The 112,755-nt window shown below is 38.7% G+C and overlaps 3 protein-coding genes and 1 long non-coding RNA gene across 6 annotated transcripts; 3 read left to right on the top strand and 1 right to left on the bottom strand.

Moving 5' to 3' along the window:
- Positions 1–4,784: 4,784 nt before the first annotated feature.
- On the bottom strand, positions 4,785–7,971 carry LOC127018891 (uncharacterized). The gene is made up of 3 exons (XR_007766846.1): positions 7,921–7,971; positions 5,753–5,961; positions 4,785–4,844 (listed from the first exon to the last, which is right to left on the bottom strand). It is a non-coding gene; the product is annotated as an uncharacterized LOC127018891 (long non-coding RNA).
- Positions 7,972–17,892: 9,921 nt separating this feature from the next.
- BRDT (bromodomain testis associated) lies at positions 17,893–49,764 on the top strand. 3 transcript variants are annotated; one of them, XM_050900676.1, is made up of 20 exons: positions 17,893–18,083; positions 23,614–23,858; positions 26,063–26,200; positions 26,954–27,083; positions 29,214–29,386; positions 30,505–30,876; positions 31,921–32,049; positions 32,255–32,443; positions 33,726–33,913; positions 33,988–34,280; positions 34,381–34,494; positions 36,046–36,177; positions 37,171–37,238; positions 38,441–38,633; positions 39,384–39,496; positions 40,806–40,947; positions 44,708–44,781; positions 46,078–46,280; positions 47,635–47,797; positions 48,529–49,764. In XM_050900676.1, exons 2-20 carry the CDS (start codon positions 23,667–23,669, stop codon positions 48,595–48,597), a joined length of 3,075 nt encoding a protein of 1,024 aa, XP_050756633.1. In that variant the 5' UTR covers positions 17,893–18,083; positions 23,614–23,666; the 3' UTR covers positions 48,598–49,764. The 3 variants fall into 3 exon arrangements, with proteins under 3 accessions (XP_050756633.1, XP_050756631.1, XP_050756634.1); XM_050900674.1 differs by lacking the exon at positions 17,893–18,083 and adding an exon at positions 18,971–19,035; XM_050900677.1 differs by lacking the exon at positions 17,893–18,083 and adding an exon at positions 18,971–19,035 and having other exon boundaries at positions 33,970–34,280; positions 34,363–34,494.
- Positions 49,765–54,647: 4,883 nt separating this feature from the next.
- EPHX4 (epoxide hydrolase 4) lies at positions 54,648–72,171 on the top strand. Its single transcript, XM_050900684.1, has 7 exons — positions 54,648–54,890; positions 57,633–57,718; positions 61,201–61,358; positions 63,419–63,547; positions 65,616–65,719; positions 66,668–66,816; positions 71,250–72,171. Exons 1-7 carry the CDS (start codon positions 54,648–54,650, stop codon positions 71,482–71,484), a joined length of 1,104 nt encoding a protein of 367 aa, XP_050756641.1. The 3' UTR covers positions 71,485–72,171.
- A 1,778-nt stretch (positions 72,172–73,949) lies between these two features.
- On the top strand, positions 73,950–111,865 carry BTBD8 (BTB domain containing 8). The gene is made up of 18 exons (XM_050900673.1): positions 73,950–74,059; positions 74,138–74,323; positions 85,124–85,395; positions 86,297–86,414; positions 90,075–90,164; positions 92,349–92,429; positions 93,588–93,684; positions 94,327–94,415; positions 94,634–94,736; positions 98,457–98,639; positions 99,457–99,594; positions 100,681–100,810; positions 103,390–103,451; positions 104,542–105,178; positions 105,514–105,601; positions 106,175–106,314; positions 107,483–109,831; positions 111,169–111,865. The coding sequence occupies exons 1-18, from the start codon at positions 73,950–73,952 to the stop codon at positions 111,636–111,638; spliced, it is 5,343 nt and encodes a 1,780-aa protein (XP_050756630.1). The 3' UTR covers positions 111,639–111,865.
- Positions 111,866–112,755: the final 890 nt, after the last annotated feature.

Raw genomic sequence — 112,755 nt, 5'->3', positions numbered from 1 at the left:
TAATTTAGCTATGTAAACGTGAGCAATCTTTTTTTAGTTCACCCCTTTTTCTGCTTTCTTACAGTCCTTGTAACATGTTCAAAAGAATAAGCATTATTTTGAAAACTTTCAAAATTATTTGTAATTTTTTTAATTATATTTTGACCAACTATATAGTATAGAAATGTGTTATCACTTTGATTTTAAAGTTAGCATGTATGAAAAGAGAAGGAATCAATTGCACATACAAATTGTCTGCAAGTCTTTCACACTTATCTACCACGCATGTTTTCTGCATACACTAAAACTGGTCAGATTAAACTTAAGTATTTTTCCTTTCAATTTAAAAAAAATAGCAAAAATCAATTTAATCTGATTTATGGATCTGACAAAAGAGCTTACAAAAATTGTCAGCTATTTTGAGAAATTTCACAAAACATTTTCATGATAATATCTAATTACATTGCTCTCTCCCTTTTCTGTATACATGTCAACCCCCACCCCCACCTTTTACAAAGTGGTTTTACTTTACTACTTTTAGTATTAACTTATGTTTGTTCTGCATGCCAGAACAGTGCATGGATTATTCTGGTACTCTGATTTAGGGTATCATCTTACCCATCTTTGCCAGTGAAGTTTTTAGGGAACTTTATCCATAATGCACATCTTCGTCAAGCCCCAGTTCAACCAATTACTGATGTGTTTACCAATAAGTTAATAAATTGTTCCCCTCAGAGTTAATGAAATTGCTTGAGTGTAAAAGTTGTGTTGACTAAAGCTGTAATGAGGTCATCTGCCTGGAGAGATACAAGTTGGAACCCCTCACTATTTCAGTTTACATGAGTTCAGATCTCCTAGTGGTACTAGCGAACAAATACTAGCCAAAGATCAAGACTCAAACAAAGATGAGACTCAGGCCAAAATAAGCAAAGAAAAAAAGTACATACTATTTTGTAGGATGCTGCATTTTGTTCCTTGTAGGATACTGCATTACTCAGCCGAGGCCCCAGTCCTGTTAGCTCTGCTTACTGGGAAAATTCACATATTATTTGATACAAGTAAGAGTGGCCGAATCAGGCGACTTCAGATTAAAGAGCCTGTGAACTTTAGCATTTAGACATATGTTCACCAGACAATTTGCTCTCCCAAAAGTTAGGGGTTTTTCTATTATCACAGTAATTGTCATGTAGTTAAGCCATTATTGATACATAGGAGAGAGATCGGACTTCTACCATAAGGATTATCCGCATAGCTACTATAAGAGATATCAGAACCAGTTTCTTCAAACATACAGGGGCTGTCTTTTTTTCCAGCAGAGATCTGGGAGAAGGGGAGGAGGATAGAGTTGGAGATATCCTTCGACCAGGAATGTAACTTCCAATAATGACTTACAGATGTCAGAGTAATGTTCTAGGATCTTTCTATTAGTCCAAAGCTATTATTTCTAACATATGCAGAATAAAAGCCCCTTGCATAAGCCTGTAAACAAACTTCTCGACTGAACTAGTTGTGGCTCAGCCAACTTCAGTCCTGGGGGCAGGGAGGGGCAAAGGGGGTAAAAGGGGCCTACTTTGGTAGTATCACACTCAGTTTTTCTTATGATTTTGCCATTAATTTAGAGATGGGATGTCTCTACTATTTAGGTTCCAAATCAGCACCACAAAACTATTGGAAATGCCAATGATAAAGCAAGTAAAACCACACCCAGCATTATAAGAGAGATATTTGAATTCAGACATGCAACAGTAATGAGAAAATATGGGAGTTTTCACTTAGAATGCATGAAATTCGCTGCCAAAAGAGAATGAAAAAGCATCCAAGCTGGGCAGCTCATATATATCGAGGAGAGTTTATGTTAAAGTGCATTCACAGCAAATAGCATAATATACAATTAATCATATTTCAGCAGTAAATATTGAGATGCAGAATACCTCATTTACTGTAAAGCACTTTCAAGGTTTCAATTTCAGGTAGTCTCATTCATAGAAGCTGTTTAGTAGAAATTATGTGTATAAATTAAAATCAACATTTGATCTTCATGCTGGTTCTTAATTATCAGACAAAACCCTTAACAGTGTATCTTTGATGTAAAGCAGGAGCACATTGGAGGTTACATATTTCCTTTACACATGAAAATAAATTGTTTACAGTGTGTGTCACCACAGAAGAGATTTGTCACCACCTGCACTTCAGGATCAACAAGAGGCAATTTGATTGCATCAGTTAGATTTTCATTAGGATGCCAATCAGCATTTTTTACCAGCAAAAAGACACTAGAGCGTGCCTGGAAGCATCAACTGTGTCTGTCACCAAGGTTTGCTGGAAGGGCAGCAGATAAGGAAAGAAAAGACACACCTGGAGTCTCACAGACCCCCATGGTGGAGCTTAGCAGAAGGTGGCCCAATACTCCCTTTCCCCAGTCCTAAGCAGTCATTACGGCAAGACGTACCTGGCAGTGCCCTGCCTCTGCAGAGGGATACAGGCCTCCTCGCAGGAGGAATGGAAGCTCCTGCTCCTCACCAGCTATGCCGGCGTCAGCAGAGCCTGTGTACCTGATGTACTCGAGCTACATTTATGTCTCCAAAACTGCAGCAGCAGTTTTTAACACTTGGTGCTTCTACAAGCTAGTGCAATGTAGGAGGTTGAGCTGGACTTCTCTTACCTGGTATGACCTCGGAAACTGCCCTCTTTGCACACACGCCGATTCCCCTTAAAACTAGTAGGTGTCAGGATGCCACAAGGACCTCATTCTACATCATGGGGGAATTACTGCCATCGGAGTGGAGGTGTAACAATTGTTGTGCTGGACCAGGCCCGTGGTTCAGCTGGTGCAGACCTTTGTCCTTGGTCACAGCTGTTTCATAAAACTTCAGGGAGTTTTGCAAGAGGTAGTTAGGTCACATCTGCCTCAGGTAAAGATTCTTCTAGACCCCATGAGTCAGTAGCATAAGAATTTACCTCTTTTCTAAAATACTTAAGTCTTTACTTAACAGTATGTCAAATCTGAGTAAGCTTGGGTTTTACTTTTGTTGGGTTTTTTCATTGTCAACTCCTTTTCTAGATCCCACTAACCTCTAGATATCAAACAGTATCCTGAAATAATGATTTCCCCAAGGAAAATATGTATTTTATGAAAAAACTTCCTTTCAATTTTGCAGGCAAAACATTTCAGTTTCATGAATATCTTATTCATTGTGTTTTGTAAGATAAAGTGAATAGCTGTTCCTACTCTAACTTATCAACATTTGCTATTACTTTGTAAAAGACTAGATGCATCATGGCACAGCTTATTTATCTAATGTATATAATTATCTTAATTGGAGTTTTTTACCTCTCGGTTTGAAAGCTTTTCTCTGTTTTTATCACTTTTTTTGACCAAACTAATCTTGCTGTAGCCTGCTGTAATTTGGGGCAAGAAAGATGTTGTGGCAGCAGCAGTCTTATCAACATATGTGACAGATACTCTGCCTTTCCACTCCTGTTACATTCACAGTACGTAATGATGTGATGGAGGGAAAGCCCCTTGCATGAATGGACACGTAAGGAATTGAGGATGCCTTGCAAGCAGCAGCACTGGGCTTTCTGTGTTCATAGATGTCAAATAGACAAGTAACAATATCTCTATAATTTTACTTAGGGGCAAAACATTTTGCCCAACAGTTACAGAGGACTGTTTCCTTCTGTAATAACATGAAGCAGCAATGCAGAAAAGTTAGATGTTTCCAGCGCTGAGGTTAATCATTTTAGGACAAGTCCAATAGCCCTTGTTGGAAACTTTGCACAACTGAGGACTGACATTTGACAAAATTTTTAATCATAAGGGAACACTGAAAGAATTGAAAACTATTTCAAATTAATGGAAAAGCATGTGGCATGTTAAAAATTTTACAGAATATCTCTTCAAAAGAGCTTCAGCAACACCATTCAATTTAGGTTTCCCATGAGCCTCCAAAAAAGAAAGTATTGAATAGGTCTTTACTCATATTTCATGAACTATTAGAATTATTTACGTTCCTACATAATTTTGCTGAAAACTACAGCTAACTGAGCACCACCTGAGAAATTTACATATTCTGTGTAAAATCATACAGACAAGACAACATTTCTTCATGTTGTAAAATCTGCTTAGGTCCTCAGATCCTCACTACAGGCCAGTAATACCTGAATATAAGCAGATTTTGCACAGAGAAACCAGTCTGAGATTTCTCTCAGTGTTTCATTTTTCTTGGTAGCATAGCCAATGAGCAGGTGCTTATTCTGCAAGAATTCCTTGGTTTCGGCTTCTCTAAGCTGTCATAACCCTCATATTTACAAACTGCTGCAGCTGTAATGAAGCTCATTCCCAGCTCTGTTCACCGCATCCATCAACACTTAACGCTTCTCAAAATCTACCATTAATGCATGTAGTACAAAGTGTTCACAGAATATCTTAAGTATCCTGTAAGACTTCACTTCAGCTCCTCACTCTGTCTGTTCAACTGCCTATAAATAAATTTGTTCAGAATTATTACTGTAGAGTTTACAATTACACAGCTTTAAAATTAATGAGATGCAATATGAAACACTAAATCAGATTTTCACTTGTTTATATTTTCCTAGATCATAATTTCTAATAAATAGAAATAGAGGGGACAAGATAGAAACCTCAATTATAGTTAACAATACAAATACTTCTATTAAAAAATCAGTATTTGCATAAACATTATACCTATGGATCTATACACGTATAATATTTTTTCTTCATTCTAAGCAGTACAATGTCTCAGTTATGTTAGGATTACACAAACAGAAAGGAAGAATACTTGCCATACTACAGAAATAACTGCTGTCTCTGTTCTGTGGCAGCAACAAAGAAAGAAATATCTCTGTGAAAATACAAACAAACAAACAAAAAAATTCTATCATCTCCTTTCCAGCAATTTGTAAATTATGTTGCAACTGCAATTCAGCAAAATGTTTTTAAAAGGGCAGTAAATGATTTATTATTCTACCATAAACCTATTTGCACAGTCAGCCTGAGATTTTAGCTTGATAAAAGATTGATACCTTCATCTCTGATTAATTTCTTTTCATTTTAGATATAATTCTAAAATAAATAGTTTTATATTCCCAAACTGACCTTTGTCTCTGTTTCAGTAGGTCTCCTATAAGGAGAAACAGTATATCAGGACTTGAAATAATGTAAGGTATTTGGTTAATTAAAAAAGGTTTAATAAAGCAAGTTTTACCAGGTTAAATCTACCCAGGAGTTATTTCTTCTTTAGTGAATAGAAAGATATAGTTCATGTTTATTCAGTTTTAATTCTTGATTAGTGGAGTCAAGAGCTGTGGTGCCTCATGAGAGCTGTAAGAAATCCTAGGTTTGATCCAGCTCTTATTAACTTTAACAGCAGCTGAAGTGGGCTCCATTTTCCCTTGATATCTCCACTGTACTACAGGCAAACAATCCTTTTTCATTTCTGTTCTTTTACCCTTTCACAGATAATACATTTGTTTATAATGAAGTAAAAAAAAAAATTTTCCTGCTTAATATAGGGATATATTCTCAGTCACTTGTTGAGATTGATTCTTTTTAATAATTTTTAATACTTTAAAGTTGATTAATTGGATTAAGAAATACAGAGCACTTACACCTTCCACTGAATTACAGGGGTTTAGATCTATCTTAGGACTAAACCCTCAGCACGTAACATTCTTTTACGTCTATAACTTTATCATCTGCCATTCACACAGCACAAGAACCTACACAAATAACTGACAATATACAAAGTACCTGGACATAATTTTTTCCTCCAATATGGACGTTGTATTCACAATGATAAGTACACAAAGTACAGTGGGATTTGCCCCCTGCATGCAGCAATTTTTACAAATAGAGAATGCTGAAACGTCACACTGTTAATGAGTCGCATCATTTCTGTGCATTTAGAATATTCCAGTGCTGGATGGATACTGCAGTGGATTTATGTTTGCAGGAATCACCTGGAGAAGGTATAGGAAGAAATGAAGATAAGTTGCACAGTTTTTGTTACTCAGAGGCAGACAAGCTGTCCAGAACAATTTGCTCTTAATGGCTGTTTTAGCTCAAAAGAGGCCCTGAAGTGAAGAATAAACAAACTGTCACAGGAACAGAGAGTAAGTCTCTTAAGATCAGGGTTAAGGTTCATTAGTACAATTGCTCTAAGGCAAAACATTACTGCATCTTGGATTAATCTTGGCATGTAGATAAATATAAAGGTACAGCAGTAATGCACATATAGTGCCTTTTTTGTAACCCTTGCACACACAAAACAGCCAAATGCATAACACAAAATGTAGTGTCTTGTGAAAATGAAATAGGAATTCTAAATATGTTGAAACAGAGGTTTAGAAATCCAGAAAACGAGATAATAATAAACAAAAGTTAGATAAATATGCTCTGCTGTCAGTCTTACACAAATTGTATTACCCTTGTTTAAGCTAAAACACAGACTCCAGCCAGCCATCTATCTCAAAAAAAAGACAGTTTTCCCATCTACAACTTGCCTTCAGCTTCTTTCTCCCCCACAAAGCCTCAACATTTTATTTTTTGTTTTAAAAGATTATTTTAACATATTTTGACCCTCCCATGAAGAAAACCAGATATGCACAGTGCAATTCCGTGCTGGAGGACCAAGTGCAGGACTCAGAGAATCAGATACAGAAGCTTCTGCACACACCCTGTGGAGGGGTTAGTCCTCCACATTTATTTAAATATTATTATATCATGTTACTGAACAAACATTCAATTTAGCATCAGTTAAAAGAAAGGTTGTACCAAAACCCTCTTCCCTTCTCTCTGCTCATTATTCATTGTCCACGAGTACCAGAGTCCAGAATTTAGCCACATGTCTCTCCCTCCCAGAAACATGCCTCTCCATGCACTCCCCTGCCCATTGCAGCTAAAGACATTTCAGCTCTTGGAGCTGGGTCAGAAGTATCAGCACACAAGCCGCAGTCTCAACCCGAGTAGTCTGTTCTCCTTTGCCACCTTCAAAGCTGCCCCTGTATCAATTGCTCAGCTTCAGGCAGCAGCCAAGGACATGCAGAAGTTGGGACGGTCCTAGCTGCAAGAGTGGAACGCAGCAAGGACCTCTTGTCTCCTCCCGTGTGAGCTTCCTCATTCCCTCGCTATGGGCTGTAGTTTTAGTTAACACAACACCTCACCCCATGCAAAAGTCAAATATCACCACACTGATACGGTGATAAACATTTCCAACTAGCGAAGGACTGTTACTATTGCAAGAACAGAGCTGTATAAAGCCGTACGTCCACACTGCTTATCCTTATTTGCAGAACTTAGCTGAGGTAAGAGGATGAAGGGGGAGAAGCCATTTTTCCGATAGCAAGCATCTGCATCCCAGTGCAGCACTGCATTATCATTTCTCCTCCCTAATAAATAATGCTGGCCAGCTTTATTTATTAGAGCAAGAGCAGTAACAGTCTACCAGATTTCTGGACAGGGCAAACTCCCGAGGACTGTGCTGGTCACTTACTAAGCTTCTCCATTTGCTGATACACTGCTTCCTTCACAGGCTTCTTGGCACAGAGAGGTGGAATATTCCCACTGGCCTCAAATATTAGTTCTTTTTTCCATTATCATATTTTAGCAACTGTTATACTCTCCAGGACTTCTCTGGCCTGGAACAAAGTTAGAACCAGCACTGGTAACAGAGGCTCTCCCAGGCCAAATTCTAACATTATTAAACTATTCTTAACATAATGTACCTGTAGACATTAATAGCAAGAGCTGCTGCTGACATGCACGGAGGGAGGAGTGTTTAGCGATGGAGGGAAGTCAAGCAGGCCTTGGATGAGTTTTCAGAAGCGGATGCAGAATGCACAGGCAGAAATGGCAGGGCAGGTTCCTTGCGGAAGGACAGAGGCTTAGGAGCAGGACCTTGTGCTCGTGAAATCACTCACCAGTCTGGGGCCAACAGCTTGCATACGCAGTTTCATAGCAGCTTCTCTACCAGCTTCAATACTAGTGCCACTGCTCTGAAGCACCAGCATCCATATGCTCCGCGTCAAGCCACTTCGTACAAGCAGTTATAGGAGCTGCTAAAGTCTGGGAATGGCCAAGAAGTGGAAGAGTTCTTCAGATAGCCATTACCAATGAGACCGACCTTCAGTAATCTTATTTGTGACTTACGTAATTTCACTATAACTATTTTAGATGTTTTGAGCACATAAACATACAGATCATTTCAATTCACACTGCACATGAGTTATTTTCTCTGTATATGAACAAGCAGCTAGTAGGCTTAAAACGGTTTGGCTTTAATTGAATAGTTAACGATCTGGTTTGTTTTTAAAATACGTTGCTACATGGGTTCTGCACATGCAGAAGAGTCAAGAAACAGATTACTAAGCTTTAAAAAGTTGCAAAATGTCACAATCAGCTAAGAGCTAAAGCCATATTAAGCCTGTAAAACATATGGTCACTTAACACTTAAAAATCTCACTAAACTTATAATCCCATCAAGCCTGTGACAAATTAACTGATGGTTGTATAGTAAAATCTAATTACAAATTGATTCAAATTGTTCAAACCACTATATCCCCCCTCAGAAACTCACATCCTATGTCACTTGGATGTAGGTATGCAGGGTGTCTCAGTTACCCACCTGCCTTGATCCAGCCCCAGGAATGAAGGGACTCTCTGGTTGCCGGTATCAGCTCCATAAACAAGCAGGCTCCTGGAATATGAAATGAAGGGTTTCATATGAAACCCCATATGAAAATACCTCTGGGTCTACAGATGCAGGGTTTGTTAGCTCAATCTAATTGATGGCCCTCACCACACTGGTACCCAAATGGATTTTTGTCACCAGCATCAACCTTCACTCAGCTCAACAAAATCACCCTCTTGCCATTGTCAAACATTTACAGCCAGTTCTACTGCGCCTGGCCCTCTGACTTTAAAGTACCACCATTTGTTGAGCAATGGCAATAGTGAGGAAGCCCTCGCCTGAAAAAAGTAATGACACATGATAAGCAGCAATGTCACTAGAGTCAAGTTTTTAAGCAAACAGGCAGTTGATCTCCTAAAGATGTTGGAACTGTGCAACTCAACTTTTCTGAATTTAATATATTGGCATTCACAATTGTGCATTGAGCTAGGCCACAGTCTGCAAAAATAAGGAATAACGTTCCCTTGGAACTGATGTATCTGTTTTCTCTTTTTAGAGGACCAAGTGGGAGCAGGTATGCCATCTATAAGACACTTATCAGTTCAAAAGGCCTAATCTCTGAAAATTATTTATTATTTCTTATCTTCATGAATTTTGAGGAGACACATCATTAATCACTTTACAGACTCCATGGTACTAGTACAGAGAACTGAACTGCCAACACAAGTTTAATTTTAACTTATACATGTATTTGTAAATTATAATTTGTAGTATACATAAATCAGCCTGTGATAGCCACCCATCGGCGGCAGCAGGTTAGCGTCAGGGAGCAGCAGCAGCTGGCTGCTCCACCAGGGAAGGTGAGCATGGCGCCAACAGTGATGGTGGCCTCACCAGCAAGGTCCCCATCCCAAAGCCCCCAAGCAAGGTGAGCAGAGCAGGTCTGACAACAGTAACCAGGGTCAGCCGATAGTCCAGCGATCGTCAGACAAGTTCGTGGCTATGAGGCAGGTCCTAGGCCAAGCCAGGAAGCCAGATGGGGGTCAGGACTAGCAGGCATATGGCCAGGCATGGGCACAAGTACCACATGCCAAGGGCAAGGGCAAGGGCAAGGACCTGAGCCAAAAGGGTGAGATCGCCAGGAGGCCTCTCACAGCCCCTTCTCACACTGCTCTTTTCATAGCAGCCTCGTCCAAGGTTACACAGCTGCACTGTGTCAGGGCTGGCCTTGAACGCAGGCAGCCAAACCCACTCCCAGGAGAGGGGAAGGGGCTGCCCAGCCTGTTGGTGCACTCAGGGTCCTGACAGTTGGGAGGAAGCTCCTTCTTCAGCCCCTTGGTCTAGTTCCTGGATGCCCCACTGTTGGTTCTCCCAGATGTGTACAACAATGCGGCTTCAGCCCATCCCAAAGCCCCAGTCCCTCCACAGAATTGCACAGTAACTGCAGCATTCACACACCTGCTGAGTCTGTGTCCTCATCCTCCGTGCCCTGTGCCTTCTGCATTTCAAGGGGAAAAAATGTTTCTGAATGCCACTGATATCACCAAACATCTACTCCACAGCATAAACAACTTGCCAGTAAGCAGGAGCAACCAATCCACTTCTAAAACGTGGATTTGAGCAGGCAAAGCTCAGGAACACGCAGAACAGGAGAAGCCTCTGTTAGATGTGATGGTGGGCTAAAGTCACTGCCTCCCAGGGCACAGCAAGCTCTCCCAGTGTACCACAGACCAACTCAGCATATCTCCATGGCTGAGGCACTAAGATCTCTGGGGTAGGCCTCCAGAAGTCCTCAGGAGAAATAGCTACAGCAGTATGGAAAGTGTGGGAATATACTAATAGCATGCTTCTATCCCCGAAGCAGGAATTTCTGAACATAAGACTGACTGTCCCGTACACGTCTGCTCACAAAACACAGGAATACACTGAAGCAAGAACATGTCCCAAAAGCATGGTCTTTCTGTCTGCCTGGAGAGCACATGCCATAAAGCAAGCAGAGACAGCACTACGTCACCTGTCTCCACAGTATGTAAGAGAAATATATCTCCTCCTGTTCCAGTGTGCAGTTCTATGTATGGTGCCACGCTACTCTAAAGACCAGTGGTCAAATTTTTGCCTCTCAGATGATCTTCCAGCAAGAAATACAAGCTACAAATAACCCTACAATTCTAAGAAAAGAAAAAAGAAAAAAAAAACCAACAGAGCAGTACAGACCAAGCATATCCCCCCCTCACATTGTCTCGCAGGGGTAACCAGTTCACTGAGGCAGAGACTCCTCCGAATGCTCCAGTAATTCTGTTTCTGGCAGCGTAGAGGCTGCCACAAATTACTACCGCCCTCTGCACCACAGCAGTTCCTTTGCCCTGGCTGATTAGCTTAATCTAGAAGTATCTCAACTTGGAACTAGAGTCTGATAATGAAAAATCTTTCCTTAAAGTTTAATAACTAACAGAATAACTGGCTTTCTTTTTTCAATCACACATTTATTCAGTCTGAATTCTCTCTCTCTTTACAAATGTCACAGAGTGTGCAAATGTCACACTGGTCATACGTTGAATGTCTGAATAGTGACATCATGCTTTCTGATGTTCTGAACAAGCAATCTCATACTAAAGTCAAGGCCAAAGCCACAGAACCACTAATTTTAATTATCTTGAAACACACAGAACAAACTTTCACCAGTTCTGAGCTGACATCTACTGGCAGAAGATCGTAACAGTGTAGGACACTGGACACAATCAGGAAACACATAGCAAGGTATTTTGTTAATGATCTCCAAGTGGTACCTGGTGAATGGTCTGGGATTGGAAAGGATAAGAGCTCATAAAGTATAAATTTCATGCAATTGTGCTGTGAGGGCAGTAATCTCTCACAGAGGGATCAGGCACATAGCTGGGGTATGTAACTCCTCAATCATCACCTCAAGTTTTGCATTTCAAGCATAACTTTGAGACAATTTTATTAATGCAAACGATTGTGCTGAAATTCATTTTAGTCAGATCTGCTTTGGGTTAGCTTAGATCATGAAGGGTATGAACACATAATAGCTTGCAACTGTGTTAGAGCAGTTCAAAAAGTTCTTAGGTCTCAGCTGAGGCACAGTAATTAATAACATGCACATCCTCCTAGCCAGCTGCAACGTAGAGTCAACCCAGCTTGCACAAAGCCACCATTGAAGAGGGTTTAAAAATTCAAATTATGCTGAAATAAACCATTACTAAATCAGAAAAAGATTGTTTTCTCAGGGACTTGAACTAGTGTAAGAACACTACTTCAATAAAATCAATTCAGTATGCAGGTAAGGCTGCGGATGCATCTTTTCCCCCCTCAGTTTCTCACGTAGCATAATGAAGAGAATGGCAGTGTGGGGAGCATCCAAACCTTTCAATACACATGAAAGTGGCACTCAGATTCTCTGGAGTCAATCATATGATGGCAGCACTGCCACACCATAGCTGCACTGGAAAACTACTGCCACAGATTCTGTCCAACTACTATAAATTACATGATTTAACATATTTTACATAACAGAAATTATGACTAAACACACAGGAGTTTATCATGTACTGTTGCTTTAGGTGAACATTAGAGGACCTCCTAGAAAAGAACAGGTCCCTTTCTAACATATTCGAAGAGGGCATCCCATGAAGGAAAAGAAAAAGTTGAAATTCAGACTCAATATGCTGTTTTGTTTCTCCTGTTCTTGCACCCTAGTTGGTTCTAATAACCATAAACTTTACACAAATTTAGTGCTGATATGGAGTATCAACATCATGGGGAGTACAAAAATATACTGAACAACCCAGTTATTTTCCCTTGGCAACCTATTTAAATCTTTGGTTCTGAAAAGCATGCTGAGAATTTGGTTCTGCTAGTTTTACACACCATGAAAAGAGCCCCCTTTTCCATATCAGGGGAGTTTGTAATTTTTTTTTTCCATTCTCTCTGTATGCTTAAAGGTATTGGGATGGGACAAAGAACTGATATGTACTTGAACTCTTCAGAATAATGCACTGAAGTCCTATATAGAGAAGATCGCACACCAGTCTTTCAGTAACTGAGAGCTTCTTTTCATGTTCAGTGTACAGAGGAATGGGTGCTTTCACAGCACACCCTCCCTTTCAAAGCAGAGCAGCCCCCACATCTGCATACAGGTGTGATCTCTGGAAGCACAGAAGCAAGCTGGCCGTCACAAGTGAAAGCCTGACCAGGCAGAAATTATTTTGAGGAGGGTAATTAGTAAAGGGAATATGGGTAAAGACAGAACTTAGAAGATCCAAGGAGTAAGCAGACATCGCTTAATGACCCAATGAACAGTAAGACCAGGTGGGAGCAAAGCAGCTGGAGGGACACATTTGTTTCGAGTGAGAAGATGAAGTGCCAGAAGGGAAAGCAAGGCAGAGGACACTGCTCATCCACAGGCTGGTGGAGACCAGGAGAGCAGCAGCAGGGGTACAGGGAGCATCTCACTGGCTGAATGTCAGAAATAATTGACTCAATTGTAATGAAACAGTTTAGAAATTAATTTTCAGGGAGAGAAATAGGTAGTTGCCAGCTCCATTAGTGATGATGTAATATGGCCCCAGTCAGGGATCATTCTGCAATAGTCCCTTGGTTGGACACTAGCTGAAGGCTGAGTTAATGAAGTATGAGACTTCCCTAGCAAGTGAGACCACTCCAATGGGTGAGAAAGGCAGCAGTAAGCAGGAACAGTGCAGCTTTCTGGGATGGATGAATTTTTTCACTGTTGTTTCCTGTACGTGCCAAAGACCTACCTGTACAACTTTCATGGGTACTCTGCCATAGAGTCTCAGATGAACGTAGTTATAAGTAACTGGGAAAAATTATACGAGTTAAATGAATAGCATAGGGCAATGACACTTCGCTATCATTTACCCTGACGGAAACCTAAGGCAACTCTGTTGAAGTTAGTAGAGTTATTCCAAATTTACAGTGGTATCTGAGAGCCAAATTTGGGCTATAAATTAAAGCAGTAGTCATCAACTTCAATTTCTATGTCTTGCTGTGATGCAGAGCTGACTCCTGTAATCACATTTTGTTTGTGGGGAGCTTCAGTCCCTGTTACTCTGTTTCCTGTGGTTTTTGAAGTATTTGTTACTTGCATAGCTATGTGTGCTGTGATACAGCATTCACAGTGTGAAGCAGTGCTTTAAATGCTCACTGGGAGAACAAAATTAACATGCTGTAAGTGAATACTTTTGGGAAATACCATTCAACTGTAATAAATTAAAACAAATCAAAGTCTTCATTCACAAGGTTTCAATTTTGTTTGCATTTCACGTGTTGTGAGGCTGATTCAGCAGTCTCAGACCAACAGCCAAAAACACAAGTAAGCATATATCAATGTGAATTATTAACATATGCATCAAATTAACACTACTATCTAGGATAGTTCTCTCCATACATGATTAAATCTAGAAAGTGCTAAAAGGTAAGTGTGGGGCGAGGGAGAATAAAAAAAAAAAGCGTCAGGAATCTGATTTATAAATGATCTTGCCTCACTTATCCCCATTTCTCCCTAAGATTTTATTTGCAGAACACAGCCCGTACAATTCTGCAAAGCGTTTGCCTTTGTTCAATGTTCTGTTCCAAACACAGAAACAATATTACTGAAATGCAGTAATACGTGCAGCAGCACCTTGAGGGTTGTTTTTAAACTAATAATAGGAAGTAACGCTACAGTAGTTCAGACACCATGTCATGACATCCTATTCAGAACAGATCTAGGTGGGCACAATTCAGAGAACTGCTACAGGAATGACTACGTCAGCACTCTCACCAGCGCACTGTCTCCAGGGAAGTACCCGAGCATTTTAGAAAAAGTACAATAGATAGGAAGACTATAGACAGCTGCTGGTATCTTAACCACGATATCACCTTACATTATAAGCAAGGAATAGCGGAGGGTTCTTTTAGTATAGACATGTATGAAAATACAGCTTCCTGTTTCCTTTTTCTTTTTCCATTTATTATTTTAATGTTACTAGAAAGAATAGGATCGATTTTTAAGAACTTAGTTCTGACCCAAACACATTACCTTCCTTATCACAAAGACTCCAGTGTTATAAATTGTTGTTTTGCGTTGCCAAAGCATGATAACCTCCACGCTTCTAAATCAAACTAATTCTTTATATGAAAATTTTATCCAAATAATGACTATAATCACTATCCTTTGTTCACAAAGACTGATTTCTTGACACCTTCTTCCTGTTCCTTCCTCCTGCAACCAGGGATCTTTCCTTCCCGGTTTCACGTTGGCTGCACATTCAGTATTAAAGCTGCATCACCTATACAACACATTTATAGTTTTGCTTAACCTCTTGCTACTGGTCTAGGAATAATAATAAGGAAACGTGGCCATTTCCAAAGACAAGATTGCATTTATCACTTCAAAGTGATATAGGGTAAAGGCATATCAGCGGCAGGCAAAGGTTTTCATAAAGGAGAATTTCTACTGGATGGCACACACTAGGGCAACTCTAGAAACTATACTTGGAGTATGATCTCATATAAAAGATATAAGGGTTAGTCAATGAAACAATAATAGGGTTCCAAATGCTAGGGAATAGGGGCTGAAAATCCAGCTATCCTTAAGACATAGCTTAAACATTTTATGAGGGATATAAGACATGGTTGCTGGTGACAGGAGGAGATTAAAGTCAGTGAGGTCCTTCCAGTCAGTTTAAAAAAAACCAACAAACCCCTCCTTGTTAGCTCAAACTGGGTGCCCAAATATCTTTTTGATAATACCGTTTTTTAATTTCTGAACCTCAGCTGTCAACATATAAATGACCCAGCGTGCAATTTGCATTGTTTATCATTACTAGACAATTTTTACATGGATGTTTATAATCAGGAAGAGTCCATCGTGATTCAGGGATAAATGGCTATCTGTAAGAGAAATTTTCACCAGAATGTATAAAAATTGCAAACCTCAGCTAACATGATCTATAGCAACTGAAAAACATACCCTGTAGCAAGATACCATTTTTTATTTAAAGATGACAAGAAATAGATACTTCACTATTTCACATCTCCTTAGCAAGCATTTAAAAATTTACCTTCTACCCACAGGACCTTCAAATGTCTTTGTTCAGAGGTCAGATCCCACTCATAACATATTTTCTACCTTTGTAGACATTTAAGAATGATCAGTGATACTTGCTTTAACATTCTAAACAGATGAATCACATCTCCCAATCCAGAGTCATCAATCTATTTCCATGATACTCACCACATTTACGGAGCCTCAGGCTACTACCTTGGACATTGTCTTGGTCTCCCAGATAGAAGTGATTAAAAGTCTTTACTGAATAAGATCTCTTCGGACAGATGGAGTCTAACCCACTGCAGGAAGAGAAAATTCTCCAGAAGTCTGCCACTGAAATACCACTCCATCTCAGCCATCCTATCAGACTTGTAAAAATTCATTTTCTGAAGCATGTCAGGAATGTCATTCTAATCTCTCATGTAAGTGGATGGCACTAGGACTGTTTTGGAAATAGCAGATACTGAGTGAGGACAAAAGTATAGAGGTGACCACCTCTTTCCACTCTTGTGTTGTCCTCTTCTCCTCTCTACCCAGTTATCACCCCTGGGAGAACTGCCAAAAGTATTGTTAGCAGCTACCTGCCTACAGGTCACAGACAGCCAGAATCACAACTTGTAGCAAGTGCTGCGACTGCAGAGCCAGCAAGGAATACTGCAATATTTTTCAAGTCTTTTTTTCAACACCATATTTAAATCAATCAAAAATTATTGTAATACACTCTTTTTCAGCTTATTTTAACATCAGATACACAAAGATAGTGATTTCTTTGAAACTCAGTTTTCTAAGTGATTACAAACCAAACTAGTATAACTTTCAAACATAGTGTTTCCCCATTCACAGCGTAGCCTAACAAACCCAGCTGATTTAAATTTCTACAAGACAAAAACAGATTCAAAAGAGGATTAAGCAGTTAGTTACAATCTGGAAGTTAAAGGCAGAAAGCAGAATAAGACAGCAAATTTTTGCCCGTACCCTTCCAATCTCACTGCCCAATCCCACCAATAGCAACAAAACCTCACACTCCCCAATAACAGTCCTCTAGCGAAAAGATCACTCAGTTCAGCAAACCCTGAGACCTACCTATAGAAGATTCCACTCCCATTCCTTGCTTTGCTTTATTGAGCAAGGTTTCTATTACTTCCTGTGCTTCAAATACAGAAATTGCTTCCATCCCAGTAAAAATATCCCCTTCCTGTCACCTGTAAAGAATAAACTTTGCATTACCTACTCCCAGCTCAGTAGAGGTGCCAGAAGAAGCAGCTGTTTGCTGCTTCCTCCAACAACTTCATCCATATGCTCCTAACAGATTGGGCTGCTTAAGTCAGAACACATGCTGGATCTACCTAGATATTTTAGATCCTATACAAGTACTTCATACTTTTGCCAGAAAAACAAAGTTGTCCAAGTAAAGTTGGTCCAGTCACCAGGATATCTTGCTCAAAAAAAGAGAAAAAAAAAGCATGCAGATTATCACTTGCATGATAAGGATCCAAGCAGGTTTTGGTCCCAGGTTGACACATGCACCTGAATGGAACCACATATTAAATACAAATCTGATTTTGCAGAGCTACCTTGTACTACAGCATGCTGAAGATGAAGTTTTTAGGTGTACTGAGAGAAACAAAAGCTTAGTCAATAGCCAAAATTCAAAATAAGCTGGCTAAATTCCAAGTCTTTGTAGTTTTAATGACAACAAATCATTTATTAGGAAACAACCTGGTTCTCATTTTTATGCTACTATGCATTTACTAAATATATTTGGTTTTCTAATTTAAGTAATGGATCTGTAGAGCAAAGGAAGATGTGAATACTGTACAGCCCTTAACCAGTGTATTGGGTTTGCATGGCAACCTATTTGGTAGCGGGGGCGGGGGGGGGGTGTGGTACAGGGGTTGCTTCTGTGAGAAGCTGCTAGAAGCTTCCCCTATGTCCGATAAAGTCAATGCCAGCCGGCTCCAAGTCAGACCCGCTGCTGGCCAAGGCCAAGCCAATCAGCGACAGTGATAGCGCCTTTGTGATAACATATTTAAGAAAGGGAAAAAAGTTACAGGGAGTAACAATTGCAGCCAGAGAGAGGAGTGAGAAGATGTGAGAGAAACAACTTCGCAGACACCAAGGTCAGTGAAGAAGGAGGGGGAGGAGGTGCTCCAGAGCAGAGATTCCCCTGCAGCCTGCAGTGAAGACCATGGTGAGGCAGGCTGTCCCCCTGCAGCCCATGGAGGTCCACGGTGGAGCAGATATCCACCTGCAGCCCGTGGAGGACCCCATGCCGGCGCAGGTGGATGCCCAAAGGAGGCTGTGACCCCATGGGAAGCCCGTGCTGGAGCAGGCTCCTGGCAGGACCTGTGGACCCGTGGAGAGAGAAGCCCACTCTGAAGCAGGTTTGCTGGTAGGGCTTGTGACCCCGCGGGGGACCCACGCTGGAGCAGTCTGTTCCTGAAGGACTGCACTCCGTGGAAGGGACCCATGCTGGAGCAGTTCATGAAGAACTGTGCCTGTGGGAAGGACTCATGTTGGAGAAGTTTGTGGAGGACTGTCTCCTGTGGGATTGACCCCACACTGGAGCAGGGGAAGAGCATAAGGAGTCCTCCCCCTGAGGAGGAAGGAGCAGCAGAAACGTGTGATGAACTGACCCAAACCCCCATTCCCCGTCCCCCTGTGCCACTGGGGGGAGGAGGTAGAGGAATCAGGAGTAAAGTTAAGCCTGGGAAGAAGGGAGGGGTGGGGGGAAAATGTTTTTAAGATTTGGTTTTATTTCTCATTATCCTGCTCTGGCTTGACTAGTAATAAATTAAATTAATTTTTTTCCCCAAGTTGAGTCTGTTTTGCCCATGACAGTAGTTGCTGAGTGATCTCCCTGTCCTTATCTTGACCCATGAGCCTTTCATTATACAGTACACAGTATACAGTACAACCCAGGATAATTGATAAAACATAAGAATTTCCATTATCTTAAACTTAAGACTTTAAAGCTAAGAAAAGAAAATCAAACCAAAATTGATCCAAGTAGAATCACTCATCTTTTTGCATCCCACCACCTTATTTTATTGACTAACTAGTGAGTAGTCATAGTGGCATATGTGGCATAAATACCCATCTGGTGTGTCTTAACCCTTAGCAGCTGTTCCTATTTTATACTGACAACTTCCCAGTGAGAACCACTGATAGGGCAGGTTTTAGTTAGGGTTGCAGGTGTGTGGCTGAGTTAGTGCTAGAGAGCAAAACGAGGCAGTGAGTAGATTATAAAGACTTCTCTGTCTTTCTTCTAAAGCTCTGTTCTTCTTCACCTCTCAGGTGGGGAGGAAGTGAGTTGTGGCTTTCTCTAAAACTAAGGTAAAAAGATGTCTGGTCTGCTCTGAGGGTGGTAGTTCAGTTTTGAATTGCCTAAGGCTAGTAAGGCTGGTTGGTTATGGTAACATCTGTAAGTCAGTGGTTTCTCAGGATCTAATATTTATATGGCTTGTCTCTACAACTAATGTTTGTTTGATGTATCCGAGGAGAGGTCCTAAAAATAATGAAATGCTGTTTTATGGCTATCTGCATGGGGATAGCTGTCCTGAAAGAAGAGATTGTGCTACTTGGAGTATGAAGGCTGTGCTCTGCATGGCCTTAATATATCCACCTGGGGGGGGGTTCAATATTGTTTATAAAATTTCTATATGATAATTGACTATCAGCTAAACAAAACCTGTTAAAAAGGCCTTGAAGAAGGAAATGCTCTTAGTGTGTAGAGTCTGGTAGACTATATGCTTCTGTTCTGTATGTAGTATGCCAATATTTCTCTGAGCTGCTGTTCCTGACTAGTAGGATGATATACACAGGTTCTAGGCTGGTAGCCATAATGCTGAGCTAAAACAAGGGGAAATAGCTGCCTTTTCAGTAGGCTAGCTAATGCACGCTTTTAGAGAGCTATCAGCGATAGCAAACAATCTTTAAAAAAAAAAAAATTTGAATCTCACAAGATGTGTTGCTTTGACAAAAGCCTTGACTTCTCTAGTGATGTAATTCATGTGAGCTATTTGCTTTTTACTCTTAAACTAAAAAACATACCTCTATTAGGTCAGTGAAAAACTTCAGACTGGGCCTTAAGGAAACACTCAAGGCTTCTCTTTTGAGATTGCTTGACCTTTGGGACCTGCCTCAGCAGCTCAAGGACACATGGGGCTGGGAAGGGGTGCTTTGAGAAATATCAAACAATCTAGCTGGCTGGAATCTGATCGCACTTCTGCTTCAGTATACAAATTTGGGTTTTATTTTAAGCTAGAGAAGAGTGCTATGTGACTAGGGAGAAGGGGAGGAGGAGGTAGTAAAGGAGGGATTGACCAAAACATAAACCCTTGTTTGTCCTTTAGAAGATGCAGTCTTAGCTCTTTTGTTGGCATGGAAGTTAGTTTCTACAGCCTAAACTAAGGTTTTAAAAGCTAGGCATCTAGGCCCAAGACACTGTGTTATGTACACAAAACTTCAATCTCCTGGTCTTCTTGGGCATTCTTGATGCCAAGTTTGAGCTTCCTTCAAGACTCTACTGTGCTAATTTATACAATGTTCAAGAAATTAGATGTTATTTTGTGTTCTTATTTCAGTATTAAATGTTATTTATCTGCTTTTTATGATGGGATTTTTTTAAGTTCAAACTGTAGTCTTTCCCTTCCTGTCTTCAATTTCTAGCCTCTGTGCTTCAGATGGGGAAGGTGAACAATTTGCACTTTATATCACATAATGTGGTTTTTGGCAGAAAGAATCAGGGGAAAATGATAGTGTGGCCTAATAGACTAAAAGAGTGGATGATGGACTTGGCTGGGTTGTGCGGTTCTTAAAACTGCCTCAGAACTTTTCCCAGTTCTCCTAATACTGACCAGTTACAGGAGAGGCAGATCCTGCATGTGTCTGGATTTTTCCATTCTGAGATATACACATTGGTGAAAAGGTTAGCATTTAGCATGATGTGTGGTGGTGCAAACTATATGCACTCTTCTTATCTAAGGTGTAATATATATGGAGTTCAACTTAAGTTTTTCAGCTTTTTTGGCTTGTTTTAACTTCTATTGTAAGCTCTTGCTGGTGGAAGAAATGCCATATAGCAGTAGAAATGGTTTATATTCAAAGCAGCTGCTCTTGGGACTGGATGCAGCTATATGTTGTTTGGGGGTGGGAGTGTATATTCCTTTAAATACGAAACATATATTGGGGTGGAAAGAATGGAGGGATACCACTTAGTTGTTTGTGCATGTTGTTATAAAATCCTTCTATGTCTGTAGTGCTGGAAAGGATGAGGAAATTGCAGCTTCTGTGGCTGTTATTCCCTTCATCTTTGTGCTCTCCTCCTTCCTTTCCTCACCCTCTTGCTGGAGTACACAAGACAACTCAATATTTGGAATTTACTTGGCCTTCCAGACTCTAAGTTCAGCATAAAACTTCCTGTTAAGTTCTGGTCCTTTCTTGTTTTGGATACTGCTACCTGCTTGTGTGTCTCCATCTCAATAAAAGACATGCAAAGCCTGAGATTGTGTACTTGGTAATAAAAATTATATTTGCATTCCCTTTGCATATTAGGCAGGTGTTGCTGTTTTCCAAGGCATGCGAATTCTAAATGTGTGCAGCAAACTCTAGGAAACAAATGGATGTTGCATGCACAGAGGGAGAGTGATATGGATGCCTTAACTGTGGTACTGCATCAACAGAAGGTGTCTGGTGAGCTTGCCGCTGGCTTGTGCTAGGAGGCCCACAGGGCTCTGCACTGACTGGAAGGACAAAGCCAGTAAGGCTGTTCTCAATATATCCCAGCTGGCTGGGTTCTCTCTGGGTAGCTATGGACATCTCCAACTGAAGGTATAGAATGAGTGGTCAAAAAAAGCAGGTTAGTCTGATACCACCCTCTCCCTAGGAGAAAATAAGTTGCTGCAAGACTGACAACCACAAAAATGCAACACATTTTGTGCTATGTTGTTAGTGCCTCAGCACCTGAGACCAAAATGATATATAGCTAATAGTTTAAAACTGTTAACTTTTCTGTAAGGAGGTAGCTGGGACTTCAGTATTTTAAGAGGAGGTATTGTGAGTTATGGTGTTTCTAAGCCCCTCTGGAAGGAAAGAGTGGGAACAGTGGGGAAAAAAATTAGATCGTGAATTCACTTCTGAATTAAAAAAGAGACCAAGTTCCCTTCTGCAGCACACTCCAGTATCTACCACTATATCAACTAGCTTTGCAAAAGCAGGCAACAGAGAAATGCCTAACTTCAGAGTTAGCACGCTGTCAAGCACAAGGCAGACTCTATCTTCTCTGTCTGTAGAATGCAAGCTGTTTTGCACATACTGTACCCTGGCAGTTGCGTATCTTATTCCAGGAAAACTAGGTTCCCTTTGGGTTTTTTGAAATTTGCTTTAGAGTAAGTGCTAGATTTGGTTTCATCAGAAGACACAGGTGACAGAAGATGATTATTCTCCAATTTCAAATTAACACAGCTTGTTATTTATATGACTTGAAACTAAAACTTCATGCCTAAACTATTAAAACTGTCCTCTCAAGTGAAATCTGAAAAATAACAGTAGTTTTGATACTTGCTTTACTGTGGACCTCAAAACAATCTGATCTTGTACTAAATTTATTACTGATGTAGTGTCTACGTAGGTAGGCTGGCTCATAGCCCAGAACTGCTCCTGGTATTAACTCAAGTTTGATACATTTTCCTTATTAAAGAAAAAAGAAAACTTTTACCTTGATGGCAGTACTGTTCAATGAAAGACATCTGCATTCTGTAAATGACTAGACTGAACACATGGGGGAGAAATCAGAACAGCTCTTTAGCTTCAAGAGCTGTTTGAGAACAGGCATGCTTTTGAATGCTGAAATAAAGAACAAAGATGAAAATGTAAGATGTGTGACATGGGATGTTACAGTTGTTGTAAGAGTGGGGCATAGCTAATGTTATCAGCACACTACTAGAATAGTATCTATCTAGCTTATTATGACCTTTTCTGAAACTCATTAAATACTTTATACCTTGATGAAAAGCATGCTATCAGATTTTTTTTTTTAGCAGAACGCAGGATAAATTGAGAATGGAATAAGTATAGCTTGATCAAATGAATGCACTAAAAGAAACTGTTACATTGGTAAACCAAGGAACTAACGTTAGAATGAGAAAATATGGTGCTTTTTTGTCTTAACGGGGAGAAGAAAGTGAGACTCTTGATTGAGTGTAACTCGATGAGCTAAGAAGGTGGGCAAGGACTGGAACTTCTGTAATCATGCTTGGCGATGGTCTTGCCTAGCTTAGTGCTGGTCTTACGCACCCCAAAACACAGCCTCTGCCATTCCGAAGTACCTGCATGTTCTGCTGCAGCACAGCAACACTGCACTGGCTAAAGACAAATTACCATGGTTGTTCCTTGCAGTAGTCTTTAAATGATCAAAAACTGTTTGAGGGGAATGAACCTTTTATAGTCCTCTGGTACATAACAAAGCTGATGCACAGTGGCAGAAAATACTGTTGTGAACATACACAAACTTGAAAAGCACTGTTTCAAAATACACATGCTAAAACATTTTATTGGCAGTTGTAGGACTTCTGTGTGGTGACTTGGCTGAGATGCATGAGGAAGGTAATACGTAGCTATTGCTGTGTGCTAAGTGAGACTTGCAGTGTGTGCTGTAAAGCTGCTTCTTAGGTTAAACCTCTTCTATAGGACTCCATCTGTGGAGAGGGGAAGGCAGAGGATGTATTCCTAGACTGTAGTGGTCCAGGACATCCAATTATGCACTGTAACACAAATGTGTCTTGGTTAAACCATGAAGGTATGCCTGTGACTACAGTATTGACACTCTACAAACAGAAGTGAACATGTAAACAGCATTAAATCTAGATATCTTCACTGAATACTATTTCTTTTTCTTTTTTTTTTTCCCCCCAGGTTAGATGTATAATGAAGATCTTTGAACAAGCAGATATACAAACTTGCTAAAGATGTCTGTTCCAAGTCAACGCCGTTCTATTATTATTAACCCTCCGCCACCAGAATATATAAATAACAAAAACAGTGGTTGTCAAACAAACCAACTTCAGTACTTACAGAGGGTGGTCATGAAAGCCATGTGGAGACACAACTTTTCCTGGCCATTTCACCAGCCTGTAGATGCAGTAGCACTGAATCTTCCTGTAAGAACCATTTTGGAATTGGAGTATTAGTATGTAAAGTATTACAGGACTTGTGAATTAATGTTAGTTTATAAGAGTTTTTTCTGATGCAACAGATCATGGAAGACTACTTTTGCACATAAACTGCTTTCATTAATCCAAGTCTGCGAGAAAACTGTGTTTTCTCTCTGGTTCATACTAAATGCTGCATCTTTGTTCATTTGCTTTCTGATCTGAGATTGTAGTAAATCAATATTTCTAAGGGATAATAAGAATGCTTAGACAGGCTTCTTGGAGTTTCTGGATGTTGGTATTCTGTCTTGTCTTCCTTCCACCTCCCTGCTGGTTTAGCCATATTTCTTAACTCTGCATATGATGAGTATTTTCTTCTGCCTTTGAGGTTTTTATTTTTAATGGGAGGCAGCCAGCCTCTTCCAATGTCAAATACTGTATGATGGAAAAGCAGATCTGATTGATCCTAAAGTAAATAGGCAAATCTGGATCCAGTTTGATCCACAGAAGTAATTATGCTTGTAGTACTCTATTTCAAATCAACTTTGGCATCTTGCTCTGAAGTTTCTAGAGGAACTAAATGTCCCTGAAAAAACAGGGAGGAAAAAGAGAGATGGTATTCTCATCATACCACAGTGGTAGAACATTCTTCTAGGAAATAGAAGGTATAATGTTTAAATTCTTCTTCTGTATTGCCTTGTGGGTTTTATTTATGTTACAATTTAATTGCAACAAATTGAATGAACATAATGTCTGGTGACAAATTGTCTTAATTCAGGTATCTTTAGACTCCAGTTTTGGATTACCCCAGCTTTTTCAGTCAAATGAAAACATTGGTTATTCACACAGTGGTATTTCAAATGACCTGGAAGATACTGCTCTTGGTAGATAAGTAGAAAGGTGTTAAATAAACCCATGGTACATTTTCCTTCAGATTTTTTTTTCTTCCTCCTGCAGCTTAAGCAATCGCATTTAGTTCTCTCAAATTTCCAAGACTAATTCTACAAAATCATTGGTTCTCTTCAGAGCAGACAAAAGCCTTTATCTGCAGCTGTTTCTTGTGACAAACTCATTTGGTCAGTTTGTCCAAAAGCACAGTCAAAGTGACTATCTTTCGGTGTCTTTTCTTACCCTTTTTCCTTCTTGGAAGGAACTGTCACTTAAGGTTAATATTAAGGGTCATTCAGTCAAAGTTGTAGCAACATCTGTAGCTGGCCTCAGGCCAGTTCTGCCTCTCTGATTTCTAAGGCAGCCACTTGCCTTCTGAAAGTATGTGTTAGTTCAACCACTGCACAATAACAAACAAACCTCTGACTCCACAGCAAGGACAATGAAGGTATTTGCTTCCTTTGCCTCTCTCCTCCAGGTGTTAGAAGATGTAGAATGGATAACACTTGATTATTAGCTGCATTATTTAAAAGTTCTCTGGGTTTTGTTAAACTCAACGGTCTGCACTACGATGTATTTAGCTTTTTTTATTTCACTGAAACAGATTGTTAGGACAGCTTTAGAAGACTCTTGAAGTGGTAGTAACTTCACACAATTACAATGTATAGGTGAACTTAGTGGGGGATATTCCTGTTCTGATTTCTTAAATGCACCAGCAGGGAATTAGCCTCATGCTCTTAATCACAAGCTTTTAGCCATGCTACTAAAATAATCACAACAATTCACGTTCCAGCTGCCTTTCAGTCATATTGCCACATCTTCACTAGACTAACCCTGAGAGAAGAGCCAATATAACCCAGGGGATGAAGTATTTGATCAGCAACTGTGAAAACTCGGCTGCTACTTTTTGTCAGTGACTGAGTCTTTGTCAAAGTCTGTCTTTGGCTTCTTTTCCTCCTGTTCTGTAAACTGGAGTGCTACTTCAGGTAAATGGCTTTGAGATAACAAGTGAGAGAAGTACATATACTTTTCGTAAGTACTACTACCAGTACAGCTCTGGATCCTATTGAAATAAATATTCTTTGGGTCTTTGAATGGTGGATGTCATATGAAAGCACAAAGAGAAAATACGAGGTGAAGAGTTCCTGAACACTTATGTGGTACCTATGACTATAGAGGAAAGTTTTCCTTTAAATAAAATATTCCTTCCAACATAATGCAATTCTCCTCTCTTGCAATTTAACTTTCATAACTAAATGTGTAAGAATCTTCATGTCCTAATATTAAAGATATCTGTTGTGTGACTAACTCTTTCAAAACGACAGGATTATTACAGTATTATAAAGAAACCTATGGACTTGAGCACCATTAAAAAGCGTCTGGAACACAATTACTACACAAAAGCTGCAGAATGTATTGAAGACTTTAAAACTATGTTCTTGAACTGCTACATATATAACAAGGTATGTGAGAAACAACCTCTTACCAGTAACCAATTCTATTGAACAATACAAACAAGTCTTAAACCAAGCAAATTATTATTAGAGTCAGCACTAAATCAGTCAATGTCTTCATTATCTTTTTGTAACTATTTTCTCTGAAAGGTGGGGGGGCTTTGCTAGGATTGACTGAGGGCACGTAAGCGAAGTCTAGCCTGCTGTTACAACAACTGAGTGCATAGTCTTTTCTGCACAAGGATTCTGCCTGCAAAATCTCTGGGTTTTAGTTGCAGAGCTCATGAACAGCAAGCACCGTGTAACTGCTATACAAGTTTAAGGCTAGCAACCCTGAGCCACGCTCCACTCCTCCAACAAGTTTAACTAACCTAACTTGAAGTCAGAGCATCTCCCTGTGCTTGGATGTTTGTTGGTTGTGTCTTAGTATCTTTAAGCTTCAACAACTTTCTTCAGAACATAGGAATGAATAAAGGAGTTACAGATCTGCCCCCTTTTCCCTTTGCTGTGGGAAGCATGTGGATATGAAGCAAGTAGGACTGTGCAATGGGACAGTGGGAGAAAGAATATTTCAATAATGAAGCAACTCATATTAAAGTGAATTGGGAGGGCAGGGGTGGCAAAGACTTGCAGACCTCTCTGGTACTGGTGGCTTGTTTCAATCTGTTGGAGCAGTATTCTGTAGACTGTTTATTTTACAAGGTAGCCCTCCATTACTGCAGCCTCTCCTTTACTCTGAATGTTACTGACTATATTTTGCAGCCAGGTGATGACATTGTGTTTATGGCCCAAGAACTAGAAAAAGTGTTTATGCAGAAAATAGCCCAAATGCCACCAGAAGAAACCCTAGTGATTCTCAACAAAGGAAAGAGAAAAGGAAAGAAGCCAGAAGGTAAGGCCTGTATTATATGTTGAATTGTTAACATATTAAGCAAAAGCTGGAAACAGGGAATCTTCTGTAGCTTGTCACAACTCAACCCTGGAGCAGTTGGGGTGTTCTCCGCTCTTCCCAGAACATATCAGACAAGTAACAACGTTGCTATAAGGCTTTAGCAGATTCAGTGCAGCCATAATATTTTTTTTAAAGGTACTAGCTAAATTTCCTATTTTCTACTAATGAAGTGTGTTTAAGAGGGGGTAAAAATCAGAATTAACAACTTCATCAGTAGTGTAATAGCATAGCTTCACAGGCAAGCTTCTGGTAAAATGCAGTGCTCTTGCCCACAAAAAGGACGTTTCAGTCAAGACATCTCAAACTTATGAGGAAATTACATAGTAAGTGCTTGAAGTGACATTGGGAAGCCTAACTGCAAGGGGCCAGGTGATTAGCTGCAACTTATTACTCCTCACTGACTTCCTATGTCTTTTTAATTGCTCTTACAACCTGTTTCACTTGTACAAAGTGCTCATTTCTACATCTAAGCTCTCAACATTGCCAAAGAATAAATATTTATATTGACAGAAGTAAGACTATGCAGTGCCTGGAATCACATGCACATCTCAATGGGTTAATTTGGAGACCTCCAAGGAAATACTCCAAATTGGCCTGGAGGGACTGCTGTCAGTTGTTGGGGAAATGTTAGCTATGTCTTGAAAGAGCTGCAACACTTCTTCACCCTGATGCCTCAATTATTTGCTTTCCGATAGCCATGGAGCAGTGATCTTAGCTAGCTCAGTTCTTACTGGCTCCCCTAACAGATGCTCTTATTATTTAGTTATGCAACTATACAGCTCTTCAGGGTCTCCTGATGACTTCACTTGCTTCCTCTTACTGCTGTTTGTGGTGTGGTGGTCCTTGTTGCTGGTAGTATCTGGAACAAATGTTTCTTCAAAATAGTATTACAGTTTGATAGATCTCTGTAGCTTTCTCTTCAAGGTATATTTGAGGAGCAACGCTACCTTTCAGTGATCTGGTAGATGGATATGGAAAAGCAGTGGATTTCTTGGTCCTTTCACAAGAATTTTTAGGGCGTTAGGAGGAAGAGGAGGATGCTCAGCTGGCTTCCTGCTCTTACTAGCTTATTTGAGTGAAATCTCAAGCAATTCATTGCCTTGGCAGAATATGTTGGTTGAACAGGTAGAAGTGACTCCCAGAAAAGATTTCTGTTGAGAAATGTGTTGAAAGCTGAGTTAGCTTTTTGGTTCTCAAACGATTGCAACAATTTGTTGAGATGCTTTCGTAACACCATCTTGCTGGTATTAATGCTGTTTAAGTCCCCTCATTCCCTTTGCACACACAAACATGCGGCTTGTACAAATTTTGAAATGTTCTAAGCACTTTTTTGAATTGGATAGTAGAGCACACTGCTATGATCAAGGAAATATTTCTGACCTGTCTTTTGCAGGCTTTGGCTTTAGAGGCAGATTGATACACACAGCTTTAAAAAAAAAAAAAGGCAACTGACTTCCATTTCAGAGAATGTCACAGTGTTGCTCAGTGTTGTGTTATACAAACTAATAGGTGTGAACATCTATGGGAACTAAACAGAATCACAGAGCTGGAAAAGACATTAGTAATCTAACCAGCCAAATCAAATACAGAAAAACATTGGTCTAAACTGTCCTCGAATCAGTGATGGAGATCTCTAATATTGCTAAGCAATATATGCAGGCCTTAACTACGTTTAGGAAACTTGGACCTTCATGATGCAGTTTGCACCCTTTGCTGCTTGGTCTTCATGTGTATGTAGAAAACAACTTGATTCTCTTATTGGCAAGAACATTTTTACGATGTATGGGTTTTAGTGTGATATCTCTTTAATCTTCCCTCTGAGGTTAATCCACAGCTTCTTTGAAGCCAAATATGCATAACTTGGTACAATATTCTAGCTGAGGTACTAACGGCGCTAAGTAGCGGAGGATACCAATGTTGCTATATGTAACAATGCTCTTGTTTGTATTTATTTGTATAGTTTGGGTGCGGAAGAGTGGTTCTGTTGACAACTGTTCAATTTGATCATCAAAGAAATTAACTGCAACATGTGAGACCTAACTTTAAAACTTTTTGTTTTAAAATAACCAGAAACACAGCAGCCCAACCCTGGGACTTCAAATGAACAACACACAACGCAGAAACAAGCTGAAAGCAGTGAGCAGCCTCCAGTGATGACTCAAGAGCTACAGCAGGTTACACTAGCTCCTTTGTCTGCAGCTCAGCTGACTGCTTTAATGCCAGCTGCAGTCCCTATAAGAAAAGTAAGTTTCCTCAAATAACTTTCAGAAAGAAAGGTATTGAAATTGCTCCTTCAGGCACTAACAGCAAAACCATAGGAGCCATGTTGATTGCAAATCTTTTCAAAACTTCTATTGTGATAGAAGATAGTGAGAGATATCTATTAAATCTTCTAGGTATCTGCTAAATAACTGGGCTAGTACTAATTCTAGAAACTAAGCAGAAATTGGGATGACTGCTTGGTACATCTTTTCTTATAAATGTGGTTTTAAAATGTTGTTCTCAAAGAAACAAAGTGAACTTTAAGACAGTCAGTCTTGAAGTGTACTGCTATACTTCTGCAGGCTTCACCTTGATGTAGAAACTGTTCTTTCCTTGAGGTGTAGACAATGGTTTTAGTATTAAAATAAAGCTCTTTCTAAGTTCTGTCTTCAATGTAAATCAAATACTCGATTCCCCAAAAATAGGATGCTTGCTTAAACACTGTGCAACTAGCCTGGAAGGCGTCTGTAGCTCACAAAAGCAAATTCTTGTTAACTGCAATCTGAATTGTATGTGAACATCTGACATTTTCATCAGATAAACACTCTCGTATTGACTTAGTTTTGGTTTTGCTCTTCCAACAAGGAATGGGCACATGTGCCAGGCTCTCCTACAGTGTATATTTACACTTTACTGAAGCGTCTGAACACTGATGACAAAGCACACATTGTATCGCTTCCAAACCAAATACCACCCAGGTTAAAGAAAAATGGAGATAAACCTTGTACATTAAGCCCTCGAACAGGCTTAAAATGAATTGCAGTAATTTTTCCCCTTCCCATGGCAGTTATCTTGTGGTAACTTCATAACCTACCAGCTTCTTGGAGTCTTCTCAAATGGCTAAAAACTGACCACAACCTGACCTGCAGTACACCCTGTTCCTTCCTTTACATCTAAGATTAAGCTTGGCGTGCTGATCTTGTAATGCCTTGTAGGTTTTCAGTCTAAACTTGTAGAAGTGCCACATTCTGCTCTGACTTCAATAGCTGTAAAAGTTCTGACACTTTTTAGATTTTTTTTTTTTTGTAGTCTGAAAGCTGACCATTCTCTCACTGTTCTGGACACCTGTATTTTAGACTGTAAAGTTTTCTTTTCCTAGGCAAAAAAAGGTGTGAAAAGGAAGGCTGACACTACAACTCCTACTACTTCAATATTTACAGCAAGAGGTGAATCTTCTGCAACATTTAATGAAAGAAAAGCTGTTAAAGCATGCAGAGGTGAAAATGAATGTATGGTACCAAATAAGCTGCTGAAGAGATACTTGCCAGATTCTCAACAGTCACCTGAAATTCTTAAAAAGACTCAGTTGTCAGAACAACTAAAACATTGTAATCAAATACTTAAAGAAATGTTTTCAAAGAAACATGCAGCATATGCGTGGCCTTTCTTAAAACCTGTGGATGTTGCATCTTTCTCACTTGGTGAGAACCAAGGGATCACCAAATGTCCTACAGACCTGGGAACCATTAAAGTAAGTAAGTCCAATTCCCTCTGAAACAATTTGTGTGCTTGCTTGAATAACTTGTGTGATGACTAGATTTTACGTGTTAGCTGAAAAGGTGTCATGAAAGCTGCTTCTCCTTTGAAAGAAATAATGGGCATAGAAACCATATACACTTATGTCTCAACAAACTAAGCCACAGCTCGCTGAAGAAAGTCTTCTAAGTCTCATTGTGACTATGTGTATAGTGGCTAATCTACTTATCTGTTGAACAAGCTAATATAAGTAGTGAGGGAATTACCATCTCCATGAAGCACTTCCAAGCAGGCTGCATGTTAAATATCTTTCAGTCGGTCCACACAACGCTGTTGCTAATACCCTATAAAACAATATGCAATTCTGTAATGTCAACTTCTGCTTCTCTCTGAATCTCATTATCCTTGGTAAAGTGCCCTGGAACCTCAACACTGGATATTTACATGACACCTTTCACCTTTTCTGTGAAAAGGAACCCTTCTAGATGGAGATATGTGGCCAGTGCTTTGTGAACACTGGGCACATCTCTCTGGGGCTGAAGTATTTAGCCAAGTTAAGATCCACCTTTGTGGCAAGGGTTGAATTTCAATAGTCTATTGAATTATCTTGAAAACTGGCTTGTACAATATAAAGGTCATTTCCCAATTTCTAGCCAATTACTTTGACTCAAACAATTACAGAATAGGCTTTGTATAAATACCATGCTTGGATTCCAAAACAAGTGCTGAGTATGTGACTAAATAAAATCACCTGAACATAGTTGCCTTGACCTAGTGCTGAAGCTAGTACTACAAAGTCCTTACAGCAATTACGGTTAGCAAATCTGTTTAACAAAGTAAGAGAATTTTCTCTTTTAAAGGGACAACATCGAAATGAGAAGCAGGTCTTTCCATAATGGTTCTTACAATATTTACTGTCTTGATACAAGCTGAACCTGATACTGGATGTCAAAATTCTTGTTCCTCCTTTTTCTGCCAGTTCATGGTGATGCTCTCCACTTTTAAGCCCTAAATGTGCATTCACTTTCTTTTCCTCTAGAAGAAAATGGATAATTTTGAATATAACGATATACAAGAATTTGCTACGGATGTTAGATTAATGTTCATGAGCTGCTACAAACACAATTCTCCAGACAATGAAATAGTTGCTATGGCAAGAAAACTTCAGGTGAGTTATCACTTAAGTCAGACTTGGAAAAGAGTAGGACTATAAGATTCTTTGTGGTCATCTCATTCCCTGATGTAGCATCTATTAACGTTACCAACTAGTGTGTTGCAGTGTAGTTCTAGAAAACAGGGAGCAACTTCATAATGCTTTTAGAAATCTGAAAAACGTGCTGACCTCTCTGCTGTTCCCAAACCTAACTCTTTAGGATGTTTTTGAGATGCACTTTGCCAAAATTCCTGATGAACCTGTTGCGAGTGTTCCTCTGCCACAGCCTACAAGAGAAATGATAAAAGCTTATTCCAGTGAGAGCAGTAATGAGGACTCGTCAGAAGAAAAATCATCTGAAGACTCTGAACAGGAGGGAACAGTGCACCTTGCAAAGCTTCAGGAGCAAGTAAGCATTTGTACCCAATGTGCAGGACTGTTATAATCTCTCTAATAGTGCCACTTGCAATTGTCCATTCTAAGGCTTAGCACCAAGAATCAGTATTTAAAAGATTCTGTAGTCATTTGTTTTTCTTAATACAGAACTTTATTCCTGTTTGGAAGCACCTCCACATGTTAAGTGAATAGTGCCTCAGCAAATACAAACTGGTTTTAGTGAACCATTGCTCTAGTACTCTTGCCTACCATTTCTTCAAATGACTCTCAAACTTTTAAAAAATAAAACTGTGTTGCTGTGGTATGATGAGAGCATCCAGATACTCCACATGTAGCTTAGTAGCATATTCTTCTAACAATGGCATTTCCTTCATATGGTTGAAGAGCTCTGTTCTTACGCTCGGTCTCTTTTGAGCCACACAAAAGCAAGTCATTAAATTCTACTTCAGAAAGCTCAGTACGAAGTATAAACGGAAGGAATCTCATGCTAATGTGAAGCATGGCTTTGCTTCAGCGGCTAAGAGTGGAACGGGTCTTGCTTTTTCTTGAACATAATGCTTTAACCTGCTGCTGCTGTATCTATAAACTGTGGAGAAAATTATCATTTGTTCTGCTAGTCAAATGAGGGACAGTTTTTAGTTTTCAGTATTTGTCAGAGTAGCATATACATCATCAGTTTATGAATATAGGCATGAGGACAACCAAAAGTCTACAAGGCAGCCTTTGCAATAGTGAAGTATTTCAGTGTGTCTGAATTCTAATTCTCATCATCTGCCCATCTTCTTTCTAATTCCTATGAGGTTTAAACAAACTTGTGTTAGGTCTTTCTCTGAAGCTGTTAGTATGTCCCAACTAGCCATTTTATATCACAAAATATCTGGGGTTTATGGGTTGAAGATTCACAAGCCCAGTCTCACCAGTCTAATTCAGTAACGCTGTAGAGGTCTAACCTAATAAGGCACTTATGTGCTTCCCAAATGCTTGAAATTAGAGAGGTTGCTGGATACTCCTACAGTGATTTTTGCTTTTTTATTCTTCACAGGATGCTAGAAGACATATGCTGTTAGAAATGTCTGCAGAAAATAAGTAGCCTTACATCTTCTATATCCATAACCTGTGACTAATCTATAATATAGTAAGATGCTTGGAAAATAAACCTCATTTGGAAAGCAAACATCCTATTAATATCCACTCAGCTGCCACAAATCTCCTGTGATATTTAGGACCAGTTTATTGTTCCTCCTACGTTGCGTAAGATTATCAACATTTTTTTTTTTTTTTTTTGCTTTTGATAGCTTAAAGCTGTTCACCAGCAGTTGCGGGCTTTGACCAGAGCATACTTACCTAGACTGAAAAAGAAAAAAGGGAAGGCTAAAAGGGAGAAAAGTAAGAACAAGGAAAAAGCTAAAATAAAAAGCCTGATTCAAAAGGAGAAAAATCTAAAACACAAGAAGAAATCTAAGAAAAAGCTGTCTTTAAACATGTAAGTGTGGGGGACTTGTGTGGGTGTCAAATTATTTTAAACTGCTGTTACTGCAGTATACTTTTTTCTTGCAGTCAATCGAAGAAAACCATGCAGCAGGTCTTGTTGGCACATAAGTCAGAAGATGAAGATGGTGCCAAGCCTATGAATTATGATGAAAAACGACAGTTGAGTTTGGACATAAATAAACTCCCTGGAGATAAGCTTGGGAAAGTAGTCCATATAATACAGTCAAGAGAATCTTCACTGAGGAACTCTAACCCTGATGAGATAGAAATAGACTTTGAAACTTTAAAGGCTTCAACACTCAGAGAACTAGAGAAATATGTGGCAATCTGTTTGAGGAAGAGACCAAGAAAGCAGCGGGGTATGTAGCATAAATGATGCTTTTTAAAACAAACAAACAAAAAAACCCAACTAGATTGTTTTCTGTTTTGCTGCAATGTTAGCTTCTGTTTCACATGCAGCTAAAAAACCAACAAAGTCAAAAGAACAACTTAATTCTGAGAGGAAACAAGAGCTAGAGAAGAGACTACTGGATGTCAATGGTCAACTAAACCCAAAGAAGGAGAACTTCAAGTGTAATGTGACTTTTATTCATTTGTAACAGAAATAGCTTAAAGTGGGATTCTCCCCTTGGGCTTATGTACTGTTATGCAGCTGGGGACTTTTGCCTCAGAACAGTTGAGGTCTTCAGCTTCCTGTTGCTAGTCTTAAGATTCTTCCTATGTTGAGTGAGCTGAAGTCACAGCAGCAAATGTGGTCAGTTACTTGTCCTGTCTAAAACATCTTCCTTATTCTTGCACCTAATCCTTTATTATCGGTAAAGATGATAACAGCTTCTGAGCTGAAGGGACACTGAACACCTTCTCCCTTATGCTGACATATGAAAGCAGGGGGGGGGGGGAGGAGTGTCCCACAGTCTATGTATTTGTTTGCAATTCACTTTCTGTGGCTTAGAGATTCAAGAACAACAAACTCTAATCATACTTGTTAGCTTGCAGCCTCACTAATGCTGTCATGCTAGCAAAAATTCTGCATCAGTGACAGGTGTGCTGCCTTAGTCTTAAGGAAGTGCCCTAGGAGAATCAATTCAGTTTTTCAGGCAATAATGCATTTCAATATCAAAGCCAGAAATTCAGTACGTACTTGAGCATATCTACACTTACTGGTGGTTCTCATCAGGGACTGCGAACAGATCAATGCAGCTGATGCCACTATTATATGTCAAGTTGTTCCTCATTAAACTAGTGAGTGCTATTATTGCCCTCTATTGGATATCTGTTAAGCTCCTATGTAAAACCAGTTATCTGAACTGATAGAAGAAGCCCTGCAAGACACAGGCTTGCATCCAGCATTAGCTGTCAAGTCTTCCTGTGTGGTATACCTGATGGCTTGAAAACATCCTAGAAAGAAAAGTTTAAAGAAGCAGCTGAAATCAGTTGTGAAGGATATGTTGTGGGGAGAGGGAGGAGGAGGCAGGCCAGGGAATCTTTACAACTGGTATCTGGCTTGTTTACAAGGAAGAGCTTAAGCTAGCACTTTAAGACTTGTGTCCAGGGAAACAGATATCCATGTAGCTTCTCACTTTCAAAGCTTCCATCACAGCAAGACACTTTGAAAAAGCTTTTTGACTGCAAAATCACTATAAACTGAGTTAAATCAACCCTGCAGATGCAAAAGAGTCAGATGGTGGGGAGGTGGCAAAAGGTGACAATTCTGGAGTACATATGGCTTGGGAAAGAGGAGAGTTAGCTATAAATAAAGACCTCAGCATGCAAGTCTGGCAGCAGCAACAAGCACAGAAACAGGTTCTTAACAGCAGGAAAACTTATGGGGGAAAATTGCTTGAGTTGTGTCTTAAGACAGCACGGTTTTAACCTACTTTACGATTGTAAGTTGTGTGATTACAGCTCCTCCTTGGCTATTTCATTCATTTAGCTAGCCTGCTGCTGGTAAATCTCCCTCCTCTGTAAAGGTCTCAAATCCACTGCTAAATGGACAGTGGACAAGGAAATGGCAGAAGATGAACTGTTATATGGGAGAATAGACCTAACAAGGTTGATCCTAGTCTTGTATGTGAAGACTGTTCCACTGCAGGTTGTTCTAAATTCTTTCTTTTTCTCCTGCAGTTGAAAACAATGCTGAGTCCAGTATTGGACCAAGCAGACTGAGCGACAGCAGCAACAGCAGCAGCTCCTCGGACTCTGGCAGCAGTACTAGCAGTGGTTCTAGCTCCTCAGATAGCAGCGACTCTGAATCGGGTCAGAAAGCTTCCTTTTGTGTTTGTGTAGGCAAAACATCTGCCTGCTCAGTTAGCATCTACTGTTCCACATGCTTACCAAGGGTTTCAGTTACTCTTGTAGGTTTGCTCCATGTTGAAGGCTCAATTCCAGTGCTATTAAATGAGCATCTTAATACTGAGTTTGTAGGTTAAAAAAAAAAAAAAAAAAACACAAAACAAAAACACCACAAAAACCAACCAACACTACAACATCCACTCAACTTATCAGTGAAAAACTTTAGGGACCAAAATCAGCTAGCAAGAGGTCTGTGTATCTAACCTGGAGACTTGACTACTAGGCTATAGCTTACTCTTGTGGTTTTGATTCCTTCTTGAAAATGTGATTTACTTTATTTTCATCTTCTGGTCTGCAGCATGAAGGGTGCCTTACCTTGTGGGTAAGGCTGAGTCCCTAACCTGAGGGACAAAAGTGCCAACAGCGTTGACTGTAGAGCCAAAGTCTACCCTGGGGCTTAAGCTGTCTCAAGCTTGTTCAAGGGACATTACAGTGCTGCAGCATCAGGATATCAGAATGATATTTCTCTCTGTACACAGAACTCTCTTTAGTTTTCTAGGACAGAATAGATCTGCCAAACTGGAGGTTTACAATGTTGTAGATATCTACATGAGGTAACAGCGTAAGGTGAGATGAATGCTCAACCCTTTGCAGTGTGGGGAAGCAAACACAGTGAAGTCATCGATGGCAGCAAAGACCTTGATCCTGCAGTAATCTTTGTGGTCTATTTTTATATCTGGGAGAAGTTCTCTAAACACATCAAGCTGAAGTCAAAGTATTCAAGATAAGAATGTTCCTTTCACTGTGAAGTTTGGCTCTCTAGGTACAACTGCAACTCACATCTTGTATGTGTGAATAATGAAACACATGCAAATGACTGGGGTGGTGTTTTTTGTTTTTTTGTTTTTTTTTTTTTTCCCCATCCCCCTCTTTCTGCCTACCTTGCTGTATTTACAGTTACAGAAACCTGTTCAAAACAGACTGGAGCCAGGCAGAACTGTCCAACTTCTATGGAAAAGCCTAAGGTAAACTGACTGGAATGGATATAATATTTTTGCCCTAAACAAAGTTATTTGTTACATACAATGGTACTGGAAATGACACAACTTTATCGGGAAATAATGAATATGGCTTGAATGCTACTTTTTCTGTAGGACTGATTTACATGATGTAAAATCTGCTGTTTGTTAAAAGTAGCTTAGGTATCTGTATAGAAACTGATGTACTGGGAGAACTCCTGAGGCTTTTGCCTCTTACAGTCATTGTGGTAATTCTGTGTTGGGTGAAGGAGAAAGGAAAAGAAGAGGGGGGAAGAATGCTCCACACACTCCACCCCACCCACCCCCAAAAAGGAAAATCCTCTCCAACTTGATCTTTGAGTATAGAATTGACCTAACTAAGTGGGGTTTGCACTGTTTAATATTTTCTTCTTTATCTATTAATAACTTCACTTCTATACCTGAAAATAAACAAATTGTGCAATATACCAGTCACTTTCAGGATACTTATGTTACTTATTACTATGGCATTATTATGAGCAACAGCAGTTTTATCTAGAAATAATTTTTAATGCTTCCAAGATTGAATTGCTCTATTCCTGTATATACAGTGGGTGTTAATTCTTGTCAGGGCTAGCTGCCTTTCACAATTTCCCTTGAAGCTACCAGAGATAGAAACCTCAGATTTCAAAGCCAGATCACAGCAAAGCCTTCATTCTTCTTACAATAGACTTGCTTTCACTTAATGTGCTTAGTTGGATACAGGAAACCAGGCTGCAAATTTATTATTCAGCTGCTCCTTCTGCATCTTCATAAGCAAAGACTGAGGGGAGGAATTATGCAACACCCTTTTTCTGTTTAAAAAGTGCAGCCTCTGCAGTGACAGAATGACAGTAATAAACTTGAGAAAACAGGATACAGGAATTAAGCTTCAGCTTGGTCAGTTATAACAGCCCCTAACTGACTTTCTGAGTAACAACAAACATCATACTTTAAATCCTCATGTTACATTTTGTTCTCATGAGTTTTCTGTATGTCAGATCAAGGCAGTGCACTTTACCTCATGGGTTTTTGTCATCTAAGCTCTTAGAAAATGCTAGGTTAGTATCACAATGCAAGGACTATTGAATCCTATAAGCAGTGGAAATGGGGACGGTGGTGGGGAAAGGGGATCAAATAGCTATAAAAATTAAGATTTGGCTGTATTAATTACTGCGATCTCTCCCTAGAGAATACCACTGTGTTTACAGAGGACGTCCTGTAATGCTGTTCTACAAGCACAGACCTCATCTCTTACTAGTAGCTTGCAAAATCGTGGATCATCTGAACTGCAGCAGCTGCCTCCCAATGTACTGCAGAGGATTCAGCCTTTACAGAATAGATCACTTAAACCATCAGAACAAAATGCTCAGTCTCCCTCAGGTAACATCTTTATGGCAAGAATCACGGCTATATTTGACGGCTGAGGAAAGAAGGGATGGCAGGACTAATGTTTGTATTGCCCAATAAGCTTATCTTGGGATTTTGGAGGTTATCAAGTGGGTAATAGAAAAAGTACTTGCAGGGTATGGATTATAAAGAGCATGACATAAATAAGCGTGGCAGCACTGGGGATTGGCTAGGGTTTCAGATTACTGGGGCACTTGTGGTGGGGCAGAATAGTATTAAAACAGGAGGAGGTGTTCATGCCTCCCTCCGATGAGATGGAAAACGATACCTTAGTGAACCTAGGGTTACAGGAAGTGCTGAACACCTTAAGGCAGGAATTAGATGCTCAAACCCAACGCCACCACTCAAGTTCATGTCTGAAATCCCTATTAGCTGAATTTAAGGCTTGGTGCCATAGGCGCTCTGAATTGATTACTGCTGTCTAGACATATCAAATATTAAGTTGCTCAGAAACTTGATCCAAGGAGCTATTCTTTTCCCTCCCTCACTTTAAAAGGTCTAACTTCAGACACTTCTGAGATTTTGGTAGAAGACAGCTTGAGCTGGTAGCTGATTAACTGAGAAATCAATTAAAACCTAATTAAAAATAACTGTCTCAAATCGTGCAACTAGGATACATATCTTCACATCCAGTTAATCCACAGATCTAAACAGTGACCTAATTTTGAGATGTAGGACTGCATTTTGCATGTTAGGGGAAATCATACACTACTTCTTTCTCAGGTATAATCTCAGCTGTATCTGCTCTGCATGATGCTCCAGACCACCAAACTCCTCAGAGTACTCCAAGGACAAATCAGTCTTCTGTCACCCAGTGCACACATGTTCTTCCAGAGGTGAATATGTGCTTCTCTACAACGCATTAATTTCAAATAACTTCTTTAAAGCATGTTCCTACTCCTTTAAATAAGATCTAATATAATATTCCAGGCTTGAATTTGATGCAATGAAGGCCACTTAAGGTTTATAACAAAAGTTACTAAAACCCCACTAACAAAGTGATTCTTATCCTTTAATAGGGCATTAATTCATTGCCTGTTGGCTGCAACACAAGGAAAGAGTTTGGCTGATCAATATATCAAGTTTATAATGTACTATAAAGCTCATTTTATTTCTTTTCAGTGCTATAGCTTAAACTTAAGTAACCCTTGCACACTTACAGGTTAAAAGCCCACCCTGTAAACCTACAGTTTCACAAGAGATGGGCAGCTTATACTGTATGTTCCTGTTTTCTAGAAATATCAATCTCTTAAGCTCAGTAATACTCTGAAGACTCTAGGGGCTATCCTGGACAAGTGTGTTGCTTTTTCTTCCTGCTCCTAAAGCCATGGAAACTGGGGCTTTCAGGGCCATAGATGAGGTTGTGAAATATTTAGTCACTGTTGAGCCTGTCTTAATATGTTCTTGGAGAGTATCCTGGTTAGAAGGGCCTCTGTGTTACAAAGGAAGTTACTGATGTTACTGCAGCAGCATGATCTCTTCCATCTTAAGCTATTCAACTATCTTTCTCAACACAATTTCAAACATAGCTGCTCTAGCCAGGTTTTAATAGCTTTTAGTTTCTGAAATGGATAGAAACTACCTCTTGAGTCTATGAGCACAAGAATGTGTCCTGCAAGAAAGGAAGAAAAGCAACTCGCCCTTTCCCATTTGCGTTCACTATCCAAGGCAGCAAGTAGTATATATTACAAGACTCAGGTTTGTGCACACCTTCCCCAGTTCAAAGGGATTACTAGACAATCTTGCACAGAGAAAAACTACCACTGAACTGAAGTAATACAGCTGCCCTTCACCCTGATCCATAAGCTAGAGTGGAGCAACTGGCTTTACAACAGTAAAAGCCAACTTTTATTATGTTGTACCATGTTAAGGGTTAAAGAGCTTGTATCAGTTTCTCATATTCTACCCACTCCATCACTTGGGATCTCTGAGCAGTTCATGTTCTAAATCCAAAGTGTTAACGTAAGAACTTGCTTTGACTACCAGAATGTGAATGAAATCTAATTCTTCCCTGGTGTTTACAGAAGCTAGAGCTGCAACAATTTACTGCTCTAAGCTTCTAAATCTTTAATCCTGCTGCTGTATAATAAGAATCCACACGTTTAGCACTTCAGAACATATTTTGAAGTCTAACTTCTCTTTTAGGTATCCAACACAACCTCCCAGGTTGACAGTGCTGATTGGAGTAAACAAGCTGAGAAAAGAATACATCTAGACAAATCAAATAAACTTCAAAACAAGGCCAGTGAGAGAACTGCTGATTCAATATCCATAAGTCAAGAACAAAGTATGTATTGTCATAATAAAAACTGTAACTGATATCAGGGGTGCAAAGTTAAAAATGTATATGAACCTGGTTTAAAGAAATAAAATGCTGAACACTTGTACATTAATCAGTTTGCAGAATAATGCAGGGGGTGCAGTTTTGCCTTGTTTTTCTTTTTGATTTGCTGCTGTTTTTAAAAAAAAAAAGTTAAGTTAAATGGATGCTTGGTTCTTGTTCTGTGTTAAAATATATAAAGCAAATGACTTTTTGATTTAAGAACTTAGCTTTCTGAATTTAGTACTAGGGATAAGTAACCCAGTCTTCCAGGAATTCTGAGAACCGATGCTCCAATCTGTCGCACTTCACTGGCCTTTAAGCTGTCTGCTGCTGAAGCTTCATGGAGCTCTTTTCTCAGGGCACTTTGCGTGTATTTTGAGTTACTATCTCCAGCTCTTGGTGACAAGGATCTGACAGTAAAGCAATGTCAAACAGGCTTTCACCATGGAACAAACTTGCAATTATTACAAGAACACAGGTTCCCTGAACGCTGCATTCCATATAGAGATGCATCAGACTTCATACATATTTCAGACTAAAGAATTCTGAGCTGGACACTGAACATCCATGCTGAGAGCCTAGTGTTACCAGACATGATTGTTTTGGTTTCTCCTTTACTCTTTCCTTTCTAGACTACCTGTATAGGCTTGAACAGGGGAGGGAACAAGCTTCTGAAAACTTGATGAAATTAAAAGGCGCAGCCTTCTCAGTGGTGAACTCTTTAATTGTTGCTAAAGAATAATGCTGGGTACTTGAGTTGTATTAAAGCAACTCTAAAAATGGAGATTTAATTCTCCAAGATGTTCTGTTTGGTATTTTCACGGTCTTAACACACCTACCCATATGCATACTCTTCCCCTTTGTTTAGACTTGTAGCAGCTGGAGCTGGTACACGGGTTCCATGGATACTCAGCTAATGATCTTCACTTAAAAGTTTTGAGGCTGCCTAAAACTTGAATTCCTGTCCTATATACTGCATGACTAACTATAAAGATTCTGGTGTTATCTTAATATGTTAAAGGGCTGGGAAAACAAGCAGGAATAAATCAAGCTCACTGATTCAGTATTCATAGAAAAAAAGCATAGCCAAAACTATTGAGAAAGCTTTCTCCCTTCCATACTTAATTGTTTACTGCTTAGTCTTTATTCCTCTTAACTTTCTATTCCTAATCCTCATTTAATTTGTACTATTTCTATCTTGTCCCCTTTTTCAAGGGACAATTGGGTGGACAGTTGTAGAGGAGCTCCTGTGTTTAATATGGGAACTATCCAGTAATGAGACTCTGCCTTTAAGTACACTTGAACTTCAGCATTATGTTGCATAGCAGAGCTTTTAACACCGCTACGTGAGTGTAGTTACCTGCCCCCTTCCATCATACAGTGGTGTTTGACTGTTCCTGCAATGATACATGCCCCAGCTGTGCTCAGTGTTATCTTAGGCTTTCCACTATTAACTCCTGTAGAAAACTGGAAGGGGGAGGGAAATACAGGATTTTGGCTTTTGGTTTTTTAAACAACAATAAAAACTTTGCTAATCTGGAACTGTTGTAGGGCCTGTAATCTATTGCTAGAAAGTGTAGAGAGTGTTCAGTACTATATGCGTCTACTTAGATCAAACCAGGGAAACTCATTTTAGAATTGGATGCTTAGAGCAACTTGTTGAATTTTGTAGAGAATCCCACTGTCTCGGGCATTTCTGTGAGCTTACCTGCATCTCTGAAACAAGAGTTCTTGATTTTAGACTTGTGACACCTCTGATGGTATGGGTGCAGGCTTGGTGTATCACTGAATTCAGCGGTGGCTTGTTAAGAAGCTTAATTTATGAAACTGGTTACCACAAGCTTCCCTTCAGATTAAAAAGCAGTGCGTCTCAATGAGAGGTTCTGTGAAGGCTGGCATTGCTGTAAGTAGCTCTAAAATGCACGTTTCGAAGCCCATGGCTGCAAATACTTCTGACACAGCCTCATATTCCTGTGTTATATCTAGAGCTTTAAGACAGACGTGACTATAAATTTAAATTCACCTTAAGTTTGCTCCAGGCAGATCTTCTTGGTGGGTATAACAAGTTGATCAAACTGATCTTAACAATGGGGCTAGACGTTTTTGGGTATGTGAAGCTCTTGCTTTATTTTGGAGCATTCAGTGCACGAGACTGTCAAGTTTCTTATATGAAGATTCAAGCTGCCTGTATGAGGATAAATGATTGACGAAAGAAAGATGCCTATTGTATTGAGGGACACCTTAATACACTAGTTCTCTACTCTGGAGCAGAACAAGTCTCTGATAACAAAATTTGATCTAGGTAGACTTTGCTTAACTGGACCTGGAATCCATAAGAATGGAGATATCAAGATTTGGAACCCTCTTCAATAGTACTTGAGAGACTTCAGAGGTCTTTCATCCTATTTTATTCCACTGTATAGTAAAAACTCTCCTGCTCACTTGCAATTACACCATCTCACAGGCAATGTATGGGGGCATAGGGTAAAGGCTAGGCACTGTTCTTATCTTGACTTTTGGAGGCTGTGAGATCTTTCTGAAAACCCCTTTTATGACAAACTGGCTGAGGGTTTGATACTTTGTCTTCAGCATTCTAGATTCAAACATCCAAAAACTTTATCCTTTGCATAAAAAACCCCCACCAACATGTTATCTTAAGTTTCTTATTAAACATTTACTTAAATACAGAAATGTCTAAAACTGCAGTAGAGGATCATTGCTGAATGACATAAAATATCCGTGTTGTTTATATTTGGTTCTAAAATAGTGGCTTTTTCAGAGTACACCTAGATTTTCATCCCAGAAGCTCTTTAGAAAGAGAATATAACAAAGTAATACATAAGATTAAAAAAAAGAAAAAAAACTACCCTACGATACGTGGCTTTTGTTAATCGTGTGGTATTCTGGCTGGTCCCTAGTATTACAAAAGTCTCTTTTCAGGCTTACAATAATGACTGTAAGAAATTGTATCTGTTCTTGCATTTAAAAAGTTTTTTGAAGTCTTAAAAGGTTTGGGGAAAGTGTTTTTTCACACAAAATTGTATGGATCTTCTACAGTAACACAGCATATCAGAACTGTTAATCTGAAGTTAGTATTGTCAAAATAGCACTTCCACTTTGCCTGTGTAAGTGTTGGGGGGTTTTTCCCTCACAAGTAATAAAGAGGTAACAGCATGGAGTATCCATACATCCTGTAGGCTGCTGGAAATATGATGACTAGCCCTTACTGGCTGACCTATCTGCCTTTTTTTTTTTTTTCTTTAAAAAAAAGACGGAAATAGGCTGGAGAGCTTTAGGCAAAATGAGTTTACATGATGAATGAGGTACTCTTAAATAATGCTGGAACCAAAATGGAAGAGGGCTGGATGGGGAGGGGACAGGAGGTGAGCAACTGGCAAGGTGCTGTGCTGAGACTTTCTGACAAAACTTTTTGGGCATTCTGCTGGGACCTCTCCTAGAATTAACCAGGAGTTCATTTCTCATCTGTAGTTGGGCTTAACCATTCCTTTCCCTGCCCCAAACTGGAGAGAAGTGGTCCAGTTCAACTTAAGCTTAGGAAATGTTTGGGAGCATTTCTGTCATTCTGAACCTAATAATAATAAAAAACTGCAGTGTAAATTCTTAAGTCAATTTCTAGAATGACTAAATTCTTATCACTTAAATTTGAGGAAACACAGTCCATAAAATCAACATGAGTGAAAAATGTTTTTTATTCTTCCATCAGGTCATTGTACACCTAATGATAAACCTAACGGTAAAAACATGCTAGAGACAAAATCCAAAATTCTTCCAAGAAAGGTGAGTGCTGCTCAAGTTCTATTGGAGGAAAAGAGCTTGAGTATACTTACTGGGATCAATAATTCCCTGTCTTGGGATCTTCTCTGAAAATCTGGTCTTTTATGATTCAAATATTTAGTGTCTGATAGGTCTTGGGCATTGTTATAACCTGTACAGATTTATCTCATCTCTAGTGCTAAAAACAAACAAAATCTATGGGCTCTGATAATTTTGGAAGGTAAATGATATAAGATTAAGTTAAAAATAACATATCCATATTGTCATTAAAAATACAACTTATGTCATCTAGTTTTAATATTTAAACAAGGAACTAGTGTTCCTGGACCTACTTCTAATATTCAAGCTATTAGTGTGCTTTTCGTTGCTGATCCAGTAATAAAAATAAAAGTAGTGTGGAATATAGACTTGGGTACTATTGAAAAACCTGTTCTGAAACAGGACAATATACTTCTGATGACATTATTACAATTGGGAAATAATCTGAAGGTTTTTATGAAAGTTAAGCAAAATATTTCCTAGTATATTTTCTTACCTATTATTTAAATTCTTCTGTGGTAATCAGCTATTTGAAAACATCAAATCAAAATTACTAGTTGAAATAACTGATCGTGTCAGCCTCTGGACCTAAAAAGTTTGTATATAGTCTGTTGAATTAAAATATTCCTAGGATTTTTCTTTAGGTACTTAGCTTTCTGAAAGCTATTAACTAACATTGAATTTAATTCAAAAAACATTTATTTCCTTCATAAACATATGGCCTTCTACTAGAAGCAGTACTTCTTAAGAATACTGGTTTTATGCTGTTTTACATTTTGAAGAAAATGCCACTAGGGGGGGGGAGAAAACACGGGTATTTAAAACAAACAAAACCCACAAGCCTAATACAAAACTATTGTTATGTAAGGATTATGTACGGAAATGAGATGGATGTTGTCCATATTAAAATATTGTCACTGGACCTTGCATAAGCTCAGTCTCGTGAATTTATGTTTTCTGGAATTAAAAAAATGGAGAAGTGTACGTAAAGGATGGGGTAAGAATAGCTACAAATGCTAATGATTTTTAGCATATTGCTAAAGAATCTCAAAGTTGATGAGAAAACATATTGAAGTCTGCTTAGATTGCTGTATTTGCACTAATATTCTACCAAAGTAAGGATATTTTGTTGTAGATATTCCCAAATAAGTCCAGTCAAAACAACATTGTGCTAATGTAAGAACTAAGCAGATAATGGATGATTAGTAGTTGTAGAGTATTTTTGCCTCTTCCACATTTTCCTTTTTCTAATAACTTCAGGATACAGGATTTAAGAATATAAATTCCTGGGTAAGCTTATGTAAAACGATGATGCTTCCAGCTCCTATAAAAACATCTGCTGAGAGCTTCAAACAATTCAGGAAAGCAGCATTAAAGAAGAGGAGTGGGCAAGCGCAGGAGTTAAAAAGGCCTCTGGTGCAAGCCGAGAGGGAACTGCAAAACCTTCCTCAAGAAGAAGAGAGGTTTGTAACCATATATGTTTAAATATTATTCTATTTTTTGCTTGTATGGTACTGGGTGGCTTAGTTATTCAGGAACAAGTGGTTTGGATTAGGTAATTGCCATGTGTCAGATGAAGGGGGGGAGCTGTACCACTCTAAGCACAACTGCACATCCAAAATGCATGAGGTGGCTTTTTCCCTTGCAAATCAGTATCATTTCAGCAGTCAAAGAAACTTCTCAGGTACTCTTTTTTCCTTTTTTTTTTTTTTTCCTTTGGTTCCCTGGAGCACTCAGTTCCTCTGGTCATGACCAGAATTCACACCTGTCCTCAGTATCTTACTTTCCTACATCTGTAGCCAGGAAGATCCCCATCTTATTGCTCTCCTAAGGGGAAGCAGGACAATCTAGTCTTCAAGAACTTGGTGTTAACATAGCTAAAGGAGTTCCAGTGTGCACCACTTCAGACAGCAGAATTCTTTGTATTGCTGTAGAGAAACAGATTCAATAAGCTACTGCTGTAGTATTCTTCCCTAGTTGTTTGCAGCCACTGTTTTACTGAGTGCCCACATATGTATCCCAGCCTGAGGTCTATTATTGTGCTGAGTGGGATAAGTGCCTACTAATTACTGCATTGCAGTAATATCTTAGATTGCTGTTTGCTACCTTTTTGAAACTCTGCTTTCTGTAATATTTCCCTCTTCAGTAGTCTTGATTTTTTTTCTTGTCTGTTTGACCCTGTGAAAGATAAGTCTGAGCCAGTTCCTAAATTCTCCTGCTCCTGCCCGTCGCTGGCTGTATTAGAATAGGTCACTTGCCTGGAGTGTATTATTTTAATAAACAGCGCATTTGAGAGACTTGAGAGGACACTTCTTGTTCAGAACATATAGTGAACAGTCCAGGCACCTTCAGCTACTATAGGTTTCCACGAGGAGGAAACCATGCATGTAGCTCTATGGAATAAGACATTACAGATGCTTGCCTGAAGTTAGTGAAATCTACCTAAAATTACTAGTTGAAGAGGAAGAAGGTAGAAGCAAAACATCACGGGCCAAGAAAGTAACAGAAAATTAAGCGTGTATGTCTTTCAAATAAAGTGCATATAAGTTTTGTGTAGCATATGTATAGATCCTGTGTGCATATGGATTGGAAATGGAACATCGGAAACCTTAACCTACTATAGCCCAACAATTGTGTGCACATACCTCTTGGCGAAGGGAAATTACTATGAATCAACATGTAAAACAGAACCACAGTTTGAGTGCTATGCACTGGTTTAAATTATTTGCAGAATTCTGTTCAGGTGTAAAGGCTTGTTATGAAGAAAAAGAAGAAACAACTTTTATCCTATACTGATCTCTTCTCCTGTCTTTAAAGGGGCCATGAAAGCACAGGATTGGATGCCATGGCAGCGACAGAATATGAGCCCCCGAAAGAAGGGCATAAGAGCAAACAACTGCCCGAAGCTCAGCAACATACTCTTGTTCAAGACCGTAACTTGGCTAGAAAAATGGAACAAGAACGCAGGAGGAGAGAAGCAGTAAGTTGCTGACTCTTGCCAGCTGATTTTGTTTCAGCTTTAGTAGAGAATAAACAATGTTAGCTCAGGTCCTTATTTTAAAGGACCTGAATGACTGAAAACAACAGAACTATGCTACCTGAAGATTTAGTCCAGAAAATGAAATGGGAAACTCAAACTAGGTCTTCAAGTGATGTAATATGAAAAACTATCTGCTTGGTCCTATTACTCCCATAAGCTTAGAATAATTGCATGGTAAAATCAAATTGTAAAGAGGAGTCCCTGCCCTCTGAATAATTCCAAACCTCAAGTCTTGCAAGCTGTCTATCTTCTTTAACATATTCCACATCAACAGAAGCGCTAGCCATATTGTTCTGGTCTGAAATATCAAAACTGAGCCTTTTTAAAACGAACTTACTAGTTTTATTGGTGTAGGTAACGAATGTTTTTTAATTGCTACTTTTTCTTAAACATTTTTTAAAAAATCATAATATTGTACAATGGAATGTAAGAACTGCAGTGTGACATCATGCTAGATTCAGATAAGATCTACTGAAGATTTCATCTTGTTCAGCTCTTTTCAGAGAGGGCTTCAACAACATGCACATTCAAACTTGTAATAACAGAGGAAGCATACACTTTTTGGGAAGAAGCTTTGTAGTTTTTTCTTAAATCTTTATTAAATATTTGACCTGCATAGTATTCATTAATGTCTGACTGCTCTGAAAATACACTAATTTGCTTTCTTGCAGATGGCTTGTATAATTGATATGAATCTGCAGAGTGATATTATGGCATCTTTTGAAGAATATCTTGAGTGAAAGCTGTAGTTAATATAGAACCTAACTTCAACGCTACTACAAACTGTACAACTTTGAAAATGTACTAGTTACAAGCTTAAATGTTAAGACCACTTTAAAGAGCATGTAAGCTCCTCTAAAACGCTTAATATTAAAAAGCTTGTTCATCGACACCTGAAGCATCACAAGATCTTTTTGCTGCTTGTTTATAATATATGTAATCTAGTCTGCTACACAGTGGAATGTAGTTGTTCTTTTGATTACAGTTTAATGTGTTGTGTATATATATGAGAAAATATCAGCTTCTTGATTTTTTTCTCATTTTTTTTAAATCAATTTTTTTGGGAAACACTTGAGAATCTCTTATACTGAGCATAGCCAAATTCTTGTTTGACTGTATTAAGTCATAGTATACTAAATATGCACCTATAGAAACTACTTTAAACCAAGGTCTTGTCAACTATGTGATTGCTATTAAAACAATCACTTTACTATGACACACTTGCACAGAATCTGGGCTGTGACAAAAGACCTCTATAATAGTGATAATTTCTAAAAGGTGTGTAACGTTATTTGTCATCGTAAAAAACCGTTTCCTGGAACTCTAATTTCAGCAGCAAATCCTGTATATTTGCATGTCTTTTAAGGCCCAGACTTGTTGATCTTCTGTTTAACGTATTTTATGTTAACATAACATTTGGATAAGGGTGCAAGCATGTTTGCCAGATAGTTCCAGTTCTTCACAGAAAGAAATTATCTAAAACATCTCACTTCTGGCTCCAGTTTGAAAGGCTTTCTGATTAATGTAAGATTTTATTAATGTTGGGATATTTGTCTGAAGTAGAAACTAGAGTGTAAAAACCCTTGTTCTTGTTGATTACATATAGCTATCTCAAATTAAGTACAGGCTAATAAAACATTGTTTTATAGAATTAATACCAAAACACAATGCGTATTACAGAAATGTTGGGTGGAAGGGGCCCCCTCAAGATAATCTAGTTCAGTGGTCTCCAAACCTTTTTCATCGTGCACCCCATCATTAAAAAATTTTAAGCATGCACACCCAAGACATGTATATTTATTCATTTATAAATTATATACATGTTCTACTGTACTAATGTATTATTTACATTATTAAAAAAACACAAAAAGGGAAATTAAAAATTTTAAATAGTGTTTATTTGATTTTGCTTAGGTTTTTTGTTTTGTTTATTTTATTTTGTAATTTTTTAAAAAATGTTTTGTATTAAATATTTTCTTCCCACACTCCACTTTGGAGACCACTGATCTAGTTGAACCTCCCCTTCAAAACACTCTGTCCCTATGGAGACCTCTGGTCTGTCGAGTTCCTGGATCAAAGTTGGAAGTGAAGGTAACACTGCCAGCATTGTGGTGAGGGTCTGCCACAGACCACCCAGCTAAGTAAACTACGTGGACAAGACTTTCTACAAATAACTGAATTTTCAGATAAAGGAAATAAATTGCATCTAAAGTCATAAACGACAGCTAAAGCATGCCTAAAAATGGTAGCCTGGTCTTTCAAGTAGCAGGCTGATGAGTTAGTGCCAGCTCCAAAATACATGTTCTGCAATAAAATACTGCTCTGTATCTTCTACTTCTGCCATTACTGGAATGGTAGTATTTCATTCAATAGCAGAAAGAGTGTTGACAAATGCTCAGATTGGGGTATCACCCCTTGAAACGTCTAGGGAAGTCCTCTTACATGAGCCTTGCCTGGATGCATGCTCAAGTGTATGCTGTTTGGGAGATTTGAGTAGGTGGCTAGGAAGGGGATTTGGGGTGAAAGAGGGAGTAACGTAAAGTGGTGCGGTTAGGATGTCTTGTTTCACATCCACATCAAAAGTGATTTAGGCCTGCCTTCATTTGTAGTTTATACATCATTAATAGCTATTTGTCCTGCAATAAAATATTACAGTTCACATTCAGGACTCCTGACCTTACTGTCATCTGGACATACTTCCTGACTGGGTTAATGCAAGCTCAAAATCTCTTGCTTTGGAAATAAGAGGTGACAGAGTGAAGGGCAAGAATTTATTCTCTGCATTTCATCCCTTCTATATAACTATATGGGCACTGCTAATGGTATGAACTGGTACTTTTGCCCCTTCAAAAACTAATTCCAGCTTCCATGACTCTATACTGTCATGATGACTTAAAGTCACAATGTCAGTGCTGCTAACGCTAATCTGATAAACCCTTTATTTGCAACCTACAAGTCAGTTAAAGACGGTAATCAGTTCCTACCTCCAGACAGAAGGCTGAGTTCGGAGGAAAGGGAGATGGCTTCCAAATGTACGTGAGTAGCAAGCCTATGATTGTGTTTGCCCAAAGCTGTTACTACACTCAAGGAAGCAGGAATACCACTTGTGTAGATACACCCTGGAAAAAATAAGCTGCTTAAATAGACTAAGTATTGTTAGTTACCTAACAGTTAAAATGTGTACTAAGTTCTGTTACGCCGTTAATTTACCTTGATAATTTGTGAAAATAGCTGCACTAATGTGTCATTTTTATACTTGTGTCTGCACTAGTAGATTGTATTTACACATAAGTGAAGGGTAAGATAGTTAAAAGCTTTAAAAAGTTCCTCTGTCACTAATAAATGGAATATGTTAAATATTTTACTATAAACTATGAGTTGGTCAGGCTGGAGGCAGAGTCAGTGATGTGCAAAGTTGTCCTCTTTTGTCTCTCGGAGAAATGGGATTAGTTGAACTGACAAAAGATAAGCAGGCAGATGGCACATTATGGAGGGCAAATCACACTGTCAAAGCACGTAAGACAATCTGCCCTGGGGTTGGTTTGGCTTGGCAACCATTAGAACAATAATTTAGAGCAGAAGATGAGAAAAGCAAAATATAAGGAAGACAGAAAAATCATTGCTGGGGTTCTCAATTTTTCTTATTCATATGAGATACACAGAAGATTCTAAGCTTTCTTCTGGAAAATGCGTGGAAGGTATTTGCCTTGTACAAACAGGTTTGCCACACATATGTAGACAGCACGGTCCTAGAGTACAAAGAAAGTGTTCCGCAATAGAAGAGGAATTCCACCGCTTCCTTGGCAAACAGGACAGCTAAGGTAGCGCAGCTGGAGGAGCCCAGAAATGCTGAGCTAGGGTGTGCAGCAATTTCATTGCGCAAAAGCTGCTCAGAACTGCTAGGTCCCCAGCACTATCTTCTTCCCAGCTCTGATACTGGATCCATATCTAATATCTGAAGATGACCTAGCTAAACTCCACAGGAAAAAGGTTTGTATAATTTAGAAGTTCGACATAAAACTACCCAGGTAGTTAGTGATGTATAAACTAAAAATAGACTTAGTTCTATTCTTGTGAAAAAATTAGCTCTGCTGTTTGTGCAAGAAATATGACATAGCTTGGCCAAATACCTGCTTATAAGGCACATCACGGTTCCATCTTTAATCCTTCTTGTATTCCAGATGGCTACAATCATTTTGTGAATGCTGTGTCTAACCCGTTGCTGGGCATTCATCAACCTTTCTTTAGAGGTAAGTGGAAGCTTGTGGTCAACTCTAGGATTTCCAACCTTGGTTTTCCAATTTTCTTAGGGGACATTTTCTACTAATTCATTCTGATTCCTGGTTTGTTAAGGAATTTGATGAGTACTGTGACATAAACAACAACGCAGGTTGCTTTGCTCCTGCCAAACTTTCTAATTTATCTAACTGGGTCACTGGTTTACTGAGGTGCACTTCAGGGAAAATCCTGCTGCAGCTAGTCTGATATTGAGAAGCTGCAAAGGCTTCTTCCCTACAAAAAAGGTTATTAGCACAAAGTCTGATGCATAAAAAATTAGCTATATGCTAATCCTAGGGTTGGCGGTATGAGTAATCTGAGCATGGACGAAGGCTCAGGCTTGGTAGGCATGATTCATATAATCCTACGGGAGTCTGCAGAGGTTAATGTCTTAACTGAATCACCAGCTTCTGATATTGTTCCTTCTCTTCTTGCCTAAGAGAAGGAAGGAGCCTTAAACAGCCTAGCAGCCTGATAAAGCTCCTGACCTTAAGTTTGTAGGGCTCACATTCAGACAATGAGCAGAGATTGTGAACAGCATGATTCAGCGTTGTCAGCTGATGTGGGTTGCTGATATTTCATTCGTGTTATTGATAAGAGGAAGCTAGGCAGCTTTTTACAGCTACTTGAAGATGTTATCTTTCGTAGTAAAAAATAAATTCAGATAATGGTTTTGTATCTTATTTAAACTTTTAAATGCATGAAAATGCAGTAATGGGCAATTCTTCATAACATTCCTTTCTGCTGCTTAAGTTTTTTATTTGATTTTTAAAAAAAGTAGAATTTTGAACTTGTTGAAACCATCATTAATTCTGTCACTGCCTTCAACGGGACTAGGATTCAGCATCAGTGTCTATATTTATAAGTCTGAATTTAGAATAAGTAGGAGAAAGCATTTGGTATGGTACAGACAAAAATTGCGTACAAGCTGTGTTCCATGCATAGTGAAAAACGATATATATTCCATCTGCATACAAGCTTATTCAATTTGTTTTTTTAAAATAGCTCATTAAATTACATATCTTAGGGTTAACAGATGCATGGTGCCAGCTTCTACTTGCACTGCTGGACAGAGCAAAAAAAATTGCTTGGAAGCTAAGTTCTAATCCTCCAAACTCACCTGGACCAGGAACAAATTTTGGCCTTCATCAAATTCAAGTAAAATTTGGCAGCCTCCCCCCCCCCCCCCCCCCGCCCAAAGGCAGGCAGTTGCACATAGGCCTACGTTATTAGCTGTGACTCTCGTGGCCTGTACAAGTCTTGAACCTGCCTACACCCTCTAGTCTAAGAAGCAAGGGGTTTAGATCAAGGAGTAAAGGCGAGCAGGCTGTGCAGTGAGTTGGATCAGGACTTGTCAGGATTTGACATGCAAGCTCAATTCTACTTTTCTTGTAGTCAGCAACTACTATTTTGTTATCTCCCAGAACTAATAAACTGTAATTTTTCATAACCTGCATTTTTATAACCTGTAAAATCAATTGCTTAATATAGGTACGCTTTTTCTTACAATTTTGGATTACACGAACCATTCTGATTCTAAATTACCCTTTACCCTGCATATCAGTAGGTTAATACCAGATAGGTGCTGACTGGAGCCTTTCTTCTTCTCCCAGCATCTGTGGCCTCATATGTGACTGTGACTCCTTGGCTTGTGCGTGTAGCAATTTACAACTAATGGACAGGCATAAGATTGTTCAGCTTCTAACATCAGCCTTGGGTGGCTGAGATCTCAGTACTATATTAACTCTGATGGAGTTAGTAATGATGATCCAACTTCCTCTACTAGCAAATTTCTCTATTAGAATAAGTTAAGTTTAAAAAATAAAAAATTCTGGCACTGGAGCTCAGAATTTGTATCTTTTTAAGAAATATTCATTACTAATAGCATGCGATAACGCAAACTGTAATACATTTACAAAACCATCTTTAAATGGGTAATAGTGAAGCACCAGTGAAAGAATGTAGAGTCTTGAAAAATACTAAATTGCAACCACACAGCCACATACTTGTATGCTTCCTTTCACACGTAAATAAGGTAAGTGCGATCAAGTACGTGATCAGAGCAGGCAAGCAATCGCCTGCAAGGACCTCTGGCAGGCACCCGAGGTGAGGCTGTCCCGCGTAGCCCAGACGCACTTTTCGCAATGCCATTTCGAGTGAGTTTCGGTGTATCTGGCAGTCCTGTCGGAGCCCGCCGCTGAGAGCCGCGCTCCTTTGCTCCGGGCGCGGCTTCGCCTTATCTCACTGCGAAATACTCGGGGGGAAGAGCCCCCGGTGGCCGAGCTGGTGGGCGCACCCCCGCCCACAGCGCCGTCGCCCCCGCCGTGCTGCCCGGGGCCTAGCGAGCCCGGGCCGCGGCAGCCGGGCGGGGCGGGCGGCGCTGTGCCCGGCGGCGGCGCGGGGCGAGGGCCGCGGGGGGCCGCGGGGCGGGCGCGCCGCCGCTCCCGGTGCCTCCGCTCGGGCGGCTCCTGGCGGCGGCGGCGCTCCCAGCCCCTCCGGGCGGCGGGGCCCGATGGCGAGACCCGGCGCTGCGTGCCCACCGCCCGCCCGCCGGGTGATGGTGGCCGCCCGGGCGCTGCTCTTCTGGGCGCTGGTGTACAGCTACTGCGGGGTGTGCGCCTGCATCGCCGGGCTGCGGCTGCTCTGGAGCATCGGCCGGCGGCCGGGCGAGACCTTCCGCTGGGTGGTGCGGGAGAACCCCCCCGCCTGCCTCAACGACCCCTCCCTGGGCACCCACTGCTACGTCCGGATCAAGGTGAGGGTGAGGGCGGGGGGAGCGGGCCCCGCCGCGCGCACACGCACCCCTGCCTGCCTGCCCTCCTGTGCATGCGTGTGCACGGGCACCGTGCGTGCTCTCCTTTGCATGCTCGCACACCTGCGCGCATAGGTGCGCCTGCCTCCGCTGCCCCCTGGAAGCGGTGCCGGGCTCGGCCGGGCTCGCTGGGGGGGCCGCAGGCCGGGCCCGGCCCGGCCCGGCTGCCCTGGGAGGAAGCGGTGCCCGGCCGGTCGGGGCGCAGGGCCCTCGGCGGGGGGCTCGGTGAGCAGGAGAGGCGCTCGCCGGGCCCGGGTCTCTCGCAACCCGCGTGCGGGTGCGTGCCCCGTCGCTCCCCGCACCCTCCTCCGCTCTCTCTGTTACTTACGGTTTGCCCGGTTGCACCTGGGAGCTCCTTCCGTGCATCAGGGTCGCAGGGAAGATGTGGAGTAAAAAGATAAGCCCTGTCCCTAAGGTTGTACAGTTAAAGCCACCAGTCAATTTTTATGCTTGTCTCAGATCTCTACCTGTGATTTGCTCCTCTGCCAAATGCTCTAAATGAAGTTGTATGAGCTTGGTTTCTTTTGTAGTTATAGGTGAGCAAAGAATGCACGGCAAATTTTGTCAAGTGTTATTTTTAATAAAATAAGCACAAAGATCTCGGTTCTCGGGGATCTGTGCAGACGGTTTTGTGCCAGGCAGTGCTAATATAAATTATTGAGCCTCTCAGTTTCTCATGATTCACTTGTTTTCTAACATCATTAGGAGGCATGTGTGTGCTTTTTTACTCATATGCCACATTCTTTTTTCCTATAGCACCAAACAGTAAATGAATGGGTTGCTGGGAAGTGAGGGGTATGCCAGTAATAAAAGAGCATTTGGGGGCAAAGCGAATTGCTGTCAATATGACAGTCTATCACTCATTTCAGGAAATACGAAACTCTTGCTGTTGGATAACAGACTAATGTGTTGCTTTCCAAACGCATGTATCCTACAGATCTGTACAGATTTCAACAAAACAAAGAAAAAAGTCTGTTTCAGAAAAGATGGTAACATCCTAGGTCTGTTTTGGGGGGCAGAAAAAAAGGGGACAGAAAGGAGCAACTGAAAAGGTAGAGGATGGGCTTAGTCTGGGGCATATGACATTTGAACTGCTGCTGTACAAGCGGTGATTGAATTTGTATGAGTAAAGGGGATGTCCTTAAAAGCAATAAATAGATTAAAATAAAAACATTGAGAGTAAATCCCTAGAGAACACTAACTGAAAGCAGCAGGATGGAGAAGGGCTTACCCACTACTCAGGAAACTGAGAGGAGAAACTGTGGAAGGAAACTGAGAAACTTCTACTTCTTAAAATATAAAACAATCAAAGGTAGAGTGATATGGAGAATGGTGAAGATGATGTAATGGCCCTAAAATTTACTAGGAATTTACTTTTACCTCTAGGGACTTCACCTTCATTGGCATCCCAGAGGAGAAATATCAGTGTAATTTTGGGCAGAACTGAGCAAAAGTCCCTATTATATCCATAGTGAGTATAAAAACCCCAGCTGTTCCCTCTTCAGAGCCCTTTCAAGAATTAAGATGTAAGTTAATGGTTTTGTAGCTGGTTAGTGACTTAGCAGTGCCAAGGTAGCTCAAAGAATTTGAAGCATCTCTGGCAAGAAACACTTTTTGTATGCATTTGTGATCCTTAGCCTGATATAAGCTCTTAATGTACAGCAAAAGCATGGGGTTTTTCTTCCCTTTTTGAAATAGCAGAGACAGTGCAGGCTCTGACATTTGTTCGGGAGCTGTGCAATCTTTCTTCCTGCAGTTTCCTTCACATGACTTCTAAACAGCATGTTGTATTTTGTGAGCTAACTCTTTCCCAACTTCTGTATCCACTTCTGTGCCAGAATTCAGTAAACCCTCTAGCTCATAATTTCAGCTTATTTAAATTCTACTAGATTTGACCTTGAGTTAGCGTAAGCTTGTGTACATCCATTCATTTCAATGGCATTTCAGTGTTCAGCCTCTCCGCTGCTAACAGTAAGTAACTTCCCTCTGGTAATACTCATAAGACCCATTTTCTTAAAAGGTGCATCAGAAATAGCGACTATAGACAGGGCAGAAAGAAGATTATAACATTAAGGCTTTCTTTTCTGAAGCGAGTCTGAAACCTTGAACAGTAAAAACGAGCAAAACCCACTGGCTTTCTAGTTACTTCATTTTGATTGCTTTTGGTTCTTCAGAATCTATGCAGTCCTTTATTGTGCTGGAATGCAATGTGATGGTTTTAAGTAGTTGCATAATCTTACAAACTAACTGAAAGATTGAAATATACTGTGTCTTAAAGGCTTTCCCTAAAGCACATGACTGGTGTCTGTGTGAAAGCAAGGTGCTAACTTCGACAATAATCTGCATTTCCTAGTCACTCTGCCAGGCGGGTGCTCTTTCAGAAACGTTAGTATGCTCATGGCTGAACTGGCACGTAGTCAATATAGCCTGACATGTATTAAAGATGGTCCTCCCTGGAAGAAGCTGTGGCAGCCGGGGTGTGGGATACTCAGCATTGCCGGGGTGTAGCAGATACCTGATCTCAGAATCGCAGAAGACTTCAGCTTCAAAAACTGACAATTTGATATTTCTTTTCAGGGGCAATATAGTTTCTTAGAATATTGTCTGAAACCATATTCATTCTCAAATCCCAGTATAGCAGTTCTATGCAGCAATAAAAACACACTTCTTTTTCTCTTGTTTTAGGATTCAGGGTTAAGATTCCACTATGTGGCTGCCGGAGAAAGGGGTAAACCACTCATGCTGCTGCTTCATGGCTTTCCAGAATTCTGGTAAAACTCCCTGCGTGCTTTTCTTGTATAAAAGAGGCTGCTTAAGATACCTGAGAGTGATCATCTCAGCTTAAGTATCCCCAGTGTGATTGGTTTTATGTATCTATGAGTACTAACTAATGGCATAAAGTTTTAGTAGGGAACAAACCATTGAAACATTTTTTAACTGCAGCATCCACAAAAAATTCCTGCAGCCTGACGCAAACCAACCATCTTCTTTGCATTGTCAATCTATTTTTCCCCAAGTATGCACACTTGATTTCAAACTTTGGGGAAGAACTGCTCATTTTTAATGAATTTCCCGTTTGGATAATGTTTGTAGTATATGGCTAAACTTACGAATGATAGCAGAGGGTGTTAAAATAAGGATCCATTATATGTGAAGTGCAATATAGATTGCTGCATTTATTAAAAATACTATACATTAATTTTTAACTGGGGGAGGGGAAGAAGAAATATGAGTTCTATAGGCTATTGTGCAGCCTAATTTCAGAATGCTACTCAGGGAAAAAGGTTCTATTATTAGTTCATCACAAGATGAATGATGAATGATGACTCAAACCCAATCCTAAATGTTTGTTTATAACAATGAAAAGCAGTCATGTGTCTAATGATTTAACCAAATTGCTCAGGCTGTCATTGCCAGGTTTAACTAGTGAAGCACGGCTTACAGAACTTGCCCCGAAAAAACAATAAGAGAATAGGGGAAGTGGTAATGCCAGTAATTCAGCAAGTTAAACGATCCTTTTCCTTTCTAAACTCAGATACGGAGCTAGGGTCCACTGTTGGAACTGTGATCTTTCAAGCTGGACTCAGGTCATACCATGATAAATTGACCCAGGTAAAACAGAGGTCAGTTCTCTTCCCTTAGTAATTTCCTATAGATACTAACAGCCTTGAGGATGATGGTAGAAAGTCATATTTAAGATAAATTTCAAAGAAGTAGATTGTTCTAATAATAAATTGCTATCTAAAAGGATTAAAACTGTGAACTTTGATTAAAACGACAGATGGGGGTGCATATTCTATGCAAACATTATGCATACCTTGCATAACGCATATTCTAACACAGTAAGATAGCTGAGACTACAGCTGATTTCCCCTACAGTGGGAATAATAATGGAAAATTTAGCATTTTATATACATATTCTACTGAGATCCGGTATATTATTTTCAAAAAGCAGAAAGCCATTCTTACAGTTTAGAATGGTGAGTCATGCTTTAAGTGATAGTTAACGTATTAGCTGACCATTCAAAAGGAATGAATAAGAAACTGTTACATAGGTCACTGCGACCACTAATAGCATAGTTTATATAACTGTTTTTAAAAAGAAGACTACATGCCAATAGTCTATAAAAAAAGTCACTCTACCAATACTGATGTTGGTTTGTTAATTCAATCAGTGAAGAATTTTTTATGCAAGAATAGAGATTGTGCTGAGAGCACAAGATAAAACAATCACAATTTAAGAGCTATTTAAAGCAGCATCAAATTTGTATCGTTTGGCTAGCAAAAAAAAAAAAACAAACGGATATGATTCACAGTTACAATTCTTAATTGTAACAAAACCTCTGCCTTCAAATGTTTCAGGGTTATAAGTAGGACAACTATAACCAGACAATACTGACCTTAGTGAGTGATTAAGAATGTCTGAAGATGGAAGATCACTTAAGAATATAATGCACCAGAGCCATTAAGTGCTTTAGATGCGTAAGAACTTGAAAATCAATACCAATGTTGTGGAAAGACAATAATAAAATATTTTAAATTGGGCATAGTGTGTTGAGACAGCTGGGTACCTATAAGACTTGTGTGTGAGCTGCTAAATTTTGTACTAGCTGCCTTTCAGAAATAGTGATCAGAAAGTCACAAAATAGTTTCCATAATTCAACCTTATGAACATGAAAGCATTTACCAACATTTCCAAATTCTGCTTGCAAAGCAGTTGTCCAGTAGTTGCATTTCATATGTGGTAAAAGAATTTCTTTGAATGTAAAACCTACCCATTTGGTAGGTCAGACATCTGGTGATTGATGGACTGTTGTGAATACAGAAGATGAGGATAGCAAGTAGACATTTTCTGAAAAAAATAGTTTATTTATTTATTTATGGGCCTCTTTGTTTCTTTTTACTGAAGTATATAGGATAGCTGCAACAGTTACCATGGCAAATTCAGCTTCCAAGTCATTGTATAATGCCTTTAAAAATTTCATTCCTGGAGATCTCAGCTAAATCTTGTATTTGCATTATATGGCACTGAAATGAAAAGGTTCTGACTGTTCTGTTTATATGAATACAAATTTCTGTAATTAATGAGTGTTACTGTAATATTACTTATGTTCAAAGTCCCTAATAGGCTGGAGGCAAAGCTAAAGTGGAAGAGCCAATGGTCTGATATAGACACTGTTTGAATTAAGGTAGAATTCTGTGCATTGCTCTTACGATCGCTGATGATCCAAATGTTATATATCATTTATCTGAGACTGGTGAAACAAGAGCAGAAGTAAAAGCTAGATCCTAGCACAGAGGGGTCCAACCATTATTATATATGGCTAGAAGGATCATGTTTTGCGTCTATCTTTCTATTACAGTATAAGATAAGGCCACGTCTGTCTCGGTACTGGCTATTCTGAAATTTATTTGGTTTCAGTAACAGCTGAAGGGCAGGTAGTTCTTGCAGGATGAGACCCACCATTTTCTTGTTATTTTTGCTTCATAACACACATCTAGTCACTACATACTATTACAGAATGAGGAATAGCCCAGGCCTTTGCCCGAGTTCTTAATTTTGTATGTCTTTTAATGTCATGTTACCACTTTTCCATAGAAACACAAGCAATGAAAGACTTTGTGTAGTACCAACACGTTGAGAGATTGTTCTGGAACAATTCTGGTAGTATAGAGACACAGGTGAAAGTGTACATAATATAATATAAACTTCACCAAGTTAATTCGTTATTAATTGTATTTCTTTCTTTGGTTTATTTAGTGTATGAATTATCTGACATTCCTTTTCTGAAAAGAAAAAAAAAGCAAACATGCCTTGAGGCATGTTTCCCTGCTCCATCAAAATGTGCATGTGAGCAAGCCAGGGAGAAGAGAAAGCTTTTCAGACCTAACTTTTTTGATGATACTATGGTTCCAAGGATAAAACAGAATAGTCCTCTGCGTGCTCTGGTTTATGCCTGCTTCCTTTGCAGCAAAGGGACCATACCAGACTCCAGGAACTGTTGAAACACCCAGGCTCTGGCCGTGCCCCCTTTCTGGCAGCTACACTTCCTTACTGGGGAGTTCAAGAAGGGAGCACAAAACTACTATAGCCATGAAGGACCATCAGCGTACCACAGAAAGAAAACAGAATCTCATTGCAAACAAAGCCATGCTAATTTACCCTCAACTATTTGGGAGCAAAAGCATTGAGTGCATTTTGGTATTGTACTGCTTGACCTTGTAACTCCAACTTTTTTTTCCCCTTTGTTAGGTATTCTTGGCGCCATCAATTGCGGGAATTTAAAAGTGAATATCGAGTGGTGGCCCTGGATTTGAGAGGTTATGGAGAAACAGATGCTCCTTCTCACAAAGAAAATTACAAGTTAGATTGCCTCATAACAGATATAAAGGATATTTTGGAATCTCTAGGTGCGTTAGTAGAAGACAAACTACTCAGCTCATAGATGACTTGATTTTCTGGAAAAAAACCATAAAGATCTAGCATTGATTTTTTAAAAAACTGCGTTCTCTTTAATATATACACATTACAGATATGTATAGATATAAATCTAAGGATACTCGTATTTTATGGACTATTAATGAAAAAGGTTTATTTTCTAATTATGATGTGTATGTCATTATAAACAATACGTGAAGATGATTTTCCATCATGAGTTTAAAAAAAAGTCTTCCCTCTGTGCTGTGAAATCCAGCAGTACAAACCTATGGTCTTTTTCCCTAAGAAGGTCTTCGCTTACTCCTAACCATTGCACTTAGTGGATAATGCTCTGAATTAGAGTCTAATAGCACTTGTAGACCAAAGAATTTAAATCAGGTGATATTTTTCTTGCACAAACAAGACAGAATAAATATTGTGGGCTTTAGAAAGATGATGACAGTACATCTGCTGTATTAAAAAAAAAAATCCCAAAATACTACTCCTGCACAGTAGTCAGTTCTCAAGAGCTGAATCACTCTGTCTTATAAAACAGTGAGAAGAACAGAAGGGAGAGCAAGGGACACATTGCTCCCTGTGGCAAATACACGGTGTAACGGTCTAGAGCTGAAGCGAGTCTGCAAAATTTGCCCCTCCAGTTCAGTTTGAAGCGTAGCTGTTCTGGCGATAAATTGTAACACCTAGCAAAGGGTATTTCCCTTCCATACCAATAGCAAGACAAGGAATTAGACTGTCATTTTCTGAATCATTTCAATTCCCTGGATACTCTAGGGACAGTGAAACAACTTACTGCATTTCACATGAAGAAATAGTAAAGCAGTCATTCCAGTTCTAAGGTTTGAATTTAGGATTTGCTTTGCTTGTGATGTTTGAATATTGTCAAAAGATTGGGCAGGCAGTCCCCACGCTGTGTTTACATTTTCCAACCTTTGCTGATTGTGTTAATCTCCATGGTAATGCCATGGTTATGCTTCAGAAGTGCTCTCATCATAATTCAATTTCATAGGGATTTAAAAATTTTTGGAAGAAGTATTTCTGAGGCTTGTTATCTTTGTTTGTTCTAACCCCACATTAAATTCTTTTGGAGAACTTGATTATATCAGAAGTGCTCCAAAAGATTTCTATTCAAAAGGGGTTATAAGGTGCTTTGACAACTGTGTCCAAATTTATGTCAGAATTCTAAACAGTTTGGCTTTTATACATTTCATTTGTAGTGTATGTGCTGAGCATTACAGTCCTCAATGAGGAGGGTGATGGTAGCTGACACTACGGTATGTATTCCAGCAGTGGTTAAAGGAGGAATGGTTAGGCTTTCAAAAACTCAGTCATGATTTTTCTCCCCCCTTTTATTGCTGTTAAATTACCATTTTTATCAATGGAAGAATAAGTACGAGAATGCCGAGAACTTTAAAAATTGCCATCAAAACAGCATATGGAGAAAAGCTACGGGCCAACTAAGTATATAAATGTGTGTATTTATGTGTGTGTGTATATATATGCTATACATGGCTATTAAGCATAATGCCCACTTTTTGCGTAATGATGATGTTCAGTGCTTAGATAACCTCCCATATTCAGAGAAATTCATAAGGATTAGTTTTGTTCAGGAGAGGCTCAGGAGATTGCTCAGTCTTTCTGTCTGCAGTTTCAAATTCCAAACTCCCTAAACATGACAAACGTACTTGCATTATAATGACTGCAAGTTGAATTGTGTATCTGGCCCTACATTGGCCAAGATGTGAACAGCGTGGCCATTTGGATACCGAGTGACTTCAGTTTGACATTGAGGTAGTATAATTAAAGTGTAATTGAAGTCCAATTAAATAATTTTAAGTATTTGTTAGTTTTTTAACTGTAATAGTACACTATTTTTTCTGGCCATTAGTAATGGAAGCAGTGCAGTATTAAATAGTTACATTAATAAATGTGCTGGACCACCTGTTTTGCCCAATAATGATTTTATTGCATGTGATAATTTGTATGGATACAAATTCCACTGAAATAAAAGCACAAATCTGTGTTTATGTGGTAGGATACAACAAGTGTGTGTTGATTGGCCATGACTGGGGAGGAATGATCGCTTGGTTAGTGGCTATATGTTACCCTGAAGTGGTGACTAAGCTGATTGTGGTTAATTTCCCTCATCCTTCTGTGCTTACAGGTGAGTTTTATAGTAGTCTTTGTTAATCCAGAGTATCTGCATTTTCATTATGATTGTGTTTGCTTTGAGGTTGCTAAAGAAGAACCACCTACTTGCCCCTTTAGATGTTCAGTAGATAAGTTGCTAGTACTCAGTGCCTCTCACAATCTGGGCTGTATTTAATGAAGCAGTAAGGTATCAAGTATTTGACTTTTGGAAATAATTTATTGTAGGAAGTGGGAGTGCTTGCAACCAAACTTACTGATGTTTTTCTTAATCCTTGAAGGTCCACAAACATAATTTTCATATACATGAATCTGTTTTATACCACTTTGGCAGGATAAAATTCCCTGAAGAGGGGTGTATATTGCATTACACCTAGGTTGAGGCCTCACTGCATTATTAAATCTGCATAAAACAGCCTTTGTATAAATGTGACTCAGACAGTAGAATTTAATCCTGATTTAGGTGACAAGTGACAATTTATGATTTGCTGCAATATTCATTGGAACAAGACAGCCTTTCCAGGCTACTTACTAGAGGCTCAGGAATGTACTAGTAGTGAGCTGAAACAAGGATTTAGGTGCACTGGCAGCATTTGTTGCGTGATAGGCTTTGAGCTTGTCTACTGCCCAGAATTACAAAACATTTCATAGGGATTAGATCAACATTCAGTAATTAAAATGAAAGTAGTATCTCACTAATTTTAATTTCTTCAGTTGCTGACCTTACCCTATTTCCATTTAAAAAGTCACCCCATTTCCCCAGAAATAGTTAAGAATATTCAGTGCAGCTTTAATTTTCATTTCAGTTGAATGTAAATCTGACCTTACACCACCGTGGAATCAGAACCATTCACACATGTTCTCACAGTGTTCTTGGGCACCTTTCTAAGATACTAAAGAACATTTTGCCAGGTAGTTAAGCTTCACTTACCCAAGGAGAGGTCTGTTCACCACCACCTGAGCAAGCAGGAGTTTTTGCAGTATTTTCACTGAGAGCGGGAGCCAGGCTGTATAGAAGACAAATACATTTTATTATAGTATTTCTTAGTATTTGTTTGCATATTTGTTAAAGTACAAAATCTGTTCTGTAGCTTGATAAAATCTCCCTGGATCTAATTTGTTCTACTGTGGATTAAATTAAAATACACAATTTATCAGTTGTGCAGAAAAGTAAAGTGAGCAGTGTTGATGATGGTCCATCAAGGAAAAATATAATGGGTGATACAATTTAAGAATGTATAAGATATGAAAGCGTAGAAGATAGCTGACACTTCAATTTACTTTGTTTTAAAACCCATTTTTATTCACTGTCAGAATTAATATTTCAGAGAGCTCTCCTATGTTGGGAGTGCAATTTTGCCTTCCTGAATTTGCATCTGTAAAGGATAAGTTCTAGACTTCCTAGTACCTGCATACATTCTGTGCTTGCTTTGAGGAAGTTAGATATTTGAATGTCAGTGTTGGCTCTTGCAACTCATTGGAGACACAAAATTACAATTAAAAAAAAAAAAAGCAACTTTGGCTATATCATTTTCTTTTGTTACATATGCTCCAATGTCTTTAAAAAGTGACACTATGTAATCTTGATTACGGTTCTTGAAATTGCCAAGAAGACAACTGTTAGAAAAATTCTGTACTTTCGTGAACAGGATTGATGCTATCTTTAGAATGTAAGTGGATTATCATCTACAGATTTCTGTGCATCACATCTTTGATGAGAGAAATACTTCGACTTGTATTTATGCCTCTTATTCCACAGCTGAAAAAAATGCTTTGGACTAGCTACACAAATAGGTCTCTAAGTGAAAACCTATCACGCGATTAATCTCTCCAGTGTCACTGCCCTTACCTAATCTTTGGCAGGCTTCTGGTTTGCTGACTGTTTCTATTAACACATATAAAAGAAGTATGTTTTAATGGCCACATCATATACTTACTCCTGAAACAATAATCATCTTTTGTCACATAGCATGCTCTAATGTAATATTTTTAAAACATTCCTTTAAGTTTAAAAATTAGTAATATTAACAGTAATTTTGAGTCATCAGTTTTCATTTTTAATTCATGGGCATTTTTTGTTGCAGAATACATTCTACGACATCCATCACAATTGATTAAATCTGGTTACTACTTCTTTTTCCAAATGCCATGGTTTCCTGAATTCATGTTTACAGTAAATGATTTCAAGGTGAGCAAAATGAGTGCTCTTGTTTATATATTTAACTGTGAGCGATGGAAGAATTGCCACCTACGTTGATCCCTTCTGATGTAGTTATAATTACTGGAAAAAATACAGAGCTTTCTGATTTTTCTTCTTAAGTTTTATATATTTAGATAAAATAGGATGTAAGTACATAGAGTCTCTGAGATTAACTCTTGCTTTTGCATTTCTGGGAGGTGTTCGGGTACATACTTTTAACCTCCAGCACTACAGTGCATTACTCCGCCTAGGCAGTCAGCTGGTTTTACTTGTGCCCGTGCCAGTGGGACACATCTGGTGCCTGGGGAACTCCTCCTGACTTATCTGAAGCTCCTGAGTGCAGTGGGACAGCCTCTTATCCCTCAGAGCCTGCTACAGGGCAGCCAGCCTGGGAGTCTGGGCATCAAATTCAGCCAGTTGATTAATTCTGCCTGGGGAACCAACAAGGCCAACACCTTGTATAACCTTAAAAAAGAAGTATAAGCATATAGAAAGGGAAAAAGCAGCTGCAGGCATGCATCCTCCTACACACATACAGCCCAGCGCAGAGCTCCCAGTGCTGCACGCACACAGGGCACAGCAAGCTGGGGAGGTCCTGAAGCATTCTGCCTCCCGCCCTGTCAGCTGCTGGGGTCCATCCCAAAGAAAAGTACGTGCCTGTGCTTGCCTTTGCCTTCACAGGTGGCAGGTCAGGGTGCAGAACTCAGTAACTTGGTAATACTTGTATTTGCCTGTACTTGATTATTCTGAAGTAAGTTATACCAGAAATAAGTTTACCAGGTGCTTTACACATAGCTCTCTAAAAAAAGCATTTAAACCATTCATTAGACTTTAAACAATGTATAAATAGATTTTAGAAAGATGTGTTCTGTTGAAGGAGAGAAATCATATTTTCTAGCTATTTTACGTAGTAGCTTTTTATGCTTCCTTTTGTAGGTTCTGAAAAGTTTATTTACCAGCCAGGCCACTGGAATTGGAAGGAAAGGCTGCAGATTAACAGCAGAGGATATTGAGGCTTATCTCTATGTCTTTTCACAACCTGGAGCATTAACTGGACCCATTAACCACTACAGAAATATTTTCAGGTCAGTGTAACATTCTGAAACAAGGTAAAATATTCCAGAGACCCCTGGAGGCCAAAAATGTTATTGCATCTCCTGCCGCTAAAGTAGAAGGAGAAAAGGCAAATCTGTTTCTGAGTCTTGACAAGTAACAAATGCATTCAGTGTCAAGCAGTGTGATGCAAGGTGAATTGTATGAGGTATCCACACAAAACGGTGAAACAATTAGAGTGCAGATAAGGAAAATATTTGTTTCAGAATCTAATAAAGCAAAGACCCTTCCTCATTCTCTCAATCCATGGCAATCACAAAAATCCATCTCTAAATAATACTTACAAAATTTACATCAATTAATTGTTTGCATTACAGTTCATATTATCTAATAATAAGATCTATGAAGAGCTTATTAAATAATACTACTAGATAATGTGGCATCCAAGTATGTTACCCTCACTTGTAACTGTACAAAATCATGTCTGACTTAAATTCTATTGTGTTTGGGCTGTTTTTTTTAAAAGGTGGGGTAAGGTTTTTTGTAACTAAGCCTAAAACTAACCCTAACTCGTTTGTTTGTTTGTTTGTTTGTTTGTTTGTTTGTTCCTGCATTGGTCTCATCAGACTCACTGGCAGCAGTAAGCATGTATAGCAGGGAGCATGCATAGACTAAAACTGAGAGATAGTATCATAATAGGAAATATTTTTGCAAGCTTAATATTTATTTTATTTTCTTAAGTGGTTTTCTAACAGTTTTAATGTTCCTGGAAGGAGTTGGCTTGGCCTTAGAGACTGACGCCCCCTTTTTATATACCAAAAACTTAACAGGGCCAGAAGGTCTTTAACTCTGCATATACTCTACTTAGGACTTACAGCCCTAACTTGAAGACTATACCAAGAAGAGTGGGATTGAACTCTTTTTTCCTTTACTGCCTCCAGTCTTCAACACTGCTAAACCTCCTGCATGCTGCTCTAACACAAGACCAGCTTCCCAATATTCTTTAAAAATGACAATTCTCTTCCTTCCCTAAACTCAGACAGTAGATGTTTGAAGTAGATTAACTTTTCATTTTCCCTGGTCCAAATTTAGTGCCACCTTTACTGCTCTTTCTGTGCATTCCACGCTGTCACTGTCAGGAGAGCAGTCAGCAGGGAAGTACTGGGAGGAAAACAGGGATCTGAGCTAGGTGCTGTCTTGTACAGGCTAAGAGACAAAACTGGAACGAGAAAGTAGAGAGATGGTATATTTTCTTCTAAACAAGATAACACCAAGTACAGACACCAACGGGGAATAAATGAGATGGCTGTTCTGGTAACAGTGTACTTATTTAAAGCTATGCAGAGAGTGGTTGATGACATCAGCTGGGAAGTCCAAGGGCAACGGGGAGCTGTGCGGCTGCACGGCGGCTCCATGGCCCTGCAGCTGCACTGCAGGAGCCCCCAGGGTAGGGCTGATGAGGAGCTGGAGAGGCACGAGCGCCCTGAGCCTTGTTCCTTACATCTGCCGCAGCACCTTGCATTAGTGAGCGTGCACATTAACCAGATGCTTCTCTGACCATAACAGTGAAGTATCTGTGATAGCTGAATTGGTCTGGGATTCAGATGAGACGAATGTAAGAGTTGCATGTTTAAACTACTGTTTCAGGCCTTTTCAGGCTCAAAAAAAGCCTAGTATCAGTTATTAATTGGAAAGTATCTTCACAGCTATTAATTCCTCTGTGTGTGTGTATGTTTGTGCATTGTTTGCTTTATTTTTCTAATGAAAGTATACCTGTACTGAATTCAGAGAATATTATTTTAGGTGCTATCAGCCACAATGCAGCAGGCTTTGGACTGGAAGGAAAAGATTAGTCTTCACCTCATTCAGTTCTTGCCACCAATTCTGATGGTCGTACTTTATGGGATGTGAATCATTAAAACTGGATTGAAATTTTTACTTCCTCTCATATAAGCTATTAAGCAGCACTTAGATGCTCATGACTTGTATTCACCGTAACTCCCAGTGGGCTGGCACTGGTGACCTATGTGTTAAAGGGTTACAACTCATTGCTATCCACCTGGAGTTTCATTCTTCAGAGCTTCATTTTTCTGGAAAGTTATTTCCAAAGAGATGATTGAAATCACCTACTTCCGTCCATCACCAACACATCCTTGTGTAGATAGCACAGCAGTCGTTCCCTTCACTATACTGCAGATACAAACACTTTTGGAATAAAAATCATAAAGCTTTTGTATCATGCTTGGTTAAGAGAGATAGGTAAGCAGTTGAAGCTTGAATTTCTTCTGATAGGCAATTTTTTTAGAAAATGGGATTAGTTCTCTTAGAGCAGTTAGGAAGTACTTCACTGTTTGTTTACAGAAAAACTGTATAACAGTGCTGTATGAAGGTTTGAGTCTGTTTTTCAAAGACTTAAACTTCACGAGTGGAACTTCCCTTTCTAAATGTGAAATCTGCGTGTTAATCCTTGTTAAAGGAGATTTCTAGAAACTTGGGGCATGATATAATGTCCCATATTCCAGACTGAAAAGAAATACAGTGTATCTCATAGGCAATGAAAAATGACAGGTTGTTTATCTATGCATCATGCATAAAAAGCCCAGTAGAGTTTTCCTAAGTGAGGCTACAAATCTTGCAAGGCACTTAGACACAAAAGAAAAATAGTAAACCCTACAGTAGTGAAAAAATACACATCTAAATAGTGAAGAGATCCAGGGTACTGGATTTAAAAGGTAAAGAGATTATTCTAAATGTAGTGAATCAGATCATCAGATTATCAATTTTTAAAACTGATACTGTGAATAAGCTATGGTTCAGTGAGTGAAGTCAGGTTGTTTGCAAAATGAGATTTTAAATCCACTGCTACAAAAGCCATTTTAAGAATTTTCCTAATTCATCAATCAAAATGAAATTAAATTATTAAAGTGACCTTTTATTACTATTTCTTGATGTTATGTATAAGTAGAGAGGAAGAATGTCTTCAAAGTCTCCATTTCTTTGTCTTATTTTAAACTAATGCATGCCATTTTCTTTGTCTTTCCCTCTTTACAGAGCATAGTCTCTTAACTAACTCCTAAGTTTCAACCTAGCACTTAAGTATGTCATAAAAGTTTGTTCTGAAAATCTTTTTTATACATTACCGGTATAAAATAATCATGTTTGAGCATTAATATAATAAAGATTTGTATCTGATCAGATGGAATCTGTTTTGAATTGTATGTGGCTAAGATGAAGCAGTTCAAGCATAAATTAGATAAATTTTTCAGCATCTGTGAAATAGATGAGTTGGAATAAATTCTGGTGGGTTAATATGTTTTATGTTGAAATAGTCTTTCATTTCTAGCTACTTGTATCTTTCCTAATGTCTACCTTGAATGTGAGGAAATATTTATAAAATATTCCATTTTAAATAATTGTATTAAGAAAAAATAATAAATTTTAACTGAAAGTTTAAATAGGTTATTGTGATGGTATAATTTTTATTAACATTTTACTTTGTAAGGGCCTTTCTTCAAAGTATTTTGCAAATGTCTTATAATGCATTTATCGTTAAATGCTTTCTAGTCTGCCAAAGCTCTGGGTTGTGATGTTGCAGTTTTAAAGAGATTATGACTCCATGAAAAGCAAATTTTTTAAGGAACAGTTTTCTTTCGCTGCATACAAATGTAGGTAGGTAAGTCCAAGGCCTTCAAAAACATACTGTAGCTCTTTGTAAAGGGAACTCTGATGCACTTTGAATGTCAGCATGAATTTCATAGATGAGTGAATGTAAATGAATTCAGTTCAGCATTTCAGACATCGATGTTCTGTAGAGTATCTTTTTCTACAAATATTTTTATTTTTAGCTGTACTACATGATGTTTAATTTTGAGTAGGTCTGAAACACTCTAGCTGGTATCTTCCATAGCGTCCACAAATGGCAGCGTGCCATTTCCTGGACAACCATTTTTCGGTAAGGCAGTTTGGCTACTCAGGTAGCTAGATGCCTTGAACGCTGTAGTCTAAATGTGATTCAAAGCATCATATTTCATTAAAACCTACTTGCAGTAAATAGTGCAGGTTCAAAAATTTGCCATAGCATTCATCAACCAAGGGAAAGCCACTGACCTACAAAATTCTGGCTGTGTTGCTCCACATTGCCTTTTACAGAGATCATGGGGCTCCTGAGCTGTGCACCATGCTGAAGCATCACTCACATTCCAAAAATAAGACCTCTGTTGCAATCAACTGCTGATTACAGACATGTTACAGTAAAAGTGTCTTCTAACAATTTCACCATCCTTAAAAACAATTAAAAGACTTGGAGTCACAGGAGTGTTTTCTTGGTATTGTAGAAGATATCTTGGAACCTAGAAAGCTCACAATGAGATTCACTGTGTTGATTTCAAAAGCTAAGTCAACTGAAATCTGTCTTGGTGATTTTTTGTTAAAATAAGACCTAACTAAGTGTGTTTTATTCTTAAAGCTGCCTACCTCTGCAGCACCATGAAGTCATCATGCCAACCCTGCTGTTATGGGGAGAAAGAGATGCATTTATGGAAGTTGAGATGGCAGAAATTACACGGATTTATGTTAAAAATCATTTCAGATTAACTATTTTGTCTGAAGCCAGTCATTGGCTCCAGCAGGATCAACCTGACATAGTGAACAAGTTGATATGGACCTTTCTAAAGGAAGAGACAACAAGAAAAAGAGAATGACTGTTTGTACATGTTTTAAGGGGTCTACGTAAAAGCTCTTCAGATTTAAAAAGTAATTGTTATCAGGGCCATATTTCCAGCCTGCCTTCTATTTTGAGCTCTGTTAGAGAAAAGTGTTTTCAGTGTACTGTACATTTGGACACCAATGTTACTGCTAAAAGAAGAAGTATGAGAATATATGATACCAACATTGGTTTTACCTGTATACTTGTATTTTGCACATAAAAACACCTGCCTTAAGATATATATGTATTTGTACAGAAAGAAAATCATGGAAAGTTGCTTGGTTTTGTTTTCTCCCTTGCTTTACAGTCTCAATGTGTGGTGCCTTTCACAAATTTATAATGAAACAGTAGAGTGGTGCCATACTGAAGGAAGTCATGAGTTTTCATTCTAGATTCGCCTGAATTTTTTTAATGTATTTTACCATTAAACAGTAACTAACTCTTTTTATTATCTATATTTTAGCGTACTGAATGATTGAAAACTTTCTGGGCACATTTCTAGTCTTCAAGTGAATAATGATACGTATCTTGTATTGTTGAATGCAGCTGCTTTGTGCGATGTGTTTTTCTTTCTTGACTAAAAAATGGGAAACCTGTACACTCAACATGTCTGAACAAGAAGAATGGAAAATTAAGATATAACATGTATCAAATCCACTTCTGTCTAATAAAATGCAACTTACACTACTCCCTTTATCTGACTTGCTATGGAGAGATTTCTTACTGAAGCTAAGAACTGGGTTTGAATAGCTGAAGCGTCTTTCCACTGTGCAGCCCTCCTCATGCTATGATTGTTGCAGTTTCTTGGAAATAATGCCTCATTGTTGGCATTATCCTTCCTATGTTAGCAACTACTGTTCTTGTCTCCAAGAATTGCTGCCAAATTCCTGTGTTTATAGGAGGAAGAGACACAGTGATTCTGGAAACAGAGGGTAGAATTAACTTGCGTGTGATGGCAGGGGAGAAGAAAACTGGATGCTAACTACAAAGAAAAAAGCAGCACGAAACTTGAGTCCCCAAAAGAGGCAAGTCACCTGCCTATAGGGTTTCCAAAGGCTCCCTCCCCACCTGCAGAGCAAGCGTGGTGCCCTGGGAATAGGTGAGGATGAACGAGGACCCATCGGGGGAGGCACTGGAGCCATGTGAGCCCAAACCAACTCTCCACACCCGAGGAGAAGAGAGCTGACAGTTACTGGGGAGTCCCAACAAGTCCCAGACTGCCACGTTGTGTCATCTCTTTTGAGCCACGGTGTCCCACACAGGTACTTGGCGCAGCCCCTGCTGATGTCTCGCTCGGTGTAATCCTCGCAAGAAAGTGGACCGAGGGGTGCTATCAGCCGAGTGTTAGCTTGTGGCTGGCTATCTGCTTCCTTTCATGCAGTTCGCCAAATCCGAAGAAGAATCCCCTCAGTATCGTGATAATGGTTATCGATCTCGCCTTTTCCATCCGTGGCTGTCACCTGCTTTTCAAGGATAATTTTCCCCTGAATATTTTCAGCATTTATCAACTTAAATGGTTACAGGGTTCTTTTACGTAAAAGTTGGAAAGGCTCTTCCTTGTCTCAGAAGGGCGTTGTAGAGCGACTTTTATCACCTACGCAGCTGTTTAATTTCTTGGCAAGAAAGCCGGCGCTGGGGCGTACCGTTTTTCCTGAGGAGCACCGCTCGCTGGGACCTGCTGGCCACCGGCCCAGCCGCGGAGAGCTGCCCACCGGAGCTCTGGCTCGCGGGCCGGTGCTGCTGTTCTCTGCCAGAAGTGCGGCAGGTGGACATGTAACGAGCAATAATCCAAAGCCAGACTCTGCTTTTAAAAGAACCGGCGCTGCTGTCCCGGTCGGGGCAGGCACCGATTACGTCCGGTCGCGTTACTCTTCTTTTCGGAAAGAGAGCGGCAGGGAAAGACGGGCCTTTACGAGGGCTGGGGCCAGAGCACCGGGGCCTGCCCGGCGCGGGGCGGCGGCCGGCAGAGGGCTCCCTGCTCCCCGCGGCAGCCGGGGCTCGGCGGGGCCGGGCCGGAAGGCCCCTCCTTCCGGCCCCGCCCCGCCCCGCCCCGCCCCGCCCCCCGCAGGGAGGTACCGCCCCGGCCGCAGGGGAGGGAAGCGGGGAAGGCCGGGCCCTCCCACCCCCCGCCAGGGGGCCCGCGGGGAAGGGCGGGGCCGGGCGGAGCGCCGCTGGCCGTCATTGACGGAGGCCACCGCTGGCCACGCCCCCTGAGAGGGAGCGGGGAGGGCGCCGCAGCCCGCACCGCGGGGCTCCCGCGTCTTGTTGTGAGACGGTCCCTTGGCTGCCGGCGGCGCTGGCGGGAAGGGAGGCGCCACCCGCGGGGACGAGCGCCGTCCCGGTTGCTTTCGTGAATACGGCGGGCCGCCCCTTCGGCGGCGTCGCTAAGGAACCGTCTGTCAATCCCCGCCCCGCGTCCCCGCCGCCGCGCCGGGCGCGGAGCGGAGCGGCTGCTGGCACATGGCGCGCTGCGGCGGCGGCGCTGCGCCGAAGGGCCCCGGCCCGGCGGCGGCGGAGCGGCAGCGGCTGAAGGAGGCGCTGGCCGAGCAGCTCCGGCAGGACCTCGGCAGGTAGGCGCCGGCCGGGGGGGGCGGCTCCAGGCGGGGCGGGCCGGGGCGGGCGACGACGGTAACGGTGCGCTCCCGCAGGCTGCTGGCGGAGGGGACGCGCTCCGACGTGACCATCCGTGTGGGCGACGCGGCGCTGCGGGCGCACCGAGCGGTGCTGCTGGCGCGGGCGCCGCGGCTCTTCGCCGGGCTGGGCGCGGGGCAACCGCCCCGCGGGGTGCTGCGGCTGGACGGCGTGGGGCCCGCGGAGTTCCGGCGCTTCCTGCGGTGAGTGCGCGGCCGCGGCGGGCGGGAGCGCCGGAGCAGCGGGCACCAGCCTCGCTCCTCGGGCTGGTGGGCTGGCCTCAGCACTACCCCTCCTGTGTCCTTCCTCTTCTTCTTTTTTTCCCAGTGTTAACACCTGTTTTAAAGCTTTCCCATTCAAAGCAGTATCTTCACAGCCTTCCTGCAGCGTTTGCAGAGGACTTTCCTGTAACTTACTTATTTTCCTCTGCCTTTGTCCCTCTGCCGACAGCGCATGGGCATACTCTCTACCGTAGCATGTTCTTTATGGTATGTAAAGGCTTTGTAATAGAACAAGAGAAAAAGCAGCGAAAATCGTTAATGTATCCTTTAAAATTGTCTGTGCCTACTAATACCCTTGTTAGCGAGATTACCTAGGAGGACTTCATCAAGGTAGGTGCAGATGCATCAAGACGATGCATCAAGTTAGAAACACTGTGGTCATCACTTAAGTCCTAGCGATCCATGGCCCAGGCCAAACATGGCGCAGCTTTCCCACCGAACTGGGATCCCAGAGCAAGGTGTGCCGCACTGTCGGTGCAGCGTGTGGGCTGGCTGCTCCCCAGGGACTGGTGCAAGGGCCAGCGTGTTTTCCCATTGCCAGCTATTAGCATGTATCCAACATCTCGCTCGTCACGCACCAAACCTTAGGGTGCGTATAGCAGGGGTGCTGGCTGGTGCCGCCACCAGACCTTGCAGTCCTCCTTGCCTGTAAGTGCCTCTAATCCTTCTTTCAAAGAACTGGGCAGTGCTTGCTTTTCTCTAGCGAAGCTGTGGTGGTGCCACCCACCTTCTATAAAACAGCGTTGATGTTAGAGCAGATCGGCACTTTGGGGCATGCACAGGAGCAGAGTGGTAGGCACTCTGGGATTTCAGATGAATTCAGGATATGCCTAGAAAATGTATGCACTTGCAGGCTCTTGAGATTGTTGGGAAGAGGAGGGGAAGGTGTTGCAGTTTTAAAGTTTAGTACCTAAAATATAACCTAGGCTGACCTCTCCCTATTGGTTTCACTCATTCTCTCCTTCAATTTGTAAATAAGGCAGCAGATGGCTAAAAATATACATTCAGGGTACTAAAGTTATAATAAGTCTGAAATAAAACTTTTTGAACTGAAAGTAATATCTAAAACACAGAATCATTGTAGTGGAACAGGCTGATAAACGGGCATTTGTTAGGTTGCTGTCAAAGTCTGGCAGAAGCATTAGCAAAACAAGCAGTAAGAAACAAAACAGCATGGTTTTTGTCTCGTATTTTTCTTAACTCCATTATTACTTCAGTTTAATTAATTTGCTTCACATTCATGTAAGCAGTGGTACAGACGACTCATGCAGAAGCATGATAATGCAAATTTAAAAAAAAATCCAAATTATTTTAATTGGGAAATAATTATTTGGAATAAGTATTTTAATTATTTATATACTGTTATATCATTCCTTTGTTGTCCTAATGGTAAGCACTTCATTAAGTGCTTAAGAACTTACAGTTCACAGATGCTTGCTTTCAATTTTGTCTGTGTTTGCCAGAAGGCAGCTAATGATCTCTAGAGTCCTGCATGTTCTCCAAAAAGCATGGTATTGAAAAACACTTTTAAACTCAAACCAGCTCATCTAATTGTAAACCTTTTATCTTTTCATTGTGAGTTTAGATTCTTCAGATGAATCTCTCCATATATTCTAAGCTACATATGAAGTGCATTTTGCAAGATGGTTAGTTTTTCTTAACTTAGTCTTCAGTGCTGTTTGATACTTCAGCTTTTGAATCCTCTAACCTACGACATTCTGTGAAAATTTGTGTCACAGAATGCACTGGAGTTTGACCACAGTGATGACCTGCTTTGGACCAAGGAAAGGAAGCAGCTTTGGTTGCAAAGAGCCTCATTTCATTGTTCAAATGATGACTTCTGCTAGTATCAGTGGCTGTTGAATCTCAGTGGTTTCTTATCGTTAAGATGCAAATTAATTAGATCTTCACAAATCCAAAACAGTGCCTTAAATTACAGCTTGAGGTTTACTGGGAGCTAGCCTAATTCTTGGAGCACGTGAATTGCAATGATGAGTTGTAACAAAGATCCGTAGCTGCAGTTGAGCTCTTGAGAGAAAGTTGTAGTCTTCTACAAAAGTTCTAGGTTTTCTGGTTATAAATACTGTTTCCCTGTAGAATAGAAGTGGAATACTAGTATAGTATTGAAGAGTTCATCAAAGCTATAACAAAATCTCATTCCTTTTCCTGTTTGTATTCAGCTTTTATCTTCCCAAGTAAAAATGATCTTTCCTTGGGGATTTGGGAATTTTTTTTCTCACAAGCTGTATCTCACGTGCATCTCAGTGAGACGTACTTCCTTTGGGCCTCTGTCTCTCTTAATCAGGAGAGATGTGGACTACGTGTCACTTGTGTGCTGAAGGCTGTGCAGCTCCTCTTGCCAAACTTCTGAGCATTTTTGAGCAGGATGGAGGACATGGTGAACTTCATGCTGATCTTTCTGCATAGCCTCAGCATGAAATAGATGACCAACTGAGTACTGCTTTGTTTCCCTCTCTATACTTGCACTGTCTGAGGACACCAGCAAGAAACTGCTGGTCACCAGGAAGTGCAGCATCCATATTGTAGACACCATTCACCCTATGGTTTTGCCCAATGAAGCTAATGTAATATTGACTTTGCCCTCCAGCACCCTTCCATCACTCTTCATAACGCAACTGGAAAAGGGTCAACAATTGCAAGTATATCAATGGCAGGAGATGACTGCTCAAGCAGGGTTCCACAGTCTGCCTCGAGAAGAGAGAAACTTAGCATCCCTGAAGGACAATAGTCAGTCACAGATCATTAGATCATTACTATCTTGCCCACTGAGAGGCAAACTGCTTTTTACCCTTTCAGTCGGAAAAAATATAGCTTTAGAAATAAAAATCTAGTTATTCTCATTGTCTCCTGGTATTTGTATTAAAGGGATCTGATTTAAGGAAGGGCAGAGAAGGACCTAATGACAGTCGGATCCAGTTAAAAAGCAATAAATATGGATCAAATACAAAGGAATACAATTGTCATTGTGACGTTTACTGCCACAGGGGTTAATTTGCAGTACCATCAGTTGATTCAAAGTAGACCAGCCAAGGCTTCGACTGTGTTATGCTTGTATAGTTCTGTATCAGGCAGTAGAAGGATACGACATCTAGCTTAAGTGCAGGCAAAAACATTCTTGAACGTAAATTCCTAGACAGCATGGTGACAATAACTTCTTTCTGTAGACTCTATGCACACATTGCCTTTGTAGAAAAAATCTTAGGCTGTAGCAACTGCTATTAATACAACAGATACCCTATAGCATTGTTCCAGTTTCATCTGTCACTTAGTCACACCTCTTGCAATCTCATTGTTGCTCATGTCTGTCAGAATCTTTCCTGTGTGCAGGGGGAAAAAAAACCAAGCCAGAAGGTGGGGTACCTGTTAAAATTACATGACATCAGACTGACACTACAGAAGATGACAGCTTAGCTCTATTTTCAGCTTGACCTTCTCTTGCATGTGAGGTTTTCATAAAGCAGTTGCACCAAATACAACACAACTTGTTTGTGAATATTTGTCCTTTAAATACAATTCCCAGCTACAGTTCCATAAGATTGGATTACAAAGTAGTTAAAAAATGGCAATATTTCTTTAAATAACTTGTGCATGAGATTATTCTTATTGATTGCTAGATTGTCATAGTCCCCATGGATACTGGCTATTTTGGAGCAAAGAAACATGACTTCTGCTCATGTACACTGAATTCCTTTACACTTATGCCTTAGCAACCTTACCTTAATATCTAGGCTTGTGCATTCCCCTCTAGTGGGTTATGATTGCAGACCACTCTATTTCAGAAGAATAGCATGCCTCCCATGTTCTTGAAATTTTGTGGGTTACACAGCTTATTCTGATATGGTCCTTCCCATTTATCCTCTTACCACTTGTGCCTGTCGATGTGGTGTACCCTAACATGTAAGGAGTATCTTATCTGAGTGACTGATTCATGTAACTGGAAAACAAGCTAACTGCAAAAAGGCCTTTCTGTGGCACTTGCAGGTGCATTTTTTGGCTCAACAACTATTCTTTTCCTTGCATTAAGACATAAGGGAATCAGCAATATAGCTGAAAAAAATCATCCCTCCCAAAACAAATAGAATTAAAAAACCCTGCACTACAAATATGGGCAACATGGGAAATTTGATGTGACTGTCTTAAACTTTGTGAAACAATAAATCCTGAATTGTGGAAGTTAAAATGCTCTGTAAAGGCTTACCTCCAATGAACAGTGAAAACTGAGAAAGTTGAGAACAAATTATTGTGAACCAAAGCATTTATTTCCCAAGTTAAGGGATTAAGGAATTTGCTCCTCTGAATAGCTAAGCTGTTCTAACTTAATGGCTTTCGTTGATACAACCATATTCTCTGGTCTGAGTTTGTTACTGCAGCACCAAGTTAGTTTGTTGTGGCTACAAATATGAGCTAAGCTAGTCATTGAGAATAATTAGACTTTGCTAAGCAGGGAGGGAGGGAGAGAAATAAGTAAGATACTACATGAAGCTTGTAGTTTAGATTTTATGCTATATCCTGTTGGGGGAAGAAAGCCTTCACCATGAGGACTTGTTTCTGTTGATGAAAACAGGCTTTAAACACATGCCAAACAGTGGCAACCTTATCTCCTTTCCACATACATAGAAACAATGAGTTTGTATTTTTTCTTACTGGATTTTTTTTTTTTGATCCATGTTTATATCTAATCTCAATTTCTCAGAGGAAGTTGAGAAGCTAAACTGTCAAGTTGCAGTATATTCGGTATGTGTGTGATATTAACATCTTGCTTTGGAAAACTTAGTATCTTAATGCCACGGATTTATGTCCCAAGGAAAAAAAAATTCCATTTGTGAGAAATGGGTAGAAACCTTTCACTGGGACCATGACTGCTTAAGGGCCAGATTATTCTTCTGAAATGCTTAGCTTTCAGAAGAAATCAGAAAATTTAATTGGCACCTGTGTGAGGTAGCAAAGCAGTTGATATTGCATCTTGTGAGAAGAAATTTACTGAAATACTTGTCTCAAGAAATCAATTAAGTTAAAATAACCATCTTAGCTGCAAAAATCAAGCAGACGGTTCTTTTAGCAAATCTAAAGGGAAATGGAAGAATCTTAAGTGATTAAGGTAGGTTGAAGTTGTGCATATGGCATGCCTAACTTGCACTAACAAAGATTCACTGCTATAGGCGTATTGCTGAAATATTTTTGGAAGTCCACCAAGATTAAATGCAGTGCATGAGAGTATTTGCTGCAGTTGGGTTTGCTAAAGACATCAATGCATTAAAACTGTGGGCAGGGAGTGGTTCAGAGACTTCCTACATTCTCAGTGTTATATTTATTAACAAAAGTTAATAGATCTTGTTTTTATTTTGGCATTTAATTGTGATAACACATAGCTTTGTTTAAGTAAAACTGTATAATATGGTATTTTACACATGTATAGAAGATATTTCAGTGCTAATCTAGTTACTGCTTGAAGTTCTGGTATGTGCTATACCAAGTTCCTATTGAAAACAACACACAGCATCTGTACAACTTGTAAATAAAAGAAAAACATAATTTGTTTTGTCTGTTTTCATTAGTTGTATTATCCCCTACACTACCAGCTAAGTGTCCTGTTTTGGGCATGTGTACTTGTCCCTCTGAAGTTATGTTGTGGTTTAACCCCAGCCGGCAACTAAGCACCACACAGCTGCTCACTCACTCCCCCCACCCAGTGGGATGGGGGAGAGAATCGAAAAAAAACCTCATGGGCTGAGATAAAGACAGTTTAATAGGACAGAAAGGAAGGAAAATAATTATCATGATAATAATAAAATGACAATAATAATACTAAAAGAATTAGAATATACAAAACAAGTGATGACAATGCAGTTGCTCACCACTTGCTGACCGATGCCCAGTTAGTTCCCGAGCAGCAATCTGCCCCTCCTGGCCAACTCCCCCCAGTTTATATACTAGGCATGATGCCATATGGTATGGAATATTCCTTTGGCCAGTCTGGGTCAGCTGTCCTGGCTGGGTCCCCTCCCAACTTCTTGTGCCCTCCAGCTTTCTTGCTGGCTGGGCATGCGAAGCTGAGAAATCCTTGACTTAGTATAAATGCTACTTAGCAACAACTGAAAACATCAGTGTGTTATCAACGTTATTCTCACACTAAATCCAAAACACAGCACTATACCAGCTACTAGGAAGAAAATTAACTCTATCCCAGCTGAAACCAGGACAAGTTACCATAGTATCTTTTTTTCACGGCAATTAAACTGATGCACTGTCAAACAGCAGAATTTCCCATTTTCATATGTGTCGGACTTCTGTGCTGACAGCTTCTTGCTATCCATAGTATTTATGATGGAGAAGTTTCTGATTTTCTGATAGACTTCAACATTAACAATCAGTCTGTGTTGCTAGCTGATAGGAAAAAAAAAAATCCTCTCCCCTGGCATTAATGGCTTTTGTTCAAGCCTGCTTTTTAATCTCTTTACTAATGCTCTGCAAATCTGGGCACATATGCAACACATCCATAACAACATGTACAAGATCCTGTCTGTTTAAACAGCTAGTGTCTAAGAACTCAAAAGCACTTCTCTAGTGACATCAATGATGTGTGTGTACGTGTATGTATAACTTTAAGAATGTGGGTAAGGAGAAGATGGCAGGTAACTCTCTTCTCCAGATGGGCTCTCAGTGAAGAACTCTCAGAGCAAGTGGAAGCTGCTGTAGGGAGCATTTGAAAGGTGGATGCCTAATTAGTTGAGAAATTTTATTTATCTATTTATTTGGTTAACAACTACTTTGGGACAACGGGAGAGCCTGTCCTAACAGCTTTCAGTAAAGTTTGGTGATGATGGTGTTAATTCCAGTGACTTTTGGTGTTCTCAGAAATAACAACAAAAATGGGTTCCTCATGCTTTTCAATATGGTATTTCATGAAAATAAAATTTGCCCTTTCTCACTTCCCTTCTTATTTGTGTTGTCTCCGTGGTCATTAGTGGCATACAACATTTCTGTTTGGGATGTTGTCAGTCTCGCAGACAGTGGGTGTGGCCGACAGTAAGGAAATGTACCTTGACTCGAAGGACCAAAGAAGTGGATCATAACTCAAAATTCTTTTTCGACCCAAATATTATCTTAGGAGTTTTTTGTGATCATGTTTTTTATATTTTTAGTAACCATAAAGATGTCTTACTGATTCTAGTCAGTATTGGCTTTGTAGCTGTTCTGAGAACAGAACTGCATGATCGTTCTTCTAATGAGACTGTATGGTTTTCAAGACTGTGTGGAGTCATGCATCTACAATTGATAGAAGTAGGTGGGCCTTAAAGAGAGCTCTAAGGCTGAGAAACTTCCCAAAGAATTTAGCCTAAGTGATTTGGAATGAGAGGAGATACAACTTCAGGACACCTTTAAAAACAAAACTGTGAATGAAATCTTTAGATGCACAAAAGTAAGTTTGGTTGGGCTACTTAGCGTTTTCTGAATACTTTGCAAACTACCCACAAAGTACATGCTTTTCTTCAAAATGCATTTTGAGATGATAGACATCATAGGCTATGTGTTGGTGTAAGAACAAAATAGCTCCATACTGCTTATATGTTCTAGGAAGCTGGTCACAGTGAGTACAATCTAGAACTTTCCTCATCATCATTGGGGATGTTGGAAGAACTGGAACATTTTTATGCCTTCTTAGATTGTTCAGATAACTATGAAAACTGCTTTCTTGTAAATAACTCAGTTCAAAACTGGTCAAGCTCTAAGACCTCCTGATGATACCTCTATCTGATTTAAAGAAGAAATTTATAACGTTATAGAATTGTAATCTCCTGCACTTTAACTTACTAAACCAAGGTGTCACATCAAATGGTGCCTACTCAAGAGGCAGTAAAACTGCCTTTGGAACAGTAAAAACTATTCATATCATAATTCTGCAGTAAGGGTCCTGGTTTCTTGTAGCAACTGTGTTTTAAAGAGATGGTTTTACATTATCAGTAGAACATCTGAGCTCCAAGGTCTGAGCTATGCATTTTGCTGTGGATGAAAGATTTCCCTAGCTTGCTTTTATGCAGGAAGGCGCCACTGGATACTCTGTAGAAGACTGTCTAGAAAACTTCACTCTGCCTTTAGAAATGCGCCTATAAAATAAAGGGTGTTGCCAAGCAAAGTCTTCTATAACAGATTTTAGAAAACTGCAGAATCTTCCATTCTGGAAAGAACATCGAATGGGATTTAACTGAGATAAAGGAAAATTTCTAAAAGATGTGCCAGAATCATTGCTGTCTGTGAAGCAGAATAATGGATGCCTCCATGAGTCTTTCAAAGTAGTAAATTTACAGCCTGTATTAAGCAGGACTCTAATATACAGATATTCTGCTGAGTTTCTGGAAGTAATAAATCCAGGACTGTGGCTGGATTTTAAACGTTAACTGACATAATCAAGGTTCTGTGACTTTTTACAGGAAAAAACTTATTTCAAATAGAGTAACTTTTTCAGATCTAGAAACCAGTTACTTGGTTCTGGTTTAACAACATGCCACTTTATTTGTTTTATTTACAGAGTTCCTAGTTGTGGTAAGGGTGCCATTTTTATTGACTTAAGCCTAGTGATAATAGAATTGCATTCCTGAGGTTTCTTATGTAGATTATCTGAAAATACCCTGAGGATTCCCAGGAGATTGTTGCCTCATTGCCTAGCTTATCAGATTCCCTATGGATATGTTTTTCAGTTACTGGCAGAAAGTAAGCAAGAATATTAAAATAATGAATTTTTGGCAAAGCAGTGTATCTGTTGCCGCTAATCTTCTTTCTCCCTCAAAGTCAGTTTGTACTGTCTTTACATGTTGAATATGCAATAGCTCCGCAGCAACAGAAAGGTAAGTAAAGTTCCAGCACAAATTTAACCTAACATGTTATAAATGGCAATCTTCTTTCAACAAACCCTTACGAGGGATCTTCCTGCAGTTTTTCACATTCAGTATGTGTTACCAGTTTACTTCTGTAATTGTGGTATTTGCTTACATCTGGTGAACATGCAGAGATTAAGTGGGAATGATTGGATTTTGTCTAGTACTGGCATTGTCTATGTGACTTTAAGTGACATTTCTTGGAAGATCTAATGTGGAGAAACAACTTGAAGACAAAACTTCAGAATACTTCTGTGGAATTTTGAATTCTCTAGGTTAATTGGGTTTCTACTCGGAATTTCTGTTCTTGAGTCCTACTGCCATAGAGCTGTAAAACACAGATGTTAAGTACTGAGAAGCATAGCAAACAGGAAAATGTGTGGAAGTCACGGTCTTGAATTTTCTACAGAGTTGCAAAGTCTCCTTGCTCCAGCCAGCAACCTGTGGTCCTGTTCTTGGTAATATGGCGTGTTATTACTTGTCTTTCCCTCATGATATTGTTACGCTGGGTTGGAAAGCACTGTAAATATGAAAAGCAATAGATGATCAGGCCAAGTTCACAGGTTAGGAGTTCTGAAAGCACATACAGGTACAGCAACCTTAAAAACCCATGTAAAGAGGGTCCACCAATCTTACTCTTTCAATGTGAAATTTTATTACTCCTGTCAGATGTTTTCCTGGCCCTTGCTTTCAAAATCTAATAAAATATTAAAATTCCCATTCCCTACATTCTTGTTTCTTGTCATTCTCTCTTGGTGAGAACCTGTATCACACAGACAAAAAAATTCTACCTAACTCAATCCTTTAAATACAGGACTTAAGAAGGAAGATGATTTCTTTGTATGTTTTCTCTGCCCCTTTAGAGGACAGTGTTCAAATAGCATACTCAAATTACTATGTTCCCAGTATTAACAATACAGCCTCTTTGCCGTGGAATGAGTGACTAAATGCAGATCTGTAAGTACATGTCTGCTAAATCCAAAGTAACTGTAGCTCTTCTGTCAGACTTTGCTAACTTCATCTATATGGTATGAAACCACTGATAAAGCATGTTATCTGTTCACATTGACATTTTAAGGCTCCATTAAGTTGCTGGAGTGCAGTATTTTCTATAAATACGAGATCTTTGCAGTCACAGACTGTGGGCTTTGTTAGCCTTTCCAGATCCTGAGCCCAAAATAAGCTGGTGAAACAGATGGGAAAGTGAGAAGCTGGAATTACTATATGGGCAAAGTGAAAGCTCTCGGGTAATCTTAACTGCAAATTTTCATGCTTTCAAGCACTTCCTTTGAAATTAAAATTTATATCTCTAATACCATTCATTTATATCTCTGTACCGTTCTTACGGTTTTGTACTTGTAACCTTGATGTTAGAAGGTTTTTATATTTTTGGGTTTGTAAATTTGATGATATTAAAGGACAATCAAATGCCTTTTCTTGGTCATACTAACATTTATAAATCAGTCATCTGTCATTACTGATAACAGCTTGCTTCTGCTTTTGTCAGTAGATGATTATAGTAGATGAGCTATAAAGAGCAGATGAAAGTTTCTTTAATTAAAAAAGCAAAGTGAGGGAGAGAAACCTTTGTTCCTTTTAACCTGATACTACATTTTACTTGTAATGCTTGTTTATGCTTTTTCAAGCATTGCAGAAATAAGTTTTCCAGAGATACAGTTTTCAAAAGGGTTTTTTTATTATTAAGCACTGTAGAGTCCAGCTTTTGTTTTCTGGTCATGAACTTTGTTAGACAAAAAAATGTCGGGTTTTATTTGTTTGTTTTGATCAATTAAAAAATCACAGCAGTAAACTTAGTGTCATCTTCTAGGCTTGTATATTCATCTGATAAAAATCTTAAAGAAGCTGAAGAGCTGGCTATGATGAAAAAAGTATTGGAACCCAAATTAATACAAGAAAATAACATTGCTACTCTTCAGAACGCTCAAACAAATGTAAATTGTCTTGGAGATGGCAAAAGAATGCCTGTTGATCAGAATACTCCAAGTGGAGCTGTGCAGAAAGAAGTTGCTTGTTCATCTTGGATTGAAGAGGAAATTCCAGAAGTAGTCGTTGATGCAGAAAGCAACAAAGCCACTGCAGGTAGGTTTGGAATTATACTTTTGTTTGTTTATTTTTGGGATTTTTCTTTTAAATAATTATCCAAAGACTTACACAGATGTAAAAATGCAAGCAAAGATTAAAGCTATTGTTATAACACAGCTTACATGGATATTCTTTGCTATGGTCTACCTCATTCTCTCACACTTTGACAAAATGAATTGCTGCAGAAGTTTGGCAGGAGTGGTTCCCAGCCAATGTGTAGCATAATAAGACAGGACTTGCCAGGCATCAGGCATGTTCATTGGCATTGTGTCCCGTCTTTTCTCTGTTATACAGCACACTTGAGTCCTCACCATGTGGGACTTCCACAGAGCAGAATCTCTCCATTCCTTTCCTTTTCTAGCAAATTACACTAGTTCCACTGTTATTTTATGAGGATTTTGGAATTTTTCAGAATCCTCCCTACTACAGCTGTGAATGAAATAAGTAACACGAGGAAATCTGTAACTGCGTCTACACCAGAGGTGTTGGCTGCTACAGCTGTGTCAGTAAGATAGGATCAAGGCAACAAATCTGTTTAGGCAGAAGCTTGTAGCACTACATGACCGTGAACTTCTTCAGAGTCTACTTTTCTTTAATGCAGAGGTACCAGATCTCTGTAGAATAAATGAACTGACTACATAATCTAATGAAAGAGTAACTGTAGCACTTCTATAGATATCAAATATGAAGTGCTGGTCAAATTTCTGGTAAGTCAAAATGAGAACTGAAATGCAAGGTCTGGAAAACCTTTCAAGGAAAATTCTAGCTTGAATATGCAATATTAAAAAAATTCATTATGTCAAATTCTTCTTTTCAAATATTTTAAGTTGTCTGTGTACTGTCAATAGTCTAGTCCACACCAGACAAAGTGAAAATAGCTATTTCTCTCCCTCTGCAGGTAATTCCAAACTAGAAACTGCATCTGTGTTAGGAGAAGACTTAATGATGCTCTACAAGAAGTGCTGTTGTCCAGATATTAATATTTGCATAGAAGGCAAAGATTTTCAAGCTCACAGGTACATAAGTGTTTACTGTAAAGTTTTTCAACCAAAATCCTTTTTCTATAAAACACTGCTGGTACTGTATACCTATAGTAAGTTATTGCTGGTGCTGTTATCTAGCTGTGAACTGTTACAGTTTTTAGGTCTTAGGTGAGAAGTGGCCATACTTTGATACTAATGAAAATTATCTCATTAACAGCAACTATTGTGAAAACAGTTCTGGTTTTAGCACTTCTAAGATTGCCATTGTAAATTCATATAAGGAGTATATACTCATGTATAAATACTGTGTAGATTTTCTTTGCTAACCTTTTTTTAACTAATCTGTACTCTCTGAAGAAAATGAAAAATCTATTAATAAACTATTCAGCTATTAATGGTGAATAAAATTACCATATAGGTAGAAAAATTCTGGAGTAGTAATTTTTTTTTTTTTCTGCTCTTCAGAATCTGTGCATACAGAATCTGATTTTACTTTCATTACTTCAGTCATGTAGATGTAAAGATTGTCAGCAGCCTTTATGAGATCTAAAGTCCAAGACCATTAAAGAAATTTGGCTTATTGGACTTCTGTAGCTTGGGAAAGCAAATTAAAGCGCCAGTACCATTCTTTGTACCTTTGATATGAGTTTGTTTGCATTTGAGATAGCAAACTAGACAGGCTGTATTTTGTTCCCTTTGAGTATATAAATAACTGAGAGAGATTATAAAAAACCTCCACTACTTCTAGGATTTTCTCAACACAAAACCAGTGTGGGGGGTTATATTACTGACATTACAAATATGTTTACAGAAGATAGGTCATAATAGTGTGTGTGGTATTTTATTTTTTTAAATAATAGGATTAGGATATATACTAAATTTCCAGAATGTAGTGTAGTTAGGCATGTTTGTTTCTTGTGGTCTGCACTATAAGAAGACATGTTCTCAGGTCCATAACTTTGACAAACAAATACTGTAGTGCAAAAAGAAAGTCAACAAAAAGATTCCATCAGCAGAGCTTCTTTAATTTAGGCCACTTACTGCCTGGAGCAATGTATCTAGTCTAACCAGCATCAAAAAATACGGCAGTAAATCATAGAGAAAACAAGAATGTTCTGAAACAGGCACAGGACTTGCTTGTTTTAGTACTGCATCATGTGAACAGTCGGAGTCAATGAGGGAAATCTAACTTTGGGTATAATTGTGGTGAAAGCACCAGTACGATTTACTTATTTTAAGGGGTTTTTTTGAGTTCTCAAACAGGAGACAGTTTAAGCCCCGACCCTCTCCCACCCACTTATCTCCATATTCCTTACTTTCTCATGAAGTCCTGTGAACTTCCAATAGACTTTACAGTGTGAGCAGCAGTGCTCTCAGAGAGCTGCCAAGTTATGTCTTCCTAGTGCTGTATTGTATTCTTACAGAGCTCTGAGTGGAGCAAGTAAAATTTGTTCAGTAATAAACTTGGGGCACAAACCATGACAGTAGGAAAGCACAGATAAATTTACTTCAAATTCATTTGGTATCTCCATGTATTTTATAAGTTAAAATTTTATCAATGTGTATTTAGGTAATACATACTTGTCCATATTCTACTCAGTAGCTGTCTTATTTAAAATGAGTCTTTGAAATATTCACTTCAGCTATGCCCTTGAAGTTGATTTAGCCTTGTTCATTACTGAAATTTATTTGGAAGAGGATGACAAAATTGGAGATAGTGTATTTCATATCTCTGTGATATTGTGTTACTGTATCTTATAAAAACAAGATTGTGTGTGTATTCAGAATTTCACATACTCAAAGTTGTGACATAATACCCATTTACATGTGGACATGTTTCACTGAGATATGAAACATTCTGTAAAAGCTTCGTTGTCATTATTATTGCTGGATGAATCACAGGAGGAATGTGTGAGAAGTTCCTAATTTAAAGTATTGAGACTTCTGAAGCGGGAGGATGGAAGAGAGATGAGAGATTCCAGAATATATAATGACTAGAAAAGAGACCATAAATAGCTTTCTTCTTACTTCTTCCTACGCAAAATGAGAGTGCTCTGAAACATTTTAAGAGCCAACAAATACATGGAAAAGAAAGGATTCTCATGCCTAATATAACACTTTGCTTTTTCTGCCACAGGAAATACATGACATAAAGTAATTTTATAAATAATAGGAAGCTTAGTAAGTGTCGGAAAAAATTGTATGTATGAGAATACTATCTACGGCTGCAATAGCCCAGATAAGATATATAAAGGCTAACACTGTAACTGGTGTAAATCTGGAAGGCTGAAATCATAAAGCAGTTTTCATCCACTATCTTCTCTTCCTTTCTGCCCTTCCACATCCACCTTAAGAAGCTCCTGTTGCAAAGGTCTTCTCATCTGGTTTTTTGAAGACTGTGATACTGGTGGAGATACTGAGCTACACAGACTACTAGTCTGGGGTTTCTTTATTGTCTTTGATGGAAATAGTAGTAAATTGAATTAGCCCCTTTATGGCCACTTATGCCTTTTAAATATAGAAGGGTAATAAGTCTAAACAGAAGTAACTGAAAGCTCTTCTTAAACAGTGCTGGAAACACACATCATATTGTTGTATCATATGTTAGTATCAAGTTTGTTTGACTTTTAGGATGTGCTGGTAGGTGGCCAGCCAATTTCGAATCAGAGAAGTTTTATACTTCTCATTTTAATAAACACACATTTTGTAGTTGTCCTGGTTTCGGCTAGGATAGAGTTAATTTTCTTCCTAGTAGCTGGTACAGTGCTGTGTTTTGGATTTAGTGTGAGAATAATGTTGCTAACACTCTGATGTTTTAGTTGTTGCTAAGTAGCGCTTATCCTAAGTTAAAGACTTTTCAGTTTCCCGTGCTCTGCCAGCAAGCAGGTGGGCAAGAAGCTGGGAGGGAGCATGGCCAGGACAGCTGACCCGAACTAGCCAAAGGGGTATTCCATACCATGGAACATCATGCCCAGTATATAAACAGGGGGGAGTTGGCCGGGAGGGGTGGATCGCTGCTTGGGCATCGGTCAGCGGGTGGTGAGCAATTGCATTGTGCATCTCTTGTCTTTTCTTGGGTGTTATTTCCTTTGGGTTTGGTTATATTCCTTTTCATTACAATTGTTATTATATTATTATTATTCTTAGTAGTGTATTTTATTTTACTTTAGTTATTAAACTGTTCTTATCTCAACCCAGGAGTTTTACTTTTTTCCTTCCCTCCTCCTCCCCACCCCACTAGGAGCGGGGAGGGGGAAGCGGCTGCGTGGTGCTTAGTTGCTGGCTGGGGTTAAACCACGACAGTAGTATAAAAAGAATTTAAGAGATTCAGGATATAATTACTTGGCTAAAATGGGGCTGTATAAACAAGGTTATTTACTGTTATTTGGTAAATAAAACAGAAGTAAATTTGCAATTTTATATTATATAAAAGGAAAATGCTTGTGATAATAGATTTCCTCTGTGTGAATGTCAAAGTCATACTGGAAACAAGGTTTAACTGAGAAATTTAGAGTACTGTTTGTTTTTTTTCTCTAGCATATTTTGAAATTCCAAACATACTGGAAGAAAAGGCATGCAGTATACAGAAGACACCTTAATGCATAAAGGGCAAAGATTTAAGTCAATGTTATCAAAGAGTCTCATAATAAATATTTGGATCTAGTGGAATAATGTTTACTTTTTCTCTCTCAGGGCCATTTTATGTGCCAGATCTAGTTACTTTGCTGCTATGCTGAGTGGAAGTTGGGCTGAAAGCTCCCAAGAGCACATCACTCTTCAAGGGTAAGTGTTGTCTTTGCAAGTCGTGTGGGAGCAAACGTAGGCAATTTGAAATCCCTGCAAATATGTAACAACTGTGCTGTGTATAGAGCACTGAAGATTAATCTGCCTTGACACTTTTCTTCAACCTGATACATTTCCTGAGTACTGTTTTGACTTCAATATGAAACAGCCTGTGTAGTGTATTTGTTAATATTGTCAGATGGTTCAGGGAAGAAGTCTTTTTCATCAGCAGATGGGTACTAATCCTTTTTTGTAGAGTATGTTTTAGTATTCACAGTCTATTTTACAATTCTCTTCTTTCACTTCATGTAGCACGTCATGAAAAGTATTATGAATGTCTGAACAGTGTAATTTATTTTCATGCCTATTTGTACAATAAGAGTATATTTACAATGTAAAGCCAAATAAACAATTACATGTCTTAAATAGTGTTTAATAATGATATTTCAGCATCACACACTGAAACAATTTTGACCAGTGTGCTTGTTCACAATGGCTTTCTGTGCGAGAGCTGAAAATAATGGAGCTGTCAGTGTAGGATGAATACTTAAGACTTCATAAGATAAACTGGGAACTGCCAGGTTAGTTTTTTTCAGTATTAGAAAAAGCAACTGAAAGATATTAAATTTTCTTTAAAAGCAAACTAATACTGATACTTGTACATGCTAGCTTTTTTGTTCAGGCATGATGTTGGCTGACTCAGCTTTCTTCAGAAAGAACTGTGTACCTTACAGTGCTGCAAAATATAATTGCTTTGTGTTAATATAAAATTGCTTGGCCAAGTGATACTTCCTCATATTTTCACAATTTTAGTTTTCTGTCGGTGTAATAATATTGCTGCAAAATCAGGAAGGTTATCTGCTGGTTTAGTTATAACTTCCTAATCCTTATAAAACAATACACTTTTAATTTAATTGATTCCTTAGCTTTTATGCTATACATAGGATGTTTTAGAGGCTGATAGTCAACAACTACTCTGGTATTTACATTTCTCTCCCTGTAATTGATTTCTACATGGCTAAGAAATTTTCATCGTTATTTTTCAGTAGAGGCTTTCTCCTGAGAAGTACTGAATCTTTATATGAATATATTCTCATGCCAATGTCTCATAATTTCTGTTAAGAATCATATCCATAATTCTACCTTTTCTAGTTCAGTTTTCTGCTTGGTGCAGATTTCCGTGCTGTCTTTTTAAACACTTATAAATAAAGTACATATGGCTTACTCTGAAATAATGGAAATTCTGCATAAGATAACAGCTGTCAAGACTGTGGGGAAACTCCTGCTTGCTGATTTTATGGCTATCATACTAATACACAGAGAGACAACTGTGCTGATTTTAGCATGTTGCAACGGGGTTTTTTTCCTTTTGTTTTTAGTCATCAATGTCTGTTGCTTAAACATGTGTAATGTTTTAAAGGGTCTTAGCTCAATCTGCATGACTATATTCCATTTGTACTAATGTACACAGCACTTGTGGGTTCTGAAGATTGCACACCGAGATGTACGTATGTAAGTACAATAATGTATTGATCAGCAGATCGTGTCCACCATTTAAAATAGACAGTCTGTGCCTTTCTGCGTTATGGTGTTGGGATGATGCAAGGATGCAAACACTTCTCTGTGTAGGAATTCCATATTTCTTAATCTGAATCTAGGCATAAAGACTTTTTCTAAATATTTTGAGATGCAACATTCCTACTTAGCATTGTCATAAAACAATTACATGTATTTTTATTGTTGGAAAAGCTTAAATATATCATAAAATCAAGAATTAAAAATAATTATTATAAAACAATTTTTAAATATATAGTTGCTTAATAATTGACTTGTTACTAGTAAAGAGCTTGGAGGTGATGAAAAAAATCCTTTCTGTATATTATCAGTGTAAATAATCTAGATACTATGATTAGTCTGTTTATGACTTATTTTCAAAGATTTAAAGTATTACAAAGTTTCAGCAAGACTATTGAGTAGCAAAATTCACCCAAAATATAGTCCATTTAGATACTTTTACATTGCAGTAATCTTGAAAATAGTTTTAATTTTATCAGATCATTTACCTTCCCTTCACGGAACAGCTGGATGATGTATCAGCCTTTTGACCAACTTCCTTTGGCTAAGAAATGTGTGTTTTATTCTGGACATGTCTTTATTTGTATTTTTTTTATTTCTTTTTTGCAGCATAAGCCATGTAGAAATGAATGTCATCTTGCATTTTATATATGGAGGTATTCTGGACTTCCCAGACAAAGTTGATGTTGGGTATATGTCAACTTCTATTATTTTTTAATTGTAGTTTGTGCTTGTTCTGTATTTTGTCAGTTAAAAGTCAAAAGGAAAATTCTTCATGTAGTATAAATAAGACAAAGATGTCAAATGTAGTGATCATTACACCTAAACATACTTGAGGAAATTCAAAAAATAAAGCTGTTGAAGAAATCTTGTTTATTTGACAGCTACTGGAAAAGGTGTGCCAGCCATTTTTGGAATATTGTATGAGGAGAGTGGAAGAACAGGAGGGTGTTTTATATGAAAATAATTCCCAATTTGCCTATATCTTCCTTTTAGTTTTCAGAATAATATATACAATATGTGATAATATAGAACAGTTAATATTTGGAATTTATTTTTAAATAATCATTTGAGTTGATGTGAAGGCTAAGTAATTAGTCTTAGATCCATAAAAGATGATATATAGCAACCAATGTAAATGTTGACATTTTATTCTGGGATAGTTTTTAATCACAGTTTTATACATAATCATGTATTAGTGAAGTAAGTTCTGAAATGTGTGAATTATTCCCTGAAACCATTTATCTATTAGCTGTTGAACTCTGCCACTAAACATTAAAACACTACAATTCCTTAATGTTAGAAATTGTTGTTCAAAGCTTATCTATCTAAAACAAAAATACGGAATTGTTTATAATATGCCCCAATGTCAATGTTTAGGTAATGATATAGAAAATAAAACTATGGTATTGGTTATTATATACAATAATTAATAGTTTGCTCACTGTGCTTTTTAGTATTTGGAAGGGACATAATTCTGAGATACGATGGCATCAATAACATTTTACGTAATCCTTGGAACAAACCTACAAAATGCCAAAACTCTGCTGGCACAAATATCTTTTTCACTTGCTACTCTTAGAGAAACTGAGAGTCTTCTAAACAGTTTCTCAGCCAGTGGCTGAGGCTTTTATATAGACTGAACTCGGTGGTTGGGAGATTATTATTAGGTCAATACATGTTTCTGTTCGAAGATTATTCTTTGGGAAGTTTCACACTTGGTTGTCAATCTACTTCTGCAGTAAATTGACTGAACAAAGAGGTGAAATTAGCATGTAAATTGTCTTGTAAGCAAAATGCATATATAAAAATGATTTTTGATTCCTGTTGCTACTGCTTTCTCTTTAGTCGCATGTTGGGCATTGCAGATATGTATGGGCTAGATGGGCTGAAAGAAGTAGCTATCTACATTTTGAAAAGAGATTACTGCAATTTTTTCCAAAAGGTATGTCAGTTCTCATGCTACTTTGTGAGCCATAAAGCCTAGGAAGAATTTTGATTTTATTATTTACATATCATATTGACAAGATACCTAACAACTGTGTGGTCAAGGTGTTAGCTTAAGTCAACGGACTCTATTCTTATGTGTAAATCTGCTAAATTCACTGGGATTGATGATGGGAGTAAGGCCTGTGGTATCATCCACCTATTTATAGAAACTTGTAAACCACAACTGATGAAAAGCAGTATTCCACACGATTAATTCAATATATTAAATTACATGGAGTATAATTTAATACATTCCATTGTATATGTAATTGTTCTTAATAGGAATATGGAAATACTATATATTTGCATATCAGATTTCATGGGGATATATTTAGAAAATATTTCCATTCAATTAAAATTAGTTTAAAAACAAACAACCGCTTAGAGTTGAGCATTTTCATGCATTAGACTCACTAGGCTGAATACTACTTTATTGACGTGTGGAAGCAGATGATTTCCCTATTATGCATAAAGGCAAACAAACTTAAATACCATGGTAGCTAACAGTCCTTCTGTTTGAACTGAAGATTTTGTACTTCTGTACAGTTTCTGTAAGTCAGAATGTACAATAATTGTGATAATTTGCTAACAACTCTAGCCTGTTCCTGGAAAACAGCAACCTGTACTAGAATGCATGGCTATTGCTCATTCATTGGGAGTGGAAAACCTATATGCTGCTTGCATGAAGTAAGTAAAATAAAATAACTTATGGTTTATGTTTTTCATGTCTCTGCTTTCTGTTGAAATTATTTTATTTTGCGAGATTGGGTTTATTTTGGCATACAGAATGTTCATATTTTAAACATTTTTTTCTTCACAATACTTTAGAGGTATCACTTATGCTAACAAGTGAAGATAGAACATTTTTCATCTTCCTGACCTAAGAAAGGCTCTCTTTTCAACAGATGGGTAGGAAAACATTTTGCAAAATGTTTGTCAGAGAGAAGCTTTGCCAGTTTACCTACTGAACTTCAGAACAACTGTCTTGTTATGTTGATTAACTCTTTGGTAAGTAGTATATAGTGTGCTTTATATAAAAACAGAGCAATGTAAATTTTTTCCTTATTTAGCTGTACAATGTAATTTAAGAGATAATAAATATAGTATTTTAAATCTGTAGTACGCTTATACTATGTAAAAGTTGCCATTAAAATAACAATTTAAAAACAGATTTTGATGTGCAGATGTCATTGTTATGCTTCATGGCACACAGTCTAGTGATAATCACATCCAAGTCCAGCATAATAATACAAAATAAGTTTATGAAACACAGCTGTGATATCATAGCGCAGCATTTTGTATTCAGATAGCGAGGAACAGCAAATTGCTGTATCAATTTCTATGTTAGGTGGCGGCATACATCGCTTGTGATTGCCTTTTTCTCTTTGCTTATATTCTAATTTGGAAAAAAATGTACTTTTTCAGACTTCAGCTGATCACTGGCTATCAGTGATCACAAGCCATTTGTTTACAGGCAAGCTGACTTTTCAAAAATAAAGTAACAGTATAGTATACATATCTTCTACTTCTCAGATAACAGTACTGAATTGGCCTGCTCAAAGCTCAGCATTCATTTTTTGTGGCACATACTTACACTGTTCCAATTTACATCTGCCTAAACTTAAGTACTTTCTAATTGTGCTTCTGTATAAAACTGTGCTCAGAGCTGACTTTAGGTAACTGATTTGAACTAGACCTGTTAACAGGAATTTGGTCCAGTAATTAGCCTGTAAATGCACTGAATTGTAACAGAGATATGAAGAGTACACAGAGGAGCTAAAGGTAAACCTGTACAGCTGCTGCCAAGCATGACTGTATATGTCTGTGGCTGTAATGTGGATTGGCATACACAAAGTTTAATCTAACTAGCTCAGGTAACATTCACAGGATGATTTTGGTTCTAGCACACACCAGACAGCTAAGTACGGGACATCTCGTATATCTCATGCTGAAGTCCTTGTCCCCATATCTCTGTTACTGTTGTTATCCAAGCTAAATAGCTCGGGTATGGCTACCCACACTGCCAAACGTACCCCTAGTTCAAGAGTTGCACTCTTACATGGTTCTGGCCAAGAACTGCCCCTTGTTGAGAGGGCTGTGAAGGCTTCTTGGGACTGTTTTTTCTCAAGACTTCTTTGATGGAGTACTTACCCCATCAAGTGCTGAGGCCAGCAGGTCAGCTGTGAGTGGCGGCTGCTACTGCATATTCAGGTGAAAGCCTGAAAAACAAGAGATTTCGGAGCTGTGTGGCTGTACCAAGAGAAGCTTGAGAGTATCCACAGTTATAAAACCCAAACAGTCCTTCTGCCAGAATAAAGATAGTAGCTATAGCTCTTAAGATACTAGGTGTTCTGCCATTCTATTAGATCAGTATACTCAGTTGTTCCTAGAATAGCTTTATATGTCGTATGTTGTATAAATATTTGAGAATTTTTAAGTAACGCTTTCAGGATTATAGATCAGTTCATTCTGATCTACAGATGTTCATAGTTACATCACCACCCATCTCCAAACTAGCTCAGGTGTGTACTGTAGCCACGAGTGTATGCAGACACAGTTCTAGGCTCCTCTCCAGGCACCCTTGTGCAACATTATCAGGACAGCTTAAAGGTAAACCTAAGCCACTTCAGGCCTTCCTTCCCCCCTGTGCCTATTGTAATATACCAAGATGCTGTGGTTACAGTTTGTGTTGAAATACATGAGCTACCTTTAAGCTACCAGCATTTGCAGAACCGTCATGGCACTGTGATACTTGGTACTGCTCCAGCCGTGTAGCCAGCATCTCTGGAAGATTTTTGCAGTCTGGACTAAAGTGTGTTTTGGTTCCCATTTTACTGATTTAAAATTTGTGTTGGTGTGTCTTTGCAAGATTCACTGGTATTTTATGGACTGAAGCCTAGAAAGCTTTTAGAATTGCAAGATTAAAAAATAAAGCATAAGCCTCTTCTGCCCACAGAACAGTTCTGGTGAGTGATCATTTAACTCTGAGCTCTTAAGACACCCAGTCCAAAAACTTGTGGAATTCCCAGTGGAGTTTTTCACAATCTGCAAAAATGCTTAAGGCTGCTTGAGAAAGAAGGAAGAAAGGGTCTGACATTAATTTTGCAGGGGCTACTGTATGTTTTACGATCCTCTTTTCTCTGCTGCTACAGTTCTCTGCTGTAAAACTTTTTAACAGTTACAGCCAGTTAAACAGTATGACTCTACTGATCCTTTCATTTACCAATCTTGGAAATGTAAAACCTAGTTAATATGGGGCAGCCCTTTAGAGGAAGAAAAGGTGCAAAGAAAAGGAGATTGCTGATCGGAAAATCTCTGGGAAGCCACAGTGATGAACACAGAAACATTAAAATGGGAGTGCAGTTTAAAACACTGTTCAGGTACTTATCCCTGGTGTCTCGACTACATGCAAGAAAATTACCATTTTTTTAGACAAGTAAAGTGGACTCCACTTTAGAATGGTTAGGAAAAAAATATAACAAGAGAAGTACAATTCAGTTAGAGCCACTCCTACAAACTGCTGATTTAATTAGAAGTCAATGAAGGCATTTTATATTTCACTGGAAGTGTCTAATAGGAGTAAATGCTTATTACCTTATGAGCAGGGGCTGAATTCTGGACAATTCAAAAAGCTTGTAATCAAGTCCAGTGGGAGCAAGATCAAACCATAAGCATATACTTAATCCTTAATTTACCTTATATACATAGAAGCAAACTGGTTTTGCCCACAGATGAGTAAAATAATAAAAAAATATAGTTGAACAATGGCTGGCCAGATTTTATGTTTTAACTATAATATGCATGCAGAAAATCCTCCCTGCTTTCTACTTCGCATGGGACAAATATGATTATAATCTGAATTTACAGTAGGGGGGGTTGTGTCAAATATCTGAATTGTTGCTTTCTCCAGTGTTACTGATCTTACTGCATAATTTATCAGTGACCTGCTAGGTCATGTTGAGTAGAGCTTTCAATCCATTCTAATGTGGATAACAATAAATTGCAAGTTCTTCTTAAATGATGTGTTAGCCAGTAGAAGTTGCCCTCAGGTGCCATGCTGATGCAATGCATGGAAGAACCAAAGGCACAGACCAGGGGAATAAATACTAGCAAATTTGTTTGCTTGTTTCAAATATAACTATGAACATAATAGTTAAGTTTCTTAGACAAACGTTAGACAACAAAGAGGGTAAGTTCAGTTAAAACTCCATCTGGGAAGACAAATATTTGATGTCTGACTCCTTTAAATAACGCAAAAGGATTCATAACTATGAAAATGCTTGGGTATTTATGTATCCCGAATGCTAGGCCATCCACACTCACCTAAAACTATCACTTACCCATTTTATTCAAGAACTTATTACATCTTTCAGTGACCTAAAAGGTTTTTCTCTATTCAGTTTCTCCAGTTAAAATTTACCTTATTTTGTTCATGACTGCAGTATGTAATGATACACAGTTGAAAAAAATACAATAAAAGCTACTGAAAACTTTACTGCCTAACTTCAGCAGGCAAAGAGAAGCAGTAGATTTTTCTTTTTCTGCTTTAGTTTCAAAGGTAGGGATAATGTTCAGAATTATCAAAATCCAAATTTGTTTAAAGAAGGGAAATTAATACATGATTGGATCCATGTGTAAGTGTTCAGTAACTGAACAGAAGCTATTTTATGAGCAGCAATTCTTCAGGTGATTACTTGGCAACAGGCTATTTTCTGTTTTTATTTTAAGAACCACAAAAATGCTGCTTTCCTTTTGATGGAGAGCGACCGGCTGATCAACAGTCTTCCCCAAGTGAAATGGACAGAGACAGCTGTGGCCTTGGCATCTAGGCTACAAGAAGAATGCGTAACATTTATTGTGGCAAACTTCCTACACGTAGTACAAAGTGAAGGCTTCTCTATTTTGTTGCAGGTAAAAGTGCCCTCAAGTTATTGTATGCTTCCAAATAAATTGAATTATGTCATACTTTGGATAGTTCAGGCTGCTAAATAATCAAAATAGTTTCAACTTTTGCTTTAAAGTACAATTCTAGGGAAAATTAAAAAAAAAAATTAGGTAGTGCTAAGTTTTTTTGGGGGTGGGGGTTTTTTTCAGTGTTGTTTTAAAGCACATTAATACTTTGATACACAGGGTTGATACTGCGTTCAGGTTATATGCCTCAGTTAGGCAAAAGTTCCGATTAATTTAGCAGGACAGTTTCTGCGTTGGAAAGAGGTAAGTATATACGTAAGCTTCGAAAAAGCTTTCGGACCCCTAGAACAGCAGCATGTACTTACAAGAATGATTATGAGTATTAGCAGTATACTCAAACTTCTGCTGATTTTTGTTGCGAGTTGCAAGAATGTGGCAATCCTGCAGGTCCCGGTGAGAACATATCAGGTCATCTAGCCGGTTCATTTCTCCCATGAAAGATTTTTTTAATATCTATAGGGGATTAAAAAAATAAATAGGGAGATGTTAAAACATTTTGTCTTTGAATCTAGAGTTGCATGTGGCTGTAAATTCATCACAGTGTGCTTGTTCCTAAAATTTGGGTTAGTGAGAGGCCTCCGGATGATTTGCCAGAGGCCTGGAGAGGGGTGGGGTTATGGAATGGATACAAAGGAAGATGCTCAGCTTTGGAATACCTCCTGCACAGCATGATAGCAGATCCTCTCTGCTCAGTAATGCTTTTGCATATGAAGTACACTCTTTTGTTTTAAACGGCTGCCTTTTGTTGTTTCCTCAGGCACAGGCAATGAGCAGCAAACCTGACCTTCTAGAACTAATTTTTAATGCAATTGAAAAAAGTATTAATAATGAAAATAGCTGCTTTCTTCTTGTAGCTGTGGATACGTTGCTGGACTCCACAAATGTGAAGGAGATGGTAGGTTTTTCAGTGATGTGCAGTGTTTGTAGGAAAAACTATTCTGGTATTGTTTCATGTAATGGTTTAAATCAGATGATGTGGTTTGAGCTCAGGTGGCTCAGTCCTGCAACTGGGGTCACACAGAAAAGCATCTGCATAAATCCAAGGTCCTGTTGGAAGTGCAGAAAATGTTAGCATTTTTTTACTGGATATTAACACTTTTTTCCTTTAAAGAGAAACCCTATCTATGGTAATAAAAAAATTATTGTGTATTACTGCGAACGTAAGTCCCATGGGCACCACTGCTCTGTTGATCTTTACTATCGCTTTAAATTTGTGATGAGAAAAAACTTATCAAAATGTTGCATTACCTTAAACTTAACAGGGGAAGAGAGCTTATTCTCTTTCTCTCTATATATCTTTGCCCCCCCTTTTTGTAAAAGTCACAGCTACCTTTGCTTTTGTTTAAGACTGTCCTCTGAAGCAAGGACTGCCTCTTAATCTAGCGCGTGTGTTTTGGACTGGGGGGAGGTGTCAGTCTCCATGTGTGTAACATACCGTGTATATCCACACAATTTAAATAATGATATTTAAGCTGTGGTTGACTGTAATGCTGGGGATAATTCATGAATAGTATGACATACTGATTAAAATCCAGAATGATGCTACAAGCAAAAAATGAAAAATAAATGCAAAATGAATTACTGCGATCTGGTGCTATTGTAGATCTTCTTGGTAAAAGCAATGAAAATTTAATCAGATACATTATTTTTCCCTAGAGTATTTGACCTTGTTGTGACACAGCTGACAGTAAAGAGCTATTATGGCATTCATTTTTTAAAAAAAAAAAAAAAGGAAGGGGAAAAAAGAGCAATGTGGTGTTTTCTAGTACTGTAGTATGCCTTGGTTTTAAAGTATTGTAAAAATTACTGTGGTGGGCAATAATCCTTCAAAAACAGCATCTGCATCTACCAGACCATTATAAAATGTAAGTGATGACATCATTGATCTAGCTTAGGGAGTAAGTAGATTCTGAAAGGAATAATGACTGGTTGCTATGACAATATGCCCCTCGCCAGCTGCTGATTTGTTACTTGAACACAGGGTTTTACGTGCAAGATCCAGGCTCTGCGTGATAAGCTCTGGGTCTTCCTGGTTCAGTCTTTTTATGCTGTTCGTCACACAGAAAGCTGGAAGCTGATGAGGCCAGACCATCAACATAAAATACAAGCAGGTATGTCTGGCATCAAATGGCATCAGAATTTTTTAGCAATCTGTTAATAGATAAAATGTAGGTGGTATTGTGGAGCCAGATACAAATTAAAGCAAAATTTGTGATGCTCTAGGTTTTTGAAGTGGTATTTTAGAATAGAAGCATGATAGCATGCTTAGCTAGTTTCAAACATGGAAATCAGTAAGTCATTTTCTGTGAAAAGTCTCCCCTGCTTTTCTTTTTAGGAGTGTATATAATTGGAACCAAAACCATGTAGATTGATTCTATTCTTATTTACAGCTACTCTTAAATATTGAAATATATTGAAAATACTGCAGTAGAATTAAAAAACCTTATCTGTCTCATTTTTAAGGAGATAAGCACTGTGGATGAATTACATTTGCACAAAGCAGATTATCCATTCTATCAATTCAGGTTCTGTCCTTTATTGTTTTCTCCATAATGTATAAATATTGCTTGTCTCTTGCATAATGTTTATCTCGTGCACTGTAAGTAAATGCAGATAGCTTGACTTCACAGTTGATTGGTATTGTGATACTGTGTATGCTACTGCAGAGAGCCCCTAAGGAGCTGCATAGTGTTCTCAAAATTTTAACAGACAGCACTTCCCACAAAAAGGAGTTTTTGTTCTGAACGTTTCTTTGTTTTGAAGTACACAAGTATCCTGAGGATGCGGAACTGATGATGGAGTTCGGGTTACGGTTGAATATTAGCTTTGACAGTACAGTGTTATAAAATAAAAGAATGTGTTGAAGACTTCTCTAAAATCAAATCACTTTTGATTCAAAAGAGACATAAACCTTTTGCTGTCCTTTTTGTTAAAGACATTAGTAGCTAGGATATGATAGTTATAAAATTGTTTACACCTATAGGTAGATGAAAATTTTATTCTACAATTACATGCTGAGAGAAGGATGCAGTGACGGTCTTTCTAAGCATGATTTAGGGATGTAGTCAAATAACATCTCACTGCTACTGTATAAAACAGGTTATTATTTCTTTCTGGATTATAAAATCCTTCAGAAGCTGAGGAGCCAGCTTTAGAAACAAGGGTGGTTTTTTTTGTTTTGGGGTGTTTTATTTTTAGGATGATCGTGACCTTATTGTAAATGTTTAGGCTGCTTTGCACTAGTGCTTTCAATACAAAAAAATATTTAAGACCGAGGTGTGCCCTAGTTGTCCAAACTCCATCTTGCCAGAAATTGTTTTGTTTTCTTTTAGATTAAATTATAACTCAGAGCTAGCGTGCACTTTATATGTAAACAGACAGGCTGAAATGTTTGTGTAAATTATCTGTTTTTAATTACAGGCAAAGTGATCACACAATACCGGTAGACAAATTTTAATCGTCAGGTGAAATATGTCTAGGATACCTTAAATCAACTTTCATGTTAAAGATTTCTGGTGGTGGTTTATCTTCTAGACATTTAACCTATATAGAATTAGAAGGCTATAATAGAGGAGGAAAAATGCCAAAAGAAGACAGATGATATTGTGGGTTTTTTCATTCACAACATGTCTTGTGTTTTCTTAGGCACAAGTTTATATGGATTTTGTCTTAATATATTGGTATGTATTAATGTGCAGAGTCATTGCTAGAAAAAGGATTAGATCCCTGGGGTGCCATTTTCAGCATACCTTTTGTGTGATTTTTACAGACCTATATAAAAATTATTTTTAGTATCTTCAATAAGAATTCAGCAGAATTTTTGTTTGTTATATGTACAAAAAATGTATCCATGTATAAATAATATGTCAGAACATGAGGCACTGAATGCTTAAATTCTTCAATACATTTTTTGCAAAACCTTTTTTCAGCCGAAAATACAAACAAAAGTGAAACCTTATTGATTCTGGGTCTGTACAGTGTCTATAAATATCCTTTTTGTATTTTACAAGCACAATTGATTTAAAGGCTTTATTGAAAAATGCTTCCCTCCCAGAGTAGACCAGCCAAAAAAAAAAAAAAAAAAAAAAAAAAGGCATTCACTGCCTGAAAATTCCACATGACAATCACAGGGATAACTCTCATGACATTACGCTGCATGCTATCTAAAGAGGCACTATGATCTTGCTGTGTACATTTAGATATTTTGGCTTTACCACTTTTGAAAACTAATATAATTTACTTTAATGTAATTAATCTCTTTAAATAGTATAAATAAATATTCTATAAATTACAGTACATAACTTAAAAGTCATGAGTACTCTAAATTTGAAGGTCTCTTTTTTGTAAATTGTGTACACTTTCAAAGGTCTCAGTGCACTGCAAGCTTTAAGTGAGGTAAGCCTGGATAAACAAGTGTGTCTTACTATGGAAATGGGGAAACAGAAGAGTTAAACAACTTGCTTATGGCCATGTGACCTCATTACAGACACCACTTTTTTTGTTCTGAACATAAAACCATGTATTTCCACTTAACATTTGCCATGTCACCAAAATTAGCCTTCCTAGAATAATTACAGGACCCAAAGAACGGCTTTGTGATTTCAGATGATGTTAATTGAGTAGGCTGGATTGTTTTCTGTCTCCCTGCTTCCCTGCTAAATAGTAAAGAAACTGCTTGTTCATTTTACAGCTGCATTTGACAAGGGTGATGACCGAAGACTTGGCAAAAAACCTGTATTCACTAGTTCTCAGGTAAACGTTTATATCCAAATATTTAAAATACTCAGAAGCTTATAAATAAAACTGTTATCATCATGTGTTTTAAATTACATATTAATTTGTCATATTATTTAATGGAACTTGCTTTTGAAAAATTTGTATTTTTTGGTGAACTGTTATTTCTGCAGCATCAGTAATGTCCATTACTGGAAACATCTTAGGACTCAGCCTATGCTCTGCTACATTTTCAAACAGATAAGCTTAAATAAAAGACAGGAATTTGTGTTCAGAATCTCACATTCCCCTGTTGCTACGTAATGAAACTCATCTGCTTCCCAGAGCAAATGATTTGCTACTGAGCTAATGAATCTCTGCTATTATCGCAAGCCACCACAGCACTGAGTCTGTTACACTCCATGCCCTGAAAAAAATATTTTTCAGTGCCCTCAACAACTCTTCTGTTGAGACTTACACTCAAAACTACATTACTACTTGGTAGAAAAACAGTATGGGTTTCACATGATTTGACCGTCTTGGATACATTGCAATGACACTGGTATCACAAAGATTCCATGTGATATGCTTAATTCTCCATGTTTCAGTATATATCTTTACCTGAGAGAGAGAATGAATATTGTCACTTACCTGGTGGATACACTGTTGGTAATGGTTAAAAAGATCACATGTATTATAAATTAATTTTTGTTGTTATGTTTGTAATAATTCATAGTCTTTATTCCTCTTTGGAAAATATGCACATATAACTCAAAAAGTGTTTTCTTACTTCAGCAGACACTAATAATATAAATAAATATTATAGAGTAATTTGTCCAAAGTATAAGTGAAACTCTACTTAGATATTTCTATATCCTCTATATAGAGCAGTATTTCACATAAGATTTGCTAGGCACTCCAGTTATTTCTGGTACTTCTTTATCTTTGAAAGCCAGCAATCTGAGCTAAAATATAAATTTTTAAAAATTATTTCTATGCTGAATCTTGTTGCTTTAGATTCATGTACTACTTAAAAAGTAGCTGCGTTTCAGAAATGAAAGATGATGGATAGTTCGGTGTTATAAATGTATTCTGTTTTGGTTTTTTTTCCTGATGCTTTTTTCCCTAGCTAAACAAATCTATTACTGAATCTGTTGGTATAAGGAATACTTCCTGGACAGAACACGGCAAGAAAGACTGCTGGGGAGATTCATCCACTAATCAGGATAAAATGAAATCTGATGGATTAGGAGCATCTGGACATACATCCAGCACCAATAGAAACACTGTTAATAAGGCTTCAAAGCATGAGGATGTAAAGGGGAAAGATGGCAAAAAACTAGTTTCCAAGATTACTAAGGATTCAAAACCTGGGGAAAAAGCTGCTTCACCAAAGGCTAGAGCTGTTATAAAGACAAAAATAGAAAATAATGGAAATGTGAAGGCTGAAAGCATGCTTACCAAGCAAGATATAGAAAAGACATCATCTGCAAGTGGACAAAAAAATTCAGGAAGTGGCAAAGGACTAAAGAACCATGAAGGAAAAATTGCAGGTGCCAGACCTAAAGTGCTCACAGTAACCTCAAGCATGCAGATTAAAACAAAACCATTGAAAAAAACCACAGGGAAGGAATCTCCCTCCTTAGTGACTGTGGCTGCAACTTCCAGCAAGTCAGCGAACTCAAACATAGATATCCAGACTGCCAGTGAACAGACAGAGGAACCCAAAGAGGATAAATTGGTAGAGGAAGGGAAAAAACAGACTGGTAACTTTTTTTTTTTTTTTTTAAAAAGTCCTCTTCTAATCTGTCCCAGGCTGGTCATACACTGAAAACCAGCCTGGGAAGCTTTAAAAAAATCTACTATAGATTGACAACAGTCACCTTCTTCCCCTGTAAATGAATATTAACTTGAGATAAGACTATTTCTCCTCTATTAACTGACTTTATGATCAACTGATAGCCATATAAAATGGTAAAAGTTTTACAAGTTTACCATCTATGCTGTTTTCAATAGCTGATCTTCATATACTAGAATTTTTTCAGTACTTATATACAATGCATTTCCCTCTATAATTAACTTTGAATTTACTTTACAATAGTGAAAACAAAGCCATCTGTGAAGACATCAAATGGAGTCACCAACAAAAAAAAAAAGACTGATCTTGAGGCTAATGTCACAACAAGCAGGTGTGTTACAAATCAATATGCTGCTTTACATGTGTGTGTGTGTGTGTGTATGTTTGTGAAAAAAGTTTCAGGTGAACTATTAAACTTACTGTTAAGTTGGCATTCTTTTTAATCTGAGAACGGTTGTCTGTTGCATGTTATTAGCAAAACAATTTGAGTTAGCTACTGGAAACACTGCTGTAAAGATAAAATTGGTTTGGCTTTTGTGTTGGATTGTTTCATGCTAATCATTTTAAAATTGTTATAGGTCATTCAGAATTCTGCATACTGGAACAGTTAATGACTACACAAGGTGTTGTAAACTTACCGTTTCTGGGATAGCTTAGATTAAACTGGGCAGGAAGACAGCTGAAGCACTGAAATTGTGAAATGGCTCATTTATATATGTGTGTATATATAAAAAATATATATACACACATACAGGCTTTATTTTCAAAAAGTATACCTTTTAGATTGCATTTTCAATGTTTATATATGTGTGCATATTCAAACACATATATTGCTGGTTTTAATATAATTAAACATTGCTAGATCTTAAGCTTGGAAATAATGGATTTAATAATTTCTTTGCAGTCTGACAAAGAAGTCAACTGGAAAAGGGTGTAATGAACAAAATGTACAAGCTGTTCTAAAGAAAAAAGGGAATGTGAGTAGCAATTCTGCAGCACAGCAAAAGGCTCAAAACACACCTACCAGTTCTCCCAAGAACCAAGGTAAAATTTCATACAGCAATGAAATGGTCTGCCATTACTATACAAAGCTTTGTCTTTTGTTTTGTTTTTTTTGTTTGTTTTTGGTTTGTTTTTTTTTTTAGCACAAGCATTTGGCAAAATCTTCCAAACAATTCTGCTTATTTTCCATATTTCACTTTTGGTGACAATCCTAAACTGTAAAATGCAAATGAATGTGTGTCAACTTCAAAATATTTAGAAGACAGTCTTCACTGCCAATTGGAGTTTTCTTCTGCTTGTTTAATCTGCTTTGCAGAGTCTTTTATTTGCTGATCCCCTGCCCTTCTGCACTTAGAACCATGACTGAGTTCAACAGAAATTCTGTAGGTCAAGCATTTATAATATGCATCAAAGATGTGGACTGCAGACTCCTTTATGAACTGTTAGTTTATGCGTCCCTTTTGTGGTGATCACTCCTAGCGGTAGCACTACCGATACTGACCTACCCCACAAACGAATACTCGACTTCAACAGCTATTTATATCAAGTGTGGGAAATGACATTGTAGACCACAGAGAGGAAACCCTGCTTTATAAAGTTACAAAGTGTTAAGGATGGAGCTCTTTTTAATCCCATTTGGACTTGGCACTTACTAGGAGGGGAAAGGATATTCAAGTTATATTCTCTTAAATGCATTATGATATAGAAAACACAGATCCTGTCAATTTGTGGTTATTAAAGATCTTGCAGTATTTTCTGACTGAGCAGGGACATTAATTCTGGTATTCTAATCACATTATAACTAATGTAATTTTCTGCCTACTTTCATTTCCTCTACAATATAAATTGAATACAGTACTCATCACTTCCTGTGCTAAGCTGCTGTGCGGTGTTTCTATGCACTGTTAGATAGCTGCTGCTTTCTACTCCAGTGATGACTACTTCAGTTACAGGTTGGAGTAATTCCTTTATGTAGAGTCTATGAAATGCTTTAGTTTTAAAGATGGCATGTAAATGCAAGATGGTATTTTTGTCTACTATTTGTTTAAGATCTCAATTCTTAATTCTTTAACAAGTCTTAAACCCCTTAGTTACATAAAAAGTTGAGTAACTTCCTTCTCAACATAAACAAACACTAACATAAATTTGGTGAATATACTTTGACTGGCCTATAGAATCTTTATAGTCTTTTTTTTTTACTGTTTGTTAGGACCAGAATCGCCAAATTCACTGAAATCAGGCATGTCTCCAAAACATAACGAAGAAAAAAATGTGTTACAACATCTGGTTCAGACAGCACTCCCAGAAAAACATCCTTCAGCCAAGAAGAAGAATGTTAAGCAGCCGCAAACACCTGTAGCAAAAGCCACTGCAAAAATAACACCTAAAACTCTGGCTCCGTCAAAGCATGCCGAGATTACGAATAATAAAGACCCAAAACCAAAAACAGCTGGGCAATCAGTATTAAAATCTCAGTCCTCTGCCCAAAAACATTCAAGGAGTGAATCTCCTGTTCTCCAGAAGAATGTGCACACCTCTGAGCACAGAAGTTCAGGACAGAAACTTGAAAAAAACATGGCTGATGCTGTGGCAGGTCAGCTTCATGACAATAATGAATGCTATTCTGCAAAGCAAAGTGAATCTTTAAAATCTGTGATGGAAGGTAGCAGCGAAGATAAACTGCTGGTGTCCTGTCAACCCAATAAACAAAAATTATCAGATCCTTCTGAAAATGTGGAATACAAAATACAATCCAAATCTTCTCCTCTAATTACAGAAGAAACTATTTCTAAACTGCACGTTTCACTGCAAAATGAAATGGAAGCAAGACAAATCTGTGGAGATCAGACTGGAATTAAACAGATTGAAGATGCAGAGAAAGATGATAACACAGCTGAATTTCACTGTCATGCAGAGTCTTCCACTGATGGATACTCAGACTTTTCCAAGGAAACCAATCAAAAGGCTACTGCTTCAGGAGAACTGGTGAAACATTCAAAAGCAACAGAAGTCTGTGCTGAACAAAGTGATAAATTAAACTCTGAAACAAGTCTTAACTACAGTGAAAAGGCTTTACCAAGCTTTTCCAGAACAATAACCAATAAAGAGGATGAGACATCATGTCCTCAGATTCATATGGAGGGATTTCTTACAGCTGATGAACTGTGTTATGCATCAGCCTTGACTGAAAACAAATCAGTTACAGCAGATTTAGATGATGTTTCAGAATGTTCCACAGAACAAATAACAGAAAAATGTTCACCTAGTTACACAGAGCCTATAGATCCTACAGAAATGCCAGAAAACCATGAAAATGCAGAAATTCCCTTCGTGGACCACTGGAGTACTGGTACACTAGATCCAAAAGAGAGTCCTGAATCAGATACTGGCAGTGCAACCACATCCTCTGATGATATAAAACCAAGATCAGAAGATTATGATGCTGGAGGCTCTCAGGATGATGAAGGATCCAATGAAAGAGGGATTTCTAAATGTAGCACTATGTTATGCCATGATTTTCTTGGAAGAAGCAGCAGTGACACAAGTACACCTGAGGAATTAAAAATTTATGACAGCAGCCTAAGAATAGAAGTGAAAATGAAAAAAGAGGGTTCTGATCTCTTCCGTGTTAATTCAACGAGTGATGATGAAATACCAAGAAAAAGACCTGAAATTTGGTCCCATCAAGAAAGTGCAAGGACCAATACTAGAGAAAGCAAAAGTTCTACTTTTGGTAATGCACAGTTTACTCAGGAAGCAGACCAAGTTTCTTCTTCTGCTGATGAAACAGAAGATGACAGATCTGAAGCAGAGAATGTTGCAGAAAACTTTCCTCCATCAAATGTTCCTACTCAACAGTTCCAAGGAATTGATAATTTAGCTTTTGAAGATGCAACAGAAAATGATACTGCAAGTCAAGAGTTTTCTAAAACTAAAAATTTCAAACGATCTGTTTTACTTTCAGTAGATGAATGCGAAGAATTGGGATCTGATGATAGAGTGGAAACTCATACTTCATGTCAGCATTCAATAGATTCTCTTACTCCTTCAGAAGTATTTGACAGTGTTTCTCAAGAGCACCATGGAAAGACTTTTTATTCAAGATACTCACTGGAAATTGAAGATGGATTCCTGGATTGCAAACAGCATAAGGATAGAGACAATAGATCGGATAAAAGTGAAGGTTCTCTCCTACATCTTCATGGCACTGAAACCCCAGGGAAGGAGAATCAAGGAGCTTCAATGACTGAGCAGAATTGCCCAGAGAAAGTATATTCAGCAGCTAGTCCGTGTCCAGGAGAAAAACAAAAAGTAAATATGAAGAATGAGATGGCTAGTGAATTTCAGCAGTGCAATAAATACTTAGACAATGATGCAAAATCTCAAGAAAGACCATGTCATTTGGATCTTCATCAGAGAGAAACTAATTCTGATGTGCAAAAGAGCAGCTCTGCAAAACCTGTAGAAGCCAGTAAGAATCAGATACTGACTCAAGAAGGTCAAGTGAGAGACAGTCAACCAGCAACTACTGAATGCGCTAATACTGATTTACTTCCAGGTAATGTACAGAAATAGAAACATTCAGTCATTCAAAAACAAATTAATAGGGAAAGCTGTGGCAATTTGTCTGGGATTGAATCCTGAACTGATTTTGGCTGAAACTATATTAAATTTAAATATTTTTAAGTATTTCACTTGGGTAGAGAATGCTTGTCTGTTTGAAATATCCGTCAATACCCTGGTTCAATGAGAAACTTGACCACAAGAAAAGAGATTTTATGTAATGCTAAAAGAAAGATTGGATGCAGTTGTCTGTACTTCAGTTATTTTTGATCCAATCTAACATTGACAGCATCAGCTTTTGATGGAATCTTAGTATGTGTTTTGTCTGCTTGACAACATATAGTATGTCTGAATGGGATGTGCAATAACTACAGTAATAACTTTAACTAAAGCGCACTGAACTGTTTACCTGAACAGCTATATGCATTATTGTTGTAATTTATTTATTTATATATTCTACACAAATTTGGATCCTTCTCCCACTGAATATAACTGAATATTTGCCATATACATCAGTGGGAGCAGGTTTGAACTCTGATTTAGAGCTTATGAGATGTCTAAAATGCTAAATTTTAGCAGTAAAAGCTTATTTCCTAAAAGAGAGATTATACTTAGAACTAATGCTTATATACAGAAAAGTTCTAACTTGTTTCACGTAGCTAGATGAATACTTGTTTAGTTTTGTGTTTTGTCTTCTTTATACCAATAATTCAGTCTGTTTATCACATCAAAAATATACAATAGTGTTGATTACAACTATTGTGTATTCAAGAGTAATGAAATGCTGATGATGATCTATGTTCAGCCAGACCACAGAACAAGAAGACATTAAAAGTTGTACTATTTTTTTTTTAAGTTTGCTTGCCCTTGCCTGCAGCTGCCCTTGCATGTGCAGTGTAGAAATAAGCCTGTGGATAAACAATTTTGGTTTTAATTCTCTTCTAGCTGACATAGCTTAAGTCACCATTCAGTAATCATTCTCTATTAATTCCCTCCATGCACCTCCTGGTCTAAATTTAATTTATGTAGTAAATGAGATATTTCATGTGCATTAAGTGTAAATTTACATTGTCATTTTCTGTATCAGAAACTTAATTATGGAGGTTATTGTTAATTACCAGTGGTGATTGCTGCTTTAATTTATAAATCATACTTTGTTTTTTATATAGGAAATAAATGCCTCAAATTTTGTCAATTTTGTATAACCCTCCATCCCCCTTTTTTAACCTGGTTGGATTGTCCTTCCTGAATGAGTTAAATTTTGCTCTACGCAGCCCTGAGGGGAGGATCATCTGCAATTTTTACATTGTACAGTATTGTGAATTATTTCAGGAGACATAGATGATTATGACACAATGGCACAAACCTGCATGTATGAGCATCGGCCTTCAAAAACCCTTTCTCCAATATATGAGATGGATGTTGGAGAAGCAATTGAGCAGAGGATGGATTCAGAAACAGCAGTTCTCGATGTGGATTTTGAAGATCAACAGTTTGCAGAACAGGACTGGACTCTTCTCAGGCAATTGTTATCTGAGCAGGACTCAAATATAGGTTTCAAAAACTCTGTTCCTGAAGACCTTAACTTAGCACAATGTCTTATCAATCAGACGCTGTTTCTGGCACGAGATGGTTCAAATCCTCAGGGTACATCACAAGTTGACACATTCAGTAGGTGGACTGAACTAATGTCTCCACTTGATGATTCTTCAGCAAGCATTACAGTGGCAAGCTTTTCATCTGAAGACTGTTCGTCACCTCAAGGGGAATGGACAATTCTTGAACTGGAAACCCATCATTAAGGTGATCAACTGTTTGCAACTGAACTCCAACCCATTCCCCAAATCTATTTTTGATGAGTTGTTTCCATACCATAATGAAATACTGCATCAGTCAAGAACAAGCAATTCTTGATACTGAGGCAATCTTTCTGATATAATGAGGTAAATATGCTAATCTATAATCTAGATTTAATCACAAGTACAATAATTTTTCAAGACTTAAATGTATGTCTTTTCTAAAAATGAACTTTGAGCATGTATTTTCTAACATTGTTAGAAAAATTAGATGACATGAAAGAAAAACCTTGGTTTCCGCCCTACCTTTTATCTTCCTTTCTGACATTTAATATTCTCATTAAGCAAGAATCTAAAGATGATTGCACAATTAGTAGAGCTATTCCCCTCCTTTTTTCCCCCCTCTCTATATGGTGACTTCATTTTACAACAATAAAGATTCAGAATGGTTGTGTTGAAAGGTGATATGTGCCAAGACTGCTTTAAATGACGGAAACATATACTTATGTTCAAAGAAAACATTTCAATATGAATCTGCCTTGGGCCTTATTAATACGAGCAGCTTGTTTCATCTGTTTCTTCCAGATTTGATTTTTGTATTTTTGGTTTGTTTTGTTTAGAAGTTTCCAATAAATTTTTTAAATTGTCTTTCCTTTAAATATAAGACTTCAGAGGGTCTGTGCTATAGGAAAAGCACTGTTTGTTTCTTAGAAATGCACATATTTAAGTAAATATTTTTAATGGCATAGTGCATGAATTCAGAGGAGTTGGTAGAATGCTGCTCCTGTTCTAAAAACCAGTATGTCTGATATCTCCAAAAGTGTATCTCAGTCTGAAGTCGTGGCCAGTGTTGCATCAGAAGCCTGACATTGACTAGAATTACCTTCAGGCTTCAATTCATTACACTTGCACTCTTCTGACGCTGTCTGAGGCATAGCAAGATTCTCAGGAATTTGGTTTTGTTTGTTCTCATAGATGCTACATTTTTGGAGGGGTAACAGGATTCTTGCATCTTCATTAATACCTCTAGTGTAGCTTTTATATATCAACATAACCATTCTTCTGACTAAGAGTGAAATAGGATATACTTCTCAGTACTGCTCATTCTGCTGCTTTTGGCTAT

Source organism: Gymnogyps californianus, chromosome 8 (assembly GCF_018139145.2).
Source record: "Gymnogyps californianus isolate 813 chromosome 8, ASM1813914v2, whole genome shotgun sequence".
Taxonomy (NCBI): Eukaryota; Metazoa; Chordata; class Aves; order Accipitriformes; family Cathartidae; genus Gymnogyps; species Gymnogyps californianus.
This window is presented reverse-complemented; position numbering and strand designations above follow the sequence as displayed.

What these genes read in the sequence shown, in the direction of transcription:
- BRDT (XM_050900677.1), top strand. Translation starts at nt 23,667, where the DNA reads ATGTCTGTTCCAAGTCAACGCCGTTCTATTATTATTAACCCTCCGCCA. An exon ending in TAGCAGCGACTCTGAATCGG is followed by an intron (nt 36,178 to 37,170) that starts GTCAGAAAGCTT and finishes CTGTATTTACAG; the next exon opens with TTACAGAAACCTGTTCAAAA. An exon ending in CTTCCTCAAGAAGAAGAGAG is followed by an intron (nt 46,281 to 47,634) that starts GTTTGTAACCAT and finishes CTGTCTTTAAAG; the next exon opens with GGGCCATGAAAGCACAGGAT.
- EPHX4 (XM_050900684.1), top strand. Translation starts at nt 54,648, where the DNA reads ATGGCGAGACCCGGCGCTGCGTGCCCACCGCCCGCCCGCCGGGTGATG. An exon ending in ACTGCTACGTCCGGATCAAG is followed by an intron (nt 54,891 to 57,632) that starts GTGAGGGTGAGG and finishes CTCTTGTTTTAG; the next exon opens with GATTCAGGGTTAAGATTCCA. An exon ending in CACTACAGAAATATTTTCAG is followed by an intron (nt 66,817 to 71,249) that starts GTCAGTGTAACA and finishes TTATTCTTAAAG; the next exon opens with CTGCCTACCTCTGCAGCACC.
- BTBD8 (XM_050900673.1), top strand. Translation starts at nt 73,950, where the DNA reads ATGGCGCGCTGCGGCGGCGGCGCTGCGCCGAAGGGCCCCGGCCCGGCG. An exon ending in CCAGACAAAGTTGATGTTGG is followed by an intron (nt 92,430 to 93,587) that starts GTATATGTCAAC and finishes CTTTCTCTTTAG; the next exon opens with TCGCATGTTGGGCATTGCAG. An exon ending in ACTGCAATTTTTTCCAAAAG is followed by an intron (nt 93,685 to 94,326) that starts GTATGTCAGTTC and finishes TAACAACTCTAG; the next exon opens with CCTGTTCCTGGAAAACAGCA.